Raw genomic sequence first — 144179 nt, forward strand, 5'->3', positions numbered from 1 at the left:
GATGACTGCAACCTGAGACTGCTCCCTTACAGATACTTCCAACTGAGATGAATTAACTCCTCCTCCTTGTCTCATACATAATAAATATTCTCATAACTGATACTCTTCGATTCTGGAGTTTGTAGAAGGTGCCCTCCATCAAAGCACAGCCCTCCTAATCCAAGCATTTCTTTATGTGTGCCTTCCATTTCTTCAACATCTCTAGTTTTTTTTTTTAATTCTTACATCATCCAAATAAGGTTTCCAGGAGGAAGCCATGCAATGGCAGAGGATAAAAAAAGAAATTCTGGAAAATCTTTAGAAATACTATGATGAAAAGAAATATTTTATAATTATATCTTTTTTACCATTATCACTTTGTATCCTGAAATAATTTAGTTATTTCCAGTGAGTTCTAAATATTAAACAGTTCAATGACAAAAAAAAAAAAAAAACATTTTCGGGGTATGCATAAACAGGCTGCAATGTGTATGTGGCTACTATGATAGGTTCATAGTCTTCCTCCTTCCACATTTTTCTTCTTGCCCCATCAATCTCTAAAGATGTGTTCATGTATTTCTTTGAAGAAACAATTTAGTGCAGTTGATAACCTCTATACAAAAATCCCTTTATTTTTTTCACTAAAATTACAGGATAAATACAATCCTTGAAACACATAGAAAAGGATAAAAACAACATTCATCTAGAAATTATCCACAAATAAACTTTCAAGTGGCAAATGTTTTAGAGTTTAAGATAAATGTAGTGCAATTAAGATGTGTGTGTGTGTGTGTATAACAATATTTACAAATTGTAGAATATATTGAATATGAGTAATATCCCATAAAGACTGATTTAAGTATGGAAAGCTATGACAGCATCTATTTCCAGTAGTACTAGATTAGATATAAAAAAATTGACTTCTCCACCTGAAAAATAAAGATAAATTAGGTGCTCAAAATATATGACAAATATGTAATTTGTGCATATGAAGACAAGTTACATGACAGTCAAAAAAAATCTATCATTTTAGCTTGTAGAAATAGGCAAAAATTGCATGAACTAGTTAATATTAGGGTGTACTATGAGAACCCTGATAATTCACCACAATAAACTGGGATTCCAAAGGGATACACATCTGGCATAGGTGTATCAGAAAAGGGCTTACCAAGATAGCTAATTAAAAATATCCATACATTTAGTATATTTCAAGGTATAGAGAGCTTTGGAGTGTAAAAACTAACAAAGGAAAATAAAAACAACTTAATAAAACATAGATTGTTTGTTTCTTCTATAAAATTATAGCACTTTTAATATGGATGCTTTGAGAGAGATGCTTAATTTAATTAAACCCCTTACTACTATCACTCTTGAGCTATATTTTCTCATTTTATGTCCACTAACTTCACAATGTCAACTTTGTTTCCAGAATATCTTCCTGCAGTCTAAAAATGAACTCAATGGTCTAGATGACATTTCTAGAATGGGCACCTTCTTGATCTTTGTACTTCAGAGAAGGCAGAGTTCTACATGAAAGAGGACATGATTCAATCTGTATGTTTGAAATTGGAGCATTACTTTCTTTAAAAGATATTAGATAATATTGTCATTTGATGGCAAAGAGAGGCTAGTCAACCAAACTAAGATGACAATTTGAATTGGTCATCGTGGTGAGAATAATCATTGTTGGATATGAGGAGGCCAATGAACTGGGCTACTATAAAGTGATACTGACAACCATTTTTCATGTACAGCAACTCTATTTTTCTAGGAGCTCAAAGTACCTCAGATGAAGAATGAGAAAATGAATGATTTCTCAGGTTGGAGAAAACAGAGAGATGTGTAGAAGATAGGGGGGTGAATGATAGAGTATTAAAATGCCCATAATGAAGAAATGAGACATGTAAATTGCATGGTGATATATTAGAGATAACAGAGCAGAGTCATGTCCTGGGGGCCCAGAGAGAGTCAGGATGATCTCAGAAGGAATACTGATGAGACTAAAACAGAACGGAGTGAGGGATATAGCTCACTCCACAGTGCTTGTTTCAGTGATAAGACCCTTAGATCAATGTCCAGGGCAAAAAAAAAAGAAAAAAAGAAAAAAAGAAAAAAAGAAGCTAGATAGGAAAAATAAAATAAAACTGCTCAGAAAACAATGATTTATTAGATGACAGCAAATACTTTTAAAATTTTTAAATTATATATTTTAATATTGAAAATAGATTTTCCCCTCATACAATACAAACCACTGACCACAGATTCTCTCTCCCTTCACTCCTCCTAGCTTTCTCTCCAACTCCTCTCCACTCTGTAGAGGAAAACTTTTCTCTGTCTGGCTGTCTGGTCACACTAGACTTGTTTCGCTCCACCCACTGGGTCCCTGAATGTGTCATAAAATAACAACATAAAGACAATATATATTTATAACTGTTTGACAAATGACTTAGACTTCTTACTGGCTGTCTTATAACCATTAACCCATTCCATTAATCTGAGTATCATCAAGTGTGTAGCCTTGGTTTACCAGTGATGCCGGAGCTCCTGACACCCCTGTAGCTACTGTGTCTTCCTTCTCCCTCCCTCTTTGTTCAGGATTCTTACCTAGATGAATTCTGCCTGTCCATTGAGTGAAACAGCTTTTTTCATCAACCAACAAGAGAAACATGCAGAATACAGAAGGACATCCCCACCATCTATTTTCCCCTTTATGTCTAAATAAAAAGGAAGGCTTTAACTTTAACACAGTAGAATTACATATAACAAAATAATTATCAAGCAAGAATTATAGTTGCAAAATTTAGTTCATTTGCATTTGGGAAAGTTTATCTTTATCACAACTAAGGAATACCAAAACCATAACTATCTGTCTTCAACTCCATCAAAGACCCCAGAAGGATATAATATCATCGAAGTACACAGGATATTGTATATTGTAAGCAACTTTTAAAACTCTAGAATTGACAGAGACATCTTGCTGCCTGGACAGTCACCCAAAGTCCCACTGTAACATTCTAGTATCCATCTTCAGCCTGTAGGTCCAGAGTGTCTGGCAGACATTTTAGTGAAGCAGAATATTTGAACACCTGTTTTGCCTTGTACTAACAAAGTTTGCCAGTTGTTCTCTTTTCTGTCTGTTTCCTCTGTGAAGCAGGAGCCCTAAGGGACCATCCTTCTGTGGGTCGTGCTGTGCAGACAAGAGCAGTTTCTTGCACAAATAGCTATCCCTGCCATGCTGAAGGTTAACTCCATATTATGTTCTTCTATGCCTGTCATCCTCTCTGACATAATTGATGCTACCAGAAGCAGATGTGACTCACTGTCATGAAAAACCTTAAGTTAACAAACCATTTTAAATGTCATATTCTGTAAATCTTTGGAAGGTTTTGAACAATTTCTACCCATGAGAAATATACCTCTGTATATGTGGAAAAACCAACATAACTATAAATTTTGACTTATATTATAGATGAGTATCTATAATATATATTTTATTATACATTATATTTTTAAAAGTTGTATAAACAAATTACCTAAAAAAGAGTAGAAATATAAAATTGTCCTTAAATTTGTATCAAAAACCAAAATACATACCAATGCAAAGAATTAATTCTATATCATATTACTTTTATTCTTTAGAAAGAGATCATCAACCATTTATAATCAACCCAATTTAAATGAAAACAAACATTTATAAACAGTATTTGGGAATTTGCACATACTTCTCTGCAAACTGCTTCTTGATGTTTGGATGTTCTGTCAACATCATGGGGATCCTGAGAAAACCCAGAACTGTGGCCAAATCCTGGCTTAGCAGTCTGTGAGGCTGCATCATCTCAGCTGCTTTGGATGTTTGATCATCTGAGCCATTGCTTCAGGGGGTCTGTCTTGATCAAACAATAGCTATAGGAATCCACAGGTTTCCATACTCTATGGAAACAAAAGAAGGATCTCTTTTCCAAAGCAACATATCCTTAGACACAAATTTTGAAATCAAGATACCTTTAAAATATATATGTTGGTTTAGCTCAGCAGCCTTTATGGTCAAATGTCTCTCTGTAATTAAAAAAAATTTCAAGAAAACACAATAATACACATAAAACAGACTCTGCATTTTTCCATCTTTACGTGGCTTATATTACTCTATTTCTTTTTTAAGGACCTTAATTTATTATCTTAAATTACTCTTTTAATCTATGACTGCCTTTCTTCTAAGCTTATGCACACCATTTGAACACACTGTAGCCCATTTAGAAGTATTTCTTTCTTTGAATCTGTCCTTGTTGTGTATCTAAAATCCTTTTATGACCAGCAGCATTTTAAAAATGTTAAGAGGGCATGGATAGGACTAAATCAGTGGCCCTGGATAATGGCTCTACCCTGATCGACCTTCCAACATCACAGGAGTATGTTCACTGCCAGTTCTGGGTCCACCATGTGGGAGCAACACTTTCTGCCCCAACTATGGAGAGCAACATGCAATATGCTACCCATTAATCTTTTTTGCCTGAGTGAAAGTTAAAGCTATCATGAAGTACACTGATTGGCCTGGAGATGCCTCTGTGTAGTGTCGCAGGAATCTGCCAAGCTGTGCCCAAGCCCAAAGACTACAGAGGATGTGCTGTGGCCTATGGCTCCATCTATGCATTACAAAACCCTCTTTTTAAGTTTTTTATATGGAAGCTTGAGAGTCCTATTTTGGGCTGCCAGATGTAAAGGAAGGTTTTTTTCTGTCCTGCCAGTCCCACTGGACCAGTTTCTCTCCACCAACTGGATACCAGCATTCTATGAAATAACCACTTAGAGACTTAATATATAATTATAGTTGTTTGGCCAATGACTTGAGCTTCTTACTGGCTAGTTCTCTGTTAATTATTAACCCATTTCTATTAATCTGTTTAATATCATGTGACCTTGGCTTGCAAGTGATGTCCAGGCCTCTTGAGTCCCTGGTGAAAGGTGTCTGTCTCTCTATCTTCCTTCTCCCTCCCTCTCTATTCAGCATTGTTGCCTAGCGAAATTCTGCCTGTCCATTGTGGAACAGCTTTATTTATCAAACAATAAGAGAAACATATAGCCACAGCATAAGAAAGACATCCACTATCAATTGGACATAGCACATGAGAAACTGTATGTTTCACTTCTGGCAATTTCTCCTTCCTAGACAAGTGATGCAACTAGATGCACTGCTTCTGTTCTATTTAGTCCTTTGGTGGATTAAACTGAGTGTGTCTAACTAGCAGAGAAGGACATTGGCAATTTGCTTCACTCAGACTATTGTAGATGGAATTTCTGTCCTGTCTGGCCCTGCAGTAGTTTAGTTCCAAGTAAACACACAGATTATAAACTGTTTGGTCAATGGCTCAGGCTTATATTGGCCATCTCATTCTTAATTGATAGCCTATTTCTACTAATCTGCCTATCTCCACATGGTCTATGCTGACTGGTGATGTCTGAATCTCTTGCTACCTTAGCAGCTACGTGGCGACTCCTTGACTCCACCTACTACCTTTCCCTAGCCCCATTTGGATTTCCTAGCTGGCTAAATTATTTATCAATCAATAAGAAACATATTCACAGAATATAGAAGGACAAACCATCAGACAAACCATCGCAAGTATTGAGGATCAGCAAGGTAGACACAAAATATTAAAAATCATCATTGTACACATACCTGGTTGTGATCTCCAATAATGTTTATGAGAAATTAGAGAACTTTTTTTCTTGGTTTATCAGACTGAGATTTAGTTAAATGCTTCTCACCATGAATAAATTGGATTTTTGTCAGATTTTCCTATATAGATTAAAATGATCATGGGGTCTTTATCCTAGCTGTATAGAACTATCCTATGAGTGAGCAGTGTGAGAACAATGTAATCCCTTGTGTTCTTGGCTAGGTAGTTGACCTATAAGACCAATCACCTATAGAATCCTGGCAAAGTTCTCAAAAAGAACCTTCATGCCCAAAGCCTTTCACATTTAGATTCAGGTGTTTTATTCTTCCACAAATAGAATATACCAGTCTAGTAAAAGAATTAGAAATTTAATAAATCATTAGCAAAATGCTGCTTCTTGTGCTTTTTTTTTTTTTTTTTTTTTTTTTTTTTTTATCTGTTTTGTTAGAAGTCTAAGTTACAGAGGGAAGAAAGTTTCTACCAGGGAACACAATGACTCAATTGAATTGTGAGTTAAGGTTGTTTAGTGCCTGCCTGCCTTGGACCAACAGTAAATGAAAGAAGTTACTGTGTTGACTGTTGTGATTGATACCAAAGAAACCTTTAGTGAACAATTAGAGAAAGTTCTCCAGAGAATAATAGTTGAGAATAGCATAGCACAGAAGTGGAGAGACTTAGGCCATAGTAAACCATGGTCACATACAAAGAGCTTACAGTCAAAGATGACTTCTAAAGAAAAAAATGCAGTAGACTTTTTCAAATACATTGAAACAAAAATGTTCAGGTGTAATCATTAACAGCAGTACCACCAGTGAGAGTTTCAACAGAGTTGCCACACATGTCTTTGTGGAGTACTTTCTGTAGGAGGCTGTACTAGCCTCTGTGCACACTGGTAGTTCTTTATGACAGTTGTTATTATGTTACCAGACTCTCCTGGGATTGTTTGTTTTATACTTAGGTATTTATTTATTTTGTTAGAGTTGACACAAATGACACAGTTTTGTCTTTACTAACGTTCATATTATCAGCCAAGAGGAAATTAGGCTTCTCCACAATATAAGTAAGGATTAGAAAAATTGTGTTTAGAAGATAAAGGAACCCATGGGAGTGTATATTTTACTATTATACATTAAAGATGATTAAGGTCAGTTATGATGAAGGGTTAATGGATAATACAACAACTCAAAGTTCATAAGACTGTTAATGGTTTAGCCCACTCTAGAAGGCTTAGGCCACACACCTAGGTAAAGTGACATAATCAGCTGAGGGCTTGCTTAAGGCAAAGAGAAGACAGACTAGAAAGTAACACAAGTGTCAGATGGTAATTATAAATATGAGTTGTGACTAAAGAACATTACCAGAAGTATGTAACACAAAAATAAAAACAGAAATGTGGATAGTTTTCATGAATATTTATTATTTTGCTATAAGCATATTGTTTTATGTTTCAAAAGAAACTATCCTGGATTTCTTTCCTTTATTATTCTTTTATTGTGTGACTGAACTTTTTTAGTGTTTGAGAATTAGTGATTTTCTTTTTTTTACATCAGAAATGTATCCATGGATTTTTGCTGTGATTTGAATATGAATCTCCAAGGGTAGCACACATTAAAGCCTTAGTCATCAATATGTCACAATGTTCTGATTTTCTTCAAGCAAAGCCATAGGTTAAAGACTCCAAACCCTTGAAACAAAATATACCTTTCCTCCCTATAAGCATATTAACTCTGGTGTTTTATCGAGGTAATACAAAACCGCTTAACACAGTTATCAAGGAGAATACTCATCATCACTTTAGGTTTGGTAGTTCTTTCCAGAGGAAGTCATCAGTGCATTTACAGCTATACTTGGACAGTTGTAGCACATGAGGAAGAATGACGACCCTATTATTATCTGTATGTGTGAATGAAGCACAGGTTAAGGAGACACTTAAGATGTCATGAAGGAGAAGTTATGGTTGTCTTCCACACTCCCAGTTCTTTACTTTGACAATAAAACAAAATAAAAGACAAAAACAAAACAACTCTGAAACATCTGCTAAGGGTAGAGAGACATCTCACAGGATAAATCCTCAAACCCACAATATTCCCCTTGTATGCTCAGATGACCTTTGCAAGAAGTCATTTTTCAGATAATTCAAAATACTTGCCCAACTTATCTGCAAATTAAAAGTTCCCAAGATTCTATTCTTGGTTTGCCAGTTAGATAGAATGGCTCACAGAAGTGAGGAAAACAGATATTCATTATTGACTTTTATAGAATATACAACTTAGAAACAGGTGGAAGAGGTGAAAGGCCAAGGTATGTTGGGAACATTGATCATTAATGTCTCCGGCAAGACTATTATACTCACTGGCCCTCTCCATGTTCGTCAATTCAAAACTTCTTGAATTTCATCAGTTTGGATTTTTATACAGGATTCATTGTAGAGGCATAGTTAATTAAATCAGTATGCACTGTTAATTAAGTCAATCTCTGGATGCTCTTTCCTCCCTAGAGATTGGGAAACATGGTTCAGAGCTCCAGCCCTTTAATCTGTGTTGGTTTCCCTGGCAACCATACTTCATACATTCAGACATTATCTATAAATTTAGGTATATTTGAAAGGATTTTGTTATGTGTGACAAAAGATCTTCTCATCGCTACTACTCAACACTTTCCTAGAAGATTACAAGGAGTTTTGAAATTCTGCACAGAAATTCTGAAGCCTGAATATGCTTTTTCTTAAAGCAAAAATCACAATATATTCAGTGTGAAGTTAACAACAATGGGTTTTTGGATAGCCATTGTGTTCATCAATTTGAATGTGCCATGAAGTGCCTAGCTATCCTGTCAAACATTAGTTTAGGTATTCCGGTGGGTGTCTCTTGATGAACTTCACATTGAAATTGGACACTTGAGCAAAGCAAGCTACCCTCTCAAATGTAGAACTCATACAAACTGTTGAACAAAGCCATAGTCCACTATGAACCACAACATTCCAAAGCTGTAATCCTGAATCTTAATAAAAAACTTCATTCTTTCTAAAGTGTTAACTCCATCTAGTATTGATGTAAAAGTCTAAAATCCAAAACTTGTCTAGCTCAGAGATGAGTGAGAATCAAGGTCTGAGTAATTCTGAAACAAAGTCTTACTTAGTGCTGCACCTGTTAAATCTAATACCTCTTAAACTTCTAAAGTACATTGTGGCCAGACAGAACAAGTGCCACCATTTCAAAATGAAGAAATAAGAAAGAAGAGAAAATTTCCATACAAGTAAGCAACAGGGCCAGCAGGATGAACCCTAAGGCTATATGAAAAGCTTTGACATGATGTGCCAGGTCTCACACCCCTGGGTCAATTCTTAGTACAGTCTTGTTGGTTGCAGTCATATGTTTGGTGCTTTCTCAAGTACCAAACTGATCTGAGATCATGAACTCAGTTCTCTTCACATGATCTCTATTTAGGGATTACTAGTTCTTTTTTTTTTTTTTTTTTTTTTTTTTTTTTTTTTGTAGCCCAATACACTGGGGGTTCTCCAAGGTATTTTTGGCGATATTGATACAATTGCTATATGGTATCACTTAGTTGGATACAAGCATTATCAATGTGCATCTATTCTGCTAGACTTGAATTTAGGGTGAATACAAAGGGAGGCCAAGGACTGTGAAGGGGAGGAATCTCTGTGGCAAGATGGCAGCTGAGTAATAATGACTTTTCCTCTCTCAAGATGAATTATGAATGGAAAATGTTCTCCTATAGAGGCTTTAGAGAGTCTTCTGGGTCATGAAATTTGTCTAGGACAGTAGGTCTTGTCTTTTCCAGATTGTTGATTGAATTCCCAATATCTGAATGAAAAGTAGATGACTTCCACTGAGGTGTCTGACACACAGGCATATGTTCTAATTTTCTTGCACTCTTTATATTTCTCTGGAATTATTTCTTGTTTATTTGTTTTTTTAATAGAAAATCTGAGGGAGAGGACAAGACCAGGTTGCAGAAACACATAGAGACATCGAACCTGAACAAGGAGGAGCTAACAGGCCCCCGGACTGATAGCTGGGAATCCAACATGGGACTGACTCAGCCCCACCCCCCCCCCATGAATATGGGTCTCAGCCAGAAAGACTGAGCAGTCTAAGGGACCCCAGACAGTGGAACCAGGATGTATTCCTGGTGCACAAAAACACCTTGTGGACACATCCCTCATGGAGGGATACTGCCCTAACCTAGAGACAGGAGAGAAGTCCTAGTCTCTACTTCAAATGACCTGACAGATCTACATGACCCCACAAGTGGCATTGCCCTACAAGTGGAATAGGGGTGAGGGGATGGGAGAGGAGGGTGGTTAGGGTGCATATGAGGGGGGAGAAATGGTAAGAGGGAGGGAGGGAGGGGTGGGAAAGGGAACTGAGATCGACATGTAAAATAATAAATAAATAAATAAATGAAAAGAACATCTTAAAATTTCCTACAATTTTGAGTTTTTATTTCCTTTTGACTTAACTGTCCTAAGTCATTTCTTCCCACATTTAAGGATAAAACACACAGTCCCCCTTTTAAGAGCTTGAATAAGGAGTTTATTTAGAAAAGGGGAGTAAGGGAGGAGAACAGAAGATGAGAGAGGGAAAGAGAGAGGGAGAGAGAAGAAGAGGGGTGTATCTGGTGGCTAACCAAAATCAGGAGAGAGAGAGAGAGAGAGAGAGAGAGAGAGAGAGAGAGAGAGAGAGAGAGAGAGAGAGAGAGCAAATGAGAAAGCAAAAGAGCAGGCCATACAACCCCTTTTATGCTTTCCTTAGGTGTTACCCTTTCCAAACATCCAAGTTCACTGCTTATGGTGTTTACAAAGCACCAGGATCTTGACATAATTCAGCCATGTCCTTGCTACTTTATAATAACCTTTCCTTTATTTTCCAATAACATTTTCTCATTTAACTGAGGCCTTATACCATGATGTTATTTATTGTATCTACATTCCTCTCCTGAACCTTCACAACCTAATCATTTGGAACAGTTCATTCACAACAATCTTCTTTCTTACCTTGAACTTTGAGACTTTTCCAGTGTCTGCTTCTTACCCAATTTCAAAGCTATTTCACATTTTTTTATGTATTTCTTCTAACAGCATCCCTCCTTATACGTAATAATTTTCAAGTTGTTACAACAAAAATACCATGTACTGTGTGGTTAATAAACAACAGAAACTTGCTTTTCATATTTCTAGAGTCTGAATCAAGGTTCTGGTAGACTGAATATCTAAGATAGGGCAATTAATACATTCTTAGAAGAGGGCTATTTACAGAAACACCGACAGAAATGTTTTTGTTTCTCTACATCAGAGTTTACTAAGTAGAGTATTCATTAGTATATTTTTTCTGCCTTTAATTTATCAAGTACTTTTAATTTAATTTGCTGAACATGAACATTGGCCCTTCTAATCCAATCTTAATGACTACATTTAATCTCAGATTGCATGTTACAGTTCAGGAGATACATATACACAATCACACATACACATACACACATACTTATGTATTACAGAATAGCTGTAAAAGGACTAAGGATGTTTCAGTGATCAAAGAGGTTATAAATCAATGCAAAAGGACAGAGTGTCAATGGAATTGACACTTAAAAACATGGTAAATGACAGAAGTCAGTCACATATTAAGGAGTTACTTAATTCCTTTTATGTGAACAACGGGAAAATTTAGACACTTAAAACGTACTTTAGTAGTTTTGGGGCCTGAGCCTGTGGCCATATGAGAGTAACTGTTAATGTGAGCAAAGACTTTCTTTGGAAGTGATTAATAAGTTTCAAAGTTTAGTTTGTTGATGGCTGTATACCAATAATTGTAAACTACTGACCTGAACATTTGAAATAGTTAAACCATATGCTGTACAAATTAAAGCTCAATAGAGATTTTTTTAAAAAACAAAATGGAACTATCAATATCTCAGTCTTATGAAATGATTCCTCTGTATGTAAGAGAGCCTTTCTTCAAGGCTCTCATCAAAATGTAAAGCAATGGCTTTATCATCAAAACATTGTATGGGAATCTGTCTTCAAAGGCACTGCAAATAAGTTTGACTCTGAATGAAATTCTGAGATAGCAATGCTCTGACTAATGTTATTGTCCTTGGAAAGACAATGCAGTGAGATTTTGAAAAGACTAGAAAATAACTAAAACTTGGTCTTAGTTTAAAAAAGAAATAACATTTTAGAAACAATTTGGACAATATCAAGCTGTTACAAAATCAGTGCATTTATGCAAGTTATTGGGTTACATTTGTTGAACAATGACCAACTGTGTTTAGAAGACACCCTCCCTGGGTATTTTCTGTAATGTTAAATTAAAAAAAAGTTGCTTCACATTCTGAATAATGATAATTCACAATCTCTTCATTTGATAGCAGGGTTACGACAGAAGTAAGCTACTTAGGCTATGAAATTATAAGTACAGTCCAAACTTGTTGAGTTTTGCTAACTTAATGATGTTTTAAAAATCATGCTTGATTATTGTTTCATAGTGTTTTTATTTGTTCCAGAAATGACAAGGCACCTTCAATTTCTAGTGTACTATAATACTAAGGAAAACATTTTGTTGTTATTGTTGTTTTGAAAACACAAACACGTACTTTAGTGAAAACTGATTTGCTTGGGTCTCTAAATACAACTGGGCAACTGTGGCAGCCTGATACTACTACTCAAGTCAACAATGCTAGCAGTAAAAGCAATAAAACAATTAAGATTTAGATAGATATTTAGTTCTGTATATTAGTTACTTTGATCTTCATAACCTTTGAAGTATCTATTACTAATTATCTCAACTTTGCTGTTGAGAACATTGAAGTTAATGATTTGAGATACATGCCTGAATTCTCAAAGCCAGTAAGAAATTTCATGTAAAGAACTGTGTACTTTCAGATAATTGGATAATAATCACAGCCTTGAGGTCATGGCGCCAGTATTAGCTTGTCTTTGCCTCAAGTTAAGCACCTACAATTAACTGCTTAAAGGTTACAACTGTCACTTGTGCTATTAAAACATTTTTGGCTCACTGCATACTGAACACACAGTAAGATCATTCTTCATGGCCTTCTTTAGATTGAGTAGTGTGTCATGTGATCAGTCTTGACCAATAATTTGTGACCAAACCAACACTAGTAAGAGCAACAGAGGTAGTAATGATACTGGGTTTCTCCTGGGGTGGAGGAGAAGGTGAAAAACAAAACACTCATTATTTTGTGGTGAGGTATACTGTGAAGATGTGGCTCTTACTCTCATTAGTCTATCATGGGTCCACATGAAGTCAGAGCAACTTAATGATCTTTATGTAATGGTACATAATGTATCTTCTTAGAACCCTGAAAGGTCAAGAACACTCTTCACTAAGGTAGACCATACTTCATTCTTTGTAATATTGTGGCTGTGGAATGTATATGAGCCCTTGATGATTCCTTATGCTGTAAAATGTGCTTCTTGATCAGAAGTGATGCTATATGTGATGGTTATATTGAGGGTGCCCAAGACATTCTCTATACCATTCACCTGAAAAGCACATTCATATTGGGACTGTGTATTTTAGTCAGGATGAATCTCTACTTGGTCCTTGAGAACAGAAGTTCAGTGTTAGCAGCTTGATGCCAGATGGGGGTGTTGGATTCCTTCCATATACCAAGCATATTGCTACAAGAATGGGGTCATTATTGGTCTGTTCTGTAGACAGATTAGACGTGCAAACAGTAGAAGCAAACAGGTTAACATTAGTGAAGGAATGCCTATATTACTGATCTGTGCATGAGCCCTGTCATGGGAGAGATATGCATAATTGTGTCTACCTTATCTGTGAGTCACCTTTGCAATATGCAGTTCTGTGGGATGGTTCACATTCCAAAATATCTCAGGTCATGGTCATTCTGGAAAGTTCCATCCATATACTCCTTCAGATCTTTTACCAAAAGTCCGTTCCTAGACAATTCAATCCAGTCATTTGCAACCAGCCATTAATTGATCTATGTTTATATTTCTAGGCTGGTCTCTTTCCAGAAAAAGTATACAACCAAATGCTGTACTAGAAGCTTTGCATCCTAGGAGGGTTGGCCTTCATCACTGTCCTCAGATTTACCCTTACAAGGAACATCTATCCTTTATGCCCTCTTTCAACTGGTATTAGACTATTATGAAGAATATCAATCAAGGTTATAGCCCAGGAAATAAAGGGACAAGACAGAATCAGTATCTTCATTCCTATACCACTGGTCAATGTTTTGGACCTTGCTCATTTAAAGCATTTAGTACTAAGTAAGAATCCTTCTATTAAAGCATCCTGAGATAGTCCCTTCCAATGCGAAGCAGATCTTTCAGAAGTCAAATATAGCAGATACAGAGTGATATGAGTAATGGACAGACTTCAGGAGCTTTCCTCATTTCCAGGTCTGGCAACTCTACTCCTGGGTACCTGGTATACAAAGCAAAGCACAGCCGATTTGCATTTCTCATTAAGGTGGGGCTGAGTATAAGAAAGGTGATTTTGCTATTGGATGGTGAACGGGGTGGATTAGAGTAGAATTTTCTTATTTTTTTCTTACTGCCCTCCCTCTCCATCTTTGATGAAGGGAAGCAATAGGGTTTTTCTAGGTTTAGAAAATTCTCTGCCTTGGGAAACCTCATGATACCTGGTGATTTAGGCAAAGCAGGAGACACAAAGAGATAGGACTGTGGGGATTTTTTTTTTTTTTTTTATGACAATTGGAGAGATGTTCTCCCAAATAGCACAGTGCCAATGTCAGGGACATTAGTGTCCATAGCAACATGCGAAGGTGGTTTAGTGTGTCAAAATCAGGTAATGCCACCAAAAGTATTTGCACCAATGCACATGGCGTATTTAAGGCTGAGTTCTGAGGTATGTATCTTCCATTTGTTCTAACTCACCTGAGCCTGTTGTCTATGTTCCCTGGGTAATTAGGTGACACAGTATTATTAAAACCTTCCTGGTTCAAAGTTTGCAGATTGGGAACCTCAGACTTCCCTCCATAGCTACAATGAGATTAGAGAGGAAACCATAAATTGTTTTTTTTAAAATAATTTTCATTGTTTACAGAGCTCAGCAATGAGTCATTTTGAATGAGTATGTATTGTATCATGCTTTACTAATATATTTCATGGCTCTCAATCTAAAAGCTTACCATTTGTTTCCAATATTGCCAATGCAAATGATAAAACAAAGGAGAAATTAGGGCCAGACTACATTCATTCACATACGTCTTACTGAGATTGATGGGACTATAGATCTTTCCTGGAAGAGAGGCAAAACAGAATATTTGGGAGACATAAATAAGGCACAGAAAGAAATGCGTATATTTAAGTGGTCAGTGATCGAGTTGAAGGCTGTGTGGGGCATAGCCTAAAACAAACATGAGGTACTTGAATAGTTCAAAGAGAATATATTGAGGCACTGTCTCATAATCAGAAATAAAAAATATTTAAATTGGAAATTCCTTTTATCTATGTTTCCCCTTCCTATTTTTCTTTTTGCATTTTTCAACCTGTTTTTTTTCCGCTGTGTTAAAATCAGCTGGCGTCAAACTGGAGGTCCTCTTGCCTCAGCCTACCCATACTAAAATCCCAGGCATATACCGCCATACCTGACTTTTACATGTATCTTCATTTCCTTGAAAATTTTAGAGAAAGGATAAAAAAGGTGAGGTTAAGATGAACAAATAATAAAAATTCAAGCTAGTTCTAACATACATCAATTTGCACTCAATTTTTCAATAATTCATTGTCTATAAAAAAATAGGCAAAGAACAAACAGCTGGTTCCAACTTTGCACTGGCAGTGAGAAAAAAAAAAAACGTGCAAGGTTGTTTCTTTCTCCTTGCTATACCCAGGCCTGCTGCCAGTCTCTGGTGTTTGGAAACATTCTTGCACATTAACTTCAGGAAGACTTCTAGGAGAAAGCTACATTAGAAAGTAGCTGAAAATAAAATAATCTTTCAGTCTCAGCTTCCTTGGCTTGACAGGAAAATGACCACAAGTACCAATAATCACTGGATCAAAAAAAAAAAAAAAAAAAAAAAAAAAGAAAAGAAAAGAAAAGAAAGAAGGCAAGAAAGAAAGAAAAGAAAAAAAAAAAATCCAATCAAAATCCAGGAGATTCTGGTGTCTTTAATTTTTGCATTGGTTTTTATAAAGACAGACTCGGAAGGAAAAATAAAATAAAATCTCAACCCAGGAATAAAAGCACTTAGATACTAGAAATAAAGCTGGGTCAGCTTGTCAAGTATCCAGATCCTGCCACCTCACTCAAAAATCTGGTGGCTCTTCGCTGTGTCAGAGCGAGAATGCCACCTCAGGGTCTCCTTTGCCCACTGTGGCCACGATTCCTAGTTTCGGGATCTCATGCTTGGCAGCAACCTGGGGCCAGGTCTGGAAGGGCAATTCCCTCTGCCTGCCCGCCCTGGCTCTGCGCCGCGGTCTCCCGCAGTTCCGCGTCTGCGCACCGGCCGAGGGGCAGGAGCTGGGCTGGCCGGGGTGGTGCTGGGCGCCGCGGGAGCCAATGGGCGCGCAGGGGGGAGCCGGGCTGGCTGCGGCGGCCGGTGGGGTTTGCACTGCCGGGATGGACGGCGAGCGCCTGGCGTCGGGTTCCTCGGAGCTGGCGGTCGGTGCGGGCCCGCGGGGCGGCGCCCCGATCCCAGGTGGCAGCGGTTCCTGCAGCCTGCTGCAGGCCGACGTGCTGGATCTGGACGAGGACGAGGACGACTTGGAGGTGTTCAGTAAGGTGAGGGCAGGGGGCATAGCCGCGGCCGTGGCAGGGGCGGTGCGTCCAGGGAAAGTTCCAGGGTGACTCAACTCCCCGATGGATCCTGAGCTGGAGACGATACACCCAACCCTAACCAGCAGCTCCCTCCAACGCACTTTGACCTTCTCAGAGGCAGGGCCAAGCTTTATGGAGTCTCAAAAGTTCTGATATTTTTCCCCCTTACTCTTTCCATTTTTCCTTCCTTGACAGAAAACATTCCATATCATGCATGGGCGGGTGGCCTGAAACTGCTCCTCCTCCATGCTTCTCTCCTGAAGTCTAGGAAAGAGACTGCTTTACTGCAGGGAAGGGATTTGAATTTACTGTTATGTGTGAACCTGAGAGTTGGGTCCCACCCTAGGAGAGTCTGGAATCCTCTGACCATTGGGTGTAGAAATCTTTTCAGCAGGAGAAAGCGGGGCTCCACTCCTGGGGAAGCTGAAGGGTTTTTTTTTGGGGGGGGCAGTTAACTCTGGTCCAAATCTCAGCTGTAGCCTGGATATTTCCTTCCTATTTGCTTGGAAATCTAGCCTCAGAGGTGCTCCCTGGCTAGAGTTATAATTGGACTGAAATGGGCTTTTGGTAATTAGTGGTTGACTTGGGTGCCTGTGGCCTGAAACTTGGACTTTCTGAAAGTTTGAAACACAAATACTTTTCTTGTGGCACAATCCAGTGTCACAGCAATTTCTCAAACGTGCCAGTTACAGGCAGCCTTGAGCTCAGTGGCAACATTGTATCAATGACTGAGGCAGCTGTGCAATACCCAGAGATTTAAGGTGGGAGAGAGGGAGGCAGGAAGGGAGGGAGAGGGAACTACAATCCATATGTTAAAAAAAAAAAAAAAAAAAAAAAAAAAAAAAGACAGAAAGAAAAAAAAAAGAAAAAGAGATATTAAAAAGACCCACCTACTTAACAACTGTCAAACAGAAGTTATCAAGTAACCAGTGTACTTGGACTCACAAACTTCATTTTGAATTCTTTAGAGTCTATGGGGTTCACCCAGTTTGCATTCTCTGTAGACTTTGTATCAGAATTCTGTGTGCTTAGCTTTCCTATTTATTTAAATTCTAAAATTGGAATTGTTTTATGCTTTGTTTCAATACTGTTTAAAATTTTATTTTTATTTGTGGGTGTGTGTATGTATGTATGTGTATGCGTGCCCATGCCCTGGCATACAGGTGGCGATTAGACCATTGCCTGCATTCTGCACTCTCCTTCTTCCACGTGCTTTCTAGGGGATTGAACCCCAGTCACCAGACCCTGCAGCAAGTAATGCTATTTACTAAGCCATCTAATGGGCCAATAGCACGCCCCTCCCCCATTACCCACATACTTTGTTCAGATCAGTGTGGAATGTCCAGAATTGAGGGAGTGCGCTGTTGATATTGGAGGTTGTATATCAAAATCATCTGGAATTGCTGTAAACTCTCCAGGTAGCCTTTTCTCCTAGATTGTGTCACCTAAGCCTTCCTGGAGAATCAATCGTCTCTGTGGTCTGAGATGGTCTGTGATGGTCTGAGATGGAGGAGCTGTTCATTTGCTTGGGTCTATGGTAATATTGGGGGTTGCTGGAGTTATAGGTGTTCTAGGTGAGTAGAAACTGACAGGTTGCAGTCAGAAGCAGTGTGAATGGGCATTCCTGCTGAATTGCATAAAGCACTATCAGAGTAAGGGAACTCACCAGGGTTCCGGTCATCTGCTGGGAAATCTTTTTAAAAGTTATTATTGGGAGGGGTACTCTCCTCATAATGCTGTCCTTACGGCTTTGTATTCTTTTAAAAAGAATGGGTTAGCTGGAATTCTATGTTTCAGGCCTGTACACCTCACCTGCACAAACCCTACCTGTTACTATATAATGTCATGTACTTGCTGCCTACAGAAAGTTAAGAATTATGCCCTTAGAAGTTGAAAAGTAAGTGTGTAATACTGGTTAAAGACTAAAGAAAGTACCATCCTGAAAAGAGCAACAACAACAAAAATTTATTTACTTCCATGCTCATTAACCATTAACCAGAATTAGACAAGCAAAATTATGAAAGTGTCCATTGGCCTCATTCTTTGCAACGTTCACTTCAGCCTCCCTCTGGAGCTCTACTACTGTTCCACCTGCTCCAGGATGGGGGCTGCCCAGCACTTGTGAGGTGAACTTTCAGTGCCCTTTATTTTTATAAGATTGGTAACATTTCTCCTTAGACTGTTTGTGAATGTATAAGGAGATGGCCCTTTCAGAATGGACAAAAGAATAAGAACTCTGACTAAAACATTTTCTTCCAGAAAAATATGTCTTTCCTCCTCTTAGGAAAAACATGCAATATATGTTTCTTCCTACCACAGTCTTGAAGCATAGATGGCAAGGTAGGACAAACACAAAGTGGCAGCATACACCAGCAGGAATTGAAGGAAAAACAAAGAGGGGGCCACTGAGTTTTGAGACATTTACCAAAGAGTAGAGTAATTGATGCCATGTTTGAAAAAAAAAATATTGGAAACACAGAAGGTATTGAAAAAGTAACTACTGGTGTTGGAAAAGAGATCGGAGAACATAACCAACAATGCAAAGTAAAAAGAAACATATGCAAATGACAGCAATCATGTAATAATTGTCTTAGAAGTTGGCCACAAGGAGATAACAAAAATGTTAGCAAAAAAAAAAAAAAAAAAAAAAAAAAAAAAAGATAGATCAATCCTTTACTTTTTCTTGTATACATACACCTATGTTAAATGTGTGTTGTCTGTGTATTTATATTTACATGTGCATATGTGCATGTGCACAGGGAGATCTGAGGTTGACATCACTTGTCTTCCTGGTTCATTGTCCACTATGTGCATTGAAGCAAGGTCACTCACTGAGCCCAGAGCTGGTAGCTGGATATTCAGCTTGCAACAGTGAGTCCATTTCTCTGTCTCCCATGTTGGAACTAACAGGCAGCCGTTTTGGTTCTGGGATCAGAACTCTAGTACTCAAGTTGTTTGGCAAGCACTTTACGGATGAGCCACCATGACAGCTCCAATTCTCTGCTGTTGGGCGGGAGGATTCACCAGTTTTTTGTTTTTTTTTTTGAAAATTATAATACACATACACTGCCCAAATTTTTATTATGCACCAGCACATTTAGTCATTTTCAGAGGGATAATACACCTACAAATACAATTAGGTAAATACGTTTTTAAAAATTAATCGACCAGAGCTGGAGAGGTGTCTCAGTAGTTAAGAGTGCTGGGTGCACTTGCAGAGGACCTGAGGTCAGTAACTAGCACCCATGTGGAGCAGCTGACAACCGCCCGTAACCTCAGGAGATCCTGGCCTTCATGGGCACTTCCATATATATCCATGCACAGATACACATATATTCATATGAATTAAGAATAAAGTAAGTCCTTAGAAATGAACCATAAAGAGGTTCTGAAAAATAAGGGCCAGGATTAGTCTTGTTTTCCATCTCTAACAAGGTCATAGAATGGACCAGTTTGTGTTTTGTTTGTAAACATTGGAAAGAAAGAGATGATCAGTGGAAACCAATATGTCTCATCTGAATATGGAAATTGTAAGATAATTTATGATGTTTATTTTGAAGTTTGAATTTAAGGAAAACACATTCTTATAGAAGAGGTTAGTTTTGAAAGATAATAGGTTATGTACTAAGATAGTCAGCATTTTGATTACTACCATAGAATACCTAAGGCTAAATCACTTTATGAATAAAAGAAACTAGAGGCTCAGGGCATGATATGATTATAAGCTCAGGTGTGGAGAATACCTCTGGGAATGGCATCATATGGATGGAGTACAGGGGAAGAAAGGAACTATCACATTATCAGATATGAATCCAGAGGCCCCCATAGAATCCCCAGTCTTATTTCATTTTAAAGACTAGCCAGCAAATCTATACAGTGTTTAGAAGATATTGGACATACATACATACATCTATATATTTCATGTTTGTTTTCCTAATCTTTGTTTTCTGTTAGATACTCTATCAGTCATTTGCTAAAAGATCAGAATTCTTGAAAACTTTAAGTGAGATGTGAATGCAGGACTTATTTGTAGAACTTGTGGTCTATATTAAGGAACCACAAAGTCCAGTGAAGCGCTTTAGGTCTGATATTAACAAAAATTCATTAGCATTTTTCTGCTCAAAAGGGATGAGGTATAGAAACTGCTGAAGAGCCTGGTAGTGGTGGTGCATGCCTTTAATCCCAGCACTTGAGAGGCAGAGGCAGGTGGATCTCTGAGTTCGAGACCAGCCTGATCTACAAGAGCTAGTTCCAGGACAGCCTCCAAAGCCACAGAGAAACCCTAAACCCTGTCTCAAAAAACAAAAAACAAAAAAAAAAAAAAAAAAAAAAAAAAAGAAACTGCTGAAGGCTGGAGTTGTGGCAAAGGAGGCAACTGAATTTACAAAGTGACACAGCTACTGCCAGCAGGGTTGTAGCAAAGTAGGGAGACAACATGGAGCATGCTCTCTGAGTTCCCCTTTACCTTACTTGGGTAGTGTGCTTAAGTTTCCCCCTAGGAAGCTGCCAAGGTGAAGTCATCATAGAGGCAATCTTTCTAACATACAGCTTATAGATCAGTGGAGCCTGAGGTTGAAAATGAAGGGTAGCTTGGTTAGATTATACATAGTACAAATGTAGAGAGTTATTTGTATCTCCCTTTTCACATGTTCATCTATGATGCCACCAGCCATCCCTCTGTCAATCAATGGGATCTCTGCCTCTCTCTGGGATTCTGGAGAACATTATGAGATGATGCAAGGGATGCTGCAGTGGTTCCAAGGCAAGTTCATAAAAGGGACTACAGAGTTCTCTTTGTCCACTGGGGCACTGTCTACTTTTCAAAGCTGTCCTCTTAGAAACACATGATAGGGCTTCCAGTTTGTGTTTCACCGAGGTCATTATAAGTGAAAATACACCCAAGGTGAAATCTTAGTGGTTAGGACCAAAGACTATCTCCATTGCCGTTACTTGAAATCCTGTCTCCACTGGTTAGAAAATTAGAAGGTTGTTTCTCTTGTGATGGCCATCCGACGGCAATGACTCAGATGAGAAGAAACAGTAAGTAAGAGTATTTAATGAAAGTCTATTCTCCTCTTTTCCTAAGCCTTGATTCTGTGTTGTGGCTCAGAGAGATGAGAGCAGAGGGGAGGAAAGAGGGAGAGAGGGAGGGAGGGTGGGAGGCAGAGAGAGAATGAGTGACTATAGAGCTGATCTAAGACTATTTATATTCCACCCACTGGAGATCCCACTCTGCAGTCACAGCTCTTCTATGTGAAGTGCACTTGTCTTACTTCTCTAAGTGAAGGATGGAAAGGAAAAGATGAAACCCCAGGTTCTCTGTTTGAGTTAGCATATGTTATCATTTATAATATTCAAGGAGGAAACTTCAGACTAAGTTGCAAGCGAACTTTTTATAGCACTTTTTTTTTATGGGTAAGCATTTCATATGGATTTTGGTGCCTGGAAGATCAATACACACAAATACCACAGTAGTGCATCTAAACAAATGTCACTTTTCCAAGGTCACAAGGAGTATTGGCAGTGCTATAACCTGAACTGTCTGTGCCTCATCTGAGGATGTTCCAACCTCCTTTTTTGACAGTGCTGTGGGGGAGGCATTGATAGACTGTCTCAGAAATGACAAAGAAATGCTGTCTCATCTCCAAATGTGAATGTTGTATCTATTCTCTGGGAAGTTGTATTAAGCTAGAGGCTGAGAAACTATAGACGTTCACTTGGGAACCAATACCATCATCTTCTACTAATACTGGAGTTGACAAATTTTGCCACATGGTGTGTATGTGTGTGTGTGTGTGTGTGTTCCACTGAGATTGTGTTTGGTTGAGCATGGCTGTGAAGAAAGTCTCTAGACAAAGCAAAGTGCTTACTTCAGGAAAGACTTGGATTTGTTCTTTACTCTTTATGAAGAATCATTATGGTCTGGGTGGGTTAAATGTATGCAGTTTGAGGGGCACAACCAGGACCATAGGTCCAAAAAATCAACAAAATTTCACTCCATTCAAAGTGAGTTTTCTTGTTATAATTTCTGAAGTGAGAAGGATTACATAGTGCCCGCCTGAGTCCTGTCACTAAAAATGTTAGTGCAAGGCAGATGACTAATGGTCCTAGAGGAAAGTAGGGTGTGACTGTTGATCTGTCCCTTACCATAAGTAAGAGGAGCTATAATGGAATTTTAACATGCTAAATCAACTGGATTTAGGGCATTGGGAAAGAAAATCTTAAATTGATGTTCCTTTCTAATCCTTCAATTTAATGCCCATTGTGAATAACTTCCCTCCGTGCACTAATTCTCAACATGTCTCTTTCAAGACTTTCTTTAATTTGTTTGAGGGTGGGGGGTGTAAGGAGGAAGGATTTGTTTTGGCTCACAGTTAAGGAAGGATACAGTTCATTAGGGTGGGAAGACATAATGGCGGGAACATGAGGTGGCTATTCTCATTGTGTCTGCAATCAGGAAGTGCAGACCAAACTGTTCTGTTTTCCATTTAATTTCCTGTTGTTTGTGTCATAGTTCCTGAGGAATCTAGGACACAGTAACCTGTATTTACTTTGCATTTACGCACTGCTCACTGACCATATGTGTGTGTGTGTGTGTGTGTGTGTGTGTGTGTGTATATATATATATATATATATATACACACATGCATGCAATGGTTCCATCAGTTCTCTCCTTTCCTTCCCATTTTCATGTATACATATTTTTGCATGAGTATAAGTATGCACATGTGTGTATGTGGAGATCCATCCTTGATTGTTCTTCTGTCTTATTCCTTAAGATAGGGTCTCTCAATCAAACCCAGAGCTGACTGGTATGGCTATTCTTGCTAGCCATTTTGCTTTGAGGATTACCTATCTTTGTTGGGATTATATTTGGACTTCCATGACCACCCTGCATTTATGGGGGCTGAATTCCAATCATCACACTTACAAAGCAAGTTCACTCACTTAACCACTGAGCCATGCAGCAAGCCAGGTTTTATCTTCCTGCCTTTGGAATTAGTGATGCTTTGGGCTCTCACTGCCCCATCTGAGTAGCTACCTCCTTGGCAGCCTCTAAGAATGATGAGCAAAGCTCTAGGGTGTTTATTACCCTCATCTTCTGCCTGTCTTCTATTGACTCTACTTATATACCTGGAGAGGTGGTGAGCTTCTGGTGAAAGTTCTTGATGACCAGAACATGCATTAGTTTTGTTCTTGTCTCTGTCCCTTTAACTTGGTACACTTCAGATCAATTGCATATCTTACGAGCTGTTTAAAGTGCAACATCTTAGAACACATTCCAGAAAGGATGACTCAGAATCTTTTGGAACAGGATTATCTAGTAGTGATCTAGATCAGTTTGCTTGCCACTCATGAGCTGACTCTCGTTCTTAATTCTGTATAATTATGATCAGAACAACAAAACGAAATCCTCCTTGGTATTTATGATGCAGTTTAGAACTATTTCCTTTTCCACGAGGTCTCCTCTTACCCTCAGAGAGCTGGCTGGTGTCCAGCTCACTCCAGACTCTCCATCTTGACTCCTCCTTCTTCTTCCTCTTTCCTCCTTGTCTACTAGTCCCTCCTATCTTGCTTTCCTATTGGCCAACAGTGCTTTATTCATTAACCAGTATGAGAAACATATATACATAATGGCATCTCTCATCATCTTACTCATCTTTCCATACATACAGTTAATTTCTTTCTGTTCTGTGCTCCCTGTAACACTATTGTGAATGGTTGAATATCAATAAATTCTGCCTTTTAAATAGATAAATTTTGTCACTGTAAAACTTTATTGTTTGCTTGTTTCCAATAAGCTGAGGTCATTGAAGGTAGGGGAGTACGACAATTAAATACACAATATTTGATATTTAGTATGCATTTGCAAATGATATGGCCTTGACATTTTAAAATTTATAAACCCAATTATTAACAATAAATTGCTAATGATCTGGGTTTCAGTAAAGGTCATTTGCATTATATTGTTTTTCCCAATCCAGATACTAAACTAAGTAGAAGGAAAACAAATTAATCTTAATCAGTGGTAAGTAATTATTGCCAGATGACAGAGCTGGGTTGAGCTTAGATCCTGGATAAAGTCCCCTCTTTGTGTTGTTTGAGAAGAGACAGATGCAAGGTGTATAAATGGCAGGAGAATCATCAACATACTCTCTGTTCTTGAGAAAATAAGTAACTAACACCTGACTCAAAGGACTTAATTTTGTTGCCTATTTTAAACAGAATATTTGATTAACTCTGGTAGTGTATTTATCAACCACAATGAACAAAACATTGTTATCTGTAGTATAGATAAAAAGGAAAATAATATTAGCAATCAATATAAACTGTTTTAGGACATTGTCATGTCTCCAATAAAAATCTATCATAGCATCTAGCCAAATCCATTTACTAATATACTGTATTTTTGTCTTCAGAGGTTTATTTCCTCAGATTATTTTATATTCATAGAACCATACTCTATATGGAATTTTATATCTGACTTCTTTTATTTGACACATTTTTGTTTTCTTTTGAGTGGGACAGGGTCATTCGTACATCTCATGCTGTTTCTGCTTCCTGAGTGTTGAGATTACAGGCATCACACCATGAATAACGTGATGTAACATTTTGGAAGTGCATTTTTGTTCACAATTTAAAATTATTTATTTTATTATCAATTTAAATTTTTGTTAGATTTTTGGGTTGTTTTAGGCAAGGTCTCATGTAGCCCAACCTGACCTTGAACTCAGAACTCTTCCTCCTCAGTGATGGAATCCCAGACCTAGTCCATCATTCCGGCCACATAGATGTTTTTGTTGTTATGATATGAATGGTAGTTGTGTGTATATGTGTGTGTGTGTCAGTTTCCAGTTAAAACTAGAAATCTTGCTATTTATGACCAAAAGTCATGTCAGACTCTTGGATAATGAGTTAAAAAAAAAAAAAAAACAAAGAAAGAAACAAAGAACCCCACTTATTTTTATTTTTTTATTGCACAAAACCAAGAATCCCAGTTGTTTTTCTTGTACAAACACTGGGATAGTCATATGATGTAGATGTCTGTTTTAACTCCTTGAGCATCTTCTGTTTCACTAGGGTGTACCATAGCACAACAGTCTCAAGTCTCAGGGGTTTTCTAACAATAAACATTTATTTCTTGCTTGTGACTATCTGTCAAGGCTAAACTGTAACCGTCTGATAGACTTGAGCCTGTCCTGTTACTCCGCTTCATTTTGAATCCATGCTTACGAATTGTCTGATAAGTGGGACATGCTGTTCTTGTGTCACAAGGAAAAGATCAAGAACACAGATGGAAATGGGCAATGCTTCTGGAATCTTCTATTCAGATACATCCCACTAATCCCACTATCTAAAGAAGTCTCTGGTCAGACCTCTTGACTTAACTTCCTTCCACACAAAGGCACTACAGATTGCCTGGCAATAAATTTGTGGTGCGGTCCTCTCACAGGATGAATCCTGCTACTGTTAACTTTGGTCCTATAGAAAACATTTAGGCAGTTAGTGCACTGGGTCTTTATGAAGAAAGAAAACAAGATTTATAATAAAGTGTTAAGCATTTTCAAAAAGGAAAATTTCCCATTAGGTAATACATCCTGCAAGTATAATTGAACTTAACTGTAACTGCATTGGTTTTATGATTAATTGCATCCAGTTGGCTAGTGTCCATTCATAGCTCCAGTAAGACCACATTGAAGACACAGCTACTCAGCAAGGTGCAGCTATGTAACTGTAACTGACATGTTGCTGTTGGATTTAAAGGGCACTGTTTATTCTGGAGTTCACCCCTAACTCGCAAATACCTACAACAGAAAGATGTGCATTCCTAGAAGTCTAACCCAATATATTTTCAACTGTTTGTACTGGTTATTTATTTGTTTATTTATTTATTTCTTTATTTTTGGTTTTTCGAGACAGGGTCCTGGAACTAGCTCTTGTAGATCAGGCTGGCTTCACACAAAGATTCACATGCCTCTGCCTCCCGAATGCTGGAACTAAAGGCATGTGCCACCACCGCCCTGCAAAGGATCTCTTTAATGTACTTCTCCTGCCTCAGTATTGTGCACAGCCAATTCAAAGTGCCTCCTTAATGCCCTCCTTCTCAATGACAGCTTTACAGCACTCTTCCTGATCCTTCAACCCTTTCCCTAGCAAGGCTCCTGTTTCATTAGAACCTACTCCTTGCTTCATTGATACTTACTCCTGTTTTTGTTTGTTTTGTTTTCTGGTGTGTATATACAGGGTGTCACTAAGTACTTCAACTTGCCTCACACTCCATCTGATCTTTCTAGCTGCTGGGATTACAGTTGATTGCAACCATATCTAGTTTAAAAAGCCAACAAAATCAATAAAGCTTATCTTTACATCCACGGGGAAATGGTCTTGCTCTTCTGGGGTTCATTTGTTTACTGTTTATAAACAAACTGATTACTTCCTTCCCATGCAACCAGCTATGATATAAATTTCATAAGAGCTGAAGGGTCCCCAGTCTTGGCCAATGTTCTTTCTTTGGCCCAATACCAGATATAGAATAGGTACTCACTGACATTTAGTAAATGAAATAAAATCATGATAGTAGATGCTTTTTTGGGTGGGGCGCAACGGCAATGGTTATATCTTATTAGCTGTGTAAGTTTTAGTATTACAGTACAGGAAAAATGGGTGACAGTTAAAACACATTTATCTAATCAGGTTGTTGAGAGGGTTAAGTAAAATAATACAGTTATTGCTCTCAATTAGTAAGCTCAGTGTTCACCATTGTGCTTATGATTGATGTTTTCTGAGTTGCATATGAGATCTTCTGAAGATCATACAAGCATATTTCTATCTTTCTCCAGCTTATGTTTTCTTAAGAGTGTATATCTTGGTAATGTATTGATTGTCCAGGTAGAGATATGAATGTGACTACTTAGTTCAGTGTGGGAAATAATAGAATTTTCCATGTAGTTAGTGGAGGCCTTGTGGGGATAAAATTAATGATAAAGGTACTGTTAATTTGAAATAAGTAGAGCATATATTTCTCATTTATTATTGAGAAAGATACCAAAACATCTATGAAGGTTTCCTAAATGCTATACCTCATGCATAATTCCCCTTTTTGAGTGAGTCATTATGTGTAACATATACCAGTTTACTTAGAATTACTAGGGATTGAAAATATTGGATGTTTCTATTTGAGTTATCTGTTGGTTTTTCTAGTGTGTATATGAGCATTTAATAACTCTCCCCAGAAATGACCTACAAATGTGTGATATCTTGGCCTTTTCCTAGGAAAGTGTCTGTCAAGGCCACATCTTTGTTTGGATGACTGTGTTTACTTTATTATGTTGTAAGGTCCATTTTACCCATGACTGTTAGGAGCAGAGCCTGTGGGCTGTGCTAGAAACAATTCTGCCTACAAACCCCAGTTGAGTGTACAACATTGTGCAGCATTTTGCCTGTAGGAACAACACTGTCAATTTCTTTAAAAGTTCTGGTTAGAGATTTTTTTCCTGGCTTATTCTCTTTCCAGTTAGTCATCACTGAATTCACAATTGGAAAGTTGGCTTATGTTTCCTGCATGCATCCAATACCCCAGACTGGCTTTAAAAACGTTGTTTCAATAGGCCTGTTATCATGTGCAGATTTAGAGTTCCTGGTGCAAACAGCTTTGAAATGATAAAGAGGTATGTGTTATTGAGGCACACATGGGGATTTGGATCATTAAAGAAAGAGAAAAGAAAAAAAGAAAATAACTTTTTTTTTCCTAATCAGAACTGTATCTTTATCATACTTAAATCTAATATTTTTTAATTTTTATGGTGAGTTTATGCTGAGAATGTAGCTAAGTGACTGATTACTTGCCTGGTATAAATAATGCCATGGGTTCAACTCACCACTACAAAAAATAAAAAAATAAAAAATGTAATAGAATATTCTATTGCATTTAAGATAAATTTACATATCAAGTAGTTATTTATAGTGTTTTTAACATAAACAAAGGTAGAAACAGTTGAACACATTTTGTAAATAAGTTTTATAAGAACACAGGCTTGTACATTCATTTATATATTTTCTGTAAGCAATTTCACATTACAGTGGCACAATTTAAAAAAAAAATAACAGAGAAGAGATAACCTCAGAATCCCCAAATATTTATGTTTGGTCTGTTAGTGACGAAGATAATGCATATAACACCTTCAAACACACATTATATACATGACATTTATTATTTATTTAGTATCATCTTCCCACTGTCTCTCCATGACTCAGGATAAAATATGACTTTTCTGAGAGTTTGTAACTGAAAACTTGAAGGTCTAAAGAGCCAAATAATGACCAAACTCATGACTGTAATCTAAATTTGAATTGAGATTTTCTCTGCCTGACTTTGGGGATTTTTTTTTCTTTTAATGTACTATGTCAAAATCTTTTTGTGTTGTTATGATATAATATCTGAGATTGATCACTTTATAAAGAAAAAAATCATGAATGTGGAGGCTGGCTATCCTGAGACCAGGAAGCCCTATCTATTGAGGGCATCTTGCTGCTTTAGTTCATGATGGAGGTGGAAGACAGAGTTAGCATGTGACAGAATAATGCAGACAGCAAAGCACTGAGTCCCTTCTATTACCCCACCTTCTGGATAAACTAATGTAGCCTTGAGAGAACTACAGGAATCTACAAACAGAGCAGTGAATGGACTGGTGTGATGGCTCAGCAGATTATGACTTTGCTGTTGGAGTCTGGTGATGGAGTTCAACCTCCAGAGCCCACACTGGACAGAGAGAACCAGCCCCTAAAGGTTGTTCCTTGACATCCACACACAGGCTGCAGTGTGGCAGTGTGGCCCCACCCCACATTAAGTTAAACTTTTTTTTTTTTTTTTTTTTTTTTTTTCTTGAGGCAGGGTTTCTCTGTGTTGCTTTGGAGCCTGTCCTGGAACTAGTTCTGTAGACCAGGCTGGCCTCAAACTCACAAAGGTCCACCTGCCTCTGACTCCTGAGTGCTGGGATTAAAGGCTTGCACTACCAACTCCTGGCAAGTACATCATTTTTAAAGAGTAAGGATATTCATGGCCTTCCTTATGTGGGTAGATGATCTTTCTAAAAGACTAAAAATAAAAAATTAAACTCTAGAAAATCAGGATCTCATTGCCTTTTAATATTATCATACCATTAATTAAATCTCTGCATGAACTTGGGTAGAGACAAAGCAGACTGTAATTATATAGCATGCTTTGTTTTCTTTCTCCAGGAAGGAAAATTGTGTCAAGGAAAGTTATGCACAACTGTGTTCAGAATGTTACTGTAGGGAAAGAATCCCAAAGAAATGGAACCATATCCAAGGCAGCACTGTTGAGACATTAAACAATGAAAGAAACTGAGGAATGGATCAATGAATTGTAGTATATGCTTGCAAAGATATATGCACTACTGAGAAATGGAAATTATGTCAAACAAGATGAGAATGTTGTGTACTCTGTTACAGAAAATGGCAGTGGTAGTGTTTCCTCCGATCACATCTTCAGCACTCTTCCTGGGACTGTCTCCTTTATTGTTATTATTATTATTATTATAAGCAGGCGGATTGGAAGGGTTTGTAAATCAAAACACAGCTGGCAAGCCTAAATTTAGGCCTATCAAGATGAGTGTCCCTCTTTACCACAGCTTCTCAAACTCCTTCCACTTGATATTGCTTTTTTTTTTTTTTTTGCCAGATGTCTCTTGGTGTGCATGTTTCTCGTGCCTCAGCAATTTTATTCCCATGGCCTTTTCATGCCAGTATTCTGATTTATCACACTTCTCACACTGATTTCACTTCCCCCTCTACTTGTAAAAAGAAAATTGTTGTTTGCGCACAGATGGCGGATGTGATTTAGCATTATCAGAGCAATTCATGTTATATTCATGAGAGATCCCAAGTAGCTTGTTAGTGGGGTATACTAAGACAGGACACCTCATGGAGAGGTCATGGCTCACCTTTGAATGTATTTCTTTTGTCATTTATCTTCTGAACAGTCAATTATTGACAAGCCCTCCTGGATTTTAAATTTTAGTTTTTGGCTGATTTTTTTCAGTTGTACAGTTTGGAAACTATAAGAGACTAGAAGCCTCTCCTAGGAATTGTTACCTACAGAACAGGAAAAGGATAGATCAAGGATGACACTTTATCACTGTTTTTTCCTTCTACTCTTCCCCACATCCTCAGGCTTTCACTATTTACAAAGGTAGGTATAGAAACACTGTTTTAGTTTGCTAGTGCTGCTATAAGAAATTATCAACAGACTGGGTATATCAACCACAAAAACTAGTGCATACCCAGATTGTAGATCAATGCTTCAAGAGTAAGTCTTCATTCTTGGGCTGTGAGGAAAGGTCCTATCCCATGTACCTCACCTGGACTTATCCATAGCTATCTTTATTTTCTTCCTCTTTTTCCCCCACTGTGTATGTTTCCATATTTTATATCATACCTGTTATAAACATACCAGTTATATTAAATTAGGTGTCACGTTAATGAACTTATTTTACATTTAAACATTTATTTTTTACTATCTTTAATTTTGTGTAGGATGTTGTGTGTATGGGGAACAGGAGCTTGGTGGGTGAGTGTGGTGGTGTGGTGGGTTCCTATGGAAGTCAGAGGTGTTGGATACCCCTGGAGCTAGAGTTCCAGGCAGTTGAAAGCTACCTAATATGGGTACTGGTGTCTGAACTCAAATCTACAGCATCAGTATAAGTACTGTAGACCAAATGATCTTAATTAAACACAATTAGTTCTAGAAAGACCCTGTGATGGTACAGAGTCAGCTCAATTGTTCAAATGCAAGGATCTTAGTTTGATTTCTGAAAACCTATGCATGTTTACTAAAACAAACAAAAAGAAAAGGGAAGAAGGTAGAAAGATAGAGCAAAGGGAAGGAAAGAAGGAAGAAAGGAAGGAAGGAAGAAAGGAAGGAAGGAAGGAAGGAAGGAAGAAAGGAAGGAAGGAAGGAAGGAAAAGCTAGGTCTGGTCACATGCATAGAACTAGGGAGATAAAGACAGGTCAATGCCTATGCCCTGGTGCTCTCAGGTCAGTCAGCCTAGCCTCCTCATAGAGGTCTGAGACAAAGATCCTGACTAAAAGAAGGTAAATATCTCCTGAGGAATGAAAACTACTGTCCTCTCCTCTGACCTCCATGTACTCACACTCTCAAGCACACTGTATCCCATATAAGTACATTCACACATACATGAAAAAGCATAAACATACAAAGACCTTCTCATCAAGTAATGTGACATTGTAAGGTATGAGTTGTTGGTCTTCAACATATGAGTTTGGAGGATTTGGGAGTGGCAGAGGCATGATTGAACTAATTACATACACAGTAAAGAACCAAGAATAACAACAGGAAAAACTGTATTTAATTAGTGTCTTATTTGGCCATTCCAATATATTCGTTTTGGGAATTGCTTAAATGTTCGAACAGTGAGTAGACTATTGCTTTGGTGTAAAGACAGAATACAATGACTTTTAGCAGTGTGCCGAACTTTCTTCTTGATTATGTATTCAGATCTTGGTTTCCTCTAGGTTTGTGTGTGTATGTGTGTGTGTTTCCATTGACTTGGCAGTGGAAAGAGTTTTGAATATAATTCAGGTAGAGATTTTTCACAGAGATCATGTCCCTTCTGCTGTCATGTCTGGGAGAAAAAAATAAAAAATCCTTTTTCCCCAATTCTTAGAAGACTATAAGATAATGTGCATGTTGCAAAGTTGAGAGAGAAGAAAGGGAGAGAGGATAGGGTCAGAAAATGGTGGAGGTGAAATCCTTTGTTAGAGGAGTACATGTGTTAAGGACCCATAATTCAAAATCACCAACCACAAAAGGTTAAATAGGTTAATTGCTTCTGTTTATCTTCCCCAATACTTATTTTCCTCAGTTATTTATGTCAATGTACATTGTTTATGTAATATCAGCATTTTTTTTTCATTTTTTTTTTTTTTTTTTTTTTTTTGGAGAGAACAAATCTAAAGCACACTGGGCTTTATTGAAGTTTTAAGAATGTTTTTGAGGGATTCATTGTAACTTAAATCCTACTGAAATCATCCACGCTGCTAAATTTTTAGCCTGTAATTTTCTTCCTTTGCTGGATATGGAAGCATATTTTTATGACACCACACTGTATTCACAAGAATTATGCCTTCGGAAACCAACCCAGATCCTTCCCACTCTACAAAATGCTGAATTTTAAGCAGAGGAAATGAAATACAAAATTACGTAGTAGGTAAAAGAAGTGGGTGGTGGTGAGCATAGTGGTTAGGCCCAGAGAAAGCAAGAGCACAGGTTGCATGTAATGTCTCTGAAATTGAAAGGACATTTTCCTACCAAATTAAAACTTGTCAGTTTAGAAGACTACTACTTATATTGGATGGTTCTTGAGAAAGATTTTATATGCACTGGTGAAATATTTATTTGGAAGCTCTTAAATTCTGTTAATGCCTCTTGGAATTCTGTTATATAGCATTCCATATTTTACTTGAGACAATTATCCTTTTCTGTTGCTATACTTTAAAATTTTCTTTTTTCATCATGTAAACCTTGATGAGTTGAAAAAAAGAAAACAACCCAAATACAATCCAAAGTCATTTGCCACATGGCCCTAAACAACTGTCTTAACAATTGTGGTTCTTGTTACTTTGAGTTACTTTGAACGTTAGCATTTACATTGTTGACTCTACCAATTTTAATATAATTTTCTGATTATAAGACAATATATTGATTTTTATAATATTTGGAAAATGTAGAAAACCTCACACATAAAATAAAAATAAGGTGAGAACAACATCCTTGTTAGAGAAGAACTAATATTAAGGATCCATTTCTCACCAACCCCACCATCCCCAGTGGTTAGATGGATCTTGGTTAACTGCAGCAGCATGAGACATCCCAAAGTCTGAAACACCTTATGTTAACTTATTTTTTTTCTGTATAGCTGCTATGTTCATTCCCTATACCCCACTTTTTTTTCTTCTCCCCTTCGTTCCATGTTCCTTTCCTTTATCAGACATGTAAGCATTAGAATCTATTTGGGCACATTTTTTTTTTATTACAATAGCCTGCACCTTTTTGTTATCAAAGGCCATTGTTATCCTTGTCTCATCAATAGTTACACTGCACTTGACACCTTTTCTGCTGTCTCTGCCAACATTTCTTCTTGCTAGACATTTGCAGATGCATGTTCCAGCTCCCTGGCTTTGCTATGAATACTGTGGATTGAAATCCCAGTTCTGACGCTTGTGTGGGAAGTCTCCCAGACCCTAGCTTCCACTGAATGAGACACTTAAACAGCTTCTCATGATTTTAGCTCACTTTCCACCCCTGTGACCAGCTTCTGACACTTCTAGTTCTAGAGCCATTTTGGAAAAAGAATTAGTTCCTCATAGTTCTAGAAGGTCAAGGTGCTGGTGGGTTTGGCATCTTAGGTTGACTACTCTGCTTCCCTAGTGATATATATATATATATATATATATATATATATATATATATATATATATATATTGTATTTTATTGGTTCTCACATGTAGAAAGATGAAAGTGGAAAGTGGCTCCCCTAGCCTCATTATAAAGTTGCCAAAGCTACTTAACAAGACTTTATCTGGGCATTGGTGGCACACAACTATAACCCAACACTCAGAAGTCAGAGGCAGGTGGATCTCTGTGATCCAGGAAAAGCTCCAAAGCTATAGAGATACCCCATCTTGAACACACACACACACACACACACACACACACACACACACACACACACACACACACAAATAAGACTTTAGCTTCACAACTCAATCCTTTCTCTTAAAACTGTTGCATTGGGAATAAGTTTCAACTTGTATTTTAGAGATAATGCAAATATTCAAAGCAGTAGGATCTTGAAAGTTTACATCTTCTTTCCTTCTTTCGTCAACCTTAAGGTAGAATTTATGAGCAAGCGTAGATTAAAATGTGTTTCATATCCATATAAAAGTAAATAATTAGCATACATATCCAACTATGAATCCTGGATTCTTTTTGCTTTTGTCATGGTTTAGTGATATTCATAGTATCTCAGAAATTGAAAATTGTTACTATTTATTTTGAAGTCAGTTTGTATATAAGTGTGTGTGTTACATATGTGTTTGTGTGCATGTATGTATTCATATATGCAAATGAGTGTGCATGTGTGCATTCATGTGGAGAGCAGAAGTCAGATTGGGTGGATTGGTGCATTCCTTAATAGGTTTCCATATTATTTTTATAATTTGGTCTCTCTCACAGAATTGAAATTAGTCTATTCATCTAGGATAACTGGCTTTGAGCCCCAGGGAATCACCTTTGTCTGCGTCCTTGGTCCTGGCATTGCAGATTTGCACCACAACACCTGGCTTTTATGGGGATCCTGGGGATCTGAACTCTGGTCCTCATGGTTGTGTAGGAGGCCCTTTCCTGACTGAGCCTTATTGCCAGTGTCTGATGTTAACATTATTAATGCTTTATTTCTTAGGATGCCTCACTTATGGACATGAACTCCTTCAGCCCTCTGATGCCAACATCCCCTTTGTCAATGATAAACCAAATCAAGTTTGAAGATGAACCTGATTTAAAGGATCTCTTCATTACAGTTGATGCACCTGAAAGCCATGTTACTACAATTGAAACTTTTATCACTTACAGAATCATAACCAAGGTAAATGCTGAGTGACCATTTTCTTGAATTTCACTTTGCTCTCTGAGCTTCTGCAAATGTATGTTGATCATACAGTTCAGTGTTATACAATCATGTACATTGACTTTTTCCCTCTTTTTTTGTTGGTTTTGTCTATTTATTAACTTATTTTTTACATTCCATTCCAAGTTTCACATCTCTCTTTCCCTCATACTCCCCTTCCCATCCCCAGTCCCTTCTGCTCCTGCGAAAGGGTAAGGCCTCCCCCTAGAAAGTCTACTAAGTCTGTCCTATCATCTAATTGAAATAGGACCAAAGCACCTCTTCACATCCCTCCAGACACACACCTCTGTGTTTAGGCTGACCAAGGGTTCTCTCCATAAAGAATGGACTCCAATAATTTAATTTGAGCATTAGAGTTAGATGTTGGACCTACTGCCAGTGGCGTAATATATTGTGCCAGCCACACCATTGCTACCTATATTATGGGAGTTTAGTTCTCTGGTTCAGTCTTAATGCAGGTTCCCCATTTGTCAGACTAGAGTCAGTTATCTCTCACAACTCGGGTCAGCTGATTCTTTGGGCTTCCCTATCATGGTCTTGACTCATTGTTCATATTATCACTCCTCCCTCACTTCAATTGTACTCTCGAATCTTGGCTCGATGATTATTTGTGGATTTCTGCATCTTCTTTCAACTGTTTCAGGAAAATTGTTCTAGCTTTGTAAGGAGTACGGTTTTTCCGCCCGCCGCTTGGTCTTGTCCTGCCACCACGCCGCCAGCCCCAAATAATGCACAGAGACTCTGTATTTGATACAATGCTATTTGCCAGGTGGTAGTTTCTAATCTGCTAGCTCTGTCTTAATTATTTACCGATTTCTATGTATTTCCATGTGGTCTTACCAAGAGCGGAGGAATGGCGGTTCTGTTCTCTCCAGGCTCTCCATCCTGACTCCTCCTTACTGCTTCCTCTTCCTTCTTGTCTCCTAGTCCCTCCTATCTTCCTTTCCTATTGGCCAACAGTCCTTTATTTATTAACCAGTATGAGAAACATATACAGAATGACATCTCCCATCATAGCTTCTTTGGGGTTGTGGATTGTATTAAACCAGATCTTGGAAACAACCTAGATGCACCTCAAGTAATGAATGGATAAAGAAAATGTGGAACAGTTACACAATGGAGTAATTAATACTTACTGTCAGGCAATTGGACAGAACTAGAATAAAACATCCTGAGTATGGCAACCCAGACCCAGAAAGAAAAATCTATTATATACCCACTCATAAGTGGATACTAGACATAAAGCAAAAGATATCCAGCCTTTTTTATGAAAGTTATTTTGGGTAAGATATTTCATCTTACATGACCATCATTTGGTACCTATGAAATTTGATATTTGAATTGACTTTATTGGGTGGTGATTTTTAGTCGTTCTGCTAAAAGTAAGAGGATTTTGGTTTGTTTTTTTTTTTAATCATAAAAATGATAACTAGCTTGGTGTGGTTGGGCATCCTTGGATGTCCAACATAAGGAGGCTGAGACAGACAAAGCTCTAGTTTATGGCCACCTTGGCTATGTAGAAAGTTCAAGGACAAGCTGGGTTTCATGAGACATTGTTTCAAATAGATAGGTAGAGGCCTTTGGAAAAAACGAGTTGGGTTTCTGATAATGAGAGAAAAGCATTAAGAACAGGACACATTTCCAAAGGGGCTGTCCAAGTTTGCACCCCTTATTCTATAAAATAGAAAAATAAAAACCAAACCAAACAAAAACAAAACAAAAAGAAAAAAAAAAAAAAAACCAAAGAACAGGACTCATGGCTTTTTAATTTTTTTTTTCCTGAGAATTACAACATGTAATACTAAACCATAACTGTACCTTCCATGTGAAGTGCTTGTTGAGTAACACAAGAGAAATGGCTTCAGAGACTAAGTCTTTCATACTTTACACAAAGAAACCTAATGTCAGACAAAGTGAAAAGAGTAATTTCTAATTTTTCTTTGCAACTTCAGTTTCTCAATAGGAAGGTTCATCCATCACCAGCATGGTTCTTAAGTATTGAAGAGCTCTCTTCTAGCTGAGAGGACTCTGGGCTGTCCCTCTGTAATGTCATTTTTCAGCACAGTGTCTATACTATAGACACTAGAAGTGTCTATATGTCGAATCTCTTTCCTTGGCCCCTTGTTTCAATGCAAAGTGCAAACCTCACAGCGACACCACATAAGCTCACCTCTTCTCCCTCCCATCCTTGCTCTGCTCAGGAAGAGCAGCTTCTATGCTGTGATTATCACAGATGCTTCTTGTTCTCACGAAAATGGATATGCTTTTCCATCTGTCTGATGTTTCCATTGCCTTAGACAGAAAGAGATATATTTACTTTTCAATATGTAAGCTACCTAAGAAGGCTTCTCTAGCTATCCAGTGCCTCCCAGCTTTCCTCTGTCCTTTGACACTATTCCAAAGGAATTCTTAAAGAGTATAAAGTATTAAGTTAAAGAAAAGCAACTAAAAATGTATCCTCAGTCCATCTAGCCTCATGGTTCTTAAAGCTAAAAATCCAATATTTTGGTAGATGCTAGTTCTAAATCTAACCTGATGTTGCTTTGAGAATCGACCTAGGTGAAGTAATCAATGTAAAACACTTAGCCACGTGCAGTAAGTCGTCAGTAACTGCCTTCTTCCCTTCTGTAAGTAGAAAAGAGTGTGAGTGAGGATTTGTATTTATTTACAGGGTGTCTGAGCTCTTCAATGAAGGTGTTAGTAATTCCAAACACAATTCTCAAGAACTACTTACCTGATAATTTACTGTTTTGTCGAATGAATCAGTAAAGTCTTCATATTTTGTGATATCGCAATGGGCTATAGCAAGAAAGCAATGAAGCTGGAGGTTTCTCTCTCACCCCTCAGTTCCCCTAGAAGCATTTTAAGGCTTAACATTAATTATATTAATTACAAACTGTTTGACCTATTAGCTCAGTCTTATTCTTAACTATCTCTTACAACTGAAATTAACCTTTTTTTTTTTTTTTTTTTTCTGGTTATGCTAGGACCATTACCATTTCTCGTTTGGCGGCTGGATGGCATCTCTGTTTGGATTTCCTTCCTAGATATAGTCTCTCCTGCCATAAGCCAAAGGAGCTTTATTCATCAACCAATTTCATTAATATATATTTGTAGCATAAAGGACATCCTGAATCTAAATTTCTCTTTGCTATACATATGTCTTGAGCATGTTAATTAACTCTTAATCAGTTTCTTAATTTGTAAATAGAGTAACAGCACTAACTTTGGAACTTTGGAGACTTATTTTGTTCTTCAAGTCTCTAATTTTTATTAATTTATTTTTACATTCCAATCTCTATTCTCCCCCTTCCCTCTTCCCACTCCCTCCCCACCCCACCTCCCACCTGCTCCTTGGAGAGGGTAAGGCCTCCCCTAGGAAGTCTATTAAGTCTGCCCTGTTATCTCATTGAGTCAGAACCAAGGCACCTCTCCACCCCTGACACCCCTGTGTCTAGGCTGAGCAAAGTATCTTTCCACATAGAATACGGTCCAGTATGTCATTTTGTGCATTAGAGTTAGGTGTTGGGCCCACTGCCAGTGGCCTCATATGAGACACATGAATAGATTAATACAGGGTCCTCAGAATGGCCCCAAGTTTCAGTGCTGTAGTTTCTGTCCTGGCCAGTCCTGCAGCCATTTAGTCACAAATAAACACACAGAGGCTTATAGTAATTATAAAACTGTTTGACTGATGCCTAAACTTATTAGCTAGCTCTCTCTTAATTATTAACCCATTTCTATTAACCTATGTATCTCCACATGGTTTTGGCTTACCAGAGAATACCTGCACGTCCTACCATCTTGGTAGCTACATGGCATCTCCCTGACCTTTCTTTATCCCTGTTTGGATTTTCTGCCTGGCTAAATCCTTCCTGTCCATTGGACAAAACAGCTTTATTCATCAACCAATAAGAGAAACATGTATTCACAGTATACAGAAGGACATCCCCCACCACTGTGTTGTCATGGCTGTGACTGTATACCTTCCTTGTCCGCATCATCTTCCTGGAGGTGTGAAGCCGCTATCTCCTCATCATTTGCATTTCTCAGATAACCTTTTTGAAGCACCCAGGGGACAACGAATTGTCTGTATTTTACTGTATTTTAATTTACTTCATTTAATTTAGTACTGCCAGTGTGTTAGAGGGCAACTTGAGGTAGGTTATTTCCCCCATTTCTCAGATAGTCTGGGTTGGTGGCAGCTGTCTTTATACCTGCTTCACCATTGGATTGTCATTCTATATCATATTTAAATGGAGTGCTCGTATAGTAGTAATAATAAATATGACATTAGACTGTATAATCCAGAAAGCATCAATGATGCATACTCTGTGTGGAAAATGTTTTAACCACTGTCTACTTTTATTAATTACAATGATATTGGAATGTATGAACCAGCTGACATCAATGGTGACTGCCTTGACTACGCAGTGCTTTAAACACTTTCTACATAACTGAAAGCAGTTCAAGAAATTAGGTACTGTTAATTTGATCTCATTTCCTTCCATTGGGAACTGAAATTGAACAACTTTGCAAGAGTTGTACAACATAATAATTGGCAGAGTTGGCTTTACACATAAACCATTTACTTTAATGCATCTTTTTCTGTTACATATTTACCTGTCTGTATATGGAACTGGCAAAATGACTTTCCCATTCTTATAAACTAAGTGCCCTCTTTTACTTTTTGAGTGCACATATATACAATGAATAGACATTACATATATAGACATATAAACATCTACCAGATTTGCATTTTTTTATCAAAATTGTTTCTTTTTATTTGCTTATTATCATTCATGCAATAGTTTATTCTATAATATTCTATAAAGTTTTTTCTTTGAATGCTAGTGTTGTCCAGAGTATTTCTTTTGTCTATTAAGAATCTATCTCTGGCCAGGCCACACATGATAGACAGATATTTCTGCTCTCAAATTTTAGATGATGTTCATTGACTGTTTTTATTTATTATTTATTTATTTATTTTAAGTGTTATGAAGGAAAACACAAAATTGCTACAAACATTGGAAATTTATGGATGGCCTCTCTCAGAAAACTTTCTTTGATTTTAGACAGAATCTCTTGTCCAGGATGACTTTTAAATCACTAGATGGCTAGAGTGACTGAAAGATATGACTGAAATATATACATACTGAAATAACATCCCCAACATCATTTTTAGTTTTACAATATTGCAATTCATACATCCTAAGGTCTATAAGAATATATGCATACACTTAGTCACTTGTACACACTGGTAACCTCATGCTTGTGATCTTTTAAGAAGTCTCCAACTTTGTAAGGGTGAGTGCCCAGACTCTCATGTTCAAGGCATCTATCTCACAGGAAAATGACTTTTATCCTTGAGACTGACGTCCTGAACTGGCTGCTTAGAAGAAGTACTTTGTCTTTTGGACATGTAGAGATTACTTTCTAAGACAATTAACTGTGGTCTTTTCTCCCATATTATCATCAAGAAGACAAACATATGAATGACTGATAGTATGCAGGCAATGGCTGTTGTCCTTCATTGATGAGTTGAATATTAGGATTCATTTATTTCAAAAGAAGTTTTGTAACTCTCCTGATCTTAGAATATGTGCTTACCGTGGATCAAAGGTCATTGTTTGTTGAGCAAATGAATTTAGAGGATATTTCACGTAAGCTCATGTACCCCAACAGGTATCCACCTTTTCGTTTTTAATGTCAAGTTTCCAAGCTCTTGTGGTCACAGATGAAAATTTAGCCAGTGTGTAATGTTGCTCCCATGGAACCCTGCATCCTAGTCAGAAGCATTATTGATACTGGAAGCACAATGCAGAACATGTGTTCTTTCTAAGGTAGAAATCCGTCTTCAAACCCAGTTAATCCTATAGTCCGGAAGCTTCTGTTTGTAAATAACCAGTCATGGCCGCTTTAGAAAGGATGGTGACTTTAAATCTACTGTCCAGAAATTAGTCATTATCGAAACTCAGGTGACTAGCTGTTTTCCTTTTTGTATCCCATTCAGGGGGAGTATTAGGTCCTGTAGTAGAAAGAAATGGAATGTTTTGTTAGGACATGAACACATTTTCTATTTGCTTCCATTGTTACACATTAGAAAATTCTTTTAAGTCAGTAGTAGAGTGATGAGGACAAACTTAGGAGGACAGAATTTATTTATTCTTTGGCATGATTTGTCATCTCCAAGGCTGGAGTTCATAACATATTGTTTTGTGTTTATTAAAGAGTTGGAAGTGGCTGAGAACGAAAATAGCTGAATAACATTTTCAATAACTATTGCTTGAATGTATTTATTATTATTAATGGTTACATCGGTTTAGTTTTGGGAGTTGTTCATGAACCTGTTTGTAGTGCCTGGTGTTCAGTCAGATGAGAGTGAATATAATTCATGATTTGTATGTATATATGCAAGCATGAATATATACATCCACATATCAGTCAGTGTGTATAGTATATATTGTTAAACATGTTTTTACTGGATTTACATTTTCTGATTTTACTGTTTCTATATCATGTGCCATTTAGCAAGATAATTACATTTTGAAATGTTTTGTGAGCATTTAGATTATTAGTCTTCTGTAATTCCAACTGCAAAGAGAACATTTACTGAGATAAATTGTATTATATTACAAATATAGACTTTTAAGGATTGTACAGTTTCATAAGCTTATTAACAATTTCTAAACAATTAAAACTATACATTATGACTTAACCTATTTAATTTTATAACTGGTTCACCAGTGCGGGTAGTTGTTATTTTCTGTTAGAGGGGGATATGTTTGCAAAATTTTATTCCATATTTAGTCCTTCAGGAAAACCTCAAGCTAAATATTACTGCATATATTTTATAGCAAAAATTCAGTTAAGTGAGCCATTGGTGTAAGTGGTTATTTTCTCATGAGAGGTAAGTACGAATTTGAGAAATACTACTTTTATTTTGGCCTGAGATACATGCAGTATTTGTGAGGTTGATAATGAACCCATGTTCTTGTCACATGAATTGGCATAGATTTTTCATTTACTGTGAACACAGAGCTTAATGTATCTGCCAAAATTTTAAGCATGTAGTTCAAAATAAAACTCCTTGAGAAATTATAGGAAAAATATCTTTTCACATTAAATATCCATTAATTAAGTTCTTTTTGAAAAAGTGGCAAAATCACTCTGAAAAATGTTAGAATTTTTACATACCAACAGCAAATTTTAGTGAAAGCAGTTCATTTGAATGAAGTCCAAGAGAACAGTCTTCTCAGTTGTATTCAGGTTATTTTCCAGATTTTAAAAATAGAACTTTCCTCAAATTCTGAATTCTAATCATGTTAAGAAAAGAATAATGTTTAAAACCTACATTCCAAGCACACTTTCTAAGCGAGAAAGCCATGCCAGAGTCATAGTAGTTAAAACAGCCAGATGGTAGTTGGAAGGCAGAATTTTCAGTTTGGACTTTAAATTTAAGCGTGGTGTTTGCTTTCTTTCTGAAAAACCGGAAAGTTAGCTTAATTTCATCTGCTGCATGAATAAATGACAAAAAAAAAAAAAAATACACTTAGGCTGACAAACACTGAATAATTAGGATTCAAGTTTTCTTAGAGACCCATTTTTTTTTTTTTCATAATATCTAAAATAGGATTAAGCAAATGTCTTCTGTCCTATACTGTATGGGCTGTTCTGTTTTCCTGCTTCCTTCAGACATCTCGTGGGGAATTTGATTCCAGTGAATTTGAAGTCAGGCGACGTTATCAAGACTTCCTTTGGTTGAAGGGGAAACTGGAGGAAGCACATCCCACGCTTATTATCCCAGTAAGTTTTTGAAGGGTTTGTTGTTGTTGTTCATACTATAGCCACAGTGCTTGCTTGTGCCTAAACCATAATGCCTTTAAATACACCAAAGTTCATTTATCTTAGGAACATGTACTTCCAAATCCTTTAATCTAAGTATAGTTTTAACCATTGTAATACGGACTGATTGATGTTTTATTTTTCTATACTATGTGTTTTTTCATTTTTATTTATTGTGGGGTAGCACATGTGTGCTACCATGCCTGTGAATGTCTGGTACTGAGGGTGGGGTGGAGGATTCTCTTTCCATCATGTGGATCACCAGAGATTGAACTCAGGTCCTCAGCCAGCTCAGCTAACAGTACTTACTTGCTGCAGCAGGTTACTTGCCTACACTCTAGAGTTTTGAAACTTATTCTTAGAATTAATTTTGAGGTATTCAACTGATCTTCAGAATTCCTTGCAACTCTGTGACATGCTATATTTTTAATTTTTTTTTAAAAATTCAATTGTTGTTTATTGTGTGTGAGCATGTGTGTGAGACAACAACTTGTATGAGTCAGTTTTTTCCTTCCACTGTGTAGATCCTGGGATCAAAGTATTGACTGCAAGACTGCAAGTGTCCTTAGCTGCTAGACTATCTCACTAACTAGACATATATATATATATATATATATATATATAATTTTATTTATATATGATTTATATTATATATATAATTTATATATATATATATAATTTTATTTTTATATTGGTTTTATATTGGTTCAGAAAGCAACAGAGTTCCTTTGAGCATTCGCATATGTACTTACCTTTGGGTGTTCCCCACTCCTCCTCTCTGTTCTCTACCTGCATCTCTCTTGTATCAAACTCCATCCCTCAGCTATTCCACTGTTAAATACACATTTTCTCAGATACCTGTTGTTTTGTTTTTGATCTCAGCCATTACCAGAAAAGTTCATCGTGAAAGGGATGGTGGAAAGATTCAATGATGACTTCATAGAAACCCGCAGGAAGGCATTGCATAAGTTTCTGAATAGGATTGCTGATCACCCAACTTTAACATTTAATGAAGATTTCAAGGTTTTCCTCACTGCACAGGCCCCGGTAAATTGTTCTAGTTTGTATTCATAAGACCCCCTTAGTATTCATGTGTGCAGCAGAATGTATGCTCCTTCTTTCTCACCTTTGCATATCAGGCAATGGTGTCCTTCAAGTGTGTTACTCAATTGTTTTAAAAAACACAGGAGTGGCTTCTTCAGGTATAACCCTGGTGCCAAATCAACATGTGAACATGATGGAAATCTGTTGTCTTCCTCACATACATGTATTCTCATTTCTCTAATTTTTTTTCAACGACAGGATGTTCTTGCATATGTAATCAACACTGGTCATGTATGAGTATGTTGTATTCTGTGTGTATGTTTGCATGCATAAGATCGTGTGTGTGTGTGTGTGTGTGTGTGTGTGTGTGTGTGTGTGTGTGTATACACCTGTCCATTCTTGTATAGATACGTACATGCTGGAGTACATAATCTGGACAACAGAAGGCAATCTTGGGCTTTAGTGCTTCCTGAGATAAAGTATCCTTGTTATTTGTCATTACCTCTGTCTAGCTGGTCCTCACACTCTAGGTCATTCTCCTGTCTCTGCCTCTTACCTCATTGTGGAAGTACCATAATTAGAGAAAGATTCCTTTACAATTAGCTTTACATGGATTTTAGAGATTCAAACTCAGTTCCTCATGATTACACAGCAAGTGGATTACTCACCGAGCCATCACCCTAGCTCCTATGTACATTTTTATTGAAATTATTCTAACTAATAATGAGGTCAGGGTTCTTTTAACAAGGATAAAAGCCTGTATTAAATTGGCAACTCGATATATAATTGAGTGGATCCATAAATGGATGAATGGTTAGATAAAAGCAATCTCCTTACTTTTCCTTCAGTTACCCATAGTGGAAAAACTTTTACATCTTATTTTTTAAATGTAGAAATTTTGTATGTATTATTACTTTTCTTTTTTCTATCTCTATAAGAGAGATAGTACACAGGCAGTGGCTCAGTAGCAATTACAAACAAAAGTCAAACTTTACTTCTCTTAGATATTTCTGGATAACTAGAATTTAGACCAAAGAGTGGTCCTGTTAATCCTGACTCAGGGTCCTATATCTGGGAATCCTTTGTACCTTATGTAAAATGAATGGTGGCCTGACTCTAGAACCTTAGAAGCTGTCAGAAACATTTTCCAGAGTATAGTGTATATGTAGAAGCCAGAACATGTTAAATCAGAACTGAAATAACAGCTTGGCAGCTACAGTTTGTGATGCTCATAAGGTATGTGTTCTTGGGTAATGCTGTGGCACTCGTGGATGGTTGGAGTGCCTGGTCAATGATGGTACCTACTAATATTTGGCAACAAATATGCTTTCTATAATACTCTGGAGAAGAAAAGCCATTGGGAAGACAGACAATATGCTATTCATATTTGTGTAAATGGCATGGTGCTCATAAATCTGAAAATCAGATATTATTTTATTTACAGATATTATATATTTACATATATATCTTCTATGTGTTTTGCTATTCAATTTATTTGATCCCAAATAAACATGTATTTCCACAAATGCTGCAGCCCTCCTCAAAATTCTTGAGTTCTGTTTTGTTGTTTGCTTAAGCACACTGTATTTCTCAAGGGATGATTTTCATGGCCTGCATATCCTTATATAGTATGTTCTTTTCTATTTATTTTATGTCTGTAGCTCTCTCCCATGTTAACTCTGCAATAACTAGGTGCATGTCTTATTAAACAGCTTCCCCGGCAGACAGCCAGTTGGCAGAAGTGGCACCCCAGTTTACCCACTCCAGTTGATTGAAAAACTGTTATGAGAGAATGTCTGCTTATAAGCTAAGATGTGAACTTGAAGGAAGAAGAGTGTATTCTGTGTAGTGGTAGAACCTCTAAATTCAGATTGCTGTGATCCACACCCACGTCCTCCCATTGCTTAATTGCTTGTACATCATGAACTCACTCCACCTGTGCCCCTATTTTCCTTTGATAATGAGGGAAATGATTGAACCTATCACAGGGGTTTATTCTCAGTTGTGCTTTGAAAACCACGCAAGTAGTTACTGGAACACATCAAGCACTTAATAAATGTCAGCTATTATAGTTGAAGAATTAATCAAGGTTTTCACTCTTTTTGCTGTTAATGTGGGCCCTAGAAATCATCTCTGCATCATTTTCATATGAAATATGTGTTCTAAAGTATGGGTTGGGGACTAGAGAGATAAATCAGTGATTATGAGCATTTGCTCTGCTTGCAGATAATCTGAATTCAGTTCACAACTTTCTGTAACTTCAGTTTCAGGGGACCTAACACCTTCTTTTGGCCTCTAAGGGCACTGAATAAATGTGGCACAAATATACACACAGGCAAATATGCATGCATGAACATAAAACGATAATATAAAAACAGAAGAAATCTAGATTGCTCTGCACATCATCCACATGATTATGATCAGCACATCTTCTTGATCACTGATCCCAGGGTTGCTGTTTTAAAGATTTATGCTCTGATGAAAGACTGTGCACCTGTTTTGCATGAGTGCTTTGAAGTGGACTGTTATCCAGTACTCTGCAGTGTAGGAGAATGCCACCAAAAAGAAGTTCAGATGCTTCTGTTGCGCATGATTTAGAAGATTCACACAGTGGGGCCGGAGAGATAGCTCGGGGTTGAGAGTACTGTGTGCTCTCTCTGGGGACCAGGTTTAATTCCCAGCACCTACCTGGCAACTCACACCTGTGTATAACTTCAGTTCCAGGACTTCCGACACCCTCACACAGACAGACATAACATTTAGGCAAAACACCAATGAACATAAAATAAAAAGAAATTATTAAAACAAAAGATACACATGGAAGTGTGTTATTATGTCTCTCTTACTCTCTACTGCACTGTGGAATGCTGCTGATTGACTCACTACAATTTTTTCACTTTTTGCTTCTAGGAACTGTCCTCTTATAAGAAGCAAGGACCTGGCTTGCTGAGCAGGATGGGGCAGACGGTCAGAGCTGTGGCTTCCTCCATGAGAGGAGTGAAGAACCGGCCAGATGAGTTCATGGAAATGAATAACTTTATTGAAACATTTAGCCAGAAAATTAATTTAATAGATAAAATATCTCAGAGAATCTACAAGGAGGAAAGAGGTAGGTGGGGGGTCGCTGAAGACTTGTCATGTTTAACATCTTCTAGATCTGGACTTTGGCTGCTGTGGTGTGGTGTGGTGACACTGTTAGGATTATACTTGTAAATCATGGTTCATGCCCTGCCTTCTATTGCAAAATTTTCAGAAGCTGGGGAGGTGGCTCAGTCTTTACGTGCTTGCCATACTTTCAGATATAAGGACTTGAATGCAATTCCCAGCAGCCATATAAAAACCTGAGTATAGTAGCCTGAGCATGGAATCTTGGTGCTGGGCAGACAGAGGCAGGCACATCTCAAGGGTTTTTTATCCAGTAGCTCTGTTTGCATTAATGAGCCTAATGTCCCACTGGAGGACCCTTCTCATGAAACAAACCCGTGGACAGTTCCTAAGGAAAAACACCCAATGTTGTCTTCTAACACACACCCGCACACATACACTGGTGCCCTCACATGAGTACCCACTCACACAGATACACATATACACCTGCACACAAGCACACATTTCCCGAGTGGCTTTTAGGTAGTAATAGCCAGTCTCCATTTGCTTATATGGAGTTCTAGCTATTGAGACTTGTGATTTAGTTCTATCATGGCAGAATCAAATATTCAACGTGGACCATGTCTCAAAATCAAAGAATGGCATTTCAGGTATTACATTTTTCATATTCTCTAGTGTTGTACTGTTGGTGGCTGGGAGAAAAAATGTGTTAGTTAGGGTCTTCTAGCTATGTCAGAAGGACTTAAATATTGGGAAATGGAGGGCTTTCCTATTTTCTGCATCTTAAATCAGGCTCATTTTTAGTTTTCAATGATTCTACTCCAGTTGCATTATGGTTTTCATTTTCTAATTTTGAAATATTAAAGAGAGGGCTGAATCAGCAAGCATGTTTTCTAATATATGTTGGTATTGGAGACCAGGGGCTACTTACAAATTGAAGTAATTGTACTGATGGCTTATTTGTTAATTTGTCAGTTGTCTGCCTTGAAGATAGGCAGGAGGAAATTACATTATATTTCGAGGATATACTATGTAGATAGCAGCCATGTGGTAGAGGGAGCGATTCACTTCTTCAAGTGGCCCTCTGCATGGTGCATGTGCTACACCCCTCCCTAAATAAATAAGTAAATATATTTAAAGGGAGAAAAGGAGATTGGAAATAGGAAATGGCTCAGTGGCTGAAGTGCTTGCTGCTGAAGCATGAGTCACTGAGTTTTAATCTCCCGAAACCATGTTAATTCTGGATTACAAATGTATGCATCTGTAGCTCCAGAGCTGAGGAGCAGACAGAAGGACCCCAGAGGCTCACAGTCTATTCAGTCTAGCCAAATGTAGTGGAGCCCTAGATACACTGCAAGACCTTTCCTGTCTGAAAATAAAAGGCCAAATGACCTAGAGGAAGGCACCAAACATAAACTACTAGCTTCAGTGTGCAGACACATGTATGAACACACTTATATGCATACATACATACCTAAACATACAGAGACTTAACCAATAAAGAAATATTCAAAATAAAATGCAGTAATCTTTTTCTAAAATATGTACAGTGGGTTTGATTCTCTTTATATTCTCATTTTTTATATTTTTGCTTTGCTTGCCTTCCTTCCTTCCTTCTCCTTCTTCCCTCCCTCCCTCTCATCTATCTATCTATCTATCTATCTATCTATCTATCTATCTATCTATCTATCTATCTATCCATCCATCCATCCATCCATCCATCCATCTATCTTTGCGTGGATTCTTAATATGTACTCTGCCTAGCCATCCTCAAGCTAGGATGTCAGGTGTGCAGAACCACAACTGGTTTACCATTTTTCTTACTCTCAAGAAGCTAATTAGTTTAACTAGGTTCTGGGATTGCAGTTTTGTGTGGCTGAATCTGGATGCACAGTTAGACTGCTTAGCAACTTGAAGCATACTGTGGAGACTGCTATCCCGTAAGAGCCATAAGGGCATCCGCAAGCTTTGAATTTACTGGCAAGGAAGTCCTTTAGTACATTTTACTTCTTGTAAAGGAAACCCAATCCCGATTGCTTTTGAAAATTTGAGTGCTTGTTTTCAGAATGAATGCTTCTGGCCCATACTTGAGACTTCTCATTATTTAAGGTACTGGAGAGATAACTCAGACTGTGGGCTCACAGCAGCCTCCAAATCTAACCCCAAAGGTCCCAGTGCCCTCTTCTGATCCTGTGGGTGCCTGAACACCTATAGCATACACTTGTACAGCCAACCAAATGAATACAAATAAAAATAAATCTTACAAGATATAAACTGGCTGTCACTTTTTTGTTTTAGATTATTTTGATGAAATGAAAGAATATGGCCCAATTCATATTCTGTGGTCAGCATCAGAGGAAGACCTGGTTGACACACTGAAAGGCATCGCCAGCTCCATTGACCAGTGCTGCAAGGCCACTGAGAAGCGGATGTCTGGTCTGTCAGATGTCTTGCTGCCTGTTGTCCATGAGTATGTGCTGTACAGTGAGATGTTAATGGTAAGGCGCTCTAACAAGAATCTCACTGCTACCCCCTGCTTGATCCTATCTCTTTGTTCCCACCACTCTTTCCTGTACTCCTGGGATGTTTTATATGTAAATGCCAAAGAGGTATCTGTTTGCTGCATCCACGAATCAATGGCTGACAGACCACAGTGGGTAAAGATTTGGATTCTCAATAGCAACACCAGTAAGTTGTATGATTTTTGTCAATCCTAAACATCCTTGATAAAGATTTACTTAAGGGACAGTCTTCTAACATTTAAATGTTTTACTTTAAAACATTTCTTTTGAATGATTCATAGATTTATTTCCCTGAGAGTTATACTCCTGCATCATTTTTTATTTTAAAATATGTTTGATATATATTATGTATATTATGTAGAATGTGACCCTGTAGGGTCTTGAAAATCTGCTTTGCCTTTGGGCTGCTTCTGAAATGAAATCTTTTAAGTTAAAATGTTCTCTTACACTATTTGAAAAGTCTGCTGTTTGTTATATCCACATTTTACATTCTCCTTCCTCAGTTCAACTTAAGATCCCCAGATACTTGTATTTTGTAATCATGTCTGTATTGTCAGTGTTTTTTGCCCTATGTTGTCTTGTATTCTCATTATGTTGTACAGTAAAGTGGATTTCAATATAGTGTTTTAGGGGAATGGAGGATGAACAGTGAAGGAAACTCAACTTATATTCCAATATAGCCCCTTCTGTTCATTGTGGTCTTCTTTTATTTATTTATATCTATATTTTATTATTTTCTCTGTATCCTTTGGGGTGCCCAGCACCCAGCTTCCAAATAATCACAGGAAAACATTCTTTCTTATCAATACCCAACCTTAGCTTGGTGCATTTCTAGCCAGCTTTTCTTAATTTAAGTTATGCTGTCTCCCTTTTTCCTCTGGGCTTTTACCTTTCTCTATTTCTGTGTAATTTTTTATCTTTCTTTCTTATTCTGTGTCTGTCTATATGGCTTGGAGGCTGTCCCCCAGCATCACACACTCATCCTTTTCTCCCTCCACCCTCTTTTCTTTTTCTCCTCCTATTTATTCTCCCTGGCTAGCAGCCCTTCCTATCCCTCTCCTGCCTAGCTATTGGATGTTCAGCTCTTTATTAGACTAATCAAATAATTTAAGCAGGCAAAGTAATACAGCTTCACAGAGTTAAACAAATGCATCAAAAAAAGAATACAACACATCTTTGCATCATTAAACAAATATTCCACAGCATAAAAGAATGTAGCACATCTTAAAATAATATTTTACAGTAGTTTATAGTCAAAACCATAATTTATTTCTGATGGTATAAAACCTTGATTTCTAGGAATTTTTTTAATGTTTTTATCTTGGTAAGAAAAGGTAGCTAGCCTTTTAAACATGAGGTATTTCTCTAGTCTATCATGTTTAGGCTTTCTTTAAGAAAATCATTAGCTCTAGTGTGAACTTTTCAGACTTTTGATCTTACTTATATTCTGGAGAGTCTTATGTTAAGCCAAGGTAGATATTATGAAAGCAAATTCTTGTGCAATTAAAGTTCTGAAAAATCATTATAGCAATTAGAAAGAATTATTATATAGCTTCTCAATATTTGAATGATTTTATAGTCACTTATGATATAATCAGTAGTTTTTATATTACATTTTTGCTTCTGTTTTATATTGAGATTTTTTCATCTAAGTTAAAATAATCAGTAGTGATATCTCGACAAAAATAATGATAAAAATTTTGTAATCTTTAAAAGTATACATGTATATTCAAAATAAATTCATGAATTTGAAGCATAATACAGAAAAAGATCTTAAATATGTGGGATTTTACAGTACAAATCATTTGGATTAGAGGACACTGCAACTCTTTATAATGGAAAATAATTGCTTGGGGTTGGCTTACTGTTTGAGAGGTTTAGTCTGTTATCACAGTGGGACTAGCAACATGTAGGCAGACATGGTGCTGAAGAAGGAACTGTGAGTTTTACATGTTGATCCACAGGCAGCAGGAGTCTATGTCTCACTAGCCAAACTTGACCTCAAAACCTACCTCCAACTTGGCCACACCTACTTTACAAATTCACACCTCCTAATAGTGCCATTCCCTATGGACAAAACATTGGAACTCATGAGATGGGGGTTCATACCTATTCAAACCTATTCAAACCTATTCAAACCACCACAGACATGTCTTAACATTAAGCAAAGTAAATGTTATAAAGGAATTTGTGATAATTAGTTGAATTTTCTATTTTTGAGATCAGGAAAAATGTTAATCTCTTTAAAATTTCTTCTTATATAACATATCTTAATTATGCATAATTGACTTTAATATATTTTCATACATTCATATATTTTTATCATATTTAGTTCCCCATTGCCTTCTCTTGTCCCCCTTCCACTCCAGATATTTTTTCTTCCCAATTTCTACATTCATGCTTGCTTGCTTGCTTGATTGATTGATTGATTGTACCCACTAAATTTCATTGGGTTGCTTACAAGAACAAGGTGGGTGGTAACACCACTGAAGAAAATTTCTATCCTTCCCTTAGTAACTATTAACAGCCTATATATCCTCATAGACAGATGGGGCCTCATGAGCCCCTTAACTCTAGCATCTCTTCACTGCCTATAAATTATCAGAGAAAGGCAATTCTCTGATGGCTCATTATGTCTCTAGACACATTTTTAACCCAGAGCCTTCTTGTTCTCATTGAAATACTTCAGAGCCAAGTTATTTGACTTCCATACACCTTACCAAGTCTAGATGCCTCTCTGTAGAACATCCTCTTCTGTCACTGATGGAGAGTTGTTTTCTTACCTAAAGTCAATTATAATATTTCCTTAATTAACATTGTTAAGTGCAGGACAAGTTGACTATAAGGGACAAGTTCTCATGCCTATGACATTGAAGTTTACTATATATATAAATTGAGTTGCCTAAGGAAAGACAATGTGAAAGACGGGGAAACTATATTAAAGGTGTAGATGGGCCCTTCATTTACATTGATTCACAAGGGTGTTTTAAGTTCAAGAACATATAAAACATGAAGTTATATTTATTCAACAGGACAAAATTGGACTATCAGTTAATTGAAGAAGCCATGATTTCTCAACAAAGCTTGGCTAATGGATGAATATTTATACATTTACAACTACAGTGAAATTCTTAAGATGTGAATGCATGTTCCAGCTCCCTGACTTGTGCTGTAATTGGTGGTTCTATTAACTATCCTTTTCAGGTCAAATGAGATGCTCCAATGATTATAGATATGTCCAAGTTAGTGATCCAGGTCATCCCTCTGGTGCACCAGTGAGTGATAGAACACATGTGTCAGTTGCTCTCATTGACCTTTATTGCTTATTTGTTCTGTTCTCTTGTCTCTTTGAAGATTTTGCCATCTAATAATTTTCAATATATATGTATTGCTTAAACTGATAAAATGTGCATTGGGAAACCTAGTAAAACATTTATAAAAATAATTTTTAAATACTTGATTACAGTTGAGATTTTAAAGTGTAAAGAAACCTACTCTATTAAAAATATTATAACTCCAAATGACTGAATACATCTGAAATATATTCCCCATGATTATTTTTATTCTAAAATATAAATATTTGTTATAGGCAAGGATTACTACAGCAAACCCCAACTTGATTTATCCTTTTATTTTGATATGAAGGGTGTTATGAAAAGAAGAGATCAAATACAAACAGAACTGGATTCCAAAGTTGAAGCTTTGACCTACAAAAAAGCCGATGCTGATCTGGTATGTTTTTAAATTCATTTATAGAACCGTTTAGAAGTCCTATCTAAAAAACTGAGTTAAGAACATAGATTTTCCTTGTGTGGTTGCTTTTAAATATTCAACACAGAATATTTGGAGTTCTTTTAAAAATCTCTAAAAATCTATAAGTCTTCAGGCTTAACAGCTATGTTTCTCTGCCTTTATCACTTGCATTGACTTGTGCTGTAAGGAAATATGGAACTCTATTTTCAAAGGACACACTGTGTTAGAAGTGGATACAAAAGTCTTAACTTCATTTCAGATCAGTACTCAGTGGAAAAAAAAAAGCACACTTTGCAAGTGTCTTGGCAAATAAATTCCTTGTTAAAGTTAAATCCTTTCCTTATATTACAGGAAATTTCACTTATCACTTATGAATTTGTGTATTATAGTGAATTCTTATGTTTTGCAATTGTGGGGAACCTCATCATCAGTTTTTCATACTACCTCTCTTTTTTTTTATTGGAGTTCTCTAAAGTTATTGAATTTCTGATGATACATCATTGTGTTTCACAGAACGTTAGTATTTATATTTTGCTGTATTTGCATAATTTCAACACAATATTGCCAGACTAGAATTCCTATTTGTACCTTTATGTTTGAGTAAGGCTTGAAAGGGAGAGTGTGTCTTAATCTTTGCTGTCAGTAGTGTTGGAGTGGGTGCTGTTGTCTGTCACAGTCTGCTCTGCTTCACAGTGAAAACATAGAAAAGGTAATTGACTCATCTACATTAACTTATATTGGATGTTCTATGAAGAATATATTTTAGTTTGGCATAGCTTCCTCAGCTTGATCTGATAGTGGGGTTTTTTTTTATCTATTCTCCTTTTTTTAATCATTTTATAACATAAAATTTTATTTTGTAATTCCTTCAAAATCTCCTGTGTCTCTCCACCTTCTCCCCTGCTTTGCCTCCATTCCAAATCTCCCTGTACATAATGGAAAAAATTTCAAGAGCAAGAACTGGTGGTTTGTTCACTGAGTATTTCCAGCCTATACTAGGTGGACTATGCTAGTCACTCATTAGATTCTCAGTGAAAGAAAAAAATCTTGGTGACCACTCTGATCCATGTGAACTTGCTGAAGTCTAAAGTTAAGAGATCTCTACAAAAGCAATGTGTTAAAAACACTGACACTTCATTAAGATCTGGCTGGGAACTTTACTCTCGCTTCTTGATTCTATATATTTTCCACACTGAAATTCTGTTGTAGAATGGAATGTGAATGAAGAGCAATGGACTGTAGTTGACAGATCTGGAGAAAGGAATCTATAAAGAAAGGAGATGGAAAATACATAAATGGAAGAGCTTAGTGATCAAAAGAAGAGTATTTTTATTTATATCACAATGGAGAGAACAGAAAATAAACAGAAAATTAATCTTTAACTTTTACCTACAGATTTGTATTTGTGTATGTGTTGTTCCCTTTAGAGTCTACTGATGGAAGAAAAAAGAAATAGTGTGGACATGTACATCAAAATATTAAAGGCATCACTTGAAAAATTAGGATTATTTCCTATATGTTAATTCATTTTAACAATCTTTAAGGTAGTGCTTAGACAAAATTTTCTGCTTGAGTAAATACTAGAGACTTTAAAGCTTCCAGAGATTAATAACATGATTTGCAAAGGCAATGTTTATTCAGGATGGACTTCCCTCCTACATTATGCTTTTTTAAAATTTAAAGTTAATTAATTAATTTATTTGTATGTGTGTGTGTGTGTGTGTGTGTGTGTTTAATTCACACCATATTTAATTCCCTCACAGTTGTTATAGAATTGGGAAAATTTTAAAATTTAATTATTCCATTGTAAAATTTGAAATTAAGGTTTGAAGCAATTTATTTAATGGAAGCATTATGTTTCTTTTTTTTTTTTTTAAATTGATATATATTCATTGGCAGGTTTTACACTTTTACTCATCAAAACAGATCTGCCTAGTTTGATAATCTGTAAAATTGCCCATTTACCTGTCCTTTCACTCATCACATAGATATGCCCACCACCGTCATGTGTTTTATACAAACTAAAATCCTCATGTGCCATGGTACATTGTTAGAGACCTTTAAAAGTCACCCACAAATGAATATACTGTGATTGGCCACTGGACAACCAAAATGATGTTGCTTGGAAATATACAGGATGGGTGTCACCATGGAAACCTGCCCTTGTGAGGCCCTTCTAAGGAGCAGGTCTTTGCAGTCACCATGGCGACCCTGGCAGCCAACTGAATATAGCAATCTGCCTGGTTGTTTACCATGGCAACTGACTCAGGGCCACTTTGGAGACAGCCCTGGGGCCATTTCTATGGAGACCTCCTGAGTCTGCCTTTAGAGGCTTTATCAAACCTGTTTCAGGGCTGGATGCCACGTGCAAAACCAGTAAGCAACAATAAGCAACTTGTAATGAGATGCTAGGTAAAAATGAAGCTGCTACCAAGTGTTCAAAAAGTAGGAGACTTCTTAGCAAATCCTCCTAATTTGTAGAAAGATAGTGGCAGAGTATCACTGCAGAGGCTATGCTGAATACATGAGGTGACCTTTAACTGGGTTGGATGATACAAAATACAAAGATCTAGTCTTTTCTACATTACTCATAACTATGTATGGGGGATAACTAATGTAACTAATAATGGCACTTTGGCCATATTAACACACACACCATGGGCATATATATATATATATATATATATATATATATATATATATATATATATATATATCATAGTCTAAAACTGTATTTGATGGTGAATTCTTAGACTCACTACTTGGTTTATTGTATAGTGGCTGCTTTTTAGAGTTTGTGCTCTGGACATTTTACCTCAAAGCAGCAACTGCATGACTTCAAAATGACCACTGCTTCCTACAGGCAGAAGGCTCATTTCAAAGTCAAGTCATCTGTTCATGAAAAGTTTTGTTGTTTATGCTTTGGAATTAGAGAGACCTACAAACAAATCTTGAAGGACAGTTTTCTGACCTCTTTACACCATTGTTTTTTGTTTTGTTTTGTTTTTTGTTTGTTTTACAGAAATTTTTAGCACCTTCCTAATAGACTTGTTTAAAGATTGAATGATGCAATGGTAGTAAATTGCTTATATTAGAGTACATACACCCACTAATGGGTTAGTTGTTATTATTTTGATGCTATGGAGAAGTGATATTTGTGTCGAGTCCTGTATAATGTCAAGTATATTGTTCATTGATATTATTATTATTAAAGGTGGTATAAGTTCAAAAAGCATGCCAAATTGGGAATCTAGATAGATATATGGACTGAGGGTTCAAAGAAGTGTGGGGATGTAGCTAACAGGAAGATGGAGGCAGTTAGTCAGGGAGACTTTCTCATCAGCTAAAGAAAAGAAAACTATATTTTGGGAAGATCTGGTGAGATCTTTAACTGAAGAGGTAGCAGGAAATTATAGAGAAATGTTGCTTGGATACAGGTAGATGGAGAACAGATTCTTTCGTTGCCTCATGGATGAGGGATTGTACCAACTTAGTCATTTCTAGCTGGTGAGAGGCAAACGATGGCTCTCAACACTGAGAAATATGAAACATAGAAATTTGCCACTTTAGATCACAGCGAGATGACATTTTGAGCAGAGATATTCAACAAAACTCTGACCAAATTTCATTGAGTATCTACTGTGGAAGTGTTTATTCTAGGCAAGAGAGAAACAAGAAGGAAGGCCATAAATATCACTCCTCATCAATCTTACATATTAGAAGGTGGGGAAAAAAACATAAAGTAAATATTCACTTAAAAATTATTCCTGGTGGTGTGAAGAAGAGGTGGAGTTGATCATACTTGGAGTATCCTTGGTAGGGAGAGCTCTTTGTTAATTGGTGGGCTGTATACAGTGAAAATATTAGGGAAGTTAATAGAGAGTCTGCAGTTTGGGAGCTGAGTGAACAGAAGGGAATAATTAACATTAACTAGGAAACAGAAGGCTCTGAGAAGAATGAATTTAAGGGGAAATGTGAAGAAATCAGATTTGGACATGTAAAACTGATGTCAATATCAGGTATTAAAGTGGATGTCTTTAGTAGTGAATTATACCAGACAGACGCCCCCAGGGGTAAGTGAGGGGTACAGCTAGAGGTACTTTTGAGAGAGTATTTAAATATTGTTAGCGTAAAGGTGACCTTCAAAGCCCTAGGATTAGCTTAGGTACAACTAGAGAGAGAAACTAGTGAAGAAAAAATTCATGGCTTTGTCTTTCACATATTCCATTATTAAGAGGTCAGTGATAATGGGACAATCAAAGACTGAATAGCTAGTGAGAAGGAAGACAGGAAATTCATATAGTTTAAACATAGGCAATCCAATGTGGGAGTGAAACAAACAAGTCTAAATAGGGCCATTCAGCATTTAACCAGTTTAACATTTAGGAGACATCCATTCAAACAGTTTGGACAGAGAGTAATGAATGTGAACATATGTAGAACATTTTGTAATGGTCTGGGCTGTGCTATATGCTCTAATAGAAAAGATCTTCAATGAAATAGAGTCTACACATTGATGGCAAAAGAATGAGAGGGTAAGAACAACTGATACTGTAAGGAGAAATAAAGATGTGTGGGAGCTAGTGTACTTTGCAGTTTGGTTAAGTTTTCAGTCAGAGCTTCTGTTTGAAAATGCTTATTCACTTTCCCACCTAACTGTAAAATAAATAAAGTTCATCTGTGGTGCTAAATATTGCTGCATATCCTTTTTATTTTTATTTTTATTTTGGAATGAATGATTTATAGTTTCCTACTCAATGTAGCATTCGGATATAAATGAATATGAATACATTTGACATTTAGCAATATGTGCATAGACTGAAATTTGGATCTAGATATAATGCCATAGCTGCTTAGTACTATATTTATGTGAGCAAGAAAATACATTTTCATAAGATCATTATACTGTGAATTTGCATATAGCCATTTTCAGTAGCTCCAAACAGATACCAAATTAATTCAGGCTGGTACTTGCTCTGTATGACTTGCTATTTTTGAAACAATGTTTTACTCTTATCCTCAAATGGTGGTTATTAATTTCCAAATGTTCTTAGTAGTGTGCTAAATCTGCACAGAGAATGATTGCCTTCTCTCTGATTCTAGGAAGCCAAGGAGATAAGAATATTAATGTAGTAAGCAGTTACCATTGACAGGAGCCAGGAAAGCTGCACCTTTTTGGATATTTGATGGCTCACCTCCCTTCTCTGATGATTCAATTGTTACTTTATTCTATATATCATATTCATAATATGATGTGCATGCATTTCCTCTCTATGTGTGTATATCTGTATAGTATGCATGTATTGTGTATGTTCCCTTGTGTGTACATACACATGTGTGGAGAGAGGATCTTGATGATGGCTGTCTTTTTTGACTGATCTTTCCATTATTTATCAAGGCAAGGTCTCTTACTTAATATTTTATTTGCCAGGCTAGCTAACCAACTTTCTTTGGGCATCATCCATCCATGTTTGCCTACTAATGGCATTACAAGTAGGCTGCCTCCCTATCCCATCTCCCAGCATTCTTGTAGATGATGTGTGAGAACTCCTGTCCTCACACTTGGGTGGCAAATACTTTATACACTAAGCCATGGCCCAGCCCAAATTCCTCTAGTTTTATCTGTTCTCATATTGATGTGTGTCTCAACAGATCCATATGCAACATGTACACATGGTCACAAAGCACATGACTGTCCACTTGGAGGGAAGGAAATTTTTTCCTTGCATATTTATTTTTGTCAATTTATCCTAATGATACCCCACATAATTTCTTTCAGGATTTACAGTTATTGTTATAAAAAGACATTATATAATCAACCACGGAGTGGGGATGTGACTTCCAGAATTGGTTTAGTCCAGCTACCATACATTCCATGGTTCAGATACATGGAAAACTAGGGCTCACTACAAAGTAAAGACAGAATAGTATGAATTCTGGATCAAAATGAAAACTACTAAATGTAACTCTTCGCATGCCAATAGGGTAGCAACATTTTTATTTGCATATACAGAGCTGAGTGGGCATGTGGGATGGGTAAGAGTGTTGCTGTAACAAAGAGGTCCTCATCAGCCTTCTCCCAGAAGAATGTAGCAGGGGATGCCATGAATTCCTTTCCTTTCAGTATTTTTATTTTATTTTATTTTTTATTTTTTGCTAGAGTAACATTCAAGAGTTCATTGGCTTGATTTGTAGTAAATTTTAGCTGATTATTTATAAAAATTTGTACCCTAATATTTGATGAAAGATAGTGAAAATTGTCCACAAAAGGTAGTGAAAGTTGAGTCATTTATTTTTGTGCCTCTAGCACTTCTAATACAGCAAACCCTCAAAAGGGGTTTAAGATAAGGTCTTAATTGTAGTCCCAGGATTGCATATGCTGGTTGAGAGCACTGTATTTCCTGGCAGAGGCCATGGACTGACTGTGTAGTTTGGAGCAAGTTCCCTATACTGTATTTCCCTCAGCTATGAGAGATGAAAGTTCTTCCTAGAGTACTCTCAAGCCAACTTATTAAAACCTTTCACCTTTAGGTGATTTGTAAATTTTAAAACATATTAGGAGAAATTTTTTGTGGTATGTACATTGTGCTTTACATTCTTCTTGATCAAAATGTGGAAAGTGTTAACTGCAAGTTTGCATGTTGGACTTTCATAGTGTTCAAAAAATAGAGGAAGAAGGCACCTGAGGGTTATGTCAGTGGCACAACACTTCCCAGCACCAGTGTTTTAACTGATTTTTTTTTTTAAGAGAGGGGAGGCAGAATTCAATGTACTAAACTGTATCTCCTCATTTCTCAGCTAGGAGCTCTAGCCAGTGAAATTAATGGTACTGTAATAAATATTTTAATGCATCTGTATTTATGCAGACTATTCCAAAGTTATGCTTGGGGAGCATGGATATTGTTTTAGCTAAGCAACTCTTGGTCCTATGTCATCAGTGTACTATAAAGTCCATTTATTGATGTGCCACAATTCTACTTTAGCTTAGCATTGGCAGCCCTGAGTATTTTATCTTTTCCTTTCTGAGGACCCATGAGAAAGTTTTCATTTCCTCCTGAAGGCAGCAGTTATATTTCATGTCTTTTGAGTTTTCTCTTCAGTTTCTCTTGTCTTGACTTTACTACCTGATCCAATTGTTCTTCTCAGCCTGTTTGTCATATTAGTTGTTACATATGTTGATCAATCCATTCTGATCTACTACTATCTGGTACATGTTTCCTTTGCAGGTGAGATGGCCACATAGCTAGCTTTACCTTGTCTTATTTCCACACTTAATTTATTTTTCACTATTGTCATTTTGAAAAAGATTTTCATTCATATGTATGTGTGGGTAGGTAGGTGCTTCAGAGGCCAGAAGACAGCATTAGATTCCCTAGACCTGGAGTTATATGTGGTTATGGGCCACCTCATGTGGGTGCTGGGAACTGAATTCAGGTCCCCTGCAAGAGCAGCAAGTGCTCTTAATGGCTGAGCCATCCCTCCAGCTCCTCTACTTTTGTCTTTCTCTCCTTTCTGTTTTTAAACCAGTGGAGTATAATTTCAGGAATCATGCTACATCCGTCATGGATTATGTAAAAAACAAATGAACAAGAACTGGAGGTAAAACTTCAAGTTATCTACAAGACCAGCCATTTTTTTTTTAAAGATATTTCTTTGGAAATGCAAAACATTGGCATTTCTTTTGAAAACACAAACTTAAGCCCTGAATGGCTCCTGTCACTTTGGCCCAAAAAAACTCACCAGCAGATACTTGAGGAGAAAAAAGTACTTCTAAAATGCTGTCAGTGAAATTATGTATGGAAGTAACTCTTTATTACTCTGTGGGTGGTGGTTGGGAGTCTGATAGTGTTGACACTGGCCTCTGTGTGTTTGTGGTGGGAGATGGCAGGAGGAGGGTGAAGTCCTTCATAGACTGGAGATCTTTGTTATACCTCATTTTCCAACAGAAGATCTCAAGCTCTGCCTTTCTCCAGAGCCCTTGCCCTTCTCTGCCTTCACTGTAATAGGAAAAGTAACAGATGGATAAGTAAAAAGATGAGTTTAAAATTCTAGCCTTACTTTTTTTTTTTTTTTTCAAGATTTAAAACAACCCTCTTTGTCTGGCATTTGGATTTGTGCTTTTCTTTGTGGGATCCTCCTGCCATAATAGTTTAAACAGTTGTCCTATGCAGACATTCAACAGAGATTCAATTTCTTTTTAATTTAAACATTTTGTTAATAAACAATGTGCCCAGAGGGTCTGTCTTGCATATCTCTTTCACTTCCAGCTCTGCTTGGACACTCGATAAATATTTGATTATGCTTAGAGCAATAACATACAGAGTACCAGGAGCCTGCAGGGGGCTTTGATTTCCTCCTCCTTAACTTATAACCTTAATTAGACATTAGCTGTCCTTTATCTGTGAACACCCAGAAGCAGTGTTTCCTTTAAAGAGAGTTTATTTGTGAAAAATTCACTTTTAAATCTAGAACTTTGGGTAATGAACATTTGCTAAGTTACAGCACAAATGTGTGAAATATTATATGATAATATACTACAACACATCTTTTAAAGTATGAACAGCTTATTATTTATTAGCATTGAATTTAAAAAAGAAATTGAGCATGGTAGGATATACCAATAGATAACTCTGGTGAGGCTAGGACAGGAAGCCCTGAAACTCAAGGTCAGATGGAGCTTCATGTGTCAAGACATTACCTCAGAGGAAGAAAACCTGCTGGTAGATTTTGTCTGTTTCCTAGGTAGTAATCTTTATAGTAAGTGCATTTTGATTTGTTATGAATCTTCAGGCTTTGGGTAGTAAGCCCTTCATTTTAGTGAAAAATAACTCCTAAAATGCAAGCATTACCTCCAAATACTGCTATTTATTTACATAACATTAGGACCTATATATTTTTCTCTTAAAATATGTTCTTGATCTCTATTATAAGTTATTAGCATGTTTTAAAAATGACTTATTGGAATAGATAATATATTTGTGTGGCTCAAAATTAATTAATATTAAAATTTATTTAGTGGCTACTTTCCTTCCCCATTCCACATCCCATCTTCACATTATCTATGAACGTGCTATAAGCACACATTCTAGTTAGTCCCTTCTGTAGATTTTCTTTTTTATAATATGCAGCAAATATACCTTTTGATACTGTTTTGCTATTCACATAACAATATGAAGAGTTTTACCTTCTTTGTTGTATGGAAAATAGATTCTTCTATCGTATAATGTATTCCAAACACAGTTTCTCCTTTCTTCATTCCTCATACCTCCCCCATCACCTCCCTTCTCCCCCAGATTCATACTCCCTTCTTTTCCTCTTTTGAAAAGAGCATTCCTCCAAGTGACTACAGCCAAACAGCAAACAGCAAAATGAATAGTAAGACAATGGGAACACCCTTGTGTCAAAGCTGGACAAGGCAACCCAATAGGGAGGTTTTGCCTCTTTTGTATGTCTTTGTGATCCTCACATCAGTTTACCTTTTACAATTATACAATAGTTTATTGTATGGATATACAAGAATTTTATTAATTTTTTATTTGTTTATTTGGTTTTTCGTGACAGGGTTTGTTTGTATAACAGGCCTAGGTGTCTTGGAACTCACTTTGTAGACCAGGGTGGCCTCTAATTCACTGAGATCCACCTGCCTCTGCCTCTCAAGTAAGTGCTGGGATTAAAGGTGTATGCTACCACCACGTGACTTAAGAATCTATTAAGTTTTTACCTTACTGCTGAATGTTAGTGATTTCTCATCTTGTAAACAATGCATCTGTGAAGAACCTTCTATTTATACTTTCAATAATTATGTAAAATAAATGTCTGGAAGTGAATGTGAGCATTTAGACAATGTCACTAACTTATCAGTTTCTCAATTTGTGGAATAGAGTAGTACCTACTCTTGGTTCAACTGCATTCCCTCATGTTTGATAAGACCTGGCACAAGGAAAGCTCTAAAAGATTTATCTATTATTAATAGTGAATTATTTTCCAAAGGATTTGAGAATCAACAAATGTCTGTACTCCAGTCTTATCAGTGGAACCAAATTGCAAGTATTCTGCTATCCAAAAACAACAACAAAAAATAGTACACAGACTAGATTAGTTTGTATTCCCTTTAGAAGAATGCGTCATTGCTTTCATGTTTAATTTCTTTTTCTGCTGTGTTTGTAGTTTTTATTCAGTAGACACTGTCCTCATTTCATAACCTGTTGCTGTGATAAAATACTCCAGCAAAATGAACTTAAGATGAAATAATTTCACTTTAGTTCACAGTGCCAGGTTATGGCCCATTGTACTTCAGATGCCAAGGAGGTAGGAAATTGAAAGAGCAAATTACATCCACAGTCAAGCGCAGAAACAGAATAAATGAATCCATGCCCACTTGTGTTCTCCCACCTCTCTACATGTGTATAGTCCAGGATTCAAACCTGGAGAATGGTGCCACCCACAAGCAGTCTCATGGAGTGGCCTTAAGTCAAATCAGATATGGGTTGGTTACTCCTACAAGCTTTGTGCCATCACTGTTGCAGCATATATTGTAGGCAAGACAGTATTGTACCTCAGAGCATTTGTAGCTGCATTGGTGTTTATGTTTCCCCTTTGGAAGTGTGCAGAGTCCCTTCTTGTACCAAAGACACTAGCATATAGGGGTGAAGACTCTATGTAGGCACGAGCTGGACTTCTCTTTGTTCATGGGATATGCAGGTGTTGTCTTCAGTAGTGGGGCCTTACTCTCAGTTTGTGGAGAGCAGCAGATAGTCTTCACAACTTCTTGTATTGTTTGAGGGTTCATATAGCATGCCTTTGACCAAAAACTCAATTATATGTAACCATTTCCTGTACTAAAAGCTAAATTTAGCTATAATAGATATCCCAGTGGGGCTATACTTACCCAAATATTTTGGTGATTTCATTTAGATCACCTTCCTATGTGTATATTTACATTTTAGGAAGTGTCTACTGTATTAGGTTTCATGCTACCTCTTAAATTGCTGTTAATTTTACCTATCACTTCCCATATTCCCTCCCTTATCCTTCCCTCTGCCTCTCCACCTGAATAAGGGACAAGGGGACACAGATAGACCTCCCTATGGGGAGGGGCATAGAATAGTAATGGATAGACGTGGGGGCAGGGTGGAACTATCTATCTATTTTATGTTCTTTTCCAAGGAGGTCTATCTATGCCCCCTATTTCCATACACTATACATACTCTCTTGGTTATATGGATTGTAACTTGGTTTTCATTGACTTAAGAGATAATATCCACATATAATCAAATACATATCATATTTGTCTTTCTGGGTTTGGGTTACCTCACTTAAAATATTTTTTCTAGTTCCATCTGTTTACCTGCCAATTTAATTCTTTTTAATGGTTGAATAATATTCCATTGTATAAATGTATCATATTATCCTTATTTATCCATGTATTTTGTTTCTAATGTCTGACTAATATGAATAGAGAGCAATGAACATGACTGAAAAGGTGTTTCTGTGGTAGGATGAAGGATCCTTAGGGTATATGCCCAAGAATAGATCTTGAGGTAGTTTGATTCCCAACACACTGATTACTTTTTTTGATTGAATATTAGAGCTACTCAGAATTACTTCTGCCTAAAATTTGTAGGTTTTGATTAAGTATCTGTCTATATGTTTAGCTGTCCATCAATTCATCTATCAATTGCCTATATCTACTTTTAGATGACCATCCAGATTTGCCAAAGCAGTCTGTGGCCTAATAATATTTCCCCTAATGATTTTTGATACTGCTTATGAAATATATCTGAGTTTTTTGTTTTATAGTCAACTCGTGTGTGTGAGAGAGAGAGAGACAATTCATATGTGAGTGCAAGTTCATGTGTGTGGAGATCAGTGATAAACTTCAAATTTCATTTCTCAGAAACCAACCATCCACTTAGATTGTTTGAGAGGTTCTCTCTCACTGCATCCCCAGGCTCTGTAATTTGGCTAGGTTGGCTGGCCATTGAACTCCAGGGATAGGCTAACCCAAAGATGGCATCACAAAAATTCACCACAATGACTGGCTTTTTTTTTTTTTTTTTTTTTTTTTTCTAGCAAGCTCTTTAGTGAACTTAGTGATCAAACAATTTCCTAGACAACCTGATTTACATTCAACCCCCCTTTAAGAACTTGATCTCTGGGATAGTACCCAGAGATCTATAACTGTAATATAAATAAATAAAAAGACCCAGATATAGATATTGGGGTTCAAACTGGAGATCAGAGAAGCAAAGCAACCAAGATACCAGATATTGGAGAGTTCTGTTCCTTTTCTCAATGGCTAGAGAATGAATGCCTGATACTGTGACCTTGCTCCTGTTTTACATACCTCCCTAATGCTGGGATTAAAGGCTTGTGATCCCTCGTGCCAAGATCATCTTTGTGGGAGCTGTTTCACTTTAGGACTGGATCAATTTTGTATAGATCTGGGGGGCCTTGGACTCACAAGAAATCCATCTGCTTCTTAATCCTGAGTTCTAGGGTTACAAGTGTATATAACACCACCTCCTAACTTCTGACTTCTGGAATTAAAAGTGTGTGCCTGGCTTCTATGGCTTGTAGCTGAATTCACTTTCTGAATCCTCAGACAAGTTTTAACAAATCACAAATAATATATCACTACAGGTAACAATTTCTGTGAGTGACTTCATAATTCAAGTGTTTGAATACAGACTACTATACATATCTAAAAATGTCCTTACTAGAGTTTGCTTTAGACTGCTGTCTGATTCAAAATATCATACTGCCATAAAAACTAAGGTAATTGAGTTACCTGAAAATATCAGAGGCATTTTAGGAAGCAAACAAAAGCAATGCTCTTTACTTTGGAGGGAATCCTGTCATACAGACATGAACATGTAAACTATTTAATATAGGTGCCCATGATCCTACCACAGAAACACCTTTTCAGTCATGTTCATTGCTCTCTATTCATATTAGTCAGACATTAGAAACAAAATACATGGATAAATAAGGATAATATGATACATTTATACAATGGAATATTATTCAACCATTAAAAAGAATTAAATTAAAATGAAAAGCAAAATTTAAATTAGTCATATATGGCTATTGCTACCACATTGGGTAGCTCAGAGTAAAGCATTACACCCTGTAGAACAGCAGTTCTCAATCTCTGGGCATGCTTTCTTTGGGAGTCATACAACAGAGGTTCACATATCAAATATGCTACATGTCAGTAACAAAATCACAGTTATAAAGTAGCAATGAAAATAACTTTATGATTGGGGGTCACCACAACATAAAGAATTATGATAAAGGGTCTCAGCATTAGGAAGATTGAGAACCACTGCTGTGGAGTGTCTTATGGGCTTGCTACAATTTAAAGTGTGCTATAATTCAAACAACTGTTTTTAATCAAAGGGAGAAGTCATTTCTCATGGAACATTTGCTCTGATAGTAATTCAAAGAGAGGTGATGAACGTCTGAAGAAAAGAAGGTTGTCTTAAAGTATAAGATACCATGGTAATCATCAAATTCCTTTTTGGGATCTCATGCTACATTGGTTTTCTATAATTATGACAAAATAACTGAGATCACAAATGTATAAGAAAGAACGGTTTGTATGTGGGGGGTGCAGTCACAGTTTTAGAACTTTCAATCAGAGGTCAATAGACCTTGTTATTTTATTTTAGGACTTCTAGTGAGTCATTACATATGGTGGTAACATGTGGCACAGCATGCTGCTTACCTCAGATGACAGACAATTAGAACAAGGAAGACATGGGCATCCACAGTCCAGTTTCTGCCATATAATACCTCCTGTTAGCCCCCTCACCCCAATCCCTTAAGGGTTCTACTGATTTTCTACAGTAGAGACTAAGCATTCAGTATGTGTACATCTTTATTCAACACATCTAGACTTGTCACATGCACTCTGTCACCAAAACACCTATTACCGTACCATCCAATACGTGCACATTTTAAATGTATGCTTATTTACCTATATTTCTCCATTTGTGTATTCAGTCTGTTTCATAAACAGTGAATGTAAGATAGTAAAAATTCTGATTAAGTTAAATGTAATTGGAAATTCCTTCACACAGCACTATGAGATACAGCCCCAAGTTTATCTACTTCATTGTGGAGCTTTCTGATTAGAGAGAGGTTTGGATAAGAGTTAGAGAACCTGGGGTCTATGTAGAAGCTGATTCCTCTTAAAGGCTTTAAAAAATGGAATACTGGAAGCCTTAGAAAGGAAAGAATTCTCCTTTTCCCCATGCATACTTGCTGTGTTTGTCTGTGAAGAAGATTCAAGGGGGATCTCTTCATTTCCTAGAATGGTGTTATTTAAGTAATTGGATTTCTGCACCTACAGTGTACCTAGAAGCCATAATTACCATTTGAAGGATGCTAATGTCTTTGGAGGTGCTGGCTTCAACCGTGATTCATCAAGAGCATTTGTGGGTGTTTCCAGTCTCAAGTTGTCATTTTAGATAAGCCATTGTGTACTGCTGAACAAGTTACATTTGGATAATAAACTTGCAGTGGATTTCAAGGAGAGAGGTTTCTACTTCTTGAGAAATGTGTGAATTATAAAGTATGTTAAGAAAGGTACTACTTAGCAATCACGTGTGTGCCTGAGCAGCATTGTATAATCAAGCATTTCATTTCTTCAGACACATCTTACCTCTCTTATGAATCAGAAAAATAATACAATTTTATTGTTAAGAGCCCTCTTCTCTCCCCTGCAATTTAATTAGTGCTTGTTAAGGAGAGGTAGCTGTCAGATTAGAATTTAATTTTTGAGTTTTCTATTGTCTTCTGATAGAGTGGCAATCTAAATCTTTTTATTTAGGTATGTTATTTTCAAGAACTTTTCCAAATGATAATTTCCTCAGCTTGTCTTATTGTGAAGAGAAAGTTTTAACATTTGAATAAATTGAATGGCTGCACTTTTACTTTTCCATAAAAGGAAATAATAGAGAAGTCATTTAAAAAGGAAAACAGAGCTATTATGATTAAGAATAATAATTCTCAAATTATATTATTTTACTTAAAATTTTGGTGATATGTGCATGGATATGTTTTATGGCAATTTCCAGTATTAGAAAAAAAAATTCTTACAGAAACAATAGGAACACAGGTCATGCATTTCACTTTCCCCAAGATTAGTCATTTCATCTAAGATTCCTTAAATTCTTACATGACAAAGGGGATACAGTGGAAGTAAAAATGTAACAGACCCTCTGTACTCAACATGGACGCAGAGAAAGCAATCTAGTGCCAAGGAGGCCTCTCCCCAGCAAAGGACAGACTGTCTTGTTATAAACTTTTCATAGCTTTGAGGTTGTGTCATGCTTGCCCGTGAATTGTAAGACATGGTAAAAGAAGCTGGATTTTTTTACTCATATTTTCCCCCAAAAGTGTAAAATAAGTCATTTTTCTTTATCAATTTCTGTTTCAATTCTTCAGGGAAACTGAGGCAGTAGGCTATGCCCTAAAAGTTATGACCACATAGGACTGACCATAAGTAGTAGAAAGACATGTGGTCTTTTTTACATTAGATAGGGTGGTACAAGAAAAATAAAGGAATTGCTACTTTGATTGAATGTTAATGTTGCAAGGGCATAGACTGAACGTAAAATAATTCATCCAAGATCTATCATAGTGGAAAAAGAGATTTACTGAGTAAATTGCAAGGCAGCAGTGGGTAGTGCTAAAACAGAAGACCCATCTGAGATAATACAATGGGTCGTGGTGTTTTTTATTTGGTAGCTGTCCTCCTTTTTGTCTAAGTTTCTATTGTTCAGTTCCTAGCATACAAATTAGGGTAATTGTGATTAGATGATGTTTGACTGTGGGTGGGGGCACTAAACTTCTCACTGGTCTAGGTTAATGTGGTTGGCTATGCTCCTTTATGTCATTTCTCTGCTCAGAGTTTGGCAGGAATGAAACCACTTTGTTCATCACTGGTGTTATTAGGAGTGATTTCTGAACCAGGCTCGTACCATAGAAAGTCCGTGATAAGCACCTTGTTCCCTTTTAATTTTTTTAAAAACATGCCTTCTACATTAAAGAAGCAAATACTAAACAAAGATAGGGATGACAATTTAAGAAGCAATGATACCACTTTGAATGCAAAGCTGTTCTGCAGAAGATCATGTGAGGAGTAAAATAGGCTAAATGAGACAACTCCTAAGGTTTAAGACTGCGTCATTAATCACATTCTTTTTGTCTCTTTTTTTTAATCATTTTATATTAAGTTTGCATTTTCTAAAAGATGTTTTATATCTTTAATCCGCTGTTCTTTTAGTACTTTATATTTTTATAATTACCATAGTTTACATTATATTTCTTAATTTTATTTAGGTAAAATGTAAACACATGTAATGTACTTTTGCTTATTTATCTTTACTCAGCTATCTTATAAATAGTTTTAAATTTTAGCTATTTGTTGACTGATTTTTCTGCTTGGAAATTCCTGTCACTAATACATATCAATTATTCTATCTAATTTATTCAATAATGATACCTTGCATTTACTTTTTCATTTGTTACCAACCTGGCCCCCCCCCCCAAAAAAAAAAAAACCCATGGTAATATTATTAGCAACAGAGAACCCTTGTGTTGTTATTGATTCTAAAGTAAATGCTTTCAAGGCTTTTTTATTTTGATATTTACTATTTACCTTAGTTACTGTTCTATTGCTGTGATAAGACACCATGACCAAAAAAACTTATGAAAGAGTTTATTTGGAGCTTATAGTTCCAGAGGGTTAGAGTTAAAATCCTGGACCCTTATGCTGGGGATCCAGCCTGGTAGTAGGCAAGCAGACACAGCATTGGGAGCAGTAGCTGACAGCTCATATCTTGATACAACAAGTGCCAGGCTTGGGGATGGGGGAAGAGAAGGATGGAGAGAGGGAGACAGAGAGAGAGAGAATGGTGCCAATCTTTGCCACCTCAAAGTCCACTCTCAGTGATATACTTTTTTCAACAAGACCAAACCTCCCTAATTCTTCCCAATAAGTTCTACCAACTAGGGATCCAGTATTTAAATATGAGTCTATTGATGCCATCCTCATTCAAATTACAGCCTATAGTATTTTTTCTTATATACCATATATATTTTTATTTTTTGAGATTGTAGCAATTATATCATTTCCCCCTTTCCTCTCCTCCCACTAACCTTCCCATATACCCCTCCTTGCTAGCTTTCAAATTCATGGCCTCTTTTTTCATTAATTGTTGTTACATGCATTTATGTATATGCACATGTGTGTGTGTATTTGTGTGTGTGTGTGTGTGTGTGTAGTATGTGTTTGCATATATCCCTAAGTACAACCCCGTCAGTATCTATAATGTTACTTGTATGTAAGTTTTCGGGGCTGGCCATTTGTTATTAGATAACAAAGGATTCCTTTGTTACTTGTAGTTCTTCTGGTAATTTGAAACCTCAAAGACTTTTGCCATCCATGACAGCATGTCTATAAAGCCAATGGTGAGGTCAGGATAAGATATGTTTAATTTTTAATATTGGGTATTATAATATCAGGACTCAGTGATTTTAAGGATCAATGATTAATGGATTGATAGTCAGCAATAGCAGTTCTCTCTTTGAGAAGCAAGTATAGTTTCCCCTACATTACATTACATACCAACTACAGTTTCTCTTTCCTCCTCTCCTCCTATTCCTCTCCACCTACCCTCTCATCAAATCTACTCCCACCACATTTCCATTCAGAAAAGATCGGGCCTCCAAGAAACTACAACCAAACAGGACAAAACAAGATAAAATAAGACAAGCCAAAAGCCCTCATATCCAGGTTGAACAAGGAAACCCTCTAAGAGGAAAAGAGTTCCAAGAGTGGAAACAAGTCGTCGTCTTCTTCTCCTTCTTCTTCTTATTATTATCAGTGATTGAAGCTTTAGCACACTGAATGAAGTTGGCCCAACATTGATCTCTTTCTAACAGCTAATACCATGAAAGTAAAGTATAGGGAAATCCCCTCTCCCTACCCCCCTCTCATACACACGTGCACACACTGTGTTTATGAACATGTACATGTACGAATATGTGCATGAGCGTGCTACCATATACATGAGTACATGTATAGTAAGAGGACAACTTGGAAAAATATATTATCTCTTTCTACCACGTGGCTCATAAGTATTGGGCTTAGGTCACTGTGCTGGGCAGCAAGTGCTTTCCTGAGCAGTCACCTCACTGGCTCATCTACTCATATTTATATAACAAATACTCTTGGTTGACAGTCATGGCAATTAACTCTTCTAGAATTATCCTGTTGGAGGATATAAATTATTTATTAAGCATATAGCTCATCAAACATATTTTCTTGTGACACATGTTGTAATTTTGTACATGGTTCAATGTATTATTTTAATCAAAACCATTTAATTTCTGTCATGTAAAGTTTCTGGAATGTATCCCTCCAGCAAACCCTAGACACACTAATGTCTAATGCAAGCTTAACATTTCTAAAAGTTCTCTGGCTTCATTAATTTGTTTATCTACATATGTAATTTATTAGTGTGTGTACAAAGCATGTGTTTACATGTTTGCAGGCCTGTATACCTGGATGCAGAGACCAGATGAGAACTTAGGGTGTCCATCTCTGTTACTGTTTATAGAGTCTCTCTTTGTACCAGCAAGCCCCAGCAGTCTTCCTATCTCTGTCCCTCACCACATAAGCTCAGGTGGCCACACCCTGCTTTTTAATATGTGTTCTGGGATGTGAACTCCAGCCTTTGTGCTTTTGAAGCAAGTGTTCTTATCCACTGTTCCATCTCTCCATCCTTGAGATCCATGGTTTTAACATTTCACATGAGTGCCTACTCAATCCAAGATGTCCACAGTAGAAAACAACTGAAGCGAAAGGGCAAGTGTGAGCTTTTATCTTGCTTTCTAGAGTAAAAATCCAAGTTTAAAAGCTTGTGTTTGGCCAGCTTTCCAACAGTCTTCCAGAAACTTCTATCCATAGTCATGTGGCCTTTTCACTTTGGGACGGTGGTGCAACAGAACACCATAGCCTGAGGGAGGAGGGGCTTCTCAATTTATGACAATGTAGAAGGGAAGAAGAGGGAGAAAGAGTAAGAACAGAGGTTCCTGTGTCTGCATCAAGAGAATGTGCCCATCGACTTAACTCTTTATTAGTCTCCTACTGCATAATTCCACCATGACCTAGTATCACTAGGATAGACAGCCTTAACTCTTGGGTCTTTGGGGGTTGGTTCAGATCTAAATGATAGCTATTCTGTTAGGGAGAGGTATGTGCTCAGAGTGAAGCTGTGTGTCTGCCACTCTACCATGCAAAGGCCTTCTCTGTGTGGTCCCTGGGAAGCTTTACTCCATTCTGTAGCTCTTTTGTTTTATTACTTAAATATTCAGTCCACTTACATACAATCAAAAGACCAGTTATACGGCCTATCACCCACCGACTTGACAAAGCTACCAAAATTAGTTCCCAAAGTCAGTTTGGAAATTTCAAGTGTAAATGTGATCTTGAGGTTTCTCTCTTGCCTTCCCAACTTTGACATTTAACACCCTCTCATAATCAAGTGGCTCCAGTATTGTGACTCCCAGCTAATAAGGGCATCTTGGGAAAATGACTATATTATTGCTGTTTCCTTGCCTTGTTGCGTACCCCACCCCACCCTCTCTTCCATTTCACATTATAAGCAACTTGGACTTTTTCCTCCTGTATCAAGACTCTCCTGCTTCTGCCTTTCAACATTCAGTCTTCACCTTCCCGTGGTATCACAAGATTCTGTTTAGTAAGCTGTTTCAGAAACCCTTTCATTAAAACCCAGGCACGCCCAGGAATGCTAAGATTTCACAATCACCCACCTGCCTACCCACTTTCCACGTGCTCCTAATCTAGGTCCTGATAATAAAGAGCCACCCTCAGTTCTTCCAAAACTCGAGAATAAGGGTGCTTGTGTGAATCCTGCCTTTGCGTCCCATGAAATGTTCCTCATGTTTTCTTTAACCAGTTGCTTTATGTTTCTCCTGTCAGCAAGAGTTCGTGAGGACTGCTACCTCTGTTCCCTATCTTTTAGTACCTGATGTGTGCTGAGTGAATACTACAGGGTGAATGGACGACAGAAAGCCAAGTCTTCCTGTTTTTTGGGGTTTTTTGTTGTTTTTTTTTTCCCCCTTGGTAATTTTCTGAATTCTCATTCCAGTCCATTGCTTTCCTGTCTCTTTTAGCGATCCCACCTCACTCTGTCTCATCTATGCAAAACTGCCCTCCATGTTCTGCACAAAGTCTCCTGTGCTGAACCCGCAGAATCCATTTCGCATCCAGCCGTTTGTACCTTCCAGTCTGCCGTCTGCTTTCCCCACTGCATCTCCTGCCTTCCTTCTTATCCTCCAAATTCTACTATTATCTCTCCCTTCTTTGTCTCACTGGAGCACAGTATCTATGTGCATGCAGTGCCCACACCTAGGTGTAAGGCCCAGTGAATACATAGTGAAAATAGGCTTGTTCCACAACCAGACTTAGTCTTCTGTCCTGCAGTTATATATTCATTTGAACGTTTACTTCCATGAAAACAGATGCTTTATGTTCTTCCTTTTACTCACAGCTTTTGGATTTTGCTTCATATTGCCTATTTGTATCTTTATACTGGCAACCTTGAGAATGAGAATCAAATGAGCTCCCCCTTGAGAATCATGAGCATGCTAGGCCAATGCATGGGTGGCCATATTCTGTTGGCATGTGCATTGCAGACTGTGATTTAAAATCCTGTTATGTCACAAGTCACTGGAGTCTTTGTTAGTCCTTTCTCCCGGGTTCCCAACTTCTAACAGAAAGAAAAGAAAACCTAATTTACAATGTGTTTATACAGATTAAATGTGGTAATATATGCAAAGCATATAACTAAAACCAATAACAACTGGCAGAAATGTATTAAGTATCCATTGTTGCCATTGTTACTACCGCTATAGTTATGTTCCATTTGAAGACGACATTGATTCATATTCTAGTGTTAATGAGTTTTATTTTACTCTATGGCTAATTTCTAGCTGAATAAAAATGAATCTAGAAGTTACCCATTAGTTTTACTATTAAGTAGAAATCCTTTCTCATTATCTTCCAGTATTCTTTTAGCAATATTTTTTGTCTTAAATCATTTTGCTGGAAATTGCTTGCTTTTTCAAGTTTCACCGGACAGAGAGACAATTGCTGCAAGTGTTTATGAAAAGAACAATTAGGAAAATGTTGAGTTCTCTCCACCCAGTCCTTTTCCACATTATTTTGCAATCCAGAATATTCCAAATGGTTACAGTTAGCAGAGCCTGCCATTTGTTAGTGTCCAATATACTAGAAGCCTGGAGGCACTATCCTGGTCTGGCAGGTTTCTAACACATCCTATTTTCATGCATTTGTTAATTTTTATTGAATGTCTGTGTTCTGTCAGAACCCAGACAGATGGCAGGCTCAAAAAAATACCTGATCTTTGTAACAAAGCCAGTAATAAGGGGATGGGATTGTAGCTTTGTTGGTGGAGTGTTTGCCTTGACTGCAAAAAAGCCCTTGGTTAGAACCTCAGAACTATATAAGCCAAATATGAGCTTACAGGAAGTGAGGGCAGCAGAAGGACCAGGTTCAAGGTAATCTTCTGCTTTGTATTAAGTTTGAGGGCAGCATAGAGTACATAAAGACCCAGTCTCAAAATTAAAAGTAAGAAAATTAAAGTCTGCTGAGCATCTTCTAATAAGAGCATCTAGTCAAGTTATGCTCTTAATGGAACAGTAGTTCAGACCACTCTCTGAATTGGGTGTCATAGGCTTCTTTTGTCTCTTTAAATTAACAACCCTGAAAGATGATTCACTGTGCAGAAATTTTCTCATTTTTCTCATTCCAACTGAAATAATGAACTTGTCAACAAGATGCAGCAACAAAATCATCAAGAATTGGTATAGTTACTGGAAGCATACCTGTCACCCTTCACACTAGGAAAAACAATGTTAGAAACAGTACTAGTGATCCAAATAAGTCCCAGATATTGACAGAAGAATGACACATTTTTAGAGACCAAAGTATGAGAAAAGGAAAGGAAGTCAGTGTCCAGTGTAATAGCTAATACTGATGGTGTGATGTGTTTGGTCATGATGGTCAATGACAACCATCTAGTAGAAAAACTGTCAGACAGAATGTAATTCTATGTTTTGAATTTCATGTATTAAAAAATTCCTATGTAATGAATACTATTATTTTTATGTTTGTTTTTTGGTTGGAGAGAGGAGCTAGGACTTCAACAAATAGCCTTATATTATCACATACTCAACCTGAAACTGAACCTACTCTCAACCCGTAGTCCCAATGCTGCAGTGGTAGACTACTGATTTGGTCCCTGAGGTCATAAGAGAACTATTCTCTAGAATTGTTGCAGTCCTTGGATAGAACTGGACCATCATCAAATGACTTACAGAGTGACAGAAGACAATTTTGCTGTAAATTGATTATAGCAATGCTAGCATTTACCCTTCACAGGTATGGGAAGAAGACAAAATATCAGAGTGAAATACCTTGTTTCCCAAAGTCATTCTCTGGAGACCCTCCATGCCAGCCATCCCATACACATGTGTTGTATTGTAGACTAGAAACCAAAGTTGATGAGTGGACCCTGAACCGTAAATATTTGTTTAATATCTGTGTGGCTCTACTGCTGGGAAGACTCTGGCCAGCAACTCAGAGGAGAAAGGCTAACAGTCCCAAATCCCCTGTTAGTGGACATGGATCCTGCTTGAGTTTGGTCTTTTGACAGCTTTGACTGAGCAGAACCCATGTTTCACTCTCAAACATCATATCTCAGTTCTAATGGTATTTTCTTACTTAGGGTTCCTTTGGCCACCTTGTCTAAAATCTCAGTAGCCTAACATTTTCTCTCTAGTGTTAGACTTCATTTTCCACTTCTGCTTATATCTAGTTGATGGTCCATATTTTATTTATTTTGCTTATAGTTTGTCTCTCCCCAGGAGAGACAATAAACTCTAGGAAAAGCAAAGATTTTGTCTAATGTCTTTACTGCTGAATCTTCCTGTCCCAGAGGCATACCTGGCACAGAGAGGACACTTAATAAATTATTCTGAGTTTATTAACAAACACATACATATGTGAAATATGTCTCAATGTGCTAAATCTAAAGACTAAACTAATGACATCATGCTCCAAGTTTGATGAGGATGAGAAAGATAAAACGGGAACCTCGATTGGGAAAATCTGTCCATAAGATCCAGGTATAGGTTATTAGTGATTGATGGGGGAGAATCCAACCCATTATGGGTGTTGCTATCCCTGGGCTGGTGGCCCTGGTTTCTATGAAAAAGCAGGCTGAGTAAGCCATGATAAGCAAGCAAGTAAGCAGCATCCCTCCATAGAAATGCTTCAGCTCCTGCCTCCAGGATCCTACCCTGTTTTAGTTCTTCATCTGACTTCCTTCAGTGATGGACTACAGTGTGGAAGTGTGAGCTAAATAAACCCTTTCTTCCCCCCTACTTGCTTTCTGGTCACAGTGTTTCTTCAAAGAAACAGTAACCACAAACTAAGACATCCAGTTATCTAAGTAAAACTTTGTAAATTAAACCCTATATCTGTATATTTGATACATTATCTCTGTGGCTATGCATGTTGTTAATTTAGATTCTGGTTAAAAATAACTAAAAATTAGGAACCAGAACTGAAAAGCTAAAGTGAAGGAAGTCCCATATCTTTTAACATAAATGTAAATATTAATACCATTAATGATAGCGATCGTGAGAGTATTAGCATAATTATTTTCTAGATGTGTGCCATTCAGTTTTCTTTGTTCTGTAAATAATGAAAGTGAACCATAGGTTTTGAGATTATATCCAAACTGGAGCACTCATGTGGCAGACCCTAGAACTGTTCAACAGTATCTGCTGAATGCAGGTCACTTTCCACATTTAACAATTGTGCATGCTCAGTTCTGATGACCTCCTCACCCTAAACAGGAACATTTTTAACTTTCTTAATATATTGGCCAATCTACATGGACCCAGGGAATTCTCCACATGGTGAGACCATGCACATCAACTTACCTTTTTCTGTGACGTGCTTCAGCTTACAGAGGAAATCGGAAAACTTGAAGATAAAGTGGAATGTGCTAATAATGCCCTAAAAGCAGACTGGGAAAGGTGGAAGCAGAACATGCAAAATGATCTCAAGTTAGCGTTTACAGACACAGCTGAGGAGAACATCCGCTACTATGAACAGGTAAGCTGTAGTTCTTGAAAGTTCTTCCTGTTAAATGGTAGGCTTTTGACTGCCCATCTACCCTGTTGAAAGAGCCAAGGAAAAAACCAGCTGTTACAGTCCCAAGCCTCATTGGTCACTGCAAGCTGGTTTATTCCCCTGCCCATTAATTGTTCTGGAAGGATTTACATTCCTTAAGAGGTTGGAATGGTCCTGATGCTTTGCTTATTTTCCTCTTTTTTTTAATGTCTGTCTCAAAGAATTTACTGTTACAAGTAGTTTTCCCACCAGCCTGGTCTCACTAGGTGCACCAGTCCCAAATAACTCACCGAGACACTGTATTATATATAAAACACTCTTGGCCTGTTACTAGTGTTTCTTATTGGCTAGCTCTGTCTTAAATATTAACCCATTTCTGTTAATCTAAGTATTTCCATGTAATCTTATCTTACTGGAGAGAGGGTCCAGAGTTCTGCTCTCTCAAAGCTCTACATATTGAATCTCCTCCTACTTCTGGCTGAATCCTCTTTGTCTTCTAGTCCCACCTCTCTTGCTTTCCTATTGGCCAACAGGGCTTTATTCATTAACCAGTAAGAGAAACATATTTACAGAAAGACATATCCCATCAATTTACAAATGGAGAAAAAGAACAGATGTTTGAAGGAGTACAAAACCAATCCAGGCTGTCCCTGACCCCTGTGTTTTTGGTAGCCCGTAGCTAAAAAAGCAACATGGGAAAAGCAACTGATCTATGTATCCATCTATACAAGAATAACAAGTTTGCATTTACCTTTTCTGATAATCATTTTCAATCTTGCAACTAACTGTTTCTCAAAAAAGTTGCTTTTCTCAAATGAATTTCATAATGTTATCACCTTTCCACCCATCATAATCTAAACATACTTTCCTGGAATAATATTTAAAATTCAGGTCTCTAACATTACTGATGACAAAAATAACAAATATATGCAATTGATAGATTAAAGAGTTTGTGCTGTGTACCTACAATAATTATCATTTTGAAAGTATTTTACATTCAAAAGTTATGTTTTGAAAGACAAACTCTTATGGGCATTTTCCTAAAATGAGAATAAAATGAACACTTACTATCAATCAAACTCTATGCAGCAACCCTGAAGAGTGAGCATAGCATGTACAACAGTCCTTTTCTCTTGGAGTTACAGTTAGTGTAGGAAACAGGGATCCTACAAATTTTGATGCATGTTCTAGTAAATAAAGTCATTGCAGGGGCATCTAACCTAATATAAGGCTGGGATGATACTCAGAGAATAGGGTGAAGCTGAGATCTGAATGTTGAACAAGGCATCTCCACATGAAGATGTGAGAGATCAACATCTATGAACCAAAAACGAAATAAAGAAGTGATAGACACATTCAAATCATTTAGCTGTGTTGGAGGAAGTGCAGGTAGTGTTGAGTTAAAGAAGAGTATGTTTTAAGTTCAGTCTCATCATTCCTTCTAAGGAGGTCATTGTTATCTGATGACACATGCACATCATCTCCCTCCTTATTTTTGATTTGACATACATATCCTTTAAACAATTCAACTATCCAAAAGTATCTGGAAACCTATGTTTGAGTGATCTAAAATATTTCTTCTTAATAAAGTTCTTTTGTCTACATAAGGTGTCAGTATCACAGCTGTTCAATCTGCAGTGTTCATTACTTCTTTGTGTTCTAATCTGGACATATTTACGTTATGGACTCTTATTGGCAATCAGCTGAGATAATGCACTTGAGTATTCCTTGCAGAGTTGAACAGGTGCTCAGCAGTTAGGATCATGGCCTTTTCTTCCAATGAATGTGAGTTTGGCCCCCAGTACCCATGTCAGGCCACTGACAGCTGTTTGTGGCTCCATCTCCAGGACATACAATGCACACACGTAAACACACACCATACACACACACACACACGTTCAATTAAAAATAAAAATAAATCTTTTTTAAAGAAATAATGTGCCTTGAAATGAGAATATGTAATAAACATCATACTATTGTAAAGCATAATGCTTTAATTTTTTAAAGGTAAATTCTTCTGATTTTTCTGAGTGTGGGCTTTTTTTTGTTTTGTTTGTTCGTTTGGTTTGGTTTTCTATTGTTTGCTTCCATCCGTTTTGAGACAGGGTATTACTATTTAGCATTATTTGGGGGGAATTATTGGTTTTTGTTAGTGTAACTTAAAAAGAAACTGCTCCAGATTTTTTGTTGTTGTTTCCTCAGTGGCAACTTTTAATGTATCTGGAAGGTCATTCCACTGATACAGGATAAGGAATTTGACACCCTTAAATAGTCAAACAGTCTCAATTAGTATAAAAGCTATGAAGGCCTAAAGATCAGCACTGTGCTGTCATCTATTAAGTTCAGACTTTCTCAGATATATGGAGAAATGAAGTATTTCATGATCTTTACATCCTGTTTAATTTAATCACATTCTCCTAGAAATGCCTCCATTTTCTTCAACATTCACGTAGATAAATCCCGATAGGATCTATTCCTATTGCAAGTATAAAATGGAGTTCATTCATTTGACTTTAGATTGTCTTATACAAAGGGAAATGATCACAGCTGGTATAACTTCAAATTTAAACATTAAAACGACAGAGGGAAATGAGGTTACATGTTTGTAGAGAGGGTCTGAGTCAGACTCTAGTGACTGCCACTCTGAAATGTCATATCTAGTTCACAAACTTGTGGGGGACATTTGACTCTGGCTAAATAGTGGGTACATAAAATGTTACTCCATTGTTTTCTATATGAAACCGCACCCATCTTGGGTAGTATACACATGTATCCACTTACTTCAGGGCTCTGCTCTGCACAGTGTATCTGCAGGCATTTTCACTGCTCCCAGAACTTTGTGAAGAGGGTTTATACAAACAGGGACATCACTAGGAGATGAAATACTATGGGAATATATCATGTGGGCACTCTGTTCTTGACTGAAACAATGTGAAACAGGACAAGATTCTACAACAGCATCCAAAGGAAATCTTGCTAATGTGGTAATGCAACAGGGATATTGAAATAGTACAGTATGGCATGTGGAATGAAGGGGATGGATGTCTTTCACAGTTCCTTTTTAGCAGAAATAAATAAATAATAAAGAACTGTTTTTTTTTTTTTGGTTGCTTTCAATGTAACTATGGAGATGCAGAAAGCTTCAGAGGACATTGATCCTGGAGAATCAAACATTGGATTCAAAGAGTGCATTCTTATGAAAGCTTTCTTTTAATATGATTGACTCTACTTTAGCTATCCTTCCTCCTCTTAATGCATGAGATTTGGGTACCTCATTGGACTTGTGGCAGTGCAGTCAGTTTCAAGGTAACTTTGTAATGGCCTTGAGTTTGAGCAAAACTAGAAAAGAGAACAGAGACTTTTTGAGTGGGAAAGTAGTCTCTGTTTGTTACTAAGGGGTTTAGAAGCAGCCCTGGTTTTCCTTTACAGTTCTGTTGAAGACCCTTTTGTCATTGTAATGGATTTTCTTTCTTTGTCTCTAAAACATCAAGAACACCTTGAAGGTAAAAAGAAAAAAAAAATAAGCATAGGGAATTCACCAGAGGTACCTGGAAGTTATGGTGAGGAGAGTGGAGTTAGTAAGGAATCAGAATTCCAGAACATGTGTAGCTCACAGCACTCTTAGTGTATGTCCAGGGTTCCCACAGCTGTGGGACTGATATGGTCAGCCCTGCTCCAAGTGTCACATGAAGCAGGTCTTTTGGCTTCCTCTTTAACTGCACCCCTACACCATCCCTCCAAAATTTCCAGCAATGGAAACTTTTAGTGATGATTTTTGTCAAGTTTGACAGGTGATAATTAAGTGATAATGAAGAAATAAACTTTATTCTTTTGAGAAGTTTATTTTAGTATCACTAGTAGGCATATACAAATCATTGATTTATAGCCTAATTTTCAGGTTAAAAGAAAAAAGAAGAATATATACTTACTGAAAACACATTCAAAATAAACAGTTATCCTGATATAAAGAAGAAATAAAGGTGCCTAATCCTATTGCATATAGAAAAGTAGATTTGATTATAATTATAGAAAAATAATTGCTAGCATAAGATTGTCATACTAGTTAAAAATGTTTGCATGATCCTTTCTGAAAGTTGCCACATGAAATACATTACTTATTTATTTTAGGCCTTGATAATTAAAATGAATGTATTTCGGGATTTTATGTAATTTTAGTTGTTTTACATAATTTTCAATGTAGTCATAATTGTCATGGAACATATTTATGAATTTTAATGGGACTACATAATTTTTATACTTAAGAATTTGAATATCTTTTTTCTATTATAATAATACTACTAAGCTAGTTATGCTGGCATATGTGTGGAGGGAACAGTCAAGGAACAGGTACTTGTGAATGGGGACTAAGAGAGCCCGAGTGCCAACATGGACTTGGATATGCCAATACCTGCCACAGATATTTGTCAATGAAAAGCCATATGTCCCTTTTGCTAGGGGCAAGGGAACCTGCTTCACAATTTCCTGAAGAATGCTATCTTATATCTAGCATCCAGAAATTCTTATGTAGTGTATCTTGAATTAAGGGGGTAGAATGGGGCCTGGTGAGGGGAACAGGGAGGACAGGAGTATGTGGGGACTGGGATTGACATGTAAAACAAGCTTGTTTCAAATTTAAATAAAAACCATTTAAATTAAAAAAAAAAAAAAAAAGCCTACATTCAATATTGGGCCTAGTCAGTGGACCTGCCTTTGGGAAAAAATGGTGTGCCATTTGGATCTGACACCATACACGTGCAGTCTGAACTATTTGCAAGGCTAGGACAGACATACTTAAGCGCTTGTTTAATAATAATAATAGTAACAATAATAATAATCATCATCATCATCATCATCTCTTAAGTAATTATTAATTTTAGCTGTTGAAGTTTGGATTTTATGAATTTTAAATAACCAGAGCACTGGTTACTACATTTCAAATGCAGGCAGGAAGCCTGAGGCAGAGCAGTAGGATATGTGAACAAATGACAAGTAAGTACAATGGAAATAAAAATGTACAAAGAAAATGCTATAAGGAAACCCATTATTTTATATGCTAACTTTAAAATAATTGAAAAAGAAATGACTCCAGGATTATTAGTAATTGGTAGTTCACTTTTATCATCACGATATTATTATATCTTATTTTTGAATGTCATTTTCCTCATGTAAAATGATTTATTTAAGATACTGTTGCTGCCCAGTGTGGTGGCAAGCACATTTAAATCTAAAGTAGGGGATTACTTGAGAGAACAAAGGGAATCAGCCAGAGCAGGGCAGAGGACATAGAGTGAACAGTGGTGGGGAGGGGACAGAATAGAACAAAATACAATGACACATATGTACAAAAATGTTATAATGAAACCTAGTACTTTGTATACTGACTTACAAATTAACAAAATAGATTCTATTATCAAAGCCATGTGGTAAGCACTGTGGTAGATCTAATTTTAAGCTCAAATCTTGTTCGTGATGTTAAAGTTTATTTTGGAAGAATAATATACATATTCACTAGATTGATACAGCCTTATAGTTGGTTTTAGGAGATAGTGCCTTGCTATGTAGCACAAGATGGCTTAGTACTCACTCTGTAACCCAAACTGTTCTCAGAATTATGGCAATCCTCCTGTCTCAAACCTCTGAGTAATAGCATCACAGGTAGGTACCACTATAGTTTGTGCTAATATTTTCAATGGGATGGTAGTTTACTTAAATTTGTTCCAATCAGTTGTTCTGTTCAGTTCAGCAATAGATAAACCTAGAGAAGGATTCTGGTCTCAGTAGGCACCACAAATATTGGGGTCATGTGGACATCTAGGAAATAGAGAAGCATTTAAAGTGAAATGCATTTTCTAGGAGGAAAATGAACATAGAAGAAAATGTCTTCACAAGGGCACATCTATATCCAGCTGAGTACCACTGTTGACATTTACGCAATATCCAAATCCAGTTATTTGTGAGTCATTTAAAAATTACACAATTTTTTTTTTAAAGTAGGTCTTATAACAGGCCTACAAATTAAGTATTGGACAGATGAGCTCCAAGAACCTGACTGTTCTTCAGGCGTAATTTCCTTTTCCATTTTCATTTCTGGACTGCATTCCTTCTTACATTTGGAAAATGGGGAACACTAAAGGGTTGCTTTAACATAAGTGTTACACTTCAGACTGAACACATTTTTCTAATGTGGGAAAAAATGCCAAAAAATACCCTTGTCCAACTTAGGATAACTCCCAAGAATTCTGATTATATGAGGTAAAAATGTGTTGATTATAATTATAAAGTGCTACCTAAGAAAGAATCTGATCTAGATTTTGGTCAAATTTCATTCTCTTGGAAGCTGAAAAATCAGAAAAATTATGTTAATGAAAGGAGCACGGTGAACAGTCTCACGACATTTAATTCTAACTAGCGAAGGAGGACTGTTATCTGCCACTAACCTAAGGATAAAGTGCTTTTTATATACAGAAAGAGAAAGCCAAGAAGGAAAACTCTAGCCATTACCATATCCCCTAGAATTTAGTAAAGTGGCTTGGAAAATTATAGAAAAGTTAGTTACACTCTCAAAGACTTTAAAAGAGACTGTGACTTGAGAGATAGGGCGTTCTGAAATGCAAAGTGAGGATCAGAGAAAGAATCAGCTGTGATTGCACTGTGGACTGTGGACCATGGAAAGGGAGATGAAAGCAGAGGCATTTAAGGAAGAGTCCAGAGAAGAGTGGGAAGTATCAGGGGTCACATTTCGAGAGTGAGGTTTGAAGAGGGGGAGTTGAGAAATTTCCAAATAGTACCAGAGTCAAGTATATGGATCCGCTTTCAATTACAGAAAATGAAGATCTAATATATTAATAAAATTATTACAAGAAATCTGTGATGGAGACTCACAGAAAGAGGAAATGGCTGATAGGCTTCCGTTCTGCTTTCCCTCAAGAAGGAGGAAAATGAAAATAGAATGGATTTGCCCATCAAAAACCAAAACAAAAACTGTTATATTTGAAGAGATTAAATAAACACTATCCATGGCACAGAAAGAGAAGGCTGGGTGTATTGCTTTCTTCCTGGGTATTATGAAAATATTACCACCTGGAGGAGTACGGACTCAAGGGAAGCCCTTAATTCCTAATAGGGGGAAGGTCAATGGGTCTTCCCCATCCACTCTTTGTTTCCTTCCTAGGTGACTATGAATGTTAACTCCTGAAACTTGGAACCACTGCCACCTGTTTCCAGTTAACATTCTCTGCCAGCCAGTACTACTCAATTCTCTGTGTGAATCACCTTGGAAAGACAAGGCTATATACTGCAGAAACTTTACTCATGTAGAAGTTTGTCTTGTAATTTTTGAGCCTAAAGAATGCAGGTGGTGTTTGAATCTTCTTTGCAGTTGAGCTATAGGGAATGTAGAAGCCATGAGTGAGTAAAGTCCAGAGTGAATGTGTAATGTTGACATGGGCTTGTCCCTGTAAAATACTCCAAGGCCTCATCCTCATGGGAATGTCAAAGCCACAGGTGAGGCTCACAGGGATAGCAAAGCTTTCCTGGTGATGGAGTGGGAAAGAGAACACATTAAATTCAAGCAAATAGCCAATTTGCAAAAAAAAAAAAAAAAAAAAAAAATAGCAACTGCTGCTTCCTTCCCAGGTGTTTCCAACCTCTGCTGTTTACACCTCCTACTGAGACTAATTAACCCTTTCTCATTTGCTGTACATAATAAACATGCAAAGGTTCCAAGTTGCTGTGGTAGTAGATGTCACTCCATCAGCTTGCACACACCCCACATCATGTCAGCTTTTCTGTGTGTGTGTCTGTTTTCCCTGACCATGGAACCCTCAGGGTCAGGCTAAGCCATAGCATAGCTGAGCTAGAATAGTCTAAATGGTCTAGAACTGTTAACTTGGAATCCATATCACTGTGTTTTTGTTTGTATGTTTGGTTGGTTGTTTTTGGGTTTTTTTTTTTCTGTGCTTTTTTGTTTGCTTGATTATTTGTTTTCCTACCATAACTCCTAACAGTTACTATATGTGATATTCACTCTTGAGCCCATGAAGACAAATTTCTTAATGTTACCAAAAAGAGTTCCTCTAGAAAATAGCTCTCAGTAGACTGTCTCAGAGCAGCATTATGCACCCCCCCCGGGATTGAACAGTGCATGTGTGTTTGCCTGTCTTCTTAGCAAGGGTGGGAGGGTGCTGCACATCCAATGACCTCCTTCTTAGGAGTCTTTGAACCTTAAAAATTTACTGGACCTAGACGTTTTTATACCAGTTAAAATATTGTAATCCATTGTATCCCTGCACTCTCATCATTTTTTTCTTAGTTACTGGAAGACACCTACTAGAAGCCAAAACATCTGGATTAGGAAAAATGCAGGCTCAATCTAATGGTTTTGTATGGACCATCCAATTCTCTTAGGTGTGACCATCTTCATCAAATAGGAAACTGCTACTTCTTGCCATCCCAGTGTCATGTAATGGCCATCTATTGTGTCTAAGAGGTCATTCCTATTCCTTTTAGAAAGATCAACATTACTCATAGTTTAATAATTAACTTTGTGATCCCTATCATTCTTTATACAATCTACATCATAGAAAATTATCTTCCTGGTGAGCAATAAGTTTTCATTTAATAATGAATAAAACATGAGAATAGGAAATACTATGCTGTTTTATGACCTTAGGATGTTAAGAATCCTATTTTCACAGTATAAGAAGAGGCTTCACAATTGACTATAGTTCCCAATTTTCAGTGGTTGATTTATTTTAATTACTTTGGGCTGCTCACTAAAGGCACTTGCTGTAATATACTCTCCATTCACCATAAGGAATATGGTAGAGGGCTATCCTGGAAAAAGCTTCCATAGATACCAGGAAACTGCCTTATCACTTGGTAAAATAGTAACTAGAAATTTTGGATAAACAAAGAAGCAAGAATTATAAACAGAACTCAAATCTGCATTTAATGTTAAAGGATGGCCAAGTGTGGTGGTAATGCCTATAATTGCAGTACTTTGGGAGGCTGAAGTAGAAGAATGAGCATGAGTTTGAGACCAGCCTGTGCTACATAGTAATTTTCAGGCTAGGTTGAGTTATAAAGTGAAATTCTGTCTGAAAAGTTGACAAAAAAAGTGAGCAATGATAGGTTCTAATCCAAATTAGGCAAAGTTCATAAGCAGTCATTTCTTCTACATAACTATGAAATTTTTAGAATGTCTCATATAATTGGTAAACATTTTCAGTATTTTGGAGGTTTCTGCTGTCTCAAAACTTCTGTCAAAAATAATCTCATAACTATTTTGTGGCCCATAATATAATTATTTCTCAGTTATCCATGATAATGAAAATGAAATCATGTGCACAATGTAGGAAAAGAATGGGCATCTGCCTCTTTCCATACTTTAAACTAGGGATGTTTTCTGAAGCTAAATTATTTAGAGATTTAACAGGAAGATAGTAGAAAGTTACAGATGGTTTAAAACATACAGAGGATATATACAAGGATATATCCAAAGTGTTTAAAGAAGATAGTTAGCATGATGTTAGCTGATTTTAAAAACCTAATCATGCTCTGTTGATACTCATCAGCTCATAAGTCAGTGGAAGGTAATACTCTTCTCTTATGCCTGAGTCCCTACTGCACACACACACACACACACACACACACACACACACACACACACACACGCACACACGCACATGCAAGGACACAAACGCATGCACACACAAACACACACGCCCGCATGTATGTGTGCACGAAGGCATGCATACAAACACCATAAACTTAGGTACCAAAATATCATAGTTGTGCTTTGATCAATTGTGCAATGAAAAAAAAAATATGTTTACTATAATTATCTGTAGGGTCAATAGATGGTTAAACAAAAATAAGATTTAAAGAATAAGCTTGATGCCCATATTTAAGCTGATGAGCCCCATCAATTGACTGGTTATATCAAAAGCTATAATAGAATGTAGTGAATGGATAGACTATGAATGCAAATTTAGGCCCTTGGATTAGTTTACCACACAAACATTATTAACATAACCTCTCCCCACCCCTGAAACCCATGTGTTTTAGTAAGAGAAATGGAATAAATGATACCTGAGGCACCTTCTTTCTTTATCAAATTTTGAGTTAGATATCCTTAGACAACTGTGGAATAATAAATAAGTGGGCCACAAGATGGCGTTTGTAGCTAATGAGTCTTTTTACTTTAACCCTTGCAGTGGTTAAGCTGAACACACAGCTTGACAGAGCTTGCATTGTATTAGTAAAAATGTAGTATGCATATCTGTTATTTTAAAGTTACAGACACTTCTAAAATTAAAACTTGTCAGATAATTTCCAGAAGCTGGATTCCACAACAGTGAGGTTCTGATCCCCTCTCCTTATCTTGTCTTTCTCTTTTTTTTTTTTTTTTTTTTTTTTTTTTGAGCAGTACTGAGGATTAAACCCAGTGTCTTTCATAGACCATGCAAGTGTTCTACCACTAAGCAACATATTAAAAATATTTGCATAGTTTTATTTTGGAACAGAGACTCACTAGCTTTCCCAGCCTGGCCTAGAACTCACTCTGTTATTCATGTTTCCTGTGAAGTTGCAGTCCCCATGCCTCAGACTCCCAACTATCTGATATTACAGTCTTGTATCACCAGACCTGACTAGCCTATCTCCTAAACTACTAATTTTACTTGAGCCTGAAACTACAATATAGAAAACAGGCTTTGAGGCTGTTAAATGAATTAATGAAAACACCAGACTCAGAGTCTAGCAGCTAGGAAGTACTTGGAACATGTAGGCTAACAGTAGTAGCAGCAGGTCCAATAAAGACTGAAAGATTCCTCATGTGCCTGTGGATCTTACTTTTGGAAACTGTACAATGATAATTATCTTGCAAATACCAAATACTTGAGGGAATGTTTAAATTTTTATGATCACTATATTTCATAATGGCTCTAGGCAAGCAGAACTAGACAAAATTGTAAATCATATATTATTTCATTTGCCAACTTCTTGGCAGTGACACTCAGACTCTGGAACCTTTCACTTTAGTGGAAACCCATTTATTTTATATGTAGATGAATAAGCCGAACAAAGCAGAGAATTCACAGTAGACTTCCTCGAATCCCACATGATGACACAGTATCAATACCAGCTCCTGACTGTGTCACTTCCAGTGAAAAGCTGTTGTGTCTATGGGAGCATTGCTGTCACCATTGACGCTTTAGAAACCTTGATCACATCTGTTTGTGGAGTTACTATGCACTTGGGAACTAAGGAGACATCTGCCTGTTCTGGTGGCAAAATGTCATCACCATCTCTGCTGGAGCAGCAAGAGATTTCCTTTCAAACCTCAAAGTTACTTTTGAAATGAAAGTTTAGTTTTCCTAGCATCTCATCTTCATGTATTTGAAAAGGTTTGAAGTGAATATGTAAAAACAGAGAATGTTTCCTGTGGTGTGTGTTCATAGGTCTAGCTCCTTTGCCCAGCTGCTGCCTCCCAGAGTTCTCTGCTCTCACAGAGTTGTTTGCCCTTTGGCTAATGGACATAGCCACCTGGGGAGAATGCTTGCTGGATTTTCAGTTATAGAAGACTTAGGGTGATCCCCCTTTTCAGTTTCACCCCATCCTTACTAACACACATCAACTACTTCACTTAACATTCCACAGGGAGGAACACTGACTGCTCTTGTGAGGAGAAACAGAACAGTGTTCTGTGAATCAGTTATTTTTTTTCCCTCTGTGTGTTTGTGTGTGTGTGTGTATTTGTGTTTTGTTTTGTTGGTGTTTTGAGACAGGCTTTCTCTGTGTAAAGCTCTGACTGTCACTCTGTAGGTCTGCCTACCTCTACCTCTGAGAGCTGGGATTAAAGGCATGCACCACCATTACCTGGCTTGTTTTGATTTTTTAAAATATTTGTTGTTGTGTATGTGTAAACATGTGCATGTACCATGGAATGCCTGGGGAGGTAAGAGTACAACTTCACAGAGTTGGTCCTTGCTTCTGGGGACCCAACTCAGGTCACCTGGCCTGCATGGGAAGCACCTTAACCCTTTGAGCCATGTAGCCCCAAAATTTATTCTCTTAACTAAAATAGGATAATATGTTTCCATCAGAAGACCATTACATGAAATAAAATGTGAAAAATGGTGACACACTATTCAAATGAAAGTAGAACCCTGTGGTTGGAGTCCCACTGTTGCATAAGAAACTAAACTTGATTGGGCTGGATGATTCTACAGAGAATTAGATAATGAGGATGCCTGTGATTAATATCATTTTCAAATTTTTTACCCTCACTCTGATTTATGCAAATACTAACTGGCTTCATTGATAATAATGATTTTCTGAAAGAAAAAGTAAGTGCATACTTTCAATTCAAGGACAAATAGAAACACCTTACTTTAAAAGCTAACTTAAAAGAAAGTGTCACTGGGTTTTAAGATCTTGGTGACTTTATCCTTTATATCTTCAACTGTCAAAATGCTGAGCTGAGCACAGGAGATGCTCGCTGTCCTAAACTGATTAAATGGGTGGTGTGAACTGTCCACTGCTTAAGGGTTTCCTTAGGTTTTTCTAGTTTGAAGCAAAACAAGAAAGAATAAAAAGAAATGAACCATTCTAGACATCAGCTTTTCTAGTTTTTATTACTTTTTTTGTTTGTTTAGTACATGACTGTGTGCATGTGTGTGGGCACACATGCCATAACATGCATGTGGAAGTCAGTGAAGAACTTATAAGAGTTGGTTATTTCCTTCCACCATGTAAATCTAGGGCAACAGTCCTCAACCTGTGGGTCACCACCACTTTGGGATGCTTCTGTCTTTAAAAGTATTTACTAAAATTTTCACAAAAATAGCTAAATTACAGTTATGAAGTATCAATGAAACCAATTTTATGTTTTGTTTGTTTGCTTGCTTGTTTGGTTTTTCTCCAAGACAGAGTTTCCTCTGTATTATTTTGGAGTCTGTGCTGGAACTGTGTCTGTAGAACAGGCTGGTCTTGAACTCACAGAGATTTACCTGCCTCTGCCTACCAAGTGCTGGGATTAAAGACATGAACCACCAACCCCAGGCTCAATTTTATGGTTTTAATACATGAGGAACAGTATTAAAGGGCCACAACATTGGGAAGGTTGAGAAACAATGATTTAGGTAATGAACTCAAGTTGGTAGTCTCAGCAGCAAGCACCTTGACCAACAGAGGTGCCTTGACCCTTTTTTATCAATTTAAAAAGGATATATAAATGAAAGCTCTAGAGTGGCATATAAGGTACTCATCAATCTCATATTCCTAGTATAGGAATGGAGTTTGGGAGCCCATTCCACATAGAGGGATACTTCCTCAGCCTAGATACATGGGGGAGGACCTAGGCCCTGCTTCAAATGATATGACAGACTTTGAAGACTCCCCATGGAAGACCTCACCCTCCCTGGGGAGCAGAAAGGGGATGAGATGGGAGTTGGTTGGAGGAACAGGGGAGGACAGGAGGGTGTGGGAACTGGGATTGACATGTAAAACAAGCTTGTTTCAAATTTACATAAAAAAATAATCAAAGAGAGATATTGGTATGTTATATGTGCCAGTCATCAGATAACTCAAGTGAATATTACCCCCAGATGAATGAGGAGGAACAGTTACTCAGTACTTTTATTTACAGTAAATCATCTTACACTAAGATTCCAAAAGAGGGCCAACAATATGGCTTAGAATATAACAGCACTTGCCACCATGCCAGGACCCATATGATATAAAGAAAGAACCAGTTCTCACAAGGTGTCTTCTGCCTCCACATACATACTGTGCCAAGTACACCACACACTATCACACAAAATTAAATAGTTCAATTAATAGGAATAATACAAACAATTTTAAAAGGATTTTAAAGTGCCTGAAGAGGTTGAGTGGCATCATAAATTACATAGTATAAGATTTAATCCTTAGCTTTATAGTAGAAAGGAGGCCAGAACATAAGAACAAAACTTTGCATTTAGAAATTACACAACAACATAGAGCAGGAAACCAGTTCATAAGAAAAAAAAGGAAAGTGAAGCTTTTATGTCAATTAACATGTTAGCATTTGTTTTTCAATTCATTCCTTCTGTGTAGACCTCTGCATTCACTAAGCATTAGCTGAATGCCCAATGTATCTAGACTCTATCATCTTCAAAAGCTGTGTGTACTACTGGAAGTAAATGTCAAGAAATGTGTAGAGAATCAGCTTCCAGATACACTAATTGCATACATAGTCTTTTCTTAAAATTTTACCATCCTAATATCCCCTATTTTCTTGTCCCTCTACTCCAAAAATAATCCTTTTCACTGTGTAAAAGGGAGACATCTTGTCATGTTTGCCAATGGCATATTAAATGTACACCTGTGGTGACATAGGAGATCTGCCATTCTCCTCACATTGATAAATAAGCATTAGCTATAGTCCCCAGGATATTCACAATGCTTTAATTGTACCAAGGTTATTTGAGACTCAGCTTTCTCACTTGTAAACTAGTATTTATGATAGTAATTTTGCATTGAAATATAAAATATATGAAAGAACTATTGTGATGCCTATTGTGTATTCATAACAATGTATTCGGTGTTGATTATATATGTTATTCTATAGAGGTTCTTCTGTGAAATCTTTTCTCTGCTTCCAGTTGGAGGATGGTAAGGGAATTAGTCAGTAATGACTCTTTACCATGTGTCAGTTGTATTAGTACTTTATAAATGAATGTTGGTTCACCATACTAACTGGCACAGATGGTAGCTAACATCACAGTCTTTATTAAACAGGCTTACTTGAAGTGTAAGATGATAGTGAAAGAAGAGAGTATGTTTGAGGACCAGTGTTCTTCTTGGTTCCATTCAGAATCTTTATTTGATATGAATTCTAAACAACGAAATTACTTGGAATTTCATTTTGACTTTTACCTGGGGGATGGTCAGTTTATTTAAGTGTAGTTTGGCTGACTTGTCAAAAAAGATACTCTATTTGTCTGAAAGCAGTAAATACTTTGGATGGTCTTTGGAGTTAACAGCTACTGGTTATGAGTGACCCCTCAGAGGATGGGCAAAAGCTCAACGGAAAGGTTTGCAGGGAAAATGGCTCTCCCAGCCCGTGTATTAGATTGTCGGTCAGTTTTTTCATTGTGTTTTTTTTTTTTTTTGTTTTGACATTTTTTTATACTTATATTTGGTGAAGGAGACCTGAATCTAAGTTTAAATTGGGAAGAAAAACATATTCTTAAATAACAAATACTAATACTTTTTTCATATACGCACAGGAGGTAAACTATAGGGTTTTGATTTTACAGATTGTCTTCTCAATATGTAGAATTCCTTATCTATTCTTGATTTGCTGAGACTTGTGTCTTAATCAGAAATAGATGACTTTTAAATTTGGCAAATGCTCTTTAGTATCTGTTGAGATGATTCTGTGTTTAATGTGGTCAGTGATGTTGAGAGCTAATCAAACCTTGCATTTCATGAATAAAATCAATTTGCATATTACATATAATACTTTGGCAAGATTACTGACTTGTCTTTGCTATTGCTTTTAGAATTTTTGCATCTATATTTCTGATTAAAATCAGTCCCCAGTTTTTGTCTATAGTCGCTTTGATTTGAGTTTGCTAGAAAGCCCTCCTGTGTTCAGTAGTCTTGTATTTGTACAGAATTGTATGACTTCTTTAAAAGTTTCATAGAGCTTACCACTGAATTATTTGCAGGGGGAACATTAAATTCATTTCCGTTATCTTTTTTTATTTCCATTGCTTTTGGGATTTTCGACTTTTGAGTAATTGGCCATTGTTCCATTTCTTCTGAACTTCAAATGCAAAAGCATAAATCTTGTGCTTTTGCCTTCCTGAAGTCAGAGGGATCTGATCTCATGTTGCCATTTCATTCACCTCTCCTGATAAATCCTCTCATCTTTCCTTTGTCTTTGTTACTGTGTGCATGCTAGGCAAGTTTTATACCGCTAAGATATTGGATACTGTACCATCTTCCTTGTTTATAATCAGTAAGGTTCTTTAACAGTATTGCTAATCCTCTCAAAGATTCAGCATTTAGTGACATTGAGTTTCCCCCCCCCTACATTTTTTTATTGTCTTTTATTGACCCCTACTCTGATTCATCCACACAAACAAATACATGCACATACATAGACATTCTGATGCTTGCTTTGGCTTTAATGTTTGTTGTCAGCTGTTTTGCTCTTGCTCTTTTGGTTTTTTAATTAGAAATTAAATTCATTGATTGGAGACCTTTACCTTGTCTCTCATGTAGGCAATTAGACTTTCACTGTTTGCTTTCTTAGTAGTATTTAGTGGTATAGAAAATTAAGATGGATGCCAATTGAAGGCATTGTTTAAATGAGTTAACCAGACCCAAGGAAAATGATAAATAGATGTTTTATTGGGGATGAACTTACACAGGTAACAGTAAGTAACTGTCGCAGCATCCCTGCTTGTAGGATGCAGACCCTGCCTCTCCAATGCTCTCCAAGACCTTAAATGGGTTAAGTCGAACCTGAAACCACACCCAAAGGGCATGACCACTGATACAGGTTCACAGGCAAGATGCTGCTCCAAAGACATTTTTGATATATTGTGATTTCTTTTTTATTCAGTTAAAAAGTTTCATTATTTCACTTTTGGTTTCTTCTGTGGTCCAGGGGTATTTAAAATTCCTCTATTTAGATTCCAGATACTTAGAGGCTTTCCATGGGTGTTTCTCTTGCAGGTATCTGACTTCATTCCACAATATTCAGAGACCATAATTCATTTAGCTTGTATGTACAGGGCCTCATTCAGTACCCTAGACTGGCCTGAAACTCACTGTGTAGACCACACAAAGGTACTAACAAAGAGCACTTTTCTAGCCTCAATCTCCTATGTGTTGGGATTACATGTGTGTGCCACCACACTATCCTATTGAGATATCTCACGTGTTCCAAAGTATAGTGCATGAAAGATGCATTTTCTGATTTTGTTATTTAGATATTCATTAGGCTAACATGATTGATCAGGTGCTTCAAAGTTTTATCACTGACTTTCTGTCCTCATGTTCAACATAAGAGGACCACAAAATGAATCATAAATACGATTGCCTTTCTCCTTTTATGGTTCAGTTTTTGTTTAATGTATAGTGAATTTCCAGATTTACTGCTATAAATCCTTATCTTGGTAAGAATCTTTTTCTCTGAGGCCTTCAATACTGATGTAGTATTATTATTCAACCATTTCTTTTGATATGTGTTTTGCACACACACACATACACACACACGCACACACACACACATCATTTTTCATTTTGCCACCATTTTAAAAATATTTATAAGAAATTTAAATGAAGTACAGGTATGCCTTAGTTTTTACTATTATCCCTTTTATTAAAATGTGTACTCTTTAACATTTAAATTGACTATTGACAAGATTAAGTTTAAATGTTTTATCTTGCTATTATTTTTTTATTCATCTCATTATTTCCATTTTATTTCTGAATTTGGGGAATAATAGGCATTTTACATTATTTATTCTTCCACCTGTTGTTGGTGTAGTATGTGTATTTCTTTGTTCCATAATTGTAATGATGTTTGAGCTATTAAATATTGAGTCTCACCACCCATTCCTAGCACTATCTATTAATAAAATTAACAGATAGTTTTCTCATAACTCTTGTGCTAGGCAGTGTGTATAAAGTGTTTGCACATTTGCAAACATACATGGCTCTCCTAATCATTACCAAGTATGGATTCAGGTCCAAATGAGTGAATCTAAGGTCTCTTTTTTCTTTTGTTGGTAGTATATTTTCCTCTTGTTTTCCAGTAGTAGCCTTAATTAAGAATTAGAATACCAGTCTTGGAAGAGGGTTCAGTTGCTAACATGCTTGCTACACAAGCATGCACACCTAAGACATTGCAGTGCTAGGCAGGGGGAAACTAAAGAATTCCTGGTGTTTGCTGGCCAGACAGTCAAGCCAAATCAGTGGAGGCCATGTTCAATGACATCTTCAAAAGCAATATAAAAAAAGACAGCCAATGGTCTTTGTGGACACACAATGAAAATGTCTATATCTGTGCAAAATAGATATATACACACACACAAACACACACACACACGAGGAGGTATTAAAATGTCTTAGAAATGACAGATAATATCAAGCTGACAGGAAAAATGGGGCAGATTGTTGTAGGAGTGTGTACTGGGATGCTTTATTTATCATTTAAATACTGACTGTCAACTAGAGCTGACCCCTCTTATGGTGTTTCTGTTATACAGTGCCTTGCTACATGGGAATCATTCCTCACATCACAGACTGACCTCCCCTTGGAAGAAGACTCTGAAGATAAAATTTAATCCTATTGACAACTCTTGTTTGATCTTTGAGAGACAGCATCTATCAACCAAAGTTAGTTTTTCTGGATTGGCTGTGCCCTTTATAAAGTGGCTGACAAATGATTTTGCACTGTCTGGAAAACCAACAACTTACAAACTCAGGTATTCCAGGTCACCAATATGAATTTGAGATATAAATATATCTATCTAGCTATATAGATCTGTTATATGATGTATATCCTATAGGTCTATAGATCTGTTTGTTATATGGATAGATATTTATCTATGTCTATGTGGATAGAAAGAGACACAGTGTATTTGTAATTTTGTTCTTAAATTTATGTGCCATTAATTACAAATAGTTTTTTTTTCTTACGTATTTGCCATGGAACATTACATTTTTCAATATGTTGTAAAGACTTGGTTTTAATAAAATGTTTAATAAGAAGTTGATGTTTATGATGTGTTCTTTTTATATCAGAAGTAAAACCTCTAAATAGTTTTTAACATTAATTCAGTACATATCATCAGGGATATTTTCATGTACTTTCATACCATAATAATTTACTTTGATATTAAGAATTTGGAATAAATATAATAATAATCGAACATTAATAATAATTTCTTAAAATTTTATTAAAAATAAATAGTTATTTTCAACAATGTAAAAATTTTTCACAGTAGGCTTTAAATTATTATTTGTTTTATTATTTGGAAATCCTCATATAACCTCATTCCTGCTAACAAATGGATTCTCTGTTTTTGCAATTGTTTACATATCTTTACAAGTCACATTCAGCTTTTAATTTTTTTAAGGCATACAGCATCTTCAGTCTACCTATTACATGGCTGTGGTGTGGATCTTGTGGAACACAGTGATGAAGAATGTTGAGTGTGCTTTATGGTTGGTGCATGGCTCTTTCAGAAGCGACTTACCAAAGCAAGAGTTTCCTTCACTTTCTCAACGCAATTAGCAAAGAAAAACAAAACATGGTGTGAGTGGTACATGCCTACATGAATTTAATGGAAATCAAACAATACTTAAATAAAACAGCTATTATTATAAAACAATTCTAACTTATAACTTATATAATTGCTTGGAAATAGAAAGTTCAGATCTTTCTAAAAAGTCCACTCCCTTTTTTCCCTTCAGTTTCCTGCAGAAAAACTCAAACCATTTTACCTTAATCTGCTAATCAGTCAAAACAGAAGATTTGAACAGGTTCTCACTATGTCATGCTGGCTGTCTACATTCACAGAGATACACCTGCCTCTGCCTTCCAGCTATCTGGTTCCTTCACATGACTTCCATTCACAAAGCCCTGGTTCGGCCACTAGCACCACATAAACTGGTGAGATGGTGCAAGTCTGTTGTCCTAGTGCTTAAGGTGGAGGTATGGCATCAAGACTTTCTTTGAAGGTAACCTTGGGCTATATAGCAAGTTTGAAACTAGCCTTTGCTACATGAGACTCTACTACAAATATATCATATTAACAACACACATACACACACACACAAACACACACACTTGTCAGGAGAGGGGAAACTCAGAATTGACTGAAGAGGAAACATTATGTGGTATACTTTTGCAAAAGCAGATGAACACAAAGATATATTCCATATCCTCTACACAAACACATTTTAAACAGAAAATCATGACTTGTATAAGTTCCCAAGAATGAAAACATGCACACACAAATGGGCCTTCTTTTACCAACCAAGACTACCTTGAGGGTAAGTTTTTGTTGTGTGGGCCCCCAGAATATGTTTAGGATGACAGGTATGAGGTAAATGGCTTAACTAAAAACACTTTTTATCTTTATCCAAAATCCACTATTGCTTGTTTTAACAGTAGTGTAAATTTTCATATGTCATAGGAAAAGCTGTACTTGAAGCAAAACCTGTTGGTTGAATTTTTTACTGCCTTCTGGGTTAATTTTCTCATATCTTTCTATAATTTTGTGTTTTTGTTTGTTTGGTTGGTTGGTTTGGTTTTTGGAGACAGGGTTCCTGTGTGTAACCCTGGCTATCCATAAATTGCTCTGTAGACCAGGCTGGCCTTGAACTCAAATCCCCTTGCTTCTGCTTCCTGAGTGCTGAGAATAAAGGTGTGTGCCACTACTACCTGACTGTTGGCTTTCAATTCTGATTACATTTGACAAAAGAACAAATCAAACTATAAAGTGGGGAGAATTGATCCATTCCTAGAGCAAAAATGAAATGGACAAACTGTTTCTGAGCATCCCCCGTTTTACCTCTGTCTTTCTCCTCAAGTCTCTGATAATGGTTGGTACCACTACTTCCCCTTTCCATGACTCTAAATCTGTGATTCTCAACTGGGAGTCATTTTGGTCTTCAGAGCACATATGTATTTTTGGTAGTCACACTGTAGGGAGGAGGCTACACTTGGTACCAAACCGAGATGTTGCTAAATGCAATGCCTTGGGATAGGAAGGATAGCTTTTGATAATGAAGAGTCAACTCACAGAAAATGTGAGTAGAGCTAAGATTCAGAATCTTGGTTTATTTTTTTTTTATTTTTTTTATTTAATTTTATATAACAAAGTCCAATTAAATGAAAACAAACATTTATACACAATATTTGGGAATTTGGGCGTCGTTCTTTCCAAACTACTTCCTGCTGGTAAGGGGCGCTGTCTTGGGGGATTCGAAGAAGATTCAGATATCCTAGCTGTAGTCTGTAGGGCTGTTTTGTCCAGCTGTTTGGAATGTAGGATCAGCTTGTACTCTGTTTCAGGCGGTCTGGTGTGATCAAACCACATTAGTCTGGAAGGAATCCACATATTTTCATTTTCTGTGGAAACAAAAATAGAAATACTTTTCCCCAGTAACTTGTTCTTCAACTTAAATTTTGGAGTCAAAGTTGTTTTTTTTTTTTTTTTTTAATTTATTATTTTACATGTCGATCCCAGTTCACTCTCCCTCCCTCCCTCCCCTCCAGCCCTCCCTCCCTCCTTCCCTCCCTTTTGCCCTCTCTACCCTCTCCCATGCACTCTAAACACCCTCCCCTCCCAACCCCCCACCACAATACCATATGTAGGGGAATGCCATCCAGTTGGGATCATGTAGATCTGACAGGTCCTGTGAAGTAGGGACTAGGGCTTCTCTCCTATCTCTAGAATAAGGCAGTTATCCCTCCATGGGGGATATGTTTGCAAAGTCCTTTTGTGCACCAGGGATACATCCTGGCTCCACTGTCTGAGGTCTCTTAGACTGCTCAGACCTTAGGCTGAGACCCATATTCAGGGGGGTCCGAGTCAGTCCCCTGTTGGCTTCCCAGCTATCAGTCTAGTGGCCCTTAGCTCCTCCTTGTTCAGGTAAGCTGTCTCTATGTACTTCTACTGCATGGTCTTGTCCTCTCCATCTGCTTCTGTGTTCTAGTTCGACTCAGTGTTTATGTATGGGTGTTTGCTCCTGTTTTCAACAGGCATTAGTTGAGGACTCCATGGAGCAGTTAGTTGTTGATCTCACTCTCCGGGAAGGGCATTTATGATAGCCTTTCCACGGAAGCTGAGATTGTTAGTTGGGAGCAGTCTTGTAGTTCCCTCGACCTTTCTTTGTGTTCAACTTTATCTTCAAACCAATATTGGCTCCCTCTTTTATGTTCTCTCTCTCTGTCTCTGTCTCTGTCTCTCTCTCTCTCTCTCTTTCCTATTTTCCATTCCTAACCAGGCTCAATCCTCCTGGTCGCACATGCCTTCCTCTCCTCCCTCTCAATTTTCTCCTACTTCTCTCTCCATTAGCTGTCCTCCCCCACTTTACCTGAGGTCTGGGGGACTTGTCCCTTCCCAGTTCTGTGAGGGACTTTATATGAATCTCTTAGAATACAACTTGTATCCTAGTTCCTCTGGTGATGTGAATTATAGGCTGGTGATCATTTGATCTAGTTCTAAAATCCATATATGAGTGAGTACATACTGTGTTTCTCTTTTTGTGACTGGGTTACCTCATTCAGGATGGTTTCTTCAAGTGCCATCCACTTGCCTGCGAATTTCAAGATACCATTATTTTTTTCTGCAGAGTAGTATTCCATTGTGTAGATGTGCCACATCTTCATTAAACATTCTTAAATTGAAGGGCATCTAGGTTGCTTCCAGGTTCTTGCTATTACAAATAGTGCTGCTATGAACATAGTTGAACAGATGTCTTTGTTGCATTGATGTGAATCCTTTGGGTATATGCCTAAGAGGGGGATTGCCGGGTCCTGTGGTAAACTAATTCCCATTTTCCTGAGGAACCGCCATACTGATCTCCAAAATGGCTGTATGAGTTTGCACTCCCACCAGCAGTGGAGGAGTGTTCCACTTTCTCCACATCCTCTCCAACATAAGTCATCACTGCTGTTTCTAATTTTAGCCATTCTGGCAGAGGTAAGATGGTATCTCAAAGTTGTTTTGATTTGCATTTCCCTGATAGCTAAGGATGTGGAGCATTTTCTTAAGTGTCTTTCAGCCTTTTTGATTTCCTCCATTGAGAATTCTTTCTTCAGTTCTGTACCCCATTTTTTAATAGGGTTATTTGGTGTTTTGTTGACTAGTTTCTTGAGTTCTTTGTATATTTTGGAGATCAGCCCTTTGTCGGATATAGGATTAGTGAAAATCTTTTCCCAGTCAGTGGGCTGCCGTTTGGTCTTGTCAACTGTGTCCTTTGCCTTGCAGAAGCTTCTAAGTTTGAAGAGGTCCCATTTATTAATTGTTTCTTTCAGTGTCTGTGCCCCTGGAATTATGTTCAAGAAGCGGTCTCCTATACCAATTTGTTCAAGGGTACCTCCTACTTTCTCTTCTAAGAGGTTCAATGTGGCTGGATTGATGTTGAGGTCTTTGATCCATTTGGACTTGAGTTTTGTACATGGCGACAGACATGGGTCTATCTGCAGTCTTCTACACACCATCATCCAATTGTGCCAGCACCATTTGTTGAAGATGCTGTCTTTGCCCCATTGTATAATTTTAGCTGTTTTGTCGAAAATCAGGTGTTCATAGGTGCGTGGTTAATATCAGGATTTTCAATTCGATTCCATTGGTCTACCTGTCTATTTTTATGCCAATACCAGGCTGTTTTTAGAACTATAGCTCTGTAGTAGAGCTTAAAGTCAGGAATGGTGATGCCTCCTGAAGTTCTTTTATTGTATAGGGTTGTTTTGGCTATCCTGGGTCTTTTGTTTTTCCATATAAAGTTGATTATTATCCTTTCAAGGTCGGTGAAGAATTGTGGTGGGATTTTAATGGGGATTGCATTGAATCTGTAGATTGCTTTTGGTAAGATTGCCATTTTTACTATGTTTATCCCACCTATCCAAGAGCATGGGAGGTCTTTCCATTTTCTGGTATCTTCTTTAATTTCTTTCTTTAGAGTCACAAAGTTCTTATTATGTAGATCTTTTACTTGTTTGGTAAGCGTTACACCAAGATACTTTATGTTGCTTGTGGCTGTTGTAAAGGGTGATGTTTCTCTGATTTCTTTCTCTGCCTCTTTGTCATCTGAAAAAATAGGGCTACTGATTTTTTTGAGTTTATCTTGTATCCTGCTAGTTTGCTGAAGGTGTTTATCAGCTGTAGGAGTTCCCTGGTAGAGTTTATTGGGTCGCTTATGTAAACTATCATATCATCTGCAAATAGAGACAGTTTGACTTCTTCCTTTCCAATTTGGATGCCCTTGATCTCCTTTTGTTGTCTTATAGCATTAGCTAGAACTTCTAGTACGATATTGAAGAGATATGGAGAGAGAGGACAGCCTTGTCTTGTTCCTGATTTTAGAGGAATTGGCTTAAGTTTCTCTCCATTCAGTTTGATGTTGGCAGTTGGTTTTCTGTATATTGCTCTTATTATGTTTAGGTATGTTCCTGTTATCCCTGACCTCTCTAATACCTTTATCATGAAAGGGTGTTGAATTTTATCGAAGGCTTTTTCCGCATCTAGGGAGATAATCATATGGTTTTTCTTTTTCAGTTTGTTTATATGGTGGATCACGTTGATAGATTTTCGTATGTTAAACCATCCCTGCAATCCAGGTATGAAGCCTACTTGATCATGGTGGATGATTTCTCTGATGTATTTTTGAATTCGGTTTGCCATTATTTTATTGAGTATTTTTGCATCGATGTTCATCAGGGATATTGGTCTGTAGTTTTCTTTCTTAGTTGTGTCTTTGTGAGGTTTGGGTACCAAAGTTATTGTGGCCTCATAAAAAGAGTTTGGCAATAAACCTTCTGTTTCTATCTTGTGGAACAGTTTGAGGAGTAGTGGTATTAGTTCTTCCTTGAATGTCTGGTAGAATTCTGCACTGAATCCATCTGGCCCTGGACTTTTTTTCGTTGGAAGGCTTTCGATGACTGCTTCTATTTCATTTCGGGTTATAGGTCTATTTAAGTTGTTTGTCTGTTCTTGATTTAACTATTGTAAGTGATAGTTATCCAGAAACTTGTCCATTTCCTTTGAATTTTCAATTTTTGTGGAATACAGATTTTCAAAGTATGACCTGAAAATTGACTGGATTTCCTCTGTGTCTGTTGTTATGTTCCCCATTTCGTTTCTGATTTTGTTAATTTGCATGTTCTGTCTCTGCTTTTTCGTTAATTTGGATAAAGATTTATCTATCTTGTTGATTTTCTCAAAAAACCAACTCTTTGTTGCAATGATTTTTTGTATTGTTTTCCTGGTTTCTATTTTGTTGATTTCAGCCCTCAAGTTGATTATTTCCTGGCGTCTGCTCCTGCAGGGTGAATTCGCTTCTCTCTGTTCTAAGGTTTTCAGTTGGGCTGTTAATTCATTTAAGTGACTATCCTCTGTTTTCTTCATATGGGCTCTTAGTGCAATGAACTTCCCTCGTAGCACTGCTTTCAAGGTGTCCCATAAGTTCGGGTATGTTGTATCCTCATTCTCGTTGAATATTAGAAAGTCTTTAATTTCTTTCTTTATTTCTTCTTTGACCCAGGAGTGGTGCAATTGCACATTGTTAAGTTTCCATGAGTTTGCAGGTTTTCTGCTATTTGTGTTGTTGTTGAATTCCAATTTTAAAGCATGGTGGTCCGATAAGATACAGGGGACTATTCCTATTCTCTTGTATCTGTTGAGGTTTGTTATGTCTCCTAGTATGTGGTCGATTTTAGAGAAGGTTCCATGTGGAGCAGAGAAGAAGGTATATTCTTTTGTCTTTGGATGGAATGTTCTATAGATGTCTGTTAGCCCCAGTTGAGACATAACTTCTGTTAATTCTTTTGTTTCTTTGTTGAGTTTCTGATTTGTGGTCCTGTCTAGTGTTGAGAGTGGTGTATTGAAGTCTCCCACTATAAGTGTGTGAGGTTTTATATGAGCTTTGAGTTTTAGTAGTGTTTCTTTTACGAATGTGGGTGACTTTGTGTTAGGGGCATAGATGTTCAGAATTGAGACTTTGTGTTGATGGATTTCTCCTGAGATGAATATGAAATGACCGTCTTCATCTCTTTTGACTAGTTTTGGTTTGAAGTCTAACTTGTAAGATATTAGGATAGCTACGCCTGCTTGCTTCTTATTTCCATTTGATTGGAAAATCTTTTCCCAACCCTTTACCCTGAGGTAATGTCTATCTTTGGAGCTAAGATGTGTTTCTTGTATGCAGCAGAAGGATGGATTCTGTCTTCGTATCCATTCTGTTAGCCTGTGTCTTTTTATAGGTGAGTTAAGACCATTAATGTTGAGGGTGAGTAAGGTCCATTGATTGTTGATGCTTGTTTGGTGTAGGTTTGTTGTTGGCAGTGGTATTGTGAATATATTTGTTCTGCTTCACCCTAGGTTTCTGGTGTAGTTGGATTATCTGTTGCCTACATTTTTGTGGGCGTAGTTACCTTCCTTGGGTTGGAATTTTCCTTCCAATACTTTCTGTAGGGCTGGATTTGTAGATACATATTGGGAAAATCTGGTTTTGTCATTGAATATCTTGTTCTCTCCATCTATATTGACTGAGAGTTTTGCTGGATATAGTAGCCTAGGCTGGCATCCGTGTTCTCTTAATACTTTTAGAACATCTATCCAGGACCTTCTGGCCTTGAGGGTTTCCATGGAGAAGTCAGGTGTAATTTTGATAGGTCTGCCTTTATATGTTACCTGTCCTTTTTCCTTCGCTGCTCTTAATATTCTTTCTTTATTCTGTATGCTAGGTGTTTTGATTATTATATGTCGAGGGGTCTTTTTTTCTTTGGTCCAGCCTATTTGGGGTTCGGTATGCTTCTTGTACTTTCATGGGCATGTCCTTCTTCAGATTTGGAAAGTTTTCCTCGATGATTTTGTTGAATATGTTTTCAGCACCTTTGAGCTGGGCTTCCTCACCTTCCTCTATGCCTATTATTCTTAGGTTTGGCCTTTTCATGGTGTCCCACATTTCCTGGATGTTGTGTGTTAAGGATTTGTTGGATTTATGGTTTTCTTTGGTCGATGAATCTATTTCTTCTAGTTTATGTTCTGCGCCTGAGATTCTCTCTTCCATCTCTTGAATTCTATTGGTTATGCTTGTGTCCGTGGTTTCCGATTTTTTGCCCAGCTTTTCAATTTCCAGCTTTCCTTCCATTTGTGTTGCCTTTATTTTCTCAATTTCGGTTTTCAAATCTTGAACCGTTTCCTTCACCTGGTTAATTGTTTTTTCTTGGCTTTCTGTACTTTCCTTAAGGAATTTGTTCATTTCTTCCACTTTTTTGTTTGTTTTTTCCTCCATTTCTTTAAGGGATTTTCTCATATCTTCTTTGAGGGCCTCTATCATTTTTATGATGGTGATTTTTAAGTCGTACCCTTCTGCTTCTTCTGCTTTGTTGTTGTGTTCCATTCTAGTTGGTGTAGATTCCCTAGATTCTGGTGGTGTCATGTTTGTCTTTCTGTTGTTAGGTGTTCTCTTGTATTGCCTTCTTCCCATAGTTTCTTCCAGTAGGTGTTGGTGGTGTGTCTTCCCTCTCTCTATGGTCCTTCCCCGATGGGCTTATGTGGATCAAAGATTCAATGTCTGTAGCTCTGTGTGGTCCAAGCTCTCTAGGTTTCTCTGCAGACAGGGATCCAGGGATGGGGTCAAGGATGAGGATCCAGAAGAAGATGCCAGCAGGTACTCACAGTGGTCCTCTGGCCAATAGCTCTGGCCAATGACCGGCAGAAGAGGACAAGGGCTGAGCTTGAACTTGAGAAGGTTTTGCAGGGTAGTGGGATCTCACTGAAAACTGGCGCTCTCCAGCTGAGACCTTGTTCTTTGGCAGGGGCCCGGATTTGGGGGTCAAGGATCTTGCCTGCAGGAACTCCCAGTGGACCTGCAGAGATAGGCGGATCTCTGGGAGGGGCCTGGGACTCCAGCAGAGGACTGGAGGCGGGGTCAGGGACCAAGCTGGTGGAAATTACAGGTGGTCCCACGTGGATAGTCAGGTCTCCTTTGTTCAGAGTTGCTCCGAGAGGTCTCCGAAGTAGGGTGGACTGTTGGCTCCACCCTCTGTCCCAGTGCTCAACCAGAGTGGCAGGACGGTAGGTGGGGTAGGGCACAGGGTAGGGGGGGGGGGCTAGGTTGGAGGTTGGGATGGGTGGGGGTGTATCAGAGCTCCAAGGGTGCTCTCAATGGGGACCGGAGACAGGAGCAGCAGGATCAGGGGCCAATCCAGGGAGTTCAGGTGGGGGAGAGGGGAAAAAAGGTTGAAGGGGACAGGCAGCCCCAATTGGGCCCAGACTCACCTCTGGCCAATAGCCGGCAGAAGAGGACAAGGGCTGGGCTGGAACTTGAGAAGGTTTTGCAGGGTAGTGGGATCTCACTGAAAACTGGCGCTCTCCAGCTGAGACCTCGTTCTTTGGCAGGGGCCCGGATTTGGGGGGCAAGGATCTTGCCCGCAGGAACTCCCAGTGGACCCGCAGAGATCCAGAATCTTGGTTTAAAGCAGAATAATTATTCACTGCTCACTGCTTCCCACTTTGAACAGAGAACAAAAGTTTCCCTTCCAGTTTTGAGTCAGCTAAAAATCCACAAAGAAAAACTGGTTTGGGGGAAATAGCCAAGCCCCTAGTCATTTCCACTTTCCATGCCTGCCACAGGTCATTGCTTGTGTATAGGAACTAAGGTTCATCTTTCTAACAAAATACAGCAGATAAGGTGTTATAGCCAAAAAAAAAAAAAAAAAAAAAAAAAAAAAAAAGTGTACAGGTTTGTCAGACTACATGATAAATATTCATCATCAAAAAAAAAAAAAAAAAAAAAAAAAAAAAAAAAAAAGACATTGTTGCCCACAAAAAACAAGAATCTTGTTCCTGGAGCAAAGGCTTAGTACTTGCTGCTCTTGTGTTCTTGCTGAGGAATAGAGTTAGGTTCCCTGTAACTCTAGTTCTCAGGGATCTGACACCCTCCTCTTGCCACTGAAAGCACTAGAAATGTACCTGATACACATCCACATCCATAGACCTGGACAAATATTCACACACATAAAATAAAAAACAAAAGGGTAAAGTAATCACATCACATATATATAATAAAATTTTAAATGAACATGATCTGTAAAGAGTTGCATTTACATTTACTTAATTAACACTGTTCTTATGCCTGAAGTTCTTCAGCAAGCAAGGACTAATGTAAAAATGACTCTTCAGAAAACATGGATGAGAAATTACAAGTGTAAATAAGCCATTAGTGCAGTACCTGTACACAGAAAGTCAGTCATAATTTTATTGGCAAGAAATAGCAAGAGAGTATGAAATTAGAGCTGTTAGTATGCTCATCTATATTAAGAAAAACCTTTATGTTAGAGTTGATTGAACCTAAATTTAGTATGCAAAATGCATTCCTATACTAACTACTGAAATGAGGTTCCACTGAGACATATCCCTGTGGAGAAGATAATGAATGATAAGGCTGTGATCTTCTCTTAACAAATAGGTTGAGCTGTGATTATGTTACCATGAAAGGAATAAAGAGGCATAGCTACATTAATCATTTACTAAAGATCAAGTTCAAACTACTATTTAAAGAAGGTTCAAAGTCATGAAATTTTCTGTGGTTAGGTTTTTTTTTTCTGGTTTTCTTATGCCACATTAGTGCCCAGAAGTTTAATGGCAGTTGAACACCTTTAGGTGTCTACACAACTATAACATGAATTCTTTAATGTATCAGTCAATTGCTGAACCTCATAGTCATATTTGACCCATGCACCTCTTCGTTCAGATGATATGAGATAACTGGGGGCCTCTGTTTTGGATTTTGGAAGCAGACTGTTCTAATTTATCTGAAATGAAACCTTCACAAGTACAACATTACAGAGAAACACATTAATGGATAGGATAAAGCAGCAGTATTGTAGTCTTTTATATCCTTCTAAGTGACTATTTGCAAAGGACTTAATGTAGCATTTTCTCTAACTGTATTTTTAAGTAGTGTTCAACTTCTTTCTTTTTCTTCATAGTACAAAAGAGACAACTAAGGATTTCTGACAACTGGAAAGTCTCAAGAGCCATATTGGTATGACCTCCAAAATATTTGAACATAGCATCATCCCTCAGGAAGAGCTATTTGATTTTGTCTTTTCACTGATCTGCCCAGTAAGCTCATCCTAGGATCCTGGCATTTAAGTGCCATGACTTCATATTATTTCTATCAACCTTTTACAGATTACAAAAACTCCAAGGGTAAGTGGTCCTTGCCTGTCTTTCTCCTCTTACTCGTTGCAGAGTCTCCAGCGTTGCCACAATGTAGAGGCCTCTCCTTATCACAGTCCTTTGAAGGCTTTCTGCCATTGACAAATGGTCATCCAACCACAATGTTCTGATTCATTTCACCCAGGCAGAGGTTTCCATGGTTCACTACACAGTGATAATAATTAAGGATCATGTACTATTGTATTCATACAGCCAAGCCTTACTGTATGTGAATTGTTTTGAAATACTGTCCTTATATTTAGTGCTTCTAGAATACAATGAGAAGTTTTGTAGTATCTTTACCAGAAAAAAAGAAAATGTAAAGTGTTAAGAGGGCCACTTTAACAAGACCATAGGATGTGCAGGTATTTGGTCAATTGCTATGATTTTTTCTATGAGAGTATGTGCAAATGAGTTCACCACTGATGCTTAAAATGACAGTGATAAAATAGATTGTCCTCTCCAATTAATGTGGGCCTCATCCAATCTGTCAAATACTAAATAAAGTACAATATGCAAGTGCAAAATCCTCACATCTACTTGCCAATTAATACATACATTGGCTGTTTTTAGTCATTGGGCATGAATTATTCACTTTTGAAAGATCTCTAGCCTGCCACACATGACCCCATCTATATTGTGTACTTTCCTGTGATATAATTCCATGGAAATCACGTTCTCTTCCCATACCTTCCCACATTTTCTTTTTATTTCTTTCTCTTGCTTTATTCTTTTTTTTTCTTACTTTTTTGCATTTAGGGCTAGCCTGGAACTCTGCCTACCTGCCAGTATCCTGAGTACAGCAACTATGGCTGCATGCCTGACACTGACATTTATTTCAAAGTTGGTCAATGGAACCCAAGTTCAGAATCTATTCTCTATCCTAACCTCCTCAATCAAGTCTAATCTTCTACTTTTAAGTATTGTTTTTATCTTGGGCCCATGTGAGCTTGAACTTATAAAACTCAGGGTTTTCTTGGTTTGTCTTGTTCACAAACTCATTCTGAAGGTTCTTGGTGAATCTAATGTCTGTATGAAGAATAGGAAGGAACTAAAGAGGACAAGGTGGAAGGAACTATTTGTATATGTGTTTCAACCTGCTATTCTGAGCATGAGGAACTACTTTCAAATAAGGGGCATGCCATTTTCAGATATATGAAGCCAATCAGAAGCATAAGTGAAGTGGAAATTTTACTCAATTTCTGTAGTCATGATTGTCATTGTCCCTTCTGCATGTCATTCAAGCTGCTGTCATTTCAGCCTTTTTTTCACTACTGGAACACAGGCAACCATTATGATATGACATTTCTGAGAACAAAAAAAAAAACTCAAAAAGATGACTTCTGTACAAGTTGACAAAATTGGCATGAAAATACAGATCTTCTCGCAACTTTCACTTTCCCATTACTATTGATACTCAAACCTTGACATGTATCGAAGTTATCCGGGCAATTTGTTAGTGTTTAGATTTTGAGTTAGTCCTTCTGAATGAAATGTTTATAACTACCCTCCAGGAGATACTGATGCTTCTTGTCCAAAGACAAAGGTTAAATAGTGATCTGACGTCATGGTGGGGGAAGAATACACTAAGAATATACATTAAAGGAAGTGCAAGAAATCTGTGTTTAAATGTGCTTTAGAGTTGTGTTTGGGTTTATGGTTTGATATTTCATTTGTAGTTCTGTGACTCTGTGAATGTAATGAATTTCTTACTTTTTGTGATGATGTTACTTTCTTTTGAGGTGACATCTCCCATAGCCCAGGATGACCTTGAACTCACCATGTAGCTTAGGATTACCTTGAATTCCTGCTCCTCCTGCCTCTACCTTTCACATTCTCAGATTTCAGGCATTAGCCTCAGTGTCCATCTAATGGAGTATTGGGAATTTAATCCAGAGCTTCACTTATATAGGGCAAGCACTTTACCAACTGAACTACATTCTTGTTGGTTTACCATTATCTATGTTATAAAAAGATAACTAATAATTGGACATGATTTTGTGTACAACATGTACATAGTAACAACACAGTTTAGACATTTTAAAGGTAAGATACTATGAAGATACAGTTCATTTTTAGGAAAACCTACCTTGTATGACACAGGCATCGTCTAAAACGGGGAAATCAAATAGATTGCTTCATATTCCAAAACTGAAAAACATCACTGCTGGGTACTGATACACTTGGGTACAAACCTCATCTGAATAAGAACACTTGTATCAGTTGCCTTTGACTCCCCAGTACCCACTTAAAAAAATGTGTTGGTCATGAGTTTTTATTGTGTGGGTGGTGTGGTATGGATGTTCATGTACCATGGATTGTGTATGATGTTTGGAGGACAATTTTGGAAGTCAATTCTCTCCTCCTTTCCCCAAAGTGTGATCACAAAAGTCACACATATGTTGTTAAGCTTTCACCCACTGAGCCACCTTAGTTCGTAATTAACTAAGTTTTGACTTACAAAAGTAGTATTCTGTTATACACCAACCTCTCCCTGTCAGTTACTAAACATTTCCATTCCTTCAGTGGATGGACACTGAGTTAAGGCAAATTAATGGTCATCTTTATCAAGGTATATTGTAGTACAATAAAAGTGGCGGGGGGCTTAAACAAGACTGAGGCAGAAGAATCATGTATCCTTAATGAGTCTGAACTATGGAATGAGATTGTATCAGTAAACAAACAAAAGGTTTCAAGTGTGATGCACTTCCGTGTATCCACACATGTAGATATGTATGACGCATACATACATGTACACACACAAAAGTTTTTAAGTTCACATATATACATATGGGTGTATAGCATAAATACATTTGTAGTATGTACATAGCATAGTAATTAGCAGGAAACGGAGTTAAAGTTTAGTACAGCGACAAGCCAACTGTGTGCTTATATCTCCTATTTTAATTACCCATTATTGCAATAAAATTACATAACAAAAGTAACTTAAGAGAGAATGAGTTTATTTTAGCTCACAATTTCCATCATAGCATAGAATTCATAGAATCAGGTACTTTAAATAACAAGTGATATTACATCCACAGTGAAGAGCAGAGAGAAATAAACTAATGTACACATGTGTGGTCAGCTCACTTTCTCCACTCCAATTTAGTTCAGGGTCTGTTGCCTAGGGAATTGTGCCCCCAATAGTAAGCAGGTTGTCCCAGATTAATTAATACAATTAATATAATAATTTCCCACAGACATGTCCATAGGCCAACTTGATTTAAATAATAAGACTCTTTCCAGGTGATTCTATGTTGTGTCAAATTAACAATTAAAACTAACCTTCTATATTCTTATTTTTGCATTGATAGCTATTCTCCCGGCTTCAAAATGTAGGTAAGTTATTCTTCATATGCTATTAGTAAGTGTGCTCTGTTAAGATGAACAACTTTTTGCCACTTATGTAATTATTTAAGGGTATAAATAAATATGTTCAAAAGAAAATTTAGACTACCCACAGTTCTAACTTATATTCTCTTCATGTAATTTATATTCACTTAATGTGAAGTCATAGAGAGTAAACTGTACTTTTTAAACTCTAATACATGACAGTGTGACAGTGAAATCCTTCCAAAAGATCAAAAGAGCAATGGTTTCTTACTTTTAGAAGAATCATACCAAAACATGCAATGTAATAACCAATCAGAGCTGGTTCAGTAAGACATTTGATAATTATGCACCGATATTTTCTCTTCTTGCTTGAAGTATTGTGGTGACTGGTTTTAAAATTAAAGTGTCATTTGTCTTGAGGGATTTATTTGAACAATCTGGAATTCTAAATCTTCAGAAGCATTCCACCACATTAAAATATCAATATTCATGCATCTCATCCTTCAATAATTCATCCGTTCCACAAATATCCCTCCACTGACGTGTTCTAGAAACTGTCATCAGTGCTGCTGGAAACAATAATGGTTAAGGAAGCAGCCATGCACAGCCCTGGCAAAGCCAAAAATCTAATGAGGAACAGACGTCTAGCAATATGTAATGAATGCAACTCAATTAATGTGTTAATTAGTTCCTATGGTTTAAAGCCTAATAAAGTATCAAGGATGGGCTGGCTTAAGACAACAATCACATAGCAACTGGAGTGCAGAAGTACAGAAGCGTGAGATAAAAGCTTGAGGAGGGATAAGTCCTACTAATGACTCAGAAAAGGGGGCCACTGTCCTCTCAATTCCTGGGCTTCATTTTTGATGCTCATCATTCTTTGGCTTACAGGTGCATCACTCCCACACATGACCTCTCTATGTGTCTTCACACTAACCTTCCTCTCTAAGTCTCTTTGTTTCTAAATTTCTCTATAACCAGAGCACTGGTATTCCTGGATGAGAGCCTCTTTTTAAAGACTGCAGTCAACTAGAGCACTTGCTGAAACAAAACCATCCCAAGGCATTAGAGGTGAGGACTTCAACATGTCTTTGTTTAGAGGGACATAATTCGCCCTATAACAGTTCAAATATACAGCATTACCAGGTGTATATTTGGGGCTCAGTAAAAGTAAACTGTAGGATCGATTTAAAACTAAGTGGATGGGGAAGGTCAACTGAAGAGCCACCGAGTAAAAACCAAAGGACCAGGAGAAAAGGAGTAGGCTGCGAATGACTGAATTATCACATGCAAAGACTCTGTAGTGGGGAAAATATTGATATATAGAGAAGAGAAAAGCAAAGGCAGTGCCAGGGTGATGAATCAGAAAGCAGGAGCCCAAGACAAACTGTTAGGTCTTGCTAGACTTTGTTTAGGAATTGTGAGCAAAACTCAGTTAAAGATAATGTATTTACACATGACTTAACCAGAATGGGTTTTATTACTGCAGAAAAACAATACAATAGGCATAGAGCAATGGTTCTCAACGTGTGGGTCGCAACCCCTTTGGGGAGTCAAATGACTTTTCACAGGAGTCACTGAAGAGTATCATAAAACACAGATAATTACATTACAGTTCACAACAGTAGCAAAATTACTGTTATGAAGTACCTACAACAATAATTTTCTGGTTGGGGTCAGCACAACATGAGGAGCTGCATTAAAGGATCACAGCTTTAGGAAAGCTGAGAACCACTGACATACAGGGAAATAAGTCATCATGAAAGGATAGCAGAGAAAGTCTAGAGTATAAATGCGAACACAAGAAGAATTGCAGGCAACTCAAAGGATAATGTCCTGTGTTCATATTCAGAATGTATGGTCCTTGTACAGCCAGGATTTGACACAATTCAACAACTAGTCTATGCCACATTCAAAGGTATATGGAGAATTAAATATTTGTTCATACACACATCTTCCACTGAATAAAACCAGAACTCAGGAAGAGTAGATTAGATATAAGGTGGATATGTGCCGATTTAAATACAAGGTGGATGACTGGCAGTGTATCAGACTCCATGGTGGACAGGCCAGAAACGCCATTCCCCACTTCTGTGGGTCAGATACACATCTAAAGGCTGAATGTTATAATATGTCCATATATTTTTGCCAGATTTCATACTTAGCTCGGCCTGCCAGTGGAAGGACCTATGGCTTCTTTCCACCTTTTTCAGTTCATTAAAATTGTCATTAGTGCCACTTAGTAATGCTTTCATAAATAGTTTAATGTAAACAGAGCACAGAGTGACAGAAAGAAGAGAAAACACTTATTCCTTCCTCATTCTTTCTCTTAATTTTCCTATCTATTTCATATCTTACTATTTCTACTGAATACACACACACACACACACACACACACACACACACACACACACACACACACCTGTCCTCTTATAACACATCCTGCCTAAATGAAGCCAAATTCCAACATGACAAGAAATGGTAAATCATGTTAAAAAGCATTAGCATATTTTTTGAGCATGAACTTTTTGTTTAATTATTATATCACAAAATATAAAGAACTCAAGATGGCTTGATGGCATAATTTGCATCCTTTGGTGAACCGTAAAGCACTAAAATAGAAAATGCAATGAAAGAACTGTAATTATCCACATCCAAACTTGAAGATTGAACTTAATGGCTGCATTTTCTTTTTTCCCAGAAGGTTTTGCTCAGATCCCTTTTCTACCAGGTGAAATTCTCTGAGATTTCTTTCAGAAATATGTGATGAGAATCGCCACATGCTCCACTTAGAAGTTAGGATTGTCCTCCTCGAAGACAAAAAACATTACAAATACTAGAAGATTTCTTGCTGACTAATTCAGTTTTAGAAAGTAAAATAAAGTAATAATAATAATAATAGTAATAATAATAATAATACAATTCTTTTAAAAACAAGTGATCATTATAATTCTTCCCATTTGAGAAACCCATGGTGTCAATCTTAACAAAGAATTCTAAATGGTGCAAGGTGCAGGGGAGGAAAGCAGGGGCCTGAATTTTGAAAGAACTATTTGCAGGGCTCCACCCAGGATTCCATGGTGGTGCCCTGTGGAGTAAAATGTCATTTAATACTCCTCATTTCTCAGACATTACATTAAATGTTCTGCTGTCAGTGTCTTGAAAGTCCTAATGAGTTTTTCACAAAAGGCCTCATGTTTACATTTTAGAACAGATCTCACTGATTATCTGTTCCATTTTGGTCTTGGGTATTTGAAAACAAAGTTAGACTTAAAAATATTTATATTCTCCTTCTATATTTCATCTCCTTAGATAAACAGGGCTTGAAATAATATTTCTCCTTTTGAAATTTCTTAACATACCATGCATGACCTGATAGTGCTACTAACATCACACAGGCATTCGATGTCAAAGTCCTCCTTTACCTCAAAGATGAACAGATAGACACTATACCCAGAGACTTCTGGTACATGGAGGAGATGTAACAGCCCTGTTCCTCAGTACAATTCCATGCAAAGTACTATTATAGGGGTTAAAATTAAAGAGAGTTACTTCACAGAACACAAGAACATGACTGCAACACAAAGGTTATTATTCCTTCATATTTTTAAAAGAAATTTGGCTTGCTATTTTGAACAACATACACAGGTAGAGGACAACTCACTAATAGATTATAAATCTTTATTATATAGGAAGTTGCATACACAGTTCTATGTGCTATGAGTAATTTATAGAAGGATACTGGTTCATTAAGGTTTTTCTGATATAAAATTTCCTTCCTAGGATTGGAAAATGGCTCAGTACACAAAACACAAGACCCTAATTCAAGTCCCCAGAACCACTATAAAAATTTAAACATGACCACACATGTCAATGACTCCAACACAGCTAGGAGAGGGAACAGGATTGCTAAGCCTGGTAGCCACCAGTTTATCTTCTGGTTCAGTGAGACACTCATTCTAGGGAGTAAGTCAGAGAATATCCTTCTCAGGCTTAACCTCACCCCATGTACATAAAGATGTTTTAGTTCTCTCCTTTCCATAGCAAGCCATTGTTATTCACACCTTGATTATTAAGGATGCTTCTCTTCCTCTTCAATTGTTCTCTTTGTTTTGAGTAAATTGCAGATCTAACCATTATTGCTAAAGGCTTTGCCAAAGAAACATTTGCCAAAAACTTCCTTTGGAGGGCAGGCAGGGAGAAGCATCTCTGGCCAAAGATGAGAATTCTTTGTCCCCTCCTCTTGAAATGCTTATCTTGGCTGTTTGCATCTCTGTCAGCAAGCAGTAAACCTCATTCTTTGCACACAAGCTAATTTGGGTTTCTGAATCAGTGATATTTCTCATAATTTACCCCATTAAGTAAAATTTTCTAAAAAGAATTCTCAAAACATTATTATTTAAAAACTAATCTGCCCTTGGGGCTGGCAAGGTGGTTCAGCAGTTATGACCATGAATTGCTCTTGCAGAGGACTCAGTTTGATTCCTAGCACCAAATTGGCATCACACAATTACCTGCAACATCATACCTTCTCCTCTCTGAAGACATTTAACTGGCATGCACACATATCTACACACAGACACACATAATTAAAAATAAAAATCTTTTAAACATATCTAAAGCGTGGTGACATAGAATAGTTAAGAATGTTGTCTTTGAAAAGTAGATTCAAGAATAGTAGTTTTGATACTGGTCTAGACATGCAACAAATACATATGCTCTAAGTAAAACTATCTCTTCTGTTTTTAGGAAGAATGTCGGGGTAGGAAGGCCTGAAGGATACTGGGAGAGGGAAGGAGGAGAGCTGGGGTTAGAGTGGACGACAGAGATGTCATTAGTCATAGATTAGATAATATGTCATCTGCCTTCTTATAATATTATATCAAATGAATTTTGGACTTAAAATATGGAAGTAAAAGATCTTTTAAAGTCCATTTATCACCCTCAAAATAACCATGAAAATACTTATGCTTACAACTTTTGAAACATGCAAAGTGTGGTGAAGCATCTTGGTATATTAAGTACACTCAAAACTGTAGCTATGAGTATGTGTTCCAGTCAGCCACTCTCATTAATGGAAATCGTAATGATGGAAAAAGGGAACACTTTTTTTATCAAGCATTCACTAACATACACATGTCTCCTGTGCATAGAACAAGAAGTAGGAACACCAAAAAGCCACTCAGAAGTAAACAGGTGACAGGGAGTTAACAACTGACCATTTAAAATAAAAAAGCCACTATGTGAATTCACATTCCAGACTTGAATTTACATTACATTTGAGAAAAGTTTATTCTAATATGTTTTTTATTACTTGGTTTTAGACAACTGTTATAATACTGAACTTGGAGCAAGGGATGTATAGTTCTATGAGCAGATTGTCTATCATATAACTTACAGTGCCCTTCACTTTATAATGATGTAAACACTTTTGTTCTGATTATTGTATAATCAGGACATTATTAACAATCATAGATAGACAAAAGTCTGATTATGGTTAATGTATTCTGTTTAGCCTTCAGAAATCTTCCATGAAAGTAGATAACAAAGAGTCTAATGTATAATCTTGTTGTGAGTGGGAGGTTATACATTGAGAGATCTGACACCCAGTTGTTAGAAGATCAAGAAAATGCAAAGCTCAGTGAAAGGCTAATTGTATTTTGTGTCATACATGGCATAGCATTAGAAGAGAGGCCCACTGTGTGGCGAGCACACATTCTGGAGGCTATGAGCTATGCATTTTGCAATACAGAAAAACAAGTGTTACAGAAAAGAACTAACTACTGTCCATATTCCTTGTCTTCATTCCTTCATGAAATAAACCATTCACTAAAAGTCCTTTAAGAGTAAGTTTGATGAAAATAAATTTATATACGTATATTGTCCTTGGTTCTAGTCCAAGAAACAAAGACACTTCAAAAGTTATTTTTATTTCTGCTCTCTCTCTCTCTCTCTCTCTCTCTCTCTCTCTCTCTCTCTCTCTCTCTCTCTCAGTGGTGTGTTTGTGTGTGTGTGTGTGTGTGTGTGTGTGTGTGTGTGTGTGTGTGTGTGTGATGAATGTGCAGGTGCCTGCAGAGGCCAGAAGATGAGTTCAATAGCCTGGAGCTGGAGTTACATAGAGTTGTAAGTCACTCATCATGGGAGCTGGGATTCAAACCCCAATTCTCTGCAAGAGCAGCAAGGGCTCTAAGCTGTTGAATGCTCTCTACAACACACAAGGACACACTCGACACTACAATGATGATGTGACTCTCAGAGTTTCCTCTTTTAGCACTTAATTTCCTCCACTCAACTGCTACATTAAGTTTTCAGAAAACACAGTTTCACCCAGTGGCAGATACCACTGGGTTATTGTCATCACCACCACACTGACATGGGCCATCCAGTGACACAATTTTCAAGCCCATAATCCTTTAACAATCCTGTGACCCCAAATAAATCTAAAAAGAAGCTTGGTGATGTTATGATATTGATTGTTGTATGACACATATAATGCTTCATACTTGATGTGTGACAGCTTCTTCCATGGTCACCTCAATAAATCTGTAAGCAACACTAAACATCTTTTCTACCCCAGAGACTAGCTGGTGACAAATGCACATAAAGAAACAAAGGCTCTTGCAATCTGCCTTGATTTTTTACAGTAATCTTGGCTTTTAGTTTTTGACAGATTCTTTGTCAAACAGTTTGCATGTGATTAATCCATACTATATATTATGAGCCACAGCAACCATAATGTTTTCTAAGATAAAGTATGACTTCACACATCTATGGATTCATTTATAAGGCCATTCCCAAAATGTCTACCTTAATCTGCCTTCTATAGCCTAGGTATCCAAGAGTTATTATTTCATTTTAATAAACATAAATAACTTTGTATTTTCCTGAATTGTTAGACCCACTGTGATAAGTTTCTGTGAACTGTTCCAGCAACATCCCTTGATAAAGTGTCAACTCCTCATTTCTAGGAGAAGCCTCACCTACTGACACCACAGACTATAGCTTTCAATTTTAAAACCTTGGATTGATGCAGCAAGCAGGATTAGTGTTACAATAGTTGGTGGACAGTTATGGAAGGCTATGAGAACTACTGATGGTAGATTACTGAGGTAGAGGAGACAACCTGATCTCTCCAAAATCACTTCATTTATCTGAGATGATTGCAAAAATAGGATATGGATTAATTGACTACTGAAGTATTTCCTAACTTCATAATGACCAAGATCCATGAACTATTGCAATTGCAGGTGACTTACCCTTATATCAAAAGCCACAATTTACATCATGGTGTTTCCATTCTAATGCAGAAGAACTACAATGAGGAGAGACAACGGAATAGCAAATGTATATCCTCAGTGAACCTTTAAATCATAAGGTGTAGAAAGAAACATTTATAAAACATTTGGTTTCCTATTTAAGCTTTGTCAAGGTTCTTAAACCTGTTGTAAACAATTTTTGATAGGAAAGAAGGCTCAAGTAGACATCACTACGAGGTTAACTAGTATTTCAAAGGCAGTAAGTGCCAAGGTATGCTTTATAAATTCAGAATGGGAGTATGCTCTAATTTAATTCCCATTGCTGTGATTAAAAAATAAAAAGACACCCAAAACAATGCAGGTGTGTGAAAGTTTTGTTGGACTTACATTTTCAGGCTACATTTTGTGTGTGAAGGAACTCCCTAAGACTCATGTTCCTACTTCCCACTAAGATGTACTGTAACCCTCTAAGCCATGAGAATGTCAAAGCCTATGACAATCAGCCTCCCTGTCTTTGTAATTATTGTTGTTTTAACTAATAATCAGGTAGGTGTCCCTCTTAGGCTCAGCACTATAGCACATAAAGGAAAGCCAACTCACTTTTGGTAATGACTCCACAATAAACATTTCCTTGGACAAGTCATTTTTTAAACTGGGTTTTTAAGTCATGTTTTCTATTGTAGAATTATTTCTAAATTAGTGAAATTCAACAACTTTTATAGAAAGAAATTTTCTCATTAAAAGTCCATCTTAAAGACATCTGTATTTATTATAGAGATAAGCAGGAAGTGCACAAAAATATTTATACATCTACTCTATATCTATGTTAGCATAGTTTGTTTTCTATTGGTCAATCATACTCATATGGTATAATTATATATAGGATGACATGAATTCTCCAAAGAGAAGGTTTGTATTATAGATAAAAGGGAAAGTACAGCTGAAGAGTCCAAAGCATGGAGATAAAGCACACTGAACATGGCCAGCAGAGTTAATTGGGCCATGAGGGTGAGGGAGGAGAAAGAGATGGCGGCAAGCAGACCAAGAGAGCCAAAATGGCGAGGATATATAAAAATGAGAAGCTGGGTGAAGAGAAACCAACAGTTGGAGAAGTTGATTTCTATAATTGGGAATCTATTGAAAAGAGCAGAAAGGAGACACAGGTACAGCCAGCATGTACTTTGATATGTTAATAAGCACCACAGGTAGCCATTTGTCCCAGGTTTCCTTTGGACCTGGCAATACAGAATTGTGTCCCTTGTGTTTTCACTTTTTATTAAAAATCATTTTTATTAAATATTGATTTTGATGCCTATCATGAATTTTATCTCTAGTTATATCTATCGTTCATGTTCAATAACCTGCTGTCATTAGACATTTACATAGTTTTAAATACTTCATTATTATTTTGTGGTCAATTCAGGGAAGACTCTTCTCTTCCAGAAGTTTATCTACATTTAAAATATTTACTTTAGCATATTTGTAACTGATAAAAATTGTTTTGAATTTAAGGCTTCACTATTATATGCTGATCAATTAAGATACCATATAGCAGAAAATAGAGAACTCAAGGCAGTCCTTATATTTTACAGAGGTTCAAAGGAGGGAGAATGATAGAGTTCCAGGATGGAAGATTTACATTTTAGTTGGAAATTATTTCTAGAGTACGTTTTAAATAATAATTAAGATACTGAGAGTATGTTGGTCAGATTTCTGCTTACGGATTGAAACTCCTGACAAACAACCAAAAAAGAAAAATGGTTTCTTTTTGCCACACATTTGGAGATTCTCTCCTAAGGTGACTGGCAACCTTGTTTGACCTTTGTGGTAGGAAGTATATAGGAACATACAGCAAAGGGAGAGAGGATGAGACCAGTGGGAGGTGTTAGGGTTTTGTTACCTTCTTCCAGCACATGCCTTGACAGTCTAAGACTGTCCATTTGTTGCAGTCTGGGCACCTATATGTATTCTATGAATCTTTGAGGTATACTCCCACCATCTCTAGATGGGAGAAGAATGGAGTAGAATCCTGTTGAATGCTACTCTGTAACACACTTACAGTTTGAGGTTCCTGTCTCCTCTACTGTCTTCCAGACAAAGCAGTTAGACAGGAACAACATGCTTATAAGCAAAATAATAATGGTTTGTTGGTGTGGCATACAAAGAAGTGTCCAAGAAGATGCAGAAATCCTGGCTGTAGTCTGTGAGTCTGCTTTGTCCAGCTGTTTTGAATGTAGAATCACCTGGTACTCTGTTTCAGGCGGTCTGGCTTGATCAAACCACGTTAGTCTGGAAGGAATCCAGTTTTTCATTTTCTGTGGAAAAAAAAATAGAAATCCTTTTCCCCAGTAACTTTTCCTTGAACTTAAAATTTGGAGTCAGAGCATTTTTTTTAATTTAATTTATTATTTTACATGTCGATCCCAGTTCTCCCTCCCTCCCTTCCTCCCTTCATCTCTCCTTCCCTCCCTTTTACCCTCTCTGCCCTCTCACATGCACCCTAACCACACTCCCCTCCCATCCCCCACCCCAATTCCATATGTAGGGGAATGCCGTCCAGTTGGGGTCATATAGATCTGACAGGTCATGTGAAGTAGGGACTAGGGCTTCTCTCCTGTCTCTAGGTTAAGGCAGTTATCCCTCCATGGGGGATGTGTTCTCAAGGTCCTTTTGTGCACCAGGGATACATCCTGGCTCCACTGTCTGAGGTCCCTTAGACTGCTCTGTCCTTCTGGCTGAGACCCATATTCAGGGGGCCTGAGTCAGTCCCATACTGGCTTCCCAGCTATCAGTCTGGGGGCCGTTAGCTCCTCCTTGTTCAGGTAAGCTGTCTCTATGTTTTTCTGCCACCTGGTCTTGTCCTCTCCATCTGCATCTGAGTTCTACTTCGACTCAGTGTTTATGTATGGGTGTTTGCTACTGTTTCCAACAGGTATTAGATGAGGGCTCCATGGATAAGTTAGTTGTTGATGTCACTATCCGGGAAGGGCATTTATGGTAGCCTTTCCACGGAAGTTCAAATTGTTAGTTGGCGGCAGTCTTGTATTTCTCTAGACCTTTCTTTGTGTTCAATTTTATCTTCAAACCAATATTAGCTTCCTCTTTTATGTTCTCACTCTCTCTGTCTCTCTTTGTCTCTGTCTCTCTCTGTCTCTCTCTGTCTCTCTCTGTCTCTCTCTGTCTCTCTCTCTCTCTCTCTCTCTCTCTCTCTCTCTCTCTCTCTCTCTCTCTCTCTCTCTCCTGCCTTCTATTCCTAACTGGGCTTGACAGTGCCCCTTACCAGAAGGAAGTAGTTTGGAAAGAACGATTCCCAAATTCCCAAATATTGTCTATAAATATTTGTTTTCATTGAAATGGACTTAGTTATATAAAATAAATTTTAAAAAAAAGAAAGAAGTGTCCAAATGGCCATTTTGTTGATTTTAATGGTATTTGCTGAAGTGAGATCTTGTTCACAATTTTAGTCCTTTAATGTAAGTATTCAGAGAATGTTTTTTACTACTATAGTGCCACAAGCCTAGAGTCCGTCTCAAAAAACAGGCAAACAAACAAGCAAAACAATAACAACAACAAAGCAAATAACAGTAAGGTGTAATTTTTTTTAAATTTTTTATTATTTTATTTTACATGTCAATCCCAGGTCCCTTTCCCTCCCTCCCTGTTCCCCTTTCTCCCACCCTCCCATGTCCACATCCAACCTCCCCTCCCATGCCCCCCACTCTACATTTAGGGTGATGCATTCTATCATCTAAATTTGTCAAGTCATTTGGAGTAGGGACTAGGCCTTCTCTCCTGCCTCTAGATTAAGGCAGTACCCCTCCATGGGGTAATGTGCTCCCAAAATCCTTTTCTGCACCAGGGATACATCCTGATTCAACTGACCGAGGTCCCTTAGACTGCCCAGGCATTCTAGCTGAGACCCATGTTCCGGGGGTTTGAGTCAGTCCAATGCAGTTCAGAGCTATCAGTCTGGGGGGCCCATTAGCTCATCCTTGCTCAGGTCAGCTGTCTCTATGTGATTCTGTAGCCTGGTCTTGTCCTCCCTCTCTGCATCTGGATTCCAGTTCAGCTCAGTGGTTAGTTGTGGGTGTCCACTTCTGTTTCCATCAGCTACTAGATGGCTCTATGATAATGGATAAGTTAGTCATCGTTCTCATTATCAGAGAAGGGCATTTATGGAGGCCATTCCACTGTTGCTCAAATTGTCAGTTGGAGTCAGTCTTATAGGTCTCTGGACACTTCTCTAGATTCAGTTTTCTCTTCAAACCTATAAAGGCTCCCTCTTTTGTGGTCTCTGTCTATCTTTCTCTGTCTCTCTGTCTCTCTCTCTTTCTCCTCCTCCTCTTATCTCCTCTGTTCCTCCCCTGGCTCAATCTTCCTAGTCCCATGTGCTTTCCTCTTCTCCCCTTCTTTTTCTCCTAGCTCCCTCTCCTCTGACTGCTCCCCTACTCCCAATATGCTCAGGAGATCTTGTTACCTGCCCCTTCTGTGAAGGACATTATATGAACCTCTTAGAATCCTTCTTGTATCCTAGTTTCTCTGGCAGTATGAATTATAAACTGGTAATCCTTTGCTGTATGTCTAAAATCCATATATGAGTGACTACATACTATGTTCCTATTTTTATGACTGAATTATCTCATTCAGGATGGTTTCTTCAAGTTCCATCCATTTGCCTGTGAATTTCAAGATTCCTTTGTTTTCCATTGTATAAATGTGCCACATCTTTATCCATCTTCAGTTGAAGGGCATCTAGGCTGCTTAAAGGTTCTTGCTATTACAAATAATGCTGCTACAAACATAGTGGAACACATGTCTTTGTTGCACAGATGTGGATCATTTGGGTATATGTCTAAGATACAGATTGCCAGGTCCAGTGGTAGACTGATTCCCATTTTCCTGAATAACTACCACATTGATCTCCAAAATGGCTGTACAAGTTTTCACTCCCACCCACAGTTGAGGAGTGTTCCCCTTTCTCCACATCCTCTCCAGCATAAGTTGTCATTGGTTTTTCTAATTTTAGCCATTCTGGCAAGAGTAAAATGGTATCTCAGAATTGTATTGATTTGATTTTCCCTGATAGCTAAGGATGTTGAGCACTTTTTTAAGTGTCTTACAGCCTTTTTGATTTCCTTTATTGACAATTCTCTATTCAATTCTGTACCCCATTTTTAATAGGGCATTTGGTGTTTTGTTGACTAGTTTCTTGAGTTCTTTGTATATTTTGGAGATCAGTCCTCTCTCAAATGTAGGATTGGTAAAAATATTTTTCCAGTCGATAGGCTGCCTTTTGGCCTTGTCAAGTGTATCCTTTGCCTTACAGAAGATTCTTAGTTTGATGAGGTCCAATTTATTAATTGTCAATCTCATTTCCTGTGCTACTGGAGTTATGTTCAGTAGCTCCAATTTGTTCAAGGGTACCTCCCACTTTCTCTTCTAAGAGGTTCAGTATGGCTGATTTTATGTTGAGGTCTTTGACCCATTTTGATTTAAGTTTTGTTCATGGTCATAGACATGGGTCTATCTGCAGTTTTCTACTCACCATCATTCATTTGTGCTAGCACAATTTTTTGCTTTTAGCTGTTTTGTCAAAAATCAGGTATTCGTAGGTATGTGGGTTAATGTCAGGATTTTCGATTTGATTCCATTGGTCTACATGTCTATTTTTGTGCAAATACCAGGCTGTTCTTAAGACTATAACTCTGTAGTAGAGCTTAAAATCTAAGATGATGATGCCTCCTGACATTCCTTTATTATGCAGGGTTGTTTTGGGTATTCTGGTTCTTTTGTTTTTCCATATAAAGTTGATTATTATCTTTTCAAGGTCAGTGTAGAATTGTGGTGGGGTTTTAATGGGGATTGCATTGAATCTGTAGATTGCTTCTGGAAAGATTGCTATTTTTACTACATTTATCCTACCTATCCAAGAGGAGGGAGATCTTTCCATTTTCTAGTATCGATAATTTCTTTCTTTAAAGATACAAAGTTCACAAAGTTCTTACTGTATAGGTCTTTCACTTGTTTGGTAAGCATTACTCTAAGATACTTTATGTTGTTTGTGTCTATTGTAAAGAGTGATGTTTCTCTGATTTCTTTCTCATCTCTTTTATCACCTGAATAAAGTAGGGCTACTGATTTTTTTTTTTTTGAGTTTATTTTGTATCCTGCTAGGTTGCTGAAGGTGTTTATCAGCTGTAGGAGGTTTTTGGGTCGCTCATGTAAACTATCACATCATCTGTAAATAGTGAAAGTTTGAGTTCTTCCTTTCCAGTCTGTATCCCCTTTATCATTTTTGTTGCTATTGTTGTTGTCTTATTGCGTCAGCTAGAACTTCAAGTACAATATTGAAGAGATATGGAGAGGGCAGCCTTGTCTTTTTCCTGATTTTAGAGGAATTGCCTTAAGCTTCTCTCCATGCTGTTGGTTTACTGTATATTGCTCTTATTATGTTTAGGTATGTTCCTGTTATCGCTCATCTCTCCAAGACCTTTACCTAATTTTGTTGAAGGCTTTTTCAGCATCTAGTGAGATGATCATGTGGTTTTTCTTTTTCAGTTTGTTTGTATGGTGGGTCACATTGATAGATTTTTGTATGCTGAACCATCTCTGCAACGCAGAGATGAAGCCTACTTGGTCATCATTGATGATTTCTTAGACGTGTTCTTGGATTTGTTTTGACAGTATTTTATTGAGTATTTTTGCATCAGTGTTTATGAGGGAGTCTGTCTGTAGTTTTCTTTTTTAGTTGTATCTTTGTGTGGCTTGGGTACCAAGGTGATAGTGGCCTTGTCAAAAGGGTTGGTAATGAACTCTCTGTTTCTATTGTGAGGAACAATTTGAGAAGTATTGTTATTAGTTCTTCCTTGAATTTCTGGTAGAATTCTGCACTGAAGCCATCTGGCCCTTGGCTTCTTTTGATTGGGAGGCTTTTGAGGACTGCTTCTGCTTCATTATAGGTCTATATAAGTTGTTTATCTGTTCTTGATTTAATTTAGGTAAGTGATAGTTATCGAAAAATTTGTCCATTTCCTTTGAATTTTCAAATTTTGTGGAGTATAGGTTTAAGTATGACCTGAAAATTGTCAGGATTTCCTCAGTGTCCATTGTTATGTCCCAGTTTTCATTTCTATTTTGTTAATTTGCATGTTCTCTCTCTGCTTTTCTTGGTTAGTTTGGATAAGTTATGTCTATCTTGTTGATTTTCTCGAGAAACCAACTCTTTGTTGCATTGATTTTTTGTATTGCTTTCCTGGTTTCTACTTTATTGATTTAAGCCCTCAAATTTATTATTTCCTGGTGTCTACTCCTCAGGGTTGAGTTTGCTTCTTTTTGTTCTAAGGCTTTCTTTTCAGTTGTGCTGTTAATTCTCTTATGTGACTATAGACTGTTTTCTTCATATGGGCACTTAGGGCAATGAACTTCCCTTGTAACACTGCTTTTAAGGTGTCCCATGAGTTCAGGTATGTTTTTTCCTCACTCTCATTGAATTTTATGAAGTCCTTAATTTCTTTCTTTATTTCTTCTTTGACACAGGTATGATGCAATTGCACATTATTCAGTTTCCATTAGTTTGTAGGGTTTCTGCGATTTGTGTTGTTGTTGAATTCCAGCTTCAAGGCATTTTGGTCTGACAAGATACAGCACAACTTTGTTAAGTTTCTGTCCGGTGGTCCTGACTAGTGGTGAAAGTGGGATGTTGAACTCTGCCACTATGAGAGTGTGAAGTTTTATGTGAGATATGAGTTTAGTAGCGTTTCTTTCACAAATCTGAGTGCCTTTGTATTTGGGGCATTGATGTTCAGAATTGAGACTTTGTGCTGATGGATTTCTCCTGTTATGAATACAAAATGACTGTCTTCACCTCATTTGATTGATTTTGGTTTGAGGTCTAACTTGTTAGATATTAGAATAGCCACACCTGCTTGCTTCTTAGGTCCATTTGATTTGATAATCTTTTCCCAACCCTTTACCCTGAGGTAATGTCTGTCTTTGAAGCTTAGATGTGTTTCTTTTATGCAGCCAGAAGGATGGATTCTGTCTTCATATCTATTCAGTTACCCTGTGTCTTTTTATAGGTGAGTTAAGACCATTAATGTTGAGGGCGAGTAAGGACCAGTGATTGTTAATGCTTGTTTGTTTTAGATTTGTTATTTGCCAGTAGTATTGTGAATATATTTGCCCTGCTTTACCCTTGGGTTCTAGTGAAGTGCGATACTCTATTGCCTATGTCTTGGTGAGCGCAGTTAACTTCCTTGGGTTGGAGTTTTCCTTCCAGAACTTCCTGTAGGGCTGGATTCTCAGATACATATTGTGAAAATCTGGCTTTATCATTAAATATCTTGTTTTCTCTATCTATAGTGACTGAGAGTTTTGCTGGATATAATAGCCTGGACTGGCATCTCTGGACTCTTAGAACTTGTAAAACATCTATCCAGGACCTTCTGGCCTTGGGAGTTTCCATGGAGAAATCAGGTGTGATTTTGCTCGGTCAGCCTTTATATGTTACCTGTCCTTTTTCCTTAGCTGCTCTTAATAGTCTTTGTTCTGTATGTTAGGTGTTTTGATTATTATGTGTTAAGGGGTCCTTTTTTCTTTGTTCCAGTCCATTTGGTGTTCATTATGCTTCTTGTACTTTCATGGGCTTGTCCTTCTTCAGACTGAATGATTTTGTGGAATACATTTTTGCACCTTTGAGCTGTGCTTCTATGCCTTCTTCTATGTCTATTATTCTTAAGTTTAGCCTTTTCACAGTGTCCCACATTTCCTTGATGTTTTGTGTTAAGGATTTTGGGACTTAAGATTTTCTTTGGTTGATGAGTCTATTTCCTCTAGTTTTTCTTTAGCACCTGAGATTCTCTCTTCCATCTCTCGTATCTGTTGATTATGCTTGTGCCTGTATTTCCCAAACATTTGCCAAGTTTTTCTATTTCCAGCATTTCTTCAGTTTTCTTTATCATCTCTATTTCAGTTTTCAAGTCTTGAACTGTTTTCCTTTATCTGTTTAATTGTTATATCCTGGCCTTTCTTACTTTCTTTAAGAGATTTGTTCATTTCTTCCAATTTTTTGTTTGCGTTTTCTTCCATTTCTTTAAGGGATTTTCTCACATCATCTTTGAAGGCCTCTATCATTTTATGATGATATTTTTTTAGTCGCTCTCTTCTGCTTCATCTGCTTTGGGGTGTTCAGGTCTAGTTAGTGTAGTGTCCCCTGATTCTGGTGGTGTCATGCTTGTCTTTCTGTTGTTAGGTGGTTTTTTGTTTTGTTTTTAATTGCCGTCTTCCTATTGCTTCTTCCAGTGAGTGCAGGTGGTGCTTGCTCTCTCTCTCTCTCTCTCTCTCTCTCTCTCTCTCTCTGATAATCCTCCAGTGGGCTTAGGTAGGTCAGAAGTTAGATGTCTGTAGCTCTGGGTGGTTCAAGCTCTCTCCAGCAGAGGTATGGCAATGGGGCTCAAATATCCAGTACACATGGTATCAGGATGGTCCCTCGGGGATAGGCATATCTCTAGCCAGGGCCTAGATCTCCAGCAGAGTAGAGGACTGAGTAGAGGTAGGTGTCAGAGATCAGGCAGGCAGGGACTAAGGGTGGTCCCGCGTGGATAGGTGGGTCTAATGTGCTCAGAGTAGCTTGAGGAAGTTCCCTGAAAGGTGGCAGGATTGTTGGATCCACCCTTTGTTTCAGTGCTCAACCAGAGAACTGTGACAGTGGGCTAGGTAGGGGACAGGGTGGGGGGAAGGCAGGCTCTTCACAGGGGTGGGGGTTGGGGGGTAGGTGTGTATCAGAGCACCATGAGCACTCTGGCTGGGGACAGGACACGGGGGGGGGGGGAGAGATTCAGGCAGATATAGGGAGTTCCCAGGGAAGAGTTTGTGTGTGTGTGGGGGGGGTCAACTGGAACTGGTCCCAGAGTCACTTCCAGCAGAGGACTGGTGATCAGTAAAGTGTACTTTAAAATAGAAATTATAAGTATATAGGAAAAAGTTGTAAGAGTTAAAATTTTATTAAAAATGTGTTTTTATAAATATTTGATTAGATATCAGTGTTAATGGTCACAGAATTAGGAATCCTGTGGGAAAAAAATAAAAAGAAAAATAGAGAAGCTTTCAAAGCCAAACTGAAACACTTGACCAAACAGCATATCATTGGTAATAATGTTATATTGATTTTAAGATGAAGATAATTAAAACATATTTACACTGGGCCTTCTTTGGCCTGTGTTGCAAAATATTTAAATGCATATAGTGGATCATTTATTTTTGATAACTCACATACAATAATTCATCATCTAGAGACATTAACAGTGAAACAAAGAAAATACTGGAACTCACTCTAGAGTGTAGTAGAAACTTGATAGTTTCTCAAGTGTGAGACTCACTCAATAGTGAGACTCTAAAAATGGTTTGTGTTTACTATTCAAATTGTGATGGGAAAGCACTACTCATTACTGATATTATTAATCTAAGAACAGGATAGAAAAAAATCACAAATACAGCTGCCCCAAAACTGTTCTTACTAACCAGACTTTGTTCAGCTCTGTTCAGTGATCATGCAGTTGAGAAAGATCAGAATATGTTTGTCTTTGTGTGGAAAATTGAATGTATACCCAGACTGCAAGACACAAGCCACACTTAGCACCTTAAGTAAACTAACATCTTATAAACTCTTAGTAACATCTTCTTCCAATCTCTATCTGAAAAGCTGCAGCCTAAAACTGGTGTAGTAGTGCCTCCACTGAAAGATGCTGAAGACCATACTGTATCAATGCACTACCAGAAACAGTGACAGCCTCTTTGATTCCTTTCAGTGAAAACATCAAACAGATAACTGATGATGGAGGTTTCTGTTCTGCTCAATCCTGCAGCCTTTTCTCCCCCAAATAAACACGCAGATATTATATTAACTATAAAATTGTTGATCAATGGCTAGAGAATCTTACTGGCTAGCTCTCTCTTAATTATTAACACATTTCTATTAATCTAAGTATTTCCAAGTGGTCTTATACTACTGGAGATGGGTCTAAACCTGTTACTACTTCTTCAATTACATGGTGGCCTCTCTCTGCCTCTCCCAGCAGCATTCTTCTCTTCTAGCCCTGCCTATCTTTCTGCCTCTACTGGCCAATCAGTGTTTTATTCATCAACCAATAAGAGAAACATATTTACAGAAGTACATTCCCCCATCAGATAATCTCAAATTATATACAAGTAGACTGCTATAACACAAATTGATCTAATAGAAATATGGACTATTCATGAATATATTCAATCAAGAGGCCAAAGTTTTTGAGTTTTTTTAACTTTTCTTCAAGTATATTATTTAGAAAAAATAGTAGCTATTTATACAGATAATTGATACACTATTGGATATGTAGATGATTTTGCATAAGGAAACAGAGGTGGTTTTTCACATGTAATAAAAGAAGTCATCAAGTAGATTAGCTCCTTCCTGCCTTCAATTGCCAGTAAGGATCTCCATTATTAAGACTAAAGCTCATATTCATAAAATAGAATGTGAATATCAAGAGAGCACATTGGCAGAATTTCATGCCAAGTCAGCTAGAGCTGAAACAGAATGAATATGAAATTTGCATAAACTCCACAAGAAGGAGGCAAGCCAAACTCCTATGAGAATCAACTTAATAATTAATACAGTGAACGAAAGTAAAAACATAGACAACGAGTCTAAGTTCAGTTCTAATCAAGGCCTGTCGAGCTACCAAATCTTTGAAATGTCCAATATTAAAATTTTTGTATTCCAGTACTCATTATAGTAAAAGAAAAATAATACAGATGATGAGAAAAATGTCTGTGGAGTGACAGGTCTAAATTTAAAAAAGATTCAATATTTATAATCAGCATTTGTTCTTTAATAGACGAAATAATGTGGGTTTAATACCCACATTACTGAAAGTAGACAAAGACACCAAGAGGTATGTTTCTAAAACTTAATGAGACATTTCTACATTTCCAACCATCCTCATCCAGTTCCTTTATTCAAAGTAATACTAAGATGGATTTATATTAGTTTTGCTTTTACTATTGTAATAGAAGCTAACCCATGTATTGTATCTGGGAAGAGATTAGAATGTGTGCTGTTTTTATGTAGCATCTTTGGAGAAAATTCTAGTACTGGAGGGATCTATTTTACTAGGAAATTCACTGGGCTTAAATGTCTTAACTAGAGAGTGTTTTTATCTTGTGAAAACAGCTCCTCCTTTTCAACCAAATGATAGCACTCGAATTTCCATGATAGGCAACCTAGAGCCTGGGTGTTCTGGAAATGAGGGAAGAAAATGACTGCCTTTAATACCTGTGTTGGATACCTGGAACACATACCAATTGGAGACTGAAGTAAAGTTAGCTAGAGAACTTCAATGATAGCATTGTAAGATGCTAGCAACTTCCTCAAGATATCAGATCAAGAGCTATCCACCATAATAAAAGCCTTAATTTTATTCTTGATTCTGATTTTCTGTATTTTTATTCTTTCCTTTGTCATACAGGAAGATACATAAGAATAGTTATCTGTAGGTAACTTTGATAAAAGTTTATGCTCTAGCAAAAAACTCATAGTAATTGCTGGATTTGTGGGGGTAATGCAAAGTGGAGGTGAATTGGAAATGATGCCCAATGATAAACACCCTGAAGCTGAAAACAAAATTGTAAAACTATCATTGATGCTTTAAACATAACCACTTATTTTCTTCTCCCTCCTCATCGAATGACCTTTTCATTTTTCAATCTATTACTTAACTGCCATACAGAACAGTCACCTGTCTGGATGCTGATGGCAAAATATACATTGTGTTTCATACCCAAATTCTCTATGACTTTGTTGATCACTTATGAAGTGTTACTATGTTAAACATAGAAGGGGTGCTTGCCAATGGATATGGTTGTGTATCTTTCTAGCTTATACTAAAATGTCCTCATCATCTAAGAGAAAATCTCCCAGTGGACTTTGCACAATACTTATAATAATGAATTACAGGAAAATGCACAACTGCTCCTCATTCACACTTTGCTTGGTAGTCTTGGTTTCCATGTTGAGAAGCCCTTTTGGTCTTTGGAGAATGTAGTTATTCTTTTCTGTTCAAATCGTGTACTGTAGATTTGTTAACATGTGACTTTCCCTATAATTTCACAGAGTATTTCTCTTAATCAGACATCAAAATGATTAATAATACCAAAGGCTACCTATTGATATAGGAAAAAATAAACTGTGTTCCATGTGCAGTTCCAATAAGATCTGAGAACACATTCTTGGTGTCAGTAGGATGTCATTTCTGTATACTTTAAAGGTAAGGTAAAAAATATAGATCTGAACCTGTTGAGTGAGTACCACGAGCCAAGTCTACCTCTGAACAGACAAAAATTATGAACAAAAGATTCAGATGATGAACACATTATTTCTTTGAAAAAGCAAATATCAAGACCCTAGAATATACCCAATGCTTGTTGGACTGGAATGAAACTGCAGACAATTTTTGAACTCCTGCTTTATGTTTGTCACTATCTCAGGTGTGGACAGCCATTCAATTTATCTTTCATCTGCACTAGCATTTTCTAGTCACCGAGAATTGGAATTGTCAATAGTTTAGTCTGGGTGTTTTCATCTAATGTAATGGTATTCTTCATAAATAATCACAGAAGGTAGACTGTTATAAGCAGGTTTCCCTGCCTGTCTGGTCCCACTTTCATGCCAGCCCCAAATAACACACAGAAACACTGTATTAGATATAAAGCTGTTGGCTTGTTTCTAATGTTTCTTATTGGCTGACTCTGTCATAATGATTAACCCATTTCTATTAATCTGAGTATTTCCACGTGGTCTCATCTTACAGGAGAGAGGGGCTGGGGTACTTCTCTCTGTCTTCCATCTTGAATCTCCTCCCTACTACTTCCTCTTTCCTCCTAGTATTCTAGTCCCACATATCTTGCTTTCCTATTGGCCAATGGTGCTTTATTCATTAACCAATAAGAGAAACATATTGACACAATGACATCTCCCATCAGTAAACCCTGAAGTTATAGCATAATGCTCCCACAGTTGACCAGAGATGGCTCACCAATGGAAACTATTACTAATACTACAAGCATCATTTCATTATTGAGATGCAAAATCTTGAAACAATGGTGAAATCTTATGGTTTGAGCTCTGTGTCTAACGCTTTGAGGTTCCAGACACTGGTCTTAAATAATTTCCTTCTGAGTAATATATATTCATTTCTACTAATTCAAGATTCTACTCACTCTACTCCAAGGGTGGCATTTCAGTTTACAGATGTGTTGAGACAGCAATGTCTCAGCAAATTTGTACTGGTAGGAGACATGAATATTTCAAGATCATATTCAGATTGTCTTGGGGGAAAATTGTAATCTGGATCCCACAGCTGTTACTAAGTGAACCAGTGGAGTTGTTTTTCCTCTGGCTAAACCAGTAGGGGGTTCCCAAAGCCTGTCTATATTCTAAGGCACTCTCTGTATTTTTATTACTCACTATAACTTCAGCAACTGTTTTTGCAAATGCATGAGTTTTGAAATCTTCTTATAAATGATTTATGTCTTCATCAACTGGGAATCATGCTCATTCATGGGTTCTATGGGAGAAAACAAAGAATATTTGGATAAAACTAAATCTTTAAAAAAAATTTCAAGAGATAATGTTAAATGAGCTAATTTTTCTAAATATTTTGACAGGGTTTGTGGAAGTTTTATAAAATTCAGCATGAAAACATGCTCCTGTGGGTTAGAAAAGGATCTCATTTTTACCTGTTTGGCTTCTTTTGCATGACACTCCTTCAAAGCTCAACTCTAAACCTCAAGGCCAGCAGGCCCTTTGGTTGTGAGGTATTGTTAGCTATAAAAGTCAGAACTCTTCAAATTTTAAAGGAGAGAATCTTATGAAAGTAGAAAGGCAATGAGGGGCAAACATTTGATATCAAATCATCACTATGCATCTGTTAACACATTAATTTGCGTATAGTAGAGTCTCTGCAAGTATTTGCCAGTATCTTAGAATCTTTAGTCTTTGTTTTGAGGAATTCTAGAGATTTGTTTGATTATCATGCTTTTGGGCTACAATTACATATAAACGTGTGCCACTAATATATAGTAAATATAAATGTACCAGCCTGATGGGGGATGTCCTTCTGTATGCTGTGATTATGTTTCACTTATTGGTTGATGAATAAAGCTGTTTTGGCCAATGGACAGGCATCATTTATCTAGGTGGGAATTCGGAACAAAGATGTAAAGAGACGGAAGAGAAAGGCAGAATTCATGTAGCAAACAGAAAGTCAAGAGACCTGGGTATCACTAGTAAACCAAAGCCATGTGGAAATACACACATTAATAGAAATGGGTTATAATTAAGAGAGACCTAGTCAGTAAGGAGCCTAAGACTTTGGCTAAACAACTGTAACTGATATTAAGTCTCAGAGTGGTTATTTCATTAAGTGACTGTGCGACTTGGTAGATCGAGAGAAAACCAGTCAGTGGGGAGGAGATAGAGAATATCTGCTTCTACATCAGCCTCTGAAAACATTTACTGTTTCATAGAACTTGCATTAGGAAGTAATAGGCACATCACACTTTGACCTAATGATAATCTAACTTTATCTGAGATGAGGCATTGAATATTTTAGCGACACTCTTCTTAATTTGACCTAAATGATAAAGCTACTCTCTCTCTCTCTCTCTCTCTCTCTCTCTCTCTCTCTCTCTCTCATGTGTGGTATATTTGTGTATCCATATGTGGGTGGAGTTCAAAGTCAAGTGTCTTATTCTATGGATTTCAATTTATTTTTTGAAATAGTCTTTTACTCAAAAGCTCAATGATTTGTTAAATTAACTGTCCATTGATCCTCAGTGGTTCTTCTGTCTCCACCTTCCTAATGATTGGATTACAAATTCATGCCATGATGCTTGGCATTGTATATGAGTGCTGGGGATATGGACTGATATTCCAATGGTTATAGCACAAGATTATCACATGAACCTTCTTCCTAGTTCTGAGCTCTTATGCCTAATGTGCGCACGGCTTCAATTTTGTTGAATAATGGCACAAGAATGAATTCAAGCTTAAATGTGTAAGGGTACGGTTTTTCTACCCACCACTCAGTCTTGACCTGCCGGGGTGCCAGCCCCAAATAATGCACAGAGACTCTGTATTTGATACAATGTTATTGGCCAGGTACTTGTTTCTTATCAGCTACCTCTGTCTTAAGTATTAACCCATTTTTGCTGATCTATCTATTTCTTTTACCGGGGAGCCGGCCTGCATACTGCTTTCTCCTGACTCTCCATCTTGGCTCCTTCTTACTCTTTCCTATTTCCTCCTTGTCTCCTAGCCCCTCCTATCTGCCTTTCCTATTGGCCAACAGTGCTTTATTCATTAACCAGTATGAGAAACATATATACATAATGACATCTCCCATCATCTCCTCTTTTCTGTCTAAATAAAAAGAAGGGTTTTAAGCTTAACATAGCAAAATATATAACATAACAGTTATCAAATAAGAATCACAGTTAACAATATTTAGTTCATTAACATTTAGCAAGATTTAAGAAAATATTCCATCATCTATTTTATCTTTGTGTGTCTAAAGTCTATGTAACTTATCTTTAATCCTAACTAAGGAAAACTATAACCATAACTATTTGTCTTCAACTCCTTCAAAGACCACAGAAGGATAGTATATAAACTCTAGAAATGACAGAGACAACTCATTGTCTGGTTAGTCAACCGAAGTTCTTCTGTAATCTTTCATCTTTAGCCCGTAGGCCATAGTGTGTCTGGCAAACTCTTTAGCAAAGCAGGAAACTTTAAACTGTCTTTTTGTATTGGCAGTTTGTCAGTCACTTTTCTCTGTGTCCTGCAGACTGTCTGGCAGACTCTTCCATGAAGCAGGAACTCTGTAGCAATGTCTGTCTTGAATCAGCAGTCACTTTCCTGTAGGTCCTGCATGTCCAGTTTATACAGCATAAAGTCAAACAGTCCAGACAAGAGCATCTTGTCCACATGGCTAGTCTAGCCATATTGGAGGCAAACTCCATAACGAGTTTCTTCAATGTCCATCTTCCTTTCTGCCCCAGGTGGTGTTGCCAGGAGCAATTGTGCCTCATTGTCAAGAAAAACCCTAAACCATTTTAAATGCCATATTCTGTAGGTCTTTGAAAGGTTTGAAAAATGCCTATCTATCTCAAATGAATCTCTTGCATATTTAGAAAGCCTAACTCACCTAGCTATAAGTTTTGACTATTATAGGTAACTATGTAAAATATGTACTAAATTATACATTACATTTTTAAATGAGTTATATAAACACAATACATAAACAAGAAGAGAAATATACATATCACAACATTGACCTTAAATTGTATCAATAAATGAAAATCTGTTCCAAAACAAAGTATTCATATCTATACCATAATTCCATTTTTACCTTTAAAAGGATATTGGTTGTGAACATTAACCATTTATAACCAAGTCCATTTAAATGAAAAAATAAATTATAAACAATATTTGGGAATTTGGGTGTTGTTCTTTCCAAACTAGTTCCTGCTGATAGGGGGCGCTGTCATGGAGATCCTAAGAAGGTGTAGACATCCTGGCTGTAGTCTGCAAGGCTGCCTTGTTCAAGTTGTTTTGAATGTTGGATCACCAGGAACTCTGTTTCAGGGGGGTCTGGCTTGATCAAACCATATTAGTCTGGAAGGAATCCACAGCTTTTCATTTTCTGTGGAAACAAAAATAGAAATCCTTTTCCCCAGTAACTTGTCATTAGACTTAAATTTTGAGTCAAAGTATTTTTAAAATATATAAATTGAATTAATCCAGCAGTATTTCCTTTAACAGTTGTTTCCTCAGTAGTCAAATGATATAAAGACAATATAATGCCATACAGTACACAGATTCTCTCTGAGTTTTTCATTTTTATGTGGCTTTATTATTACACTCTTTTTTTTTTTTTTTTTTTTTTTTTTTTTTTTGAGACAGAGTTTCTCTGTGTAAATTTTAACTGTCCTGGAATTCACTCTGCATACCAGGTTTACTTTGAAATCACAAGAAATCTGTTTGCCTCTGTCTCCCAAGTGCTGGGATTAAAGGCGTGTGTCATCACACCTAGCTCCTCACTCTCTTTTTAAAACCATTTTTTTTTCTTCTCCCAAGCCTACATATATTTTAAAACACACTGTAAACCTTTAGAGATTTTTCTTTAATATGAATTTGTCTTTATTGTAAATCTTTATCTTTTTTTGGCCATGAGTCTTTTATCTGGTAAACAACAACATTGTTAAAATGAAATTCATAGTTGTTTATGCGGCAGTTTATCAAACATGGCGGTGGCTATTTTATCGCCAGTAGTGAGAGCTGTGCTTACTGCCTTGGTCTGCACTGCCATCCAGCCCCATGCTGCCGGCTTGGAGATGTGGTCACTGCCATTGCATGCTCTCGTACACACCAATAAATTGTTAGCAGTGCTTTTTAAAAGCCATGTGGTTTTTTGCTGCTTATGCTGAGTCAGGAACCTTCCCTTAATGGAGCTGTGCAAATATCTGCTTGTCTCTTGCAAAGCAGAGTCCAACTGAGAAAAATGCTGCTACCAAGAAGCCTTGCTTGTCTCTGTTCTTTTGTTTCTAAAACCCTTTTTTATGCTTTTGTTAAATTTTAAGTGGAAGTTCTTATTAGCCCTGTAGGCACCATTTGTAAGAAGTAAGGTTTTTTTCTGCCTGTCGCCGAGTTTTGTCCTGCCGCCGCACCAGCCCCAAATAACACACAGAGACTCTGTATATGATATAATTCTGTTGTCCAGTTACTAGTTTCTTATCGGCTAGCTCTGTCTTAAGTATTAACCCATTTCTGCTGATCTATGTAGTTCTCTTACCAGGGCTCTCCATCTTGGCTCCTTCTTACTCCTTCCTATTTCCTCCTTGTCTCCTAGCCCCTCCTATCTTCCTTTCCTATTGGCCAACAGTGCTTTATTCATTAACCAGTATGAGAAACATATATATATAATGACATCTCCCATCATAAATGTTGCCTGTGATCTATAAGGTTGGGTTCTATTGATTTAAGAACACAGAGTGGAGCTGGAATGGATAATCAGTTATTTATTTCAGAAGGACACATCTCTCTGTTGCCATGCTCTGGATGGGTTTTATGAAAAAGATGTTGAAGAGTAGCTGGGAGAGAGCATAGCAGTCATTGTACACTCTACAAAAGCTGCCATGGGCATACATTGCAATATCCCTAACATTTCTTGTGTTTTAATTCATATTAGACTGGCTCTTATCAGGTTAATAACAGACTAGGGGAAATTTCACTAGCACATACTGTAACATCTTATCCAGGACATCTTATCTGTTCTCTGCCTGAAATAAGACTGGGACAGAACTCCATGCAACCTTAATCACAGGGCAGATGAACCAGCAACAAATGGATGTTCTGCAGCGAGATGTTCCGTTCCAGAGAAAGATGCAATCAGCTCAAGCTGCTTCAAAGTAATGTTTCAGATTGTGGTCTTGTAAACAAGTCTGATAATAGTTTTTCTTTTTCTTATTTTTTTAAACTGTAAAATCCTGTAATTAAGGTATATTTCAAGAATTAACCCTAAAAGAATAAGGATTGGAGAATGGAGTAGTTTTCTGTGTTGAATTACTAGTGGGAGGAACAGAGCACTCTGTTCTTAGGAGGAAGCAGGTCATTAGAGAAACCACATCTGAATGCTGTGTGTCAGAAATGAGAGGAAAATGGAATTTCCTTGGTGCTGAAGAAACGTATAATTATCTGAGACAACAAGCATTGATATGTATTGTAGTGGGATGCAAGGAAAATACTGAAAAACAAGACTCCTGGTGTCTTAGCTCCACATCTGCCCAATTAATTTGGGGGTAATTTTAACATTTTAATCTACAAGAAGCTCCTCCCCAGTTGCTAAAGTACCCTGGTGTAGACCAGATGTCAGGCATTTAATGAGGTCTCTGAGCTCAGGGGTGGGTTTGAATGCAGGTGTTTAATGCCTGCCAGGCCTCTGGACAAACCCACCAGGGAATGTTTCCTGGTTTACAAACCAGCTCTCAGAAAATGTTAAAGGTGAAGCTAGCCACTAGGAGGAGCTGGAGGCTACTCCAGTCTCTGCTTGACTTCACCTGAGGTGGTCTGGCAGGGGAAAAAAATTGAAATACTGGGAGACTGGAGAATTAGAATTCTGAAAAACAGAATTAAAGTATCTGTCTTATTATAGAGGTAGGACCAGTTTGCATTGCTTAGAAAGGGATAGCTAGTGTCTAGGTATTACAGTGGGAGAAAATAACAAATTTCTATTGAGTCTTGTTTTCCCCATGTTTGGAATTAAAATAATATCATAATTGTTCTTAAGTGTAATGAAAATAGAAACAAAATAATCCACACTGCCTGACCTCGTTCATGGGTCCTGGGAATTTGTACTGTAGTCCTGATGCCTGTACCACATGAACTTTGTCAAGCAAGTGTTTCCCATAGTTCTGCTTTCTTGCTCCTAAAACACAGGTTGCTTCACGTTTCTGTTGAATAATGGCGCAAGAATGAACTCATAGTTTAAAAGTTAGCTTCTCTTCAAGTACACATGAAACCTTTTCCATATATTTGTGTAATGTAGGTGTTAGAGATGTGTGCATATATTTACACACACTCTCTTAGTCTCCCTAGTGCATTCCTTCCAGCTAAACTAAGGACTCAGAACTCCATGTTTTTATTCTTGAACCTTGATTTTTCCTTTGAGAAGCAGTTTAGTCTAATGTTTGGAGCAAGGGACCTGGAGTTAGTCATTCTCGCCTTAGAATCTTAATTCTGACACTTAAACATGCTGTGACCTCTTACCCATGTTTCAATGTGCTGACACCCTTCACATCATTTGTACCTTACATCACAGAGTTGTTACTAGGATCTCAAGTGACTGGTGGAAAGCAGAGTTTCATGTACTGTTACTACCAATCTCAAAACACCTCAGCAAAGCTTATGCTCTTTCTCTTCTCTTTTAATTTCAAATTGTCAGAAGTCCCTGATTAAGAAGTTTTCTCTCATGGGACAAGTAGTTATGTAATTATAAACTGTCTGTTATAAATCCATGATGCCCATCATCATATTAATAATATTATTAAGCCTTACTTTTGTGGGACACACAACTCTCTCTTTCAATATATATATATATATATATATATATATATATATATATATATATATATCAGTGAACAATAACTCTGGAGGATCTCTATGTAACTTCTGTATTTATGCTGTGAAGTAAAAGTGAAGCTTTCAAGATTGTCAAAATAATTTATTACACTTAGAACACACATTTGAGCATCCTTAAAGTCAATAAAATAGTCAGGAAAGAGAAAAGTTTCTGTAAACACGGTTGATCAAACGTCTTTGAAGCAGCACTTAAGATTCATGTGAAAATGTTATCTTCTCCCTTATCAATATGTATAGGTGCATCAGGAAAATGATTCAATGTATTTTAATAAAATCATTTAAACTGTCTTTGCATTTATTCTTACATTGGATGAGATATGGACTCTACTTAAAGTTTCTGGTAACATAGATACTTACAGTTCATCCTGGACATCAAGAGAGAGGACATTAAATGAAGGCATTAGCAACACCATAAATCATGAGCCCATTTTGCTTATATCACTGTTCATAAATATTAACTCATCGCCCCCAGTATAGCTTTTGAATTTGGCAAAGTTCCTTTTGTATGATCTTTGAGGGAGATGATCTCAAATAAGTACTTCTTTTCATTCATTTATTTACTGCAATTAATCCATTCAGCAAATGTGTTTCGAATGCTTACATTGTATCCAGATAATTATCCCCACTTCTCTGCTTTCTTATATTAATACACAGAACTATATTTGCTTATTAACTATGTTAAGTTTTGTCATCCTGAGGAACATATTAAATATGTCATTTTGTAGTTTTTAGAAGTTGAGATGCAATTTAAAAAAAGAAAAAAAAGAGTAAATAACTCTTGCATTTTGGAACCTTCAGTTTCACACACATTAGTCTCATCCTTGTCTGATGACTCCTGGCTTTCTTCTGGATCCCCTCTCTAGTTAACCATGCTAGCTTTTTAATAGAAGAGTAATTTAGACTAAGTGAACAGGGAGTAAAGACACTAGATCTCTACTTTCTCATTCTTTGATTATTTTCCTCAATAGAGGATTGCACAAATTTTTGTTTTGCTCTACTAATACATAAATTCAAACATTTATAGGTATGTCATATTTAGTAAAATCACTTCTGCATGTTTCTGCATGGTCTACTGTGCAAAAAAAAAATATGCTAGTAGGTACAATGCAATTTCTTATCTTAAAGCAAACTGTTTCTACCCACCTGTTTTCAATACAACCTGAAGATGCATCATTGACAAAATTTCTAAAACACTAAACAGTGTCTAAACCACCATCAGTAGTTTATTTTGACTAGTTATATATATTCTTTACAATTTCATGATATATTCTGATTATTCTCTTCCCACATACTCTCTTATCTCCCATCTCTATTATCTACCATGCCCTTACTTCCAGATCCATGACTTTGGTTTGCTTTAATGATTTAGTTCAATCAAAGATATGTGTGTGGCCATGTGTGGGCATTGGTACTATTTATTGGAGCTACATGGGAACACCATTAAGTACACAACTAAATGCCATAACCCTCAAACCTCCTCTGAATTTGTCCATAGCAAATAGTTCATTAGTGAGGCAGATGGGCCCCTGAGCGTCTCCTCTATCTATGCCTTGGTTGATGACTGACACATTCCTTTTCAAACACAATGCAGACATGCATAGCAGCTTTGAATTTGTGATTTCAGGGACAGTGTCTTACCCAGAAAATAGCATTTTAGTGCCCTCCTCTCCATTTTCCATCTCTTACATGCTATCTGCCCCATCTTCCTCAATATTTCCTGATCTTTATAGGGGAAGATATAGATGATTGTTTCAAGGCTGAGCCTTCACTCCACACTTGTTCAGTCTTCTGATTAAGCAAACAATCCACACTCTTTTGGAGTTAGGGAGATACTCACTGCCCTTCATGTGTATCAGCTCTATCCCCTATGTGTTTCACACATAGACAGTAATCAATTATTATTTATAAAATGAGTTAACTTTTCATCTTATAGTTTCACCTGAGATCAGAAATTGTCTCTGTTGGAAGGTATTCATTTAGAAAAATGGGAAAGGCTGAAAATAACAGCATGTGAGACCAAAAAGACAGCACTGGGAACTCCCAGTGTTCATCCACCATGATCTTTCTCCTAAAGTATTTGCTCAAGGCTAATGTAACTCTAGGTCACATCTGCTCATTTGGGAGTAGAATATAGAACAAATGACACGGAATGTTTTTCTTAAAATACGTTCTACTGTCTAAAATATTAATGATATCAACTATGTTACCAGCTAAGGGGACACAAATAATACATGTGAGGAAAACTTGTGAGGACTTTCTATCTACAAAAAGATAGTGGGGCTTAATAAACATTAGTTAAATATTATAGATTCTCTGATGAGTGGAGATAGTGAGTGCCCTGTATCAGTGTCTTTATAGTATAGAGCTAACACACTGAATGATTTTTTTTTTTTTTTTTGGTTTTTTGAGATAGGGTTTCTCTGTATTGCTTTGGAGCCTGTGCTGGAATCCTGGAACTCACTCTGTAGACCAGGCTGGTTTTGAACTCACAGAGATCTGCCTATATTTGCCTCTTGAGTGCTGAGAATAAAGACATGGGCCACCAACACTCAGAAACACTAAATGATTTTGGCATAATAATTTTTTTTATTTAAATTTGAAACAAGCTCGTTTTACATGTCAATCCCAGTTCCCTCTCCCCCTCCTCCCCTTTCCCCTTTAACCCCTATTCCATCCCCTATGGACTCCCCTGGAAGGTTGAGGCCTTCCATGGGGGATCTTGATAGTCTGTCATATAATTTGATGCAGGGCTTAGGCCCCTCCCCCATGCATCTAGGCTGAGAGAGTGTCTATCCTTCTTTTCGTTTGTTTGTTTGTTTGTTTGTATATAATTGTTTATTTGCTTTTAATGTGAAACTTTTGTCTCTTTAAAATGACATATTTTATGACACTGTAACACTTTGATCTTTTACTATTTTCTGATAAAAACTTAGTGTAGAATCTGTATTATTGACAATGTAGAGATTTTCATAAGTGGGTGAAAGTTAGTTTAAAGATTATATCGGGGCCATTTTAATATATAACATTTCTGAATCTAAAACAAACTGTTCTGGTTTATCACTATAATTAGATCAAAGTTTTATGTTTGATGTGAAAGATGAGTTTATACACCTTTTTTTAGGCAACCAAACAGTAGAAATACCTAGTAAATTTCTCAAATTAACCCTTTTCTTCTTTCTACAATAGTATTTCTTAAACATCAACAACATCCAATCAAAACAAAACTTTGCATGTAGTTAGTTCTGGAATGTTCACTTCTGGGAGCTAATCTTAAGGAAATAGCAAGGAACCAACAAGACTAGCTAATCAGTCACTCACTACAGCTTTGTTTCCTGGAATAACACTGGAACAAAGAAAAACAAGAGAGAGAGAGAAAGAGAGAGAGGACAGAGTGAGAGAGAGGGGGGAGAAGGAGAGGGAGAGAGAGGATGAATTTGTAAAATTGTACAGCCATAAAAAGATGAGACTTAAATATTCAATTGTACAATATAATTTTCCTGTACTAGGAAGTAAAGGAAACAGAGTACAAGATAGTGTGGTCCACATCTCCATGTCTCAGAGCTCCTGTCCTTGGACTTGAAAGGAAGACTGGATAGTGTTCTGCAGCCTAAACAGGAATTCAGCTCCTAAGTCCTGACTCCTGAAAATTCTTCAGGGGTCTGCACAGCCATCAGCTATAGAACTGCTACACTTAACACTTCCCTCTGCCACCTCAGCCTCCCAGCTAGTCTCCACTGATGGCTACATCCATAGTCTGGGACTTCACACCAACAGCCTGCCACACTCCCTGATCATCCATAGTCAGGCACCTAACACAAATGGCCTGCCACACTTGGTGATCTACCCCCACACTGTGTCTCCTTCCCCCCTCACCTGTGACTCTTAGCAAGGTCAAATGAAAACCAAAGCTTTGAGCCATTCTTGCTTGCTACTTTCTCTTATGCTGTGTAACTTACTTACTTGTAACACTGGCCTAATCACAGGTAACATTTATTGACTGCTTACTATTTTCTTTTCTTTCTTTTCTTTTCTTTTTTTTTTTTTTTTGATTTTATTATTATTTTTTTTTACATGTTGATCCCAGTTACCTCTCCCTCACTTACATGCACCCTGACCACCCTTCCCTCCCATCCCCCCAACCCAATTCCACATGTAGGGCAATGCCATCCAGGTGGGGTCATGTAAATCTGTCAAGTAATTTGAAGTAGGGACTAGGACTCCTCTCCTGTTTCTAGGTTAAGGGAGTATCCCTCCATGGGGGATGTGTCCACAAGGTCCTTTTGTGGTTCCACTGACTAAGGTCCCTTAGACTGCTCAGTACTTCTAGCTGGAGGTCTGAGTCAGTCCCATGCTGGATTCCCAGCAATCAGTCTGGGGAGCCTGTTAGCTTCTCCTTATTCGGGTTGCTGTCTCTATGTGTTTTGGCAGCCTGGTCTTGTCCTCTCCCTCTGTATCTGGATTCTAGTTGGACTCACTGTTTAAATATAAGTGTTTGATTCTGTTTCCAACAGGTACTAGATAAGGGCTCCATGAGGGTCGATAAATTAGTTGTTGATCTCACCAACCAGGAAGGGCATTTATGGTAGCCATTCCACAGTTGCTCAAATTGTTAGGTGACAGCAGTCTTGTAGGTCTCTAGACCTTTCTTTGTGTTCAGTTTTCTCTTCAAACCA

At 37.3% G+C, this 144179-nt stretch overlaps 1 protein-coding gene across 1 annotated transcript; it reads left to right on the forward strand.

Annotated features, from left to right (window-relative positions):
• Positions 1 to 16176: 16176 nt before the first annotated feature.
• Positions 16177 to 96487, forward strand: Snx7 (sorting nexin 7). The gene is made up of 9 exons (XM_051185600.1): positions 16177 to 16414; positions 34955 to 35137; positions 42875 to 42985; positions 43907 to 44071; positions 46979 to 47177; positions 49472 to 49671; positions 53341 to 53427; positions 77540 to 77692; positions 95983 to 96487. The coding sequence occupies exons 1-9, from the start codon at positions 16193 to 16195 to the stop codon at positions 96058 to 96060; spliced, it is 1398 nt and encodes a 465-aa protein (XP_051041557.1). The 5' UTR covers positions 16177 to 16192; the 3' UTR covers positions 96061 to 96487.
• The last annotated feature ends 47692 nt before the right edge of the window (positions 96488 to 144179 follow it).

Source organism: Phodopus roborovskii, unplaced genomic scaffold (genome assembly GCF_943737965.1).
Source record: "Phodopus roborovskii unplaced genomic scaffold, PHOROB, whole genome shotgun sequence".
Taxonomy (NCBI): Eukaryota; Metazoa; Chordata; class Mammalia; order Rodentia; family Cricetidae; genus Phodopus; species Phodopus roborovskii.

Excerpts from the sequence above, each read along its gene's own strand:
- Snx7 (XM_051185600.1), top strand. The coding sequence starts at position 16,193 with ATGGGCGCGCAGGGGGGAGCCGGGCTGGCTGCGGCGGCCGGTGGGGTT. Across the intron at positions 44,072-46,978 it reads TCCTCACTGCACAGGCCCCG|GAACTGTCCTCTTATAAGAA; the intron begins GTAAATTGTTCT and ends TTTTGCTTCTAG. Across the intron at positions 49,672-53,340 it reads TGTACAGTGAGATGTTAATG|GGTGTTATGAAAAGAAGAGA; the intron begins GTAAGGCGCTCT and ends TTTGATATGAAG.